This window comes from Brachycentrus maculatus, unplaced genomic scaffold, assembly GCF_059751285.1.
Source record: "Brachycentrus maculatus isolate JH-2025_06_01 unplaced genomic scaffold, ASM5975128v1 h1tg000122l, whole genome shotgun sequence".
In the NCBI taxonomy this organism is placed as follows: domain Eukaryota; kingdom Metazoa; phylum Arthropoda; class Insecta; order Trichoptera; family Brachycentridae; genus Brachycentrus; species Brachycentrus maculatus.
Window position 1 is genome coordinate 544451 of NW_028280875.1, and position 135550 is coordinate 680000.

Genomic DNA, 135550 nt, shown 5'->3' on the forward strand with positions numbered 1-135550 from the left:
CTTAAGTGAAAACCTATAATTGGATTTTTTTATTTCATTATATTATGTAATTTTTGTTAGATATTCTGTTGGTATTCCAATAAATAAATAAAATAAAAATGCTGAACATTGGAGAGGAATTAATATTTTTTTAAATAATAAAAAAAAAATTCTAAAATTCATAATAGTGGCCATCTCAAATTTATAATTCCAAAACGTTGGCATTATAAATCTAAGAACTGGCTATAATTTCCATCATTTACTGTCCAAAGGCGGTTTTTAAGCTCCCTGAACGACATCCATTCCTCTCTCGCCTTCTATGTCCACTTCTGTTATGCTAGTGATAGGTTGAAATGTCATAGGATAATGTCCCTATTTTCTAATTTAAAATATGGTCCATTTTTCATGTCTTCACACATTGTTAGAAATACATAAAAGCAGTATTTGTACTAGTCAATTTCTTTATTTTCCCATTTTTTTAAGTATAAAAATATTCATTTATGTACAGTTGAATACACAGTGAGAGAAAATGATTATCATAAACATTCTTCAAAGATTGATAGGATAAAATAAGCCAATTTTTACAATGGATAATTTATAATTAAGTTATACTTAGTAACATGGACTAATATTAATAGAGCTTCATTTTGAAATTATACATTGAAATTTACATAGGATAAAGTTTACCACCGCCATCCCCCACCCTAGTTATGAAAACACTACTGATTTTATATGCGAGTATTGTCTGATATTAGATACATTCAAATTGGCATGAAAATACTGCCTGCCTATAGTATTATCAACAATGATTTTGTCTAAATATTTATGCTAGTTGAGTTAGCAAAAATGGACTATTTTTGGGGCTGGTTTTTTAACTGCGTAATATATTTTCTATCAATTTGATGCATCACATTTTTAGGTCCATACTTATCAATGTTGAATACGGGTGTTATTTTACCATATATCTAAAGAGATAACATTGTTTTTAATTCTAGAATGTCCGCCTCTGTAGTGTAATGGTCAGCACGCTCGGCTACCGTTCTGGAGGTCCCGGGTTCGATTCCCAAGGGGGGTAAAATAAATATAATTGATTTTTTTTCATTGTAATATTTATTCAATATTACCATGGACTGGTACCTGAAGCGGAGGGCTGATCACCTTTCCTTCATGTGTAAACGATCAAGATAAAACTGCGTTAATATGACACAGTGCCCTATGCACCATTGGGGTGCGGATAAGGGTTTTATTTTATTATTAGAATGTATGCCAAAATGTTCAAAAGTAGTATTTTCAATTTTTTCAATATAAAATGTCCAAAATAAATAGTTTACTGAAAATTCATTTATAGAACAATAAATAACTTACGTTGATGATGAACAGTTGGGTTGTAAATCTATATCGATTATCAATGTGCTTTTCATTGATTTTTACTAAAAAAGTGTGAAGAAAAATTAAAGTGGCATATACATGTATATCAGCCGGTTGCTTTAAATGCATTTTGAGGAGAAATTTAGACAATACAAAACCATTACAAAGTCTGGACATATTCAGTAAGAGGCTGTTTTTGATACAGACAGCATTGTTGAACTTTTTACCTGCAACTGCACACAGCTTGTGGCACCTCGCATGATGCCCACTGCACGTTTGGCACACAGCTTGTGCAGTACCCAAAATTAAACCTCAACTTTTCTGACCCGAGTCAATACATTGTAATAATTTTTAGCTTAAAGGGAAGCTAATTATTCATACTATTGACATCCATGGTATTATCCCGGAAAATAAATATTTTGGACAGTTACATATAAAATAACCGGAGTGGCGAAGGAGGTGTCATTTGTTGCTGCAGACCAATGCATAGAATTGTAACAAAAGAAGGACATATAAAATTGAGCTACTTTGATGTCATGAGACATCAGAGAATGTATATCTGCTTCTCAGTTGCACAGCCTATCGCGATATTACTTCTGCATGTATGTTGGAGAGTGTGATGCATTGTAAAAATGTTAGTTTCATATTACTTATTATATTAAATATATTATTACATTAAATCTTCTTCAAAGCTTAAACGGATAATATATTATTAAAATGGTTTGTTACTTACTTGGATATCTGGTATTGTTATAAAAATCAATAGTTTTTAAGAAAATTTGTGTTAATTGCGCCTCGTGGTATAAATATCACAACTGATTTTAAAAGATTTATTTTTTCTTGTTACTATTGCCATTACGTAAGCCGAACTCATTCTGCCTAATATTTTCTTCCTAATAGATTTACAAGGGTGCAATATTAATTTTAAATAATGCAATATTGTACGAAAATTGTATACAAAACAACTACATATGATGACGACAAAATATAAAATTTGAGATCATTATGTAGGGAGATCTTCTGTACTATAACTGGATGGACCAGCAATGCATTTTTCTATTAAAATGTAAAAACTAAATACAGTATGGTAGCTAAAAAAAGTATAAAACAATATGACAAACATATTTTCAGCACAACATATCACCAGAGATGTGCAAATACCTTAATTAAGGTATCTATGAAGTTTGTCCTTAAATGAAATTATTAAAAAAATATATATTCCATTCCATATGGTAAAAAAAAATAATAAAAAAGTAATGTAATTTTTTTTACACACATCTAGTAAAGGAAAGAAATAGGTGAAGATATGCCAGTAGCCTACCATCTGGGTGCCATAACTGATTTGACAGCAAAAGTAATGCCTTGTCATGACTATTTCTATATCTAAACAAATAAACAAAAAACATTTTTCAAAATTTTATTTCATTCCAAATAATTATTTTAATAAAAAATTCTTAAGTAGGTACCTACTCGTGTTTGAAAATAGAAAATAAAAGACAGACAGGCTGACAAACATACATAATTTGTATAATTAGATTTAAATATATAGAAAGATTATCAAAATAATGAAAGGTTTTATTTGATCTCATGTAACAAAGACCCTTGTTAGAATAGATGGAAGGTATTTGCACATCCCCATTGATAATATTTTATATTTTATTATGTACTTATTGCTTATGGGGCATGTAAAAAAAAAATATAATAAGAGTCAACAAACATTACTAAAAATAACGGTAAATTATTAATGTATTTTAAGATTGAAAATTGCTTTTTTTTAAAGCGTTTGTTTTAGTCAGTAGTATTATAATTAATTAAACAAAAGTATATACAATTCAATAATATATTCTGTATTTCACTTAATTTTATATTTAAAAAAATGATTTTACTTGTATTTGAACACACAAAATGTTGTGTTCACCATTTTAATTTAGCCTTTGTCTGAACAAGTGACAAATCTTGCATGGATGATGCATATCATCCCTTTTAGCATTCCAGTGTCTTTATCATACTTACTCAGGTAAAAATACTAAATAATAAAACTAGTGACATTCCCCAGCCCACAACACAAAATAAACATTGAAATACATATATAAATGATTGATTTTATAACAGAAAGGTAGTGACTGACCGGAGCATTTCGTCGTAACTTAACATCGTAACATCGCTCGCGGCGAGCATCACCGAGCATCCGAAACTATGTATGGAACGCTCGGCTCGCCGTACTGACTATGCGAATGCTCGCATCGTAACATGTTACGTTACGACGAAATGTCTATTTGGTATTTTGTATTATGGACTGAGGTAGTTCACTATAGCACTAACAAAAATCTAATTATTAAAAAATAAATTGTGTATATAGATTAGCTACACATATTGCCGAATTATTCAAATGGATTTCTAGAAAAAAATATTACAGGCCAAGGGTAATAATTTTTATGGCACCCGGGATTTAATATATTAATAACATGCTAAAAGAATAGTCAATTGTGCTTTGAAGAGGGTAGTACAGTCCAGAAAAAAGCACCGTCAACCCAAGAAGAATTAGAGAGCTTCCTCATTTGATTTTTAAGCAATCGCATAACATACTTAGGCAAATTTGTTTACGATAGTTTATCATAATTTATGAATATTGAACTAAATAACCATTTGATATTTAAGTTTACTACTTATTTTAGATAGATACGCAAGCAGAGAATTGTCTTCTGGTTCTTAACAGCACCCAATGGTGCATAGGGCACCACATTGGATCGACAGTGTTTACTTGGTTGCTAATTATATGAAGGCATTAGGTGATCAGTAAGCAGAGAAAAGATAGTTAGTTTAAATGTTTCTTTTAAAAATTTCAATGAGATTATTCTAAACAATTTGTGCCAATTGAAATGGGATCAACTTCAAAATTTGCATTAACCCATCGGCATATCAGCCGCCAACCGTTGGCGGTAGGTGTGTTTTTACATTTGCAAATCAGCCGCCGTTTAAGCCACGCCCTCATTCGTGGTAGTTCATATTATAAAGATACTTTCGTGTGATTTCTACAAATCAGTAAAGAAAGCTTTTTGTAATGCATTATTTCTTATAATTTTAATACAAATTTATTGACGATACTTGACCAAAGATGTCCCTGTAAGGATAGAATTATCCTTTTGATTGAAATATCAACTAAAATCAGTTAGAAATCAAAACTTTACATCCCAGGAGTAATATTTTATTGAGTTTATTTTACAAGTCGTCATGTTAATTTATCACATTTCTGATCTAGACATACGATAAAATACGTGCGTAATAGTTATATGTACCATATTTATTGGTAAAACAGTAAAAGTTATAATTTTATGAGATAGTTTATTTTTATGACTCGGTTGAATTTGAACGACGTTGACGCCGCAGCCACGCGCGCGGTGTCATTGGTCGGCTGTTGGACCGCGCGCACTAAACATCAAATGTTTAGTGCGCAGTACCTTTTTCTGCATTAAAGATTATTTCTATGTTTGTTTTCGTTTTATCAGGTGCAAATATTAGCGCCTCTTTGTTTGACAACCCATATCACCTCCCCTCCGGACGGGGCAACTTTCTTACTTGCGGGGATACATTCAATTAGTGTCTTTATATACATGTTTTGAAAAAAACTGATATGCGGATGGGTTAACCAAACTGATTTTGTAAATTGTATATAACTATTAAGATGTTATACACATCTAATGCCATTTCAATTTTCCCTTTTCCCCTTTTCATCCCTCTTTCAGGTATTTTACTTACAAATGTGAAATTGAGTACAAATACCTGTTTTGTGTAACTTAATTAATGTAACTGTTCTGTTAGATTCCCAAATAATAAAAAATAACAAAAAAAGCTCTTAGTTGATGATAACTTATATGTTATTCAAAACAAATGTAAAATTTGAATGTGTAGAATTGGAATGGAAGTTTATATTTCTATGGTTGACATGTCAGCAAAAACCCATGGGTTAAAAAAATTTCCAACACACAATTAATTTAAATATCCACTTTGTATATGAAAAATATGTTTATTATTATATAATATATTGAAATTTGCAATATTTTTCAAATTGAAGCGCCTTATCCAGTTCTGCCTTTACAGTCTAGTGGTTAGCATGCTGGAAGTTGCGGGTTTAATTTACAGGGGGGTGTGAATAAATAAATAAATTTTTACTTTTTTTTTGACATTTCAACATACATAAAGAAGAATATGGAAGTCTGGGTGTATGGACAGGGCTTATGACCTGTTATAGGCTGGCTAAGTCATCACATTCACCATTCTACCCATGATTGACAGCCACACTGTTCAAATTTTATGGAACTCCTACATATATTGATCAATCTCATGACACAGTACATATGAATTCACAACAGCGATGTTGGATTGAGAAAGCTTTTATTTAGCAGAGACCCTTTTATTTGTATGCAAGATCCGAACCCCGGATTATTTTTTATATACTGGGAAATGCCTGAAAACATGTTTTTTTTAAAATACATGTGGGTCATCAGCCCTGTAAATACCCAGACTTCTATAGTCTTCTTAATTTATGTTGGTATGTCAAAGAAAAAAATAACTTAGTGGAGAAAACTCTGATTTGTGAACAAGTATTTGGACACACTCAAAATGTTGTGAAAGAAAATTTTCATCAAATGTTTACTTAACACACTAAGGAAGGGTGTTTTTTACACCTGCGGACCTCTGGCGACGGGATTTGATAACTATGTACATATAGTTAAGACCTTAACAAAGAGATTGGTACATAATATTCATAAAAAACATTAAATATGTAATTCGTTCTTTTCTGACTTTGAAATGAGGCCGGCGCAGAAGGTAGAAATACCCTTCCCATCCTTAAGCAGAATAGAAATACCTTTCCCGTCCATAGTGTGTCAAAATCACCCTAAACTGGTATCTAAAATGCAGGATTGATTGATCACCTTGCCTTCATATAATAAATGATCAATACTACCTTCCCAGTTTATTGCTTAAAATATACACCTTGTATTATTGTTTTAAAAAAGAATACGCACTGCACTAGGCTTCGTGTGTATAGTTATTTAAGTCTAGGCATATAAAAACATTATAATAATAACTATTACAAAAGCATACATGATACACCGATGCACATATTTTACAAAAAATTAAAGGTATTTTGACTGCGATCAGATTTGTATTTAAAAACATACTAAGTTTCTTCAGTCGTTGCGTGTATTCTTAAATAATATTACATATACATATATGTTACACAATAAGTTCACCATTGATTACAAAGGAACTGTTTGTAAATAATAAAAAAAAGCCATGATAATCATAGATTAATTAATATTTTATTAACACATTTCGTACGGGTGTTTTTTACACCTGTGGACCGCTGGCAACGGGATTTGATAATTATGTACATATAGTAAAGACCTTTAGAAAGGGATTGATACATAGTATTCATATAAAAACATTAAATATGTAATTCCTTCTTTCTGCCTTTGAAATGAGGCCTTAATACTTTTCCCGTACTAAGTGTGTTAATAATAAAGGCGCAAGTCTGTAAATGTTCCATTAATGCTATTAAAATCTGCTACGTGTTATTTTTAACCTAAAAAAAGGCTCATACATCACCCAACGTACCTTCCAAATGTCTTCCGAATTTATCCACCATTTTTCGAATCGTTTCAGTGATTTTTTTCTTTGAATATTTAGCAATAATAAAAAAAGGTAAATTAGTAGTAATTTTTTCTTTTTGTAACCCTTATCCGCACCCAATGGTGCATAGGGCACTGCATCGTATTGACACAGTGTTATTTTGATCGTTACTTACATGAAGGCAAGGTGATCACTCCTGCGCTTCACGGACCAGTCCAGAGCGGAGCATTTCGTCGTAACGTAACGTATTTCGCGGCGAGCACCCGACTTCGGATGGAGCACTCGGAACGCTGTACTGACTATACTAATGCTCGCATCGTAACGTGTTACGTTATAACGGAATGACTCTGGTCAGTCCCCACCTTTTGAGTGTAAAATCGCTAATATTTATTTTCACTCTTCCACTCTGGGAATCGAACCATACTATCGTCAAAATATAATAATCATGCTATAATCAAAATTTAAAAAACAAAAAAAGACATAAATGTATCTTAACCTAAAACTGCTAGATTTAGTAAGCTAAGTAAGAAAATGACAGAATAGCTTTTATACTATTAACATAGTAGAAAATATAGAGAATTGCACCCATTCAGTGTTTCAAAACGTAACCGTTGTTCAATCACAAAAATTATATCAAATCATGGTTATCAACTCCTGCCTTGTTTTATATATAACATAACAATTTTTATAGCCTCCCACCAGTCTGATGATGTCGGTAACGACGAAACCCGGTCGCTGGTCAAATAAAAATAAAGTGGAAAAGCTAAAAATATTGGTTTTAATCTAATAATATAGTAACCGTTGTATCGCTTATACAGGGAACATGAATAAAAAAAAATGCAAATCTACAGTCAATCTGGGTAAGTTTGAACTACTGCTTGAAATTTTTAATCTTATAATAACTGGTGCAGTGTACTAGATATTGCAATGAGAAAATATGTTGTTCAATTTTACCCTGATTTACCGGGAAGCCATAAATACTAACTAATTTTACAATTGTTTATTTTTAAATAATAAATATATACTTGAATCGTAAAATTCACAGCTAAGCCTCAACACATTAGTATTTTGATTATAACTTTAGTAACAAAAACAAGTGCAATTGCAAAACAACTATAAAAATGTTTAAAGTTACCCAGATTGAGGGAATAGATTTTATTTTTAGAATATTTTGAATATTCTTGACATTCGTATCTCGGTATTTTTGCTAGTAAGTTGTGGTAATTTTGAGGAGAGCCAATTGCAGTAGACAACTGCTAAAAGACATTAACCACATAACAGTCAAATTTTGGCGAGAAAATTCATCGGTGTAGGAAATCATCACCAAACAACTCGAAACAAGACTACCCGAACACTCGGGTTAGTCGATAAGAACAAATACATAAATATATTCGGCTCGGGCTAAAATCAATACCACCAAGTTGGAATATGATTTGCCCGAGCAGCACCCCGACTCATTAATGCTATTATCATTAATGCAACACAAACTCCTTGCCCGAGTTACGCTCGGGATAAACTAGCAACTAGTTAAAATCTGTAAAATTTCATGCTGTGTCACATTCTGCGGGGAGATCGGTACCAGTTTGCTTCAAACAATACTGATGAGGAAAATTGAGAAGCAGCATCATCCTGGCAGAAGGCAAACATCTTGGCTGCGCAGTATAAGAGATTGGACCGGGATGAGACATGTGGGGGGGTTGTTCCGGGTTGCGCAAGACAGAGAAGCCTTCGCCAGAGCGATTTTCACCGTCGGGGGGACCTGATACACACAGCAAGAAGAAGTTGCGGTAGATTGACTTTGTATCAAATTGATGGCATACGTTTCCAAACACTGTTTAGTTTTGTCAGTTTATGAATGGTGTTGCTGGGAAGGTTCAGCAGTTTTACGTGATGAAATCGTTGTCGTCCCCGACTTCTAGGAATACGTCGTAAGCCTCCCGGTGGCACGTACCCTCGCTGGTGAACACGTACTTGTGGAAAGTGCCGTCCACACAGATAGCTGGAAACATACAAAAGTGCTGTCAGGTCAAAAAAAAATTACAGATATCTTCAATACCAAAATGGTGTATCGCCTTAAAACAAATCATTTATTTTATTTTAATTTCACAATACATATATGTGCAAAAAATATAATTTTGTTAGCTTTGACTTTTCTTAAAATATTACGGCCTACTGGGAACAGCTTTACTAATATCTCCTGGCACTAAAAGGGTTTAGGTCCAGTATTCATTAAATCGCAACTTGAATTTCCCTAAACCCAGGTAACATTTGACGTAATTGAATTTTTTCCTTAAAACATAATTTTTGTATTATTAAAAAAATAAGTTTTTCTTCTAAATAAATATATATATGGTTTCCAAAAAAAAAGAGTAATTGAAAGGTAAGGAGTTAAAAAAAATATAATTTTTTTTTCAACTTATATTCTACAAAACAAAAAAAAATACAAAATATATTCTAAAAAGTCCAAACCTGAGTGTGGCTGAGCGTATTCTGATATGAACACTGGAGATCTAGACCTTAAGAATCCTACATTTTTAAAAGAAGTATTATAAAAAAATTGGCTCGTAGGGGTTTGTCGTATTCAACATTGATTACCTGCCACGCTGGTATTGCTGAGGAAGGCGCAGAGGGCGGGCTGCTCCCTGGGGACGGCCCCCGAGGCCAGGGGCCGCTCGCCCCCCAGCAGGGCGCCCCCGCCCCCGCCGCCGCCGCACACCCCAAACACGTGCAGCGTGCCCTTGTCGGAGCAGCAGCACAGCAGCTCGCCGCCGCGGGAGAAGTTCATGCTGGAATTACGCGCAACACTTATCAAAACACTGGCCTTACATACGTAACACATACATAACTTGTATTGATTGGTAGTGACAGAGGTATTGAAAGTAAGCTTTTAAATGTAAATTCACAACAAAATCGGGATACAATTTTGTTTCACGTTTTCAATAAATTTCACAGCTTAGTTAAAAAAAAAAATTGCTTTGCAAGAGAAGGTCTGTCAGGAAGCCAAGATGCTTCTGTATCAGATCTGGGCATGCGGTGGGACGGCTTTCTATGGCCATACATACAGACAGAAATATTTCAGAAGCAGTTGATATTGCCGCCTTCATAGTGTAATGGTCAGTACGCTCGGCTACCGTACTGGAGGTCCCGGGTTCGATTCCCAGGGAGGGGATCAAATAAATATAATGATGTTTTTACTTATATTTATTTGACTCCTCAAAAAAAAACATATAAAAGTAAAAATGACTAACCACAAAGCTTTCTTCAGATCTTTAAACCCTTATCCGCACCCTATCCTGCATCATAAAAATGCAGTGTTATCTTGATTGTTAACACATGAAGGAAAGGTGACAGCCCTAAGCTGCAGGTACCAGTCCAGGGTAATATTGAAAAAATCTTATTAAATATAAGTGAAAAAATCACATATATTTATTTGAACCTCTTCTGGGAATCGAACCCGGGACCTCCAGCATGGTAGCCAAGCACGCTGACAAACCAAGTAACCTAATCACAAATAACTGCAAACCCAACACTGATCTGTACAATGTTTTTTGGCTCGGTCTCGTACTGTACCCAAAGTACACAAATAGAACGCTTATAAGCGTCTCCTGCTCTCTACCAACAGTTTGTGAAAGACGCTTTTAAGCGTTTCCCGCATACAATGTGTAAGTACAACAGTGACCATATGAGTTACCAGAAGAGCGTGGCGTGGTCCGCTCCCCGGCGGAGTGTGTGCAGGAGTACCCGTCGCCTGGTGCACCACACGCGGAGCAGCGTGCCCTGCTCTGAGGCAGTGGCCAGCAAAGCCCCGCCGGCCGACAGCGCCATGCAGCGCAGGGCCCCCTTGTGGCAGCGCAGGACGCTCACGGCGCCCGAGGCACTCACGTCCTGGAATGGGCAACATCAGGAAGATAGGCAGGCATAGTATAGAAGACATCGAAAAAAAAGAAAACATACTCATCTTCTTTACATTTTGAGTGTGTCCAAATACTTGTTCACAAATCTGGATTATCCATATTCTTCTTCATCTATCAACATAGATGAAGAAGAATATGGAAATCTGGACATTTACGGGACTTACAAGCAGTGTGTTTGTCAAACATGGGTAGAATTGGTGAATGTTATACGTGTGTAAAGTTATCACTCAAACCAGCCCATGACGGTCGTCAGCCCTGTAAATGTCCAGACTTCCATATTCTTCTTCATCTTTGATGAGATGTCAAAAAATAATATAAAATTGAATAAATATTAGAGTGAAAAATCACTTATATTTATTTGACCCCCCTCTGAGAATCAAACTGGGGACCTCCAGAATGGCAGCTTGCTGATCATTACACGACGGAGGCGGTTGTGGAACTCGGAAGAAAATATCCTTCTTTTCTTCACTGTCACAAAATAATTCAAATAACATTTTTTTAAACTCACCAGCAGTTGAACAGACCCCGTCTTGTGTCCGGGGGCTGCTAGCAGGCGGCGAGGGGCCCCCGACAGGGCCGCCAGCTCGCATATCCCCTCCGGATTGGGCGGAGTCTGTAGCACTTGCTGCGCCTTAGTTCCACTGGGCCACCGCACCACAAATACGGAGAGGTCCAGGGCTACCGCTATCCTGGAATGGAAACATGGAAACAACTTATATATTAAATGTTAAAATCAAACACTGATTTTTTTGAGTTTACTAAATTGTATTTTATTGTTAAAAAACACATAAAAACAAATTTTCTGACAATTGTTTCCCCTTGTTTATGGCATTTTCAAACTAATGTCTTGTTATGGCATTTTCAAATATTCGTATGAAAATGTCAAAACAAGGCGAAAAACCTGTCACAAAATTTATTTTTAAGTGTTTTTTAACAATAAAATACAATTCAGTGGACTAGGGCACTGCATCATACAAACACAGTGTTATCTTGATCGTTAACACATGAAGGAAAGGTGATCAACCCTCCGCTTCAGGTACCAGTCCAGGGTAATATGGAATAAATATCAGGGTGAAAAAATCACTTATATTTATTTGACCCCCTGCTGGGAATCGAACCCGGGACCTCCAGAACGGTAGCCGAGCGTGCTGACCATTACACTACGGAGGCGGACTGTGTTTGATATAAAATATAAAGCCAACTTACATGTCTCTTCTGATTCGTATTGCTTTTACTGCCGACGGAAATTCAATTTCACATATAAACTTGCTTTTAGCATCGTCGTACACCATGAGCATGTTGTCCTGGGACCTCCTCACCAGGAACAGGAGGTTGGTCCTGTTCAGCATCTCGCAAAGAGTCACATCTCCCACTTCTTCCAGACCTTATAGACGGAGGAAACAAAATCACCACAAAATTATCTTATATTATTTTGAGAAATAAAAAGACTTTGTGTTTTGATTCACTCACATTTTTACTAACCAACTAGTTTCGGCAACAACCTGTTGCCTCTTCAGGGTTTAAAATATTTAAATTAAACCCTGAAGAGGGCAACAGGTTGTTGCCGAAACTAGTTGGTTAATAAAAATGTGAGTGGATCAAAACACAAAGTCTTTTTATTTCTCAAAATAATATATCAATATGATCCACAAAGTTAATGCTTTCAATATTCAAAACACAAAATTATCTTATTTACCAACGAATTTTTGAAAGGCTTATCTTAAAAACCAAGAAAATTTGTACTAATAGCAAAAAAATACAAGCAATTAATAAATACATTCATAATTTCTGTACCAATCGTTTGATTATTATGATTTTTTATTATTTTAACTACCAAAAGCCGACTAGTCGGCTTTTCGCTGCCAACTGTAATTGATCAAACACCGATTAGTCGGTTTTTCTGCCCGACGTACTGGATTTTTTTTTCCACAATTATGTATATACTTTCTCAGCATTTCTTCCCCACGTTATAATGGATAAATTTAAACGCTGTGTTTCACTCTCTCTCGCTGCTCACTGATAGTGTGTGAAGGAGACGTGTATTTACTATTATTATTATTATTATTAAACCCTTATCCGCACCCCAATGGTGCATAGGGCACTGCGTCATATAAACGCAGTGTTATCTTTATCGTTTACACATGAAGGAAAGGTGATCAGCCCTCCGCTTCAGGTACCAGTCCAGGGTTACCAATATTGAATAAATATTACAGTGAAAAAATCACTAATATTTATTTGACCCCCCTGGGAATCGAACCTGGGACCTCCAGAACGGTAGCCGAGCGTGCTGACCATTACACTACGGAGGCGGGCATAAAAGTACTTACTATTTGTTATTTTATTATTATTTTATGTTTTAGACTTTTTGTTTCTCTAGTAGTGTATTCATTCGTGTATTTTTATATTAGATACTGTATATATATATATGTATGATGTTAAAGGCTTTAGCCGTTCAATAAATAAATTTCACTATTTGTTTGTCTACCCTATGTACTGAAATAATTTCTAACAATTACATATATCACTATATCAATTTCAAATTTGAACTATTAATTTCAAAAAGATATTTACTAGAAACTAAAATTTAAAAAAATAAATATGCACTATTCTTTGTCAAAATATTACATGTAGTTGAGGTACTTTGAGGTAGTATTTTACAAAAATGGCACTATATAAAATAACCACAATTATTATTGTTATTTGAAAAATTCATATATCATAAAATAATAAGAAAAAAATTATCAAAATTTTTTATACAAAATAAACAATAAATAGCCAAGCCCGCTTTAAGAATTGCCTCCCTTCTGACACTGGTTGTAAGGTACGATCTTAGCGTATTGTAGTGTAAGGTAACACACTAAATTATGTGAAGTAGTGCCTTATTCACCACTGGGCGCAGGTAAACTTCATTCTTCCATCCATAGATTAGTTTAGCAATTTCGTAAATAAAAATTAATAATCGCGATTGAGTTACTCGCGCAAAATGGGGTCAAGTTCAGGCAATGTTCCGAATGAGTCATCGGACTATTTTAGAGACTTAAAGTCATTGTTTTAATTCAAGATATTTATGCTTCATCATTGTGCTTTTGCCTTTACGCGCGAATCAAAATGGCTTTATTCTCAATAATATCAATATTTTAAAGCATTTACTTTGTGGTTAGTCATTTTTACATTTATATTTTTTTACAAAAATGTTGTAATATTAGTATATAACCACTCACCGAGATTTTTTTGGACTAACATCCCTAGTGCATGTCCGACCTCGGCCCTTAGTGCATGTTGGTCCTCGGCTCGACCGAAATTGCGTGTGATCATAATTTTATGTAGTTATAAGTGTGTGAATAGTGCTATGGTAGTGACGTGTAGTATTGTTTGCATGCTGTTGTAGTGATTGTCCTGACGAAGAGACGAGTATGTCTCGAAACCGTTAGACAAAAAATCTTGGTGAATGGTTATATGTAAACTAATATTACCAACATTAAAAAAAAAAAATGAAGAAAGTAAAATGCTGTATTAATTTTAAATCAAACACAGATTTTTTGAGTCTACTAAGTTGTATTTTATTAACAAAAAACAAATAAAAAATTATATTGTGACAATTGTTTCGCCTTGTTAGGGCATTATCAAACGAATGTGAAGATCAAATGGACTACGGTCCTTATGTAGCTATACAATTCTAAGTAACAGTTTTAACACGTGCAGCGATGCACGTGTTAAAACTGTCACTTAGAATTGTATAGCTACATAAGGACCGTAGTCCATTTGATCTTCACATTCGTTTGATAATGCCCTAACAAGGCGAAACAATTGTCACAATATAATTTTTTATTGTTTTTTATTAATAAAATACAACTTAGTAGCCTCAAAAAATCTGTGTTTGATTTAAAATTAATACATAAATTAAAATGGAGTTCTGCAAATTAAACGCCAAGTCAATAAATAAAGTAAAATGGCTTTGTTTTAAGCAGCCTACAAACCTACAATCTCTCTCAGTTTTCTATAATACTCTTCATAATCTTAGTGCACCACTCGTTGAGAATTACATGCACCTATCGGTAAATAGAGAAAACTTCTCTACATCAGGGCTGTCCAAATCAGATACGATCCTGGGTCGATCCGAGTAACTAAATAGATTTGATTATCACCCTAGATTACCCGCGTTCCATATAGAACACGACCAGTGCCAACTATGCTTTATCCTTACCCAACCCACCCTGATAAAAAAATCTCGCCACTGGAATAAATAAACTTTGAGAAAAATGCACCTTCTACATACCCCTCCGAGAAAGGTCCGAAACATTACTATCCTATCCTTTGAACACTTACTGTCCATCGTATCACCCTTCTATTGGATCCTCTTGGTCTCCCCTTAACCCTTTCACTGCTGAGCCTTTTATCACATACAATGCCAAAATTGCGGAAGAATTTTAGAGAAAAAATAGGTTTCTAAATTGGTTCATATATATAGAACTTCCAAGAATTTGAGTAGTGTGGTTGTCAATAATGGGTAGAATTGGTGAATGTTACACGTGTGTAAAGTGATCACTTAAACCAGCCTATGACGGTCGTAAGCCCCGTAAATGCCCAGACTTCCATATTCTTCATCTTTGATGAGATGTCAAAAAATAATATGAAAATAACTCCTGTAATTGGAGATAATTCAGATTTTGTGAACAAGTATTTGGACACACTCAAAATGTTGTAAGTGTAGTTACACAAAATTGTGTAGATTTTCATCAAATATTATTTTCACCGCAAAATACTTTTTAAAAGTTTATTTATGATTATTATTCACGAATTACAAAATGAAATCTACACAGGTCGTTATTTAAAATCAAACTAAGCAATAGTCGATATTTCGACGGTACGCAGTTTTCGCGCAGTAATAAAGCGTCGGTTTATGGACGGTCCGCAGGAAATCGGTTAAATCTCTTACCTGACCTAATTTTTTTATGCCTTGCAGTATTATCAATGCACAATAATAAAAGTGTTTAAATATTTAAATCGCAACTTCTTTTCATTTGTTTTTTTCTTTATAGTTGTGTGCAAGCGCTATCTAACCACTAATTCAAAACAGCGTTATAAGGTACAAACCATGACTACTATAAGGCCAAACTTGCATTAGTAAAATTCAGTTGCCTTCCGGCAACGCACAGAGCCGGTCGTCTGGTCATGACCAATTTTTTTTTTAGAAAACATTGGATATTTTTGTTTTTTAGAATTTGTACTGAAAAAATATTATATTTTTTATAACTCATTGCCTTTCAATAACTCTTTTCTTTTCAAAACCATATATTTATTTCGAAGAAAAAGCTATTTTTGCAGTCCAAAAAAGAAAAAAAACAATTACGTCAAATGTTGCCTGGGTTTGAAGAAAATTAAGTTGCTATTTAAAAGAAATTTGTTTTATTTGTTGACTAGAAAATACTGCTTGCAAATGTACATATCGCTCACTCCGTTCAACATCATATATATGTAAAAAATTGTCAATTTTCAGTTGTGCATGTTTTCGGAATGCTTAGAAAATGTACTATATCCCAGCAAAAGTGGCATATTTTTAACTCAATATTTACCCGCTACAGGGCAGAAAGTGTTGTTTTTAGAAAAAGTATTGTTTAATTATTTTTTTAAATAAACTAAATATTTTTCAAATGGAGAAATAACATTCAGGTTTTACCTAAAAAGATCTGTTGCACAGTAAAAAATTCAATAAGTGGCTTGATATTTATTTTTAATACATTTTATTATATTTTTAAACTTTAAAAACGATCTCCTGAAAAATCAAGTTTTTTTTTATATATGACATTGTTGAAAGGAGTGAGCGATATGTTTTTTGTACCTTCAATAAGTAAAAATATAGAATATTGGTAAAACTTACTGTAGTTGGTTTTCTCAACCAGAGGGTCTACATTGTATATTCTCAGGCCTGTATCCATGCAACATGTAAAACATCCTACAAAATTAAAACAGTGGATAAAACATTTATTGTTTATCAAATAATCGACGCAAATAACTGAATGAACGGATATTAATTGCGACTCTGAAAACTCCACAGCAAACAAACAAGACTTCGTGGCGGGGAGTCGCTGATAACGAGCACATGGGAATTTCATTGTCACAAAAAAATGTCATTTTCGAAGACGGCCTCCGAAACGCAAGGATGAAATACATTTAGATTAAAACGTAAAACAATGATGATTAGATTGACGAATTTAAATATAGAGAACAAAGGAAGCTATGAATACGTTATAAGTATCAAACAGACCTTGGTCTTGGTTGAATCTCAAACTCAGAACCCCGCTCCCTCGTCTTGCACGCGCCATCGCTTCTGGTGCTTTCATTTACCGACAACATATGTCATGAAGTATGATAATCCTTTGTTTTATTTGGCGATTAGCGTCGTTCCGAATGTTTATTACGCACTTTCATTGTGTGGATTAGTACGAACTTGTGACAAACAGCTGATTCAAAAAGATCAAAACAAACTGATGTTGGCTACGCGAGAAATGTGCAAATATTTTTGTGAGTGTTGCCAGACCAAATTTTTTCTTTACCTGATATCAAAGATTATATACCCTGATATAATTTATTTATATACCGGTTCCAAATTTTGAGAGGGTACATTTATTGTGTGTAAAATTTTAAAATATAAATGATAACCTGTGTTTTTTTATCACAGAGGCCCTGAACCGGTATTCTGTCACTCGTTTTTGAAGGATTTTCAAGGTTTTACATGTATATAAATATGCACATCTCCGCTTCTATTAACCTCACACGACTAGGGAAGGGAATCAAATCCCGCAGGCCTGCGGGCAAATCTTTGCCTGCGGGATTGAGGTCATCAATCCGTAAAATCCGACAAGGGCGTTTGTGCACTGCACGGAATTTTACCGTCCGACACTTCGAAAAACGATGAGTGGCATGTGCCATCCATATTTCTTCGGATCGGTGCGTGTTAATTCGATCACGCTAAACTATCGTAGTCGCTTTTATTTTTCAAAACCAGACTGTAAAATTCCGGGCAGTGCACAATCCCTCTAATAATACTCTCATCTCATTCTCTTCCCAGTACTACACGCAGCACCTCCGATTCATCCTTCTCACTCCTCCAAAAGCAGTAAATTTACCTCAATCTCAGTCTTCTGCCAGTGTACTATGACCTATTATCCGTCTTGTGAATATTTGAATACGGAGTCTTGGTTCCAACTCTAATGTATGGAAGTGAAACATGGAGTTGGCAAAAGAAGGATGAAAGTAGACTGAATGCAGTCGAAATGTGATCTCTCAGAAGAATGTGCGAAAAAACGATGTATGATAGATGTGCGAATAGTGAAATAAGGAAGGAATGCAAAGCTGAGATAAGCATTATCGATAAAATTAAGAAAGGTGTGTTGAGATGGTTTGGACATGTAGAACGAATGAGTGAGGAAAGAACGGTAAAACAAATTTATGAGGCGAATGTAAGTGGAAAAAAGAGCAGAGGAAGACCGAGAAAAACATGGCACGATCAGGTATGCCAAATACTTGAAAGTGGTCAGGTTAGGAGTCGTAACAATCGTCGGGTATGTATGAGGAGATGCAAGAACGTGGAAGAGGCGAAGAATGTTTGCAAAGACAGAGTGGTGTGGCGTTCTATTCTCTCTGCCTAAGCGGCGTGATGGTTAGTTAGTTAGTGAATATTTGGATCACGCCTGTCAAAGAGACTGTATCCGATTATCCAGCACTCTCTCAATATTATAAGAAGCAATCTGGCTAACCACTATACTACAAAGGCCAAAAATAAAAGAAGTAAAGAAAAATTTGTTTTTAATAAAACATATTATAATAAGACGTTACATACAAGTATAAGTTCAGACAAAAAAGAATTACAAGGATAGAATATAATTCAATTGTAAAAGTAGATAGTTAAATTAAATTATAGTAAGTAGATAATTACAGAAGACATTTTGGATTTTTTCTGTAAAAGAATTATTATTGTTCATCGGGGCATCATAAGGATCTGGTGTTCTCACCTGGAAAAAAGAGTATTGTTACAATATGGAATCAGAAATTATCATACAGTGAAACCCTTATTTTACGCTTTTTTAAGGGACTGGAGAAAAAAAACTTTTTTGAGGGAAAATTTAAATGAAATGTAAATGTTTTATTTTAATTTATTTTTATGAAAATCATGCAGACGAGTTTTTTGCATACAGAAATCTAAATGGAGTGAAAAAACATTCAAAATATTTTTTGTAAAAATCGTAATTCCTTAACGAATAAAACAAACAAAAAACGTAAAAACTGCACGATAATCCCAAATAATGTCAAAAAAGCGTTACAGATATAGTCAAAAATCAAATAACACGATAGTTTCGACGTAAACTGGGGAAAAAACGTAAATGCTGGTAATAAATGTACGAAAATATATCGGGACTGAAATAATTACGCGCAATTGGCGGGAAAATGTTAGATTCGGGTTTCACTGTATTATATTAATAACAATGAAGAATATTTGTAGTTAATACGCACTTCAGTTTTTTTTTAAATTTATATAAACTCCGATCAGGACCTTCTTGAATAGTATCCTGCATTGGTCATGGCTATATAATTGCTGAGGAATGCAGTAAAACCAAGGGTCAAAAAATCAGTGAGATCTAATGATCCAGCCGTTCCAGACACGTAAATGATAAGTAATAAAACCATACTGGAAACCATTCTCCAATCGATTGAATTCAGAAATTCAACGACGTCAACATCGATGAACGGCAGACGCCTGTGGAATGGACACCGACTAGCTAAATCCATGGATTTGATCAAAAATTGTGTACTAGTAAATTCGATCAATACAAGGCCGCAGACTAGATTGCACAGACGACAAATACTAACCAATATTATTACTAGGCAGAGGAATGAAATGTCAAATACTAAAATGTCTAGACGAGAGGTAAACAAGACAGCGCTTCCCATAATTTGCGCAGGTACCATAAATATATTGGGAAGTTTATGGATTTTTGAAATTACGGGGTGAATAGAAATACCTTTTTCCCCCTTTTACGGTACCTACATAAGACATGCATAGGGTATGGAGCAGTATAATCGATTTTGATACACTAGACCCGTAGAAAAGTTTTATAATTTTAGTGAAAAATCTAAAAATTATTTTGTCTGTCATTTTTCAAAATACTTTTCTAGAAAAATGATGCTGTAATTATCATCACCAGTTCTTCTCCGTCTTATTCCTCATTGCTGAGGGTTGTGACCCTTGCAGAGGCAATGACTCTTCTCCAGTTATCCCTTGACTGCGCTGCACGTAGCGCTCCAACCACTGAGGTGCCTGCTGCTGCCTTAATTTGATCGGTCCATCATGTGGGGATCTTCCTCTCCCTCTCTTTCCCTCCAGGCTACCGATCACAACTAGTCGTTCCAGGCTATCCTCATTGCCACGCGCAACGTATCCAAAGAACTGGAGAATCCGTCGGGTACAGATATTGGCCAGAGTCAAGCCATCCAAGCGTAGTTCCTGGCGAATGGACTCATTGGTGCGTCTAGCTGTCCATGGAATTCGAAGCATGCGCCTCCAACACCATATTTCGAAGGCATCAATTTTTCTCCTTTCTGCTGCTTTTATGGTCCATGTTTCAGCAGCATAGAGAAAAATGGAGTGGACCAAGCTCCTGACAAGCTTCATCTTGGTGTTGTTACTCACACCCCGGTCTTTCCAGATTTTGTCTAGCTTAGACATGGCACTTTTGGCGATGGCGATACGACGTCTAATCTCTCCTTTACAAGTTCCTTCATTGCTGATTTGAGATCCAAGGAACTGGAACTCGTTTATTATAATAATAATAATAATAAAATTGAATAACTTATATAGCGCCATTTTCGTAAAAAAATACCTCAAGGGCGCTTCACGGTGAATGAATTGTGGAAAATATTATGGTGGAAATGATTTAGCTATTATCTCTAAACATTCAAGCGAGTTCCCGAGATCACCAAACTTCTAAGATCGATCTATAATCATGATCTTGGTCTTGCTTTGGTTAATCTCTAGTCCCAGTGCCTTGCTCTCAATCTCTACTCGTTTAAGGAGATCTACCATCTCTTTTGGGTCTTTGGCCAAAAGTGTTGTGTCGTCCGCATATTGTATATTGGACAGCTTTACGCCACCAATGGACACTCCTCCATTCCATTCGTAGAGAGCCCTACATGATGTATTCCCCATAGATGTTAAACAGGTCAGGAGAGAGTATGCATCCCTGTCTTACACCTTTCTCAGTGGGGAAGCTTGCGTGTTTATGCCATTGATTCTTACGATTGCCTTACTTTGGGCATAAAGTCCATGGATGAGTTTTATCAAATGGGATGGGACTCCCATCTCCATGAGTACTTTCCACAGATGTTCCCACTTCACGCAGTCGAAAGCTTTCTTGTAATCGATAAAGCATAAAACTGTTGGCGTCAGGAACTCTCGGCCTTTTTTGATCACTTGGCGGATGTTGAGGATCTGCTCTCTTGTTCCTCTTCCTTTCACAAAATTTTTTGTGAAAGGAAGAGGAAGCTTGTTCCTTTGGTATTTGCCATCCAATGTAACTGTGTAAACGTGCTTTTAGAACACATAGCAATATCTTGCTGGTGTGAGAGATAAGTGCTATTGTCCTATAGTTTTCACACTTTTTGGATGAGCCTTTTTTGTGAAGAGGAATGAAAATAGATTCTGCCCATTCCTGAGTCCATGTTCCCGTTCTCCATATGTTGCGGAGATCCAGCACTGTTTTTATGCCCTTATCCCCTAGTTCTTTTAGAAGCTCGGCCTGTATGCAGTCATTGCCGGGGGACTTGTTGCATTTTAGTTTTTTCAGTGCATCTCAAATCTCTTCTTCCAAAATGTCGCGTTCCATGGTTTGATTCTCAAAGGAAGGACTTCCTGCTGTTGAGGTCTCGGCATATAGTCAGGAGCAGTAAACTCGCCATCTCTCCAAGACGCTGCTAATGTCCGTCAGAACGCTTCCATTGTGGTCCTCTATTGCCCATGTCTGAGGTTTGAAAGCACGGGTTAAGAGTTTAACCTTTTAGAAAAGATCCTTTGTAGTGACGCTATTCGCTTTATCTTCTATCTCAGCACAGATATCCGAAATTTGTTTATTTTTGTCTCGTCGGCAATGTCTTTGTATATCTTTTTTGAGCCTAGAGTATTCTTGTCTCGCTTCTGCAGATGAGGTTCTTTTTACTCTCATTGCTTTCCGCTTTGATATCATATCCCATGTGGGGTCTGAAATCCAAGATTTCCTTCTCTTTTCTCGGCTCCTGATATTTCATTGCAGTCTTGACAATTTTCTCTTTGAGACTGTTCCAACGCTGTTCGACATTTTCAGAGGAGTTTACGTTGAAATCAGCGTCTTGTTTCCTGATATCTGTGCCAAAACATTTAATTGCTGGCTCATTGAGGTTTAAAGTTTTAAACTTAACCCATTTTTATAATTTTGAATTTGGCTCTGATTTGTGCAATCAGCAGATTATGATCAGAGCCGCAATCTGCACCAGGATAAGTTTTAACATTACTTACCGATGACCTCCAGCGGCTATTTATCATGATGTAATCAATCTGGTTGCGACATCTATCACCCGGTGATATCCATGTGTAAAGGCGTCTGATGTGCTGTTTAAACCAAGTATTCATGGTTGTCATTTTTTCTTCAATAGCAAATTGGATCAAACGTTCACCTCTATCATTTTGGGTGCCAATTCCATAATGGCCAACCGCACCTTCAAGGTAAGTTTGATCCAACTTTTGCATTGAGATCACCAATAACCATTGTTATTTCTTTATTGGGTATTTGAGCCATCGTTTCTTTGAGAGCAGAATAGAAAAGATCAATAACTTCATCTGGAGCATCGGCAGTCGGTGCATACACTTGTACAATATTCGTTTTGCAGGGTTGAGTGTTCAGTTTGATGTGGATCATTCTGTCATTAATGGGGTTATATCCAATGACAAACTTACTTAACTGAGATGTTAAAATTACCGCTAACCCACTAAATGTTGCATTTGCATTGCCTGAGAAGTATATTGTATTACCGTTTGCTGTTGTTAAGTGTCCATTTTCGGTCCAATGTGTTTCTGAGATTCCTAATATGTGTATGTTATGGTTGGTCATTTCTTTTTCTAGAATATCCGTCTTTTCTGGCAGGCGTAATCCTCTGACATTCCAGGTGCAAACTCTGTGTGTATTACGCACGGATATTCTTGTATTGGAATTAGCTTCACCAGTCGCACATTTCCCACATGGTGCCTGGTGCCTCACACCGATGTGCCCGGTCACCGATTTCCCACCTTGGGGCCCGGACCCCCAGAGGCGCCGGGTGTCAACCGGATCGCTCGACGGCCTTCCTATTTGTTTGCTTACTTTCATTGGGTTGTCTTGGGAAAGTAGTGCAGTGGTTTCCCGTTGCCTTCTGCACCGCAGTACTTCAGTCGTTGAGGCTGTTGCAGCTGCGCCTGGAGTAATCTGTTGGGCAACCGTTCTGGCATCCATTGCCTCCGCTCGCTTCCAGTTCTGATGGGTACTGCTGCCCTCTATCAGTGCAGTAGCCCAGCTAACTCGGGCTGTGGATGCCGGCTGTCCAGTTTCCTGGCAGCCACCATCCTTAGGTACACGGCCTGCACCGGGACCATCCAGGGAGCTCCTCGCCAGTTCAGTACTGATGTGAGCCCTCCAGACCCCCGTCTCACGTCTGCTCACCTACCCAGGCTTCCAAAGGGGTTGGTTACCGCAATCTCTTCCTGGGTTGCTAGGTTTAACAGGGTTCACCACGGGTAGGTGGGAGTGGAGTTGATGCAGAGAGGCTAGTATGTACACAACTTGTATAGTTACATTGTATTGCGCATCTGCATCCACGAACCCCCATCACCAGTTAATAAGCATCATAAAGTTAAGAAAGACAAAGGGTTCGCTAAAAGAACCAATTAACATAAACAGATTAACAACTCGCTGATCAATTGGGATTTCTAATTCGACATAGAGAACGGGTTTGATCGATAATTTCGGAGGGAAATCATCCTGACGGCTGCGTTCCGGAGAAAATGGCGGAATCGCCGTGGATTTCTCTCGGGGCGGCGAATACGAATTCCGGGAACTCAATTATTCGCGGAAAAGGGAGCCTCGTGTACCGTAGCACGCCGTGTTACCCCGATATTAATATCGCGCTTGTTAAGATCTAATCTAAATGAATTTAATAAATCGATTTGAGCCCGGGACAAGTATGCATTTGAATTGAATACAATTACAATCAAGATAAAGGTAAAAAGGGGAAGGATAATTAAAGCTTGAACGTTTCATGTTTAAGTAGACATATTACTAAAATGACTTACCCTAGATTACAACACTTAGAAAATAACTTATAACTAACGAAAGGTCCTCAACACAGTCCAATTTCACTTTTCCTAGCTCATGTCTTGTTCATAGATTTCACTTAACAAAAACACCGTAACGAAGATTGAGGGTTGGTCCATAGTTATGAGCCGTGGGTGGCTCCGGGTTTGTGGAGTCCCGTCGGGCGTGACGGCCACAGGTTATAGGCTGGGCGGTCTTCGAGGTGCAGGTGTTTCTGCATGGACGGCGGACGTCCTAGATGACGCAGTTCCTTCGCAGTTGGGAAGATTGGTCGGCCATAGTGATTACCAATGGCGGCGCGGAATCTGGCGTTCCTGGGTGGATGATGAGGGACGAGGCATCACGTTGGCGGCATCTTCGCGGCTGGAAGATGGCCTTAGATCCCCTGTAGCGCTGGCTACATCGTGTCGTGGCGGCACTTCACACGATTTCTACTCGCGGCTGAGCACTTAGCTGACTGACTAAGTGCTGAGCTTGGGGCTCGGATGGAGCGCGACGGCGTGCGCGTCGCGACCTGCGCGGTTCCCGTATTCGGCGTCGACTGTTGTCGGCGGCGTCTTCAGCTAGCGTCCTACCCGAGGGTCGTACTACCCCTCTCGCTTACTCCTTACACTAGTTAATACTAGTCTCTTTCGCACTTTTAATCTACGTACCTACTCGGCTTACTGACTATGATTATAACTAAATTCCAATGATACTAGCAATAGCGGAATACCGCAACTGGTTGTTAATAGTAACAAAGTTATAGAACTTACAAATAATTAAAAGTTAACAAAGCTAATTATAATATGACTTATTATTAACTAACAGATCCTTAATTAAACTGATTACGATAACTAGTTTAAATTATAATTATTACATAAAATAATGAATTAATGGAGAGTCCTTTCAGAGTAGTGGTTGACGAGTTTGTCAACCACTCGAAGTTCAGGTTCGATTCCTGGCAAGGTTGATTTTAATGTAAAGTTTAATTTTTAATTTTAATTGCTATTTCAAGTTTCCTAAATGGAACTTAAAGCGTGAAGTATATATTTTATATTTTTTTATTTTATTATTTATACATCCATATGTATTGCCAGTACATATGGGAGTACCTTATGGACACGTACAAGGAAAGATGGTGGAAATTAGGCAATGTAGTGTGTCGTTTTATCCTCTCTTCTATCGCGGGGAGGTGGCGAGAGGGTAGTTACAAAGACGGCATGATATATGGTCGTAGCTTTGGGTAGGGCCGTTTTTAATGACCTTCGACGCGGATGCCGAAAAGAAATCCGATACATCGAGCTTCTTTGTGTATCCAGCCTTTTTCAAGTGGATCCAAACGGTTTTTTGTGCAATGTTTAGCTCCTGGGCAATCGAAACGGCGCTTTCACGACGGTCAGACTCGACGATTTCCATTATTTTATCGACATTTTCGTCGATTTACACTTCCATTTATGTAAAATACCACCGGGAGAAAATTTTTGCTGCTATCTCGACAGTTACTCCAGAAATGATTGCACATATGTGGCAAGAAATCGACTACAAACTAGACATCTGTAGAGCGATGACAGTGCATTTACCCGCGTGCTGAGAACTCTTTATAACTCCTTGGTGCGAAGTAGACTCGAGAGTGGCTCCATGATCTGGGGGCCACACGAGCTTAAGTACTCTCTTATGGTAGAGAAAGTCCAAAAGAAGTTTTTGAGGTATCTCTACATGAGAGAGTACAGCTATTATCCTTGGCTCTACCCGACCCAGTTCCTCCAGGGTATGCTTAGCTACAATAGTTTAGAGACTAGAAGGAATGTGTATTTAATTACGCATTTTTATCGATTGTTGCGCGGTATGATCGATAATCCTGAAATTATCCGGAGCATTGGTCTGTATGTTCCCGATAGTTACCTGAGACAGCGTCGGCGTAGATTGTTTCACATTCCTATACACAGGACCAACCTGCCGATGTTTATGCCTGTAGGAAGAGCTACCGCTATGTTGAACAATATCACATTGGATATTGACCTGTTCCATGTGTCCGAAGGAGTTTTCCGAAGCGGGATTCTTCTACACCTTTAAGTCTTCTTGCTGACTTTTACTTTTAATATATACGCCTTGAATATTGTTTGTTATGTATATATTATTTTTTTATTGAATAAATTGAATTGAATTGAATTGAAATTGAATTGAATTGAATTGAAAAATACTAAGATATGATTTAAAAAAATCTTTTTACCCACATCAAAATCATTGAATTACCTCTTATAGTTTTTTTATAAGTTATTTAAAACATTGGCATTATTTTTCATAAAAGTAAATAAAGATGTTTATTTTTTTACTGTCAAAAACGGTTTTATCCATTTTTAATTAATTTACATATTTCAAACTTTTAGTGGGGTGTACAATACATTATATGCTATACACAAGACAAAAATACAATGTGTTGATGGCATAACATAAAATGATAAAAAGAAACAAAAATAAAATACGTAAAAAAACAATATGAAGGGCAAAATAAAATAAAATTGGAGAAAAAAGAAAAAGAAGCAGATATTTCATCATGATACTTTAATACAAAAGTTTTATTTATATTCCACATTACTCATAACATTATAGGTGATAATAATAATTTTAAAACATCAACTTGACTACGGGACAACATATGGGAGTCGAGCAAGTAGGACACTCTCCGTGTATAATGTTGAACGATTGAATATTGCCCATAACTGCCGATAACCACTGAAAAAATAATAATTTCAATATTATTATAAAGCACAATTATTTTATATCTTGTTATAAATGTTGCTTAACCACCCTAGCTTTGGGTTATTATCTAATAAGTAAGAGAAAAATCCTCGGTTTTTTGTTTCATAACATTTCTCAATAACAATACTGATTTAAAATGTACCAGACAATTCGGTAGTGTAAAGGCAAAGGGCTATATCGCTCACTCCTTTCAAGAACGTCATAATTCAAAAATCGTCAATTTTCAGTTGCATGTTTTCGGAATGCCCAGAAAATGTACTATATCCCAGCGAAAGAGACATATTTTTAACTTAATATTTACCCGCTACAGGGCAAAAAGTGATATTTTTGCATTTTGAAGAAAAGGTATTGTTTAATATTTTTTTTAAATATACTAAATATTTTTTAAATGGAGAAAAAACCTTTCGGTTTTACCTTAAAAGATCTGTTGCACAGTAAAAAGTTCAATAAGCAGCTTGATATTTATTTTAAATACATTTTATTATATTTTTAAACTTTAAAAACGTTCTCCTGAAAAAACAAGTTTTTTGATTTATGACGTTCTTGAAAGGAATGAGCGATATCTGTCTCAAGCCAAATTTTACAGGAGAGCAAAAAGAAACTTGTGAAATTAAATAACTCACTTGTTTTATGTATTTTTATATGTACTTATCTTAATAAAAACTAAATAAGTATTGCAACTACAGCTATATCCTTTTTCCTGATTATGGAATACACTATTTTAGACATTTTGTGGAACAAACTTAGAAAATGAAAATTTTTACAGATATACCCCTTTGCCTTTACACTACCGAATCTTTTTAAACAATAAACCTATTTAGGCCATTTCCAAGTCGGAGGTTCTCAAAATAAGATGTCGCCGTTTTTTTTTTTGTAATGACATTCTATGGAATATTTTTACAAATATATTTTGTATTAAATGTGATATATCATTCAACATAATCTTGACATATTCTGCAAACATTGCAAAACTAGGTAGCTAGTGACATTGACTTCAAAATGCTAAACGCGCCGTATGACGTATTCGTATGCGTAGGGCGAGTAGAAACAATTTGATGTATCAGGAACGTTTCTGTGGTTGTGGGTATACTTTTTTGTACCGGTGATAATATAGTGGACATATTATATACGTTCGTATGGGTAGGGCGGTTAAAAAATCATATATTTTATTTCAATTGGTTCAACCTTCAAAACCGGTCAACCCGTTTTGAAAGAAATGACTACTTCCTCAAGATTAATTTATAGTAATACAAACTCTCATTTACGAAAAGTCTAATATTTGAGAGTTAGAAGGACTCGAGTATTTAAGATGAAATCTCAAGTAGGTATATTATTACAAGTAATAGGTACATTTTTTTAGTGTATGATGTGATCAGCCGACAATGTCAAGTTATAATATTGTGAATTCCTTAGTCTTCCATATTCCTGATGTATAAAAAGATGCTTCACCTCTGTTAAGACATCTATTTTATCTCAATATATGGTTATCAGGGGTTAAATTTAGTTTCTTGAATGTTTTTCGCAGATACTTTATGGCACATTTTAAAAACTTTATAAAATAAAACAACTTTGTTTTTAACCACTTTTTTACTGGTACATGTTTTCTTCAACCGAGTACATGTTTAACCCTGATGTTGGTTGACAAGGTTCTTGTCGCAACCGGTTGGGGAAAAAATTTACCAGTAAATTAATGGTTAAAAACAAAGTTGTTTTACTTTATAAAGTAAAATTTAGTGTTTGATTACAATAAAAATAAAAAGTTTGTTTAGATTGATTTTGTTATAGTTATTTTGTTGAATGGAATGTGTGTGGATCACGATTCGAAATAAACTTAATCAAAATTCACAAAGCTCGTGGTTAGTAATACTATAGTAAAAGAATTGTTTCAAAAGTTCAAAGAGAAACCTATGACTCCCGCTCTATTCTAAGCTCCCGGTCGCTCAGTTAGAAGTCCATCCAACTGGGAATATTGTGGCAGTGAAGAAAATATAAACAAATTAATTAGAAGAAGTAGGATTAAAAATAGTTTAACCTGATAGAGACAGCCCTCGTGGTATTGCATTCGGCAGTTTTCTCTCTCACAGACAACTACCGGAAGTTTACCCGATGCGTCTCTACTGCATAGACATATTCCACACTCCAGTTCAGTGGCCTCCATCGCTGCTTCTGTTGTAGGGGCTGGCTTCTGCGGAAATTCACTCAATCCTGAAACAATCAAGATTGTTAAATCAAACTGAAACAAGTTATTATTTTTATTTCAGAGGATTCTTAACCCTTTCCGGTACCCCAAAATTTAAAAAAAAACAAATCTAGATAGATAGTTACATTCCGATTGGAAAAAAAACTTTTGTCCTCTGCTCCATATACTGTTGTGATAGATACGAGTGACATAAATGTAAGCTTGGAATTTAAATAAATAATACTAATGATGAAAAAAATGTCGGATAACATCCGACATGGGACCTAAGAGCAAAAAATCTATGTCAAATGAGATTTGACATTGGACCAGTAAGGGTTAAGGGCAATCAAAAAGACAATTCATTCGAAAATTTCGCAGACTGGATAAAAAAGATATAACTGAAGAAAGATGCGTTTTAGCCAGGAATGGAAAGTGTTTGGTGCGGATAAGGAACCAAAAAGAAGAGACTTACCAAGCATGTCGAGGAAGTTGTTTATTCCACGCTGCGGATCCCACGAGGCCTGATAGTCGTAGACTCGGCGCATCAGCGGTTCCGTGAGCGCCGACGGCCCGAGAAAGGCCACCCGCGGGCTCTCTCCACTCTCCTGGCAGTCCACTGTCACCACCATGGATACATCATCACCTGAAAGTGAATTCATGCGCAAAACAGATTACAACACTTGTCTTTGGTTGTTGTTTCTATTTGATTAAGGCCAATGACCTTTACCAGTGTGCCTTTACATCTTGTACAACTTATTTAGTCTGACATTTTCTTCTTTACGAAAAATTATTCAAGCGGTGTTTGAACTATTTGGTTGTAGTGTAACCATTTTGCTGGAAAACTTGTTATTTTATATAATTTATATTTGAAGTACTAACTTTGTGATTTTCCATTTTATAATTAAAATGTTACTTTGTTTTAATATAAATAACTATAAATATTCAATTATAACTTAATTATAATGTCTGCCGGTTTCGAAGCTAACCGCTTCTTTATCAAGACTGATTAATTACTCAGTCTTGATACAGAAGCGGTTAGCTTCGAAAGTGGTAGACATTATAATTAAGTTATAATTAAATATTTATAGTGATTTTAAAACAAAATTACATTTTAATTTTAGTTATTTATTTATTAGGGTGCAATTATTGACCGACGACAGATGGACGAAATGCGTTCTGGTGCGGAGACCGAGGAACCAGAGGCCTCAAGGACGTCCACCGATGAGATGGGTGGACGACATCAGGAAGTTTGCTGGAAGACAGTGGATGGGGACGACGCAGGATCGGGAGGAGTGGAGGCGGAAGGGGGAGGCCTTTGTCCAGCAGTGGACCGCAACGGGCTGATATGACGAATGAGGGTGCAATTAGAGAATATGAAGGTTTCAGTGCTTCCCCGTTAATAAGATACTTGGGTTTATTTTAAATCATAATGTATCGTGATTAAGAGATGAAACGGACAGTCATTTAGCCATATTTTAGATATCTGGAAAGGGTGTGTGATTAAAATAATGTTTAGGTTGCGAAATTAAGTACTCTGATACTATAAAAAAAGGGCCGGATAGACCAGACACCAAATAGTAGACAGATATCCGTTTAATTTCTATTTCTGATTACCGATGACGATCCTCCTGAAATTGTCTTTGCTCGTTGGATTCACAGGATCTATAATCCAGCAGTACCTGTCCAAGTCTGACATCAGCTCAAAATAATCCGAGAGGTTGTGAATGTCGCCCAGGAATACATCCACAGCCGATAATATATCTGAAATATTACATGTAGATAAAAACTTAACAACGTAAAAGTACTCTTCATTAGCGTCTTCACTGTGTCATGTCAAAGTGCAGTTAAAAGGATGGGAATACTAGCAATTTTGCTAATGGGGGGGGGGTGATGGTCCCGCCAAAACGCCTTTTTCGGGGGCTGGTCGTAGCAAAACTTGCCCTAATCTCATCGAATAGAGCATTTCTTCTTAGTTAGTTAGAAAATTAGGTACAAACCATTTGAGTGTTTTTGCCTAGAATTTTCACTCATAAATTACATGAAATTATAGTAACTTTAAACATAAAGAGTAAATCCACTCATGAGTAGACATAGGCTATGAAACTTATAAAGTTGAAGCCTGAGTAGGGACATGATAAGCGGTGTTGCATAAGCCGTAGGTAGATTTCAGAGTCGCTTGGACGTTAGGTAATTTTAAAAAAAGGTACAAACCATTAAATTTTACGGATAGGGTAGTTAAATCCGGCAAACTATGTTCTTTGACTGTGAATTTCCCATCTTTTTCAATATTTAAAGTAAAAAACTGCTCCGTTCCAACAGAGTCTTTCACTTTAATTTTTATGCATTCAAACTTATCGTTCACAACTACATCCAAATCCTCATGAACACTCCTCAATTTATCCAGATGATTTATAAAACTTATTAACTTCGGTAATTCTTCAGCCTTAACTTTCTTTGGCCGATCTCTTCTTAAAATTTTATCAATATTTTTAAATAAATCTTCGACATTAGTGCTGTTCTCATTTAAAAAATTATCCACCGCCAATCTGTGGTCATAATAATAGGGATTCATTTTAGGTTTATATTACAAAACATGACGTTAAAACTTAAATCAATTCATTTGTCGACAAACAAATATAAGACCACAACCGCGGACTGTATACTATACAGGCATTGACTACATATAGTAGCTAATAATATAACCAGACTAGACTTTCATATGTATGCGCAAAATTTGAATTCCCAGTCAAAACAAAACAATCCCGAAACGTCAAATTTCACCATAGATAATACACAAAAAACAGATGATAAATTATCTCAATAATATTAATTCAAGGAATTCCGAATACATAATGAAAATAATAAAAAAAGGCAATCTTTAGAGTACAATTTTTGTAAAAAGAAAATACTAAAAATTAATTATAAAATATAACATGTGGGTTTTGATCGAACTATAAAATATAATCTTTATTCAATTTAGAGGACAATATAGAAATAATATTGCCTACAAATACGTTTTTCGTCATCATACTCTAATCCTGATGGAATCTAAAAAACGCTTAGCAACATTCTCTCTTAGTAACAATAAATTCTAATATCATCCAAATTACGATAATACCACAATGGAAATGATATTATTAGGTTCCTATATTCTTTACAGCTATGCAGAGAAATAATTTAGAAATATGAAAACGCCATCCAGAAATGTCAGCGGAAATCGCACGTTTGTGGACATTCATTTGATGATAGCACCGCATAAAAAAATTATATCAATTTAAGGCATATAGATAAGCTAACAAAGCATCTGAAAATACATTTTAATGTGAAGTATTCAATAAACTTAAATTTTGTACGCGCATATAATCAAAACATTGTTTTCTGGCATTTATTTTTGTATTTTTGACAAAATGTAAAATCTATGGTTAAGTCAGCGAGATCGCCGGTTTGTGGTGTAAATTCCAAATGTAATCCATTTTTATTGAAAAATTAATAATTATTAGCCATAACAATTAATGTGACAAGTGTGGTTTATGTAAGTATTAATTTACTTTAATTATTTATTTGTTTTTAAGAGTAGAAAACCTCGTACAAAGAATGTCCTTGTTGACGTTTATTTTAAAGTGCGAGTTATTTTCTAATTTATTTTCGTAAATCCGTTTTTTATTAATTATTAGACTCTTTTAAATAAAATGCTATTTTTTACATTGGATTTGACGGTAATTAATATGTAACATCATGTTCTTTTCTCTCATAATGTCATCTTTTCAGGTAAGGATCGAAAAAATGGATTCATCTCAAGAGGATAAAAAAATGGAAACGGAGGAAAATACTTCAATCTCTGATGATGCGAAACCTAGTGGTAGTGATGGGGAAGCGAAGAGTAATGTTTCGACGCCAGAAAAACCGAACGCCAGTGATGTTACTAATAGCGCAAAATCCGAAGACGAATTACTTAACAGTTCCCTGGAATTAGAATCAGAAATGAGTTCATTTTTAGGAGTAAATTTAGAAGAAAGTGATGACAGTGATTCGAAAATTGTTAGTACAACTTCGAAAGACATCGTCCCCGAAGAAAAATCAGAACCTACGGAAAACGTTTTAAGGGAAGATGCTGTTTCTTTACCGAAAGAAGTTGCATCCGAAAAAAGAACAATAGCTGAGATTTCGTCAGATATTGACAGCATCGTTTCCAAGGAATTGGATGTGGATGACGGTAGCCTTTCGTGTGTCGGTGATGTGGCGAAGAGTATTACTAAAGACAAGTTTGCAGAAATCGAGAAGAAGATTTCAAGCATTGCAGATTCTGTAGATCTCGGTTTGAAAGAAGATGGTAATAAAGAGTCCGTGGAATCGAGTGAAAAAAACAAAATGGCGGATGTGGCTACGGAAGAAAAAGCTGAATCCGAGAAACAGATGACGGATTTGGAGGATGCTTCTTTGGGTAAGTTTATTTTTTTATTATATTTTGTATATTAGTTTAGTATATTTTGTATATTACGCCCAGGACGACCACTGCTGACAATTCGTCGCCAGTTCTCGTCGGAACTTCGGGACGTGGATCTGACTTGGGAGGATGCAAGAGAGCTGGCAGCCGACAGAAAAGCCTGGAGACAGTTTGTGGACTCCATATGTTCCACCTAGGGAGCGGATATGGTCCAATTTAATAATATTAAAAGTATTGTTAACTTTGTAGTATGGTAATATAATACTCTCCTTATCATTCGTCATTTACTTTGTGTAATACCACATTAAAAAATACACTAATTTGTGACTTCGACTATTCCTTTTTTATTACCTTTATTACTGCTATTTTTTCCGCCTCCATATTTAATGGTCAGCACGCTCGGCTACCATTCTAGAGGTTCCTGGTTCGATTCCCAGGGGGGGGGTCAAATAAATATTAGTGATTTTTATTCATTCAATATTACCTTAGTCTGGTACCTGAAGCGGAGGGCTGATCACCTTTCCTTCATGTGTTAACCATAAAAATAATACCGAGTTTATATGATGCTGTGCCCTATGCACCATTGGGGTGCGGATAAGGGTTTGAAGAATACTTTTATCACCATGTCCGCATCTATAGTTAGTGGTTACCGCGTTTCATTACCGTCCTGCAGGTCCTAAATTCGATTCCCAGGCGGGTTAAAATAAATATAAATCTCTTTCATTCTTAGCCAGTTTGTGCACTACACGGAATTTTACCGTCCGGAAGTCCGGTTTTGAAAAATAAAAGCGACTACGACAGTTTAGCGTGATGGAATTTACGCGCAACGTGTTCACGCACCGATCAAGAACACCAATCCGATTTTACGATTTTGCCAGATTTTAGGTTCTGATGAATTTGTCATTGAGGCTTCTCCATGTTGGCCTCACGCTGCCATTTTCACTTTGTTCATTTGTTTCGTGTCAAATTAATCTTTTCAATTATACCATGCTAATAACTTCATTTGTTTTCTCTAGATGGCTTGCATGAAGGCGATGCTCTGGGACTACTAGCCGAGACGGAAGGGAGGGAAAGGCACTCCAGCGATCCGGAAGATGATGACGAGGACCCCGATAAATCCGAGAGTGACAGGTAATCTTACATTATCCGTATGTGCTTTGCAAGAGAAAGTCTGTCAGGAAGCCTAGATTCTTCTGTATCAGATCTGGGAATGCGGTGGGACGGCTTTCAATGGCCATACATACGGACAGAAATATTTCAGAAACAGTTGATAATGCCACCTCCTTAGTGTAATGGTCAGCACGCTCGGCTACCGTTTTAGAGGCCCCGGGTTCGATTCCCAGGGGGGGTGGGTGGCAGGGGAGTGATCAACTTTCGTTCATGTGTTAACAATCAAGTTAATACTGCGTTTATATGATGCAGTAGCCTATGCACCATTGGGGTGCGGATAAGGGTTTGAATAAAACTGAAGTTATTTAGCTTTCGCTCTGTATCTTCCTGAATCATTTCTAATCCAGAAATTGAATCCGTTTCCCTTTTTTTCAGCGTTGATGATTCAAATGAGTCTGAAAATGAACAGCCGGCCGACTCGACCGATGATGAATACCAACCCAACTTCACAGAAGAAGAGGATGACGATATTGACGATCAGGACGAAGACTCCCCTTTGTTTCGACCCAAACCCACCCTCGAGGATGAAAGCACCCAGGATTCCGGAGATCAGCCTCCGCAAGAGGAAGGAGGCAAGGAAGACGATGAGGAGGAGGGAGAAGCCATGGACACTGAGGATTCCAACATGCTCTCAATCTGCAACGTCACCAGTCTGGCTAACGTCGAAGAAAACGGATTCTTCGAAAGCGCCGAAGACTCGAACCAGGAAAAGGAAGAAAATGATGAAAGCGGCCTCGTCATCAGCTCCATATGCACCGTGGATAAAACTGTCATAGAACAACTGAATGATGAAATAAACGAACCCAGCGGAAATGATGTTTTTAGTGAAAGTGACACCGCAGATGCTGAATTGAGCAATATAGACACCGCCAAAGAAGACAATTCTGACGATATAGGAGGAGCAGAAGCTGCCACAACTAGCACTGTAAGTGCCGAACCAGCAATTGCAACAATCAATGCCGCTGGTAAACTCGAAGGTATTGAAACAGAACCGTTTGATGTGAATAAGGTTATAAATGCAGGAGCTAACGAAGCCAGTGATGCTGTTGTTGATACAATCACCGATAAAGAGGTTGCAATTGAAACTAAAAATGATAAACCAATATCGGAAAGTTTTGAAGATGCTATTTCTCCGTCCGTCCATGAAGAGACTGTAAAAGAAGTAGCGGAATTGAAAGATGATGCAATAGAAGATGGTGAGTTATCTAAAGCGGGCGAAATAGCCGCGGCTGTGCCTGATTCAGCAGTCATCGAGAATGACACTACTGAAGAAAGTGGTGATTTGCCAATAGTCAAAGTGGAGCCTGACCAGGGTGAGATTGCTCCCGTCAGCAATGTGGAAAAAGACATGGACACCGTGATATCCGACATTTGGAACACTTTGATGGAGGAAGATATTGATAGCAGCGGTATAAATAAGAGGAAAGCGGATGAAAGTTTGGAAGCGGTCAGGAAGAAATTGGATACCAAGAATGTCGAGGATGAGGTGGCCACACCAGTCCAAGAGCCAACTGCCCCAGAAGCTGCCGTGCCAAAAGAACTAACCAAACCCGGTAAGTTGTTGAAATTTTTCCTAGTGCAGAAATGACTTTTCTCAATTGTTTTTCGCAGATACTTTGTGGCACATTTTATAAACTGTATAAAATAAAACAACTTTGTTTTTAACAAAGTTGTTTTAACTTTGTTTTTTCCAAACATTTTTAATTTGTTGCTGACGGATGTTAGAGGTCAAAATAAAATATGGAACAATTGCAAAATAAAGGAATGGGTGAATGATCTAGAGTTAATTTAATGAAAATTGTTAAATGATTATATTTTTAATTTTTCTCTCTTTTTTGTTTGTATATTAGGTTAAAATTGTTAAAAACAATAAAAAATGTATTAAAAAAGAACGCCACCGACAAGACACACAAGGCGGCTTGGTGGGTCTCTGCAATAATTTTAAAAAAAAATATGTTTGAAATTGTGATTTAAATAAATGTATACAATTTATGTTAATAAAAAAAAAACACTTTTATTGGTACATTTTTTTCATTAATTGATTCGGCAGTCACTTTGTGGTAAAATCTATCCATTTTTAATTAATGTTTTACTTAGTAAATACCACTATTTACATTACATTTTTTACACACATTTTAAAAATTTTTCTCCAACCGGTTTTGACAATAACCTTGTCATCATCAGGGTTTTACATGTTGTTTTAAGTTAATACACATTTTATTTTTTTATAGCTTCGCCCACTCCTACATCCTCTTCAATATTGGAATCTGCATCGTGCAATTTCAAGGCTGATGAAAAGATGGACATAGAAATACCAACTGATGAAAAGGTATTTTTACACGTCGCTCACTCCTTTCAACAACTTTATTTTCGGAATGCCCAGAAAATGTACTATATGCCAGCAAAAGCTGCATATTTTTAACTCGATATTTACCCGCTACAGGGCAGAAAGTGCTGTTTTTGCATTTTGAAGAAAAGGTATTGTTAAATATTTTTTTTAAAATATACTTAATATTTTTCAAATGGAGAAAATAACTTCAGGTTTTACCTAAGAAGATCTGTTGCACAGTAAAAAGTATATCCCAGCAAAAGCGTCATATTTTTAACTTAATATTTACCCGCTACAGGGCAGAAAGTGCTGTTTTTGCATGTTGAAGAAAAGGTATTGTTCAATACATTTTTTTTAAATATACTTAATATTTTTCAAATGGAGAAAAAAACTTCAGGTTTTACTTAAAAAGATTTGTTGCACAGTAAAAAGTTCAATAAGTGGCTTGATATTTATTTTTAATACATTTTATTATATTCCTAAACTTTAAAACGATCTCGTGAAAAATCAATTTTTTTGATATATGACGTTGTTGAAAGGAGTGAGCGATGTGTTAATTTGATCAAAACAAAGATTTTGACATAGTATATTTTCACATTCATTTGTCTTTGTGTCATTAATAAGGTTGGCATTCTATATACATATATATCACCATTAGAGACTGGTGTCCCAATGTCCTGACGTAGTAAAGTTCTATTTTTTTTCAACTGTTTTTCATCATAATAAAAATATTGTTATAGAATACATCTAATAATCTGTTATAACAAACTTCTGTAGATTTATGTCAATTACTTTATCATATTTTTCAATTTTTTATATTATCTCAACATAGATGAAGAAGAATATGGAAGTCTGGGCATTTATGGGTCTTACGTCTTACTTCTCGATCACTTTACACACGTGTAGCATTCACCAATTTTACCTATGATCGACAACCACACTACTCAAATTCTTGGAACTTCTATATATTCATTCAAACCCTTATCCGCACCCCAATGGTGCATAGGGCACTGCATCATGTAAACGCAGTGTTATCTTGATGAAGGAAAGGTGATCAGCCATCCGCTTCAGGTAACAGTCCAGGGTAATATTTAATAAATATTAGAGTGAAAAAATCACTTATATTTATTTGACCTCCCCTGGGAATCGAACCCGGGACCTCCGGAACGGTAGCCGAGCGTGCTGACCATTACACTACGGAGGCGGACTCCTATATATGTGATTCAATTTTGAAACATTGTGCTTGAATCACTAGAATTTCACTAGTGACATCTATTGGTGAGATGAAATAGTATATAACATTTTGTTATATCTGGTGAGTGTTGGAGTACCCACCTCACTCAAAAGACGATTGGCGGTGACTGATGACACAAAAATTCACACATACAAAATTTGTTTACAGGAAGCTGAGGTGGCCAAAACTACCGAGCCTTCTCCATCGAAGAACGATAGAACCAGTCGGTTGGAAATCGTCAAAAATGTCACCGACACGGTGCTCAGTATTGTAGACTTGGAGGAAAGCTCCTCAGAGGCAGAAGGTATAATTTATTTTTTTAAATAGCCTATGGGTTCTAGTTGAACACCTACTTAAATTAACAGAAGGGAAGCAAGATGAAAGCGGATTACTTTTAACACAGATTTATTCAGTTCTAGAAAATGACAGTCAAGAAATATTTAAGAATAATCGCGTGATTCTAATGTGAGCGCAGTTGGAGAAGGGCGTGCCGATCACTGGACGAGCGGGGACGGAATGTGTCGCCCTGGTTTTTGTTCGGACCGAGCTCGGCTTCGTTCTGCATTTCTTGTTTGCGTGTTCGATTATGTCCGCTCGTTCAATTATGTTGTGGGTTGCCACAAGCCATACCCGGCCACATGCTGCTGCCGCTCAATCTGATTAAATGGAAATGATAGAAAATAGAAAGCACGCAATTATAATGTTTAATATCGCAATGTTTGTGAAGCGATGAAAATATAAAAAATCTTTGAAATAATGATGCAATGTTTTGTCATCAACCTCGACCCTAATTCGTATACTACTTCGTATCGTATACTAATCACAAGTAACCGCAAACCAATTCCGATCTGTACAATATTTTGTTGGCGTCTCTCGCGCTTTATTAAAAGTAATCAAATAGAACGCTTATAAGCGTCTCCCGCTCTCTACCACCAGTATGTAAAAGACGCTTTTAAGCGTTTCCCGCAAACAATGTGTTAATATAATTATATTATTTCGAGAAATAAAAATACTTTGTGTTTTGATCCACTCACATTTTTATTAACCAACTAGTTTCGGCAACAACCTGTTGCCCTCTTCAGGGTTTAATTTATGACTCTTTTTTAATGACTCTTTAATTTATGAGTTTTTAATTTATGTCATAATTTAGTCATAAATTAAACCCTGAAGAGGGCAACAGGTTGTTGCCGAAACTAGTTGGTTAATAAAAATGTGAGTGGATCAAAACACAAAGTATTTTTATTTCTCGAAATAATATATCAATATGATCCACAAAGTTAATGCTTTCAATATTCAAAACATGTTAATATAAAATTCATTCATTGTTTCGGCAATCACTTTGTGGTAAAATCTATCGATTTTTAATTTAAGTTTTACTTAGTAAATACAAATATTTCTTAAAATTCATAGTGACACGTGTTTCGATGCATTCCGCATCATTTTCAAACACCAAATTAAACTTATCTATTTAATCGTTACAGAAGCTTTTAACTCTACTAAAGGAATTGCAGATAAAATACCAGATATTGCAGCTATGGATATTGAGAAAGATAAAGATGCGGATGCTCCGCCAACAGTTTCTGAATTACCTGCAGCAACCGTATCTGGAACGCCTGCGTCTGCAGCACCCGCCCTACCGACAGTCGAGGCAAATGTAAAACCAACCGAGGTTGCGGCAAGTTTGCCCGCTAAGCAACCAGTTAATGAGGTAATACATATTACAATATCTCTCTAATTTTACAATCGTTGCTTGGTACCATTCCACAGTAAGATGGAGAATTTATAAAAGGTTTTACACAAACTTAATAAAATTAAACAACTTTGTTTTAACCACTTTTTTATTAACCTTTTAAACGCGTTAACTTTGTTCCTAAGAGACGCTCGTGCGCGGCTGTATTTCGCCGTTTTTTAAATTATTACTTTTATCATGTATTTAGTTGTGAAATGATTTATTTTCCTAAACAAAAACGTTCAATGGGATTCTTTGTGCCTTTTTGGTACTCTATAATACACGTGTGTCACATTATTCTTGAAATATATCGTAATATAAACAAATTAGATCGTAACATAAATAAATCAAAGCACGCATCGTGTGTCACTCTTACCCACTGGCGATGCGTAGCGTCGAGAGTGAGACAGATATAGGGCATGATTATGGCGCGGACTAATTACCGACCGCAAGAAAAATCAGGGATCTGTTGTTTTATTTATCCTTGTGATATTACAAATTATTAGTCAGATATTTCAACAGATGTCATAAGGCCGAGGATTGACGTATTATTTTATCCAAAGTTCCACACCATGAAAAAATCCCTCCAAGTTGAACTGAGGTTCGAAACTTGGAGCAAAGTGAAAACACAAACGCTTATGTCAGCCGCGTATGGGGCATGTCTTGTAAAAACACAAACGGTTATGCGAGCCGCGTGGATCCGGTTAATACAATTTAACCTACCGGTTTCGACAAGAACCTTGTCATCATCAGGGTTTCTAAAATATTAAAAACATTAAAATACTCTCACCAAAAACTTTCATACACTCCGTAAAAAATCCTGAATGTTATTTTTATTATTATTTTTGTTTGTAAAAGTGTTGGTATTAGTGCTCCATTGTGCATACATCTAACATTTCTCCCATTGCGGTAGCTGATGACAATCAGTCAAATGGCGTATCATTGCGTATTTGAAAGTATACCCCCACAGTATTGCACAATATTTAATGTCAGTGTGTAATGAATTAATTAAAAAAACCAAAAAAAAATTGATTAAATTTTATTTTTTCATATATTGATTTGGCAGTCACTTTGAGGTAATATCTGTAGGGTCAGTCAACTGAAGTATCGAATAACGTCTAGTGATAACACATTGTCTGGACAGAGACAAAGGATTTGGGAGACTATATAAGGCTGAGCCACTAGAAGCTCCTATAATATTCCTCCACCGGTAACACGACTAGAATCATCTCACTCCTCCACTAGTGTCGTCTCATTCCTCCACCAGTAACGTGACTAGTGTCATCTCATTCCTTCACCGGTAACGCGACTAGTGTCATCTCATTCCTCCACCGGTAACTTGACTAGTGTCATCTCATTCCTCTAACGGTAACGCGACTAGTGTCATCTCAATCATGCACCGGTAACGCGACTAGTATCATTTCATTCCTCCACTGGTAACGCGACTAGTATCATCTCACTACGAAATAATATGTCATATTATTTAGTATTTTAAATATATTTTTAACGTTTTAAAAATTGCTATTTTTTTAGCATCTAGTGATTATTTGCGATAAATTAAACACAATTAATGTGTTAACCTTGTTTCAGACTTTGGTCATGTCGGAAGTCTTCAATTTGGACTCTGACGATGAAGATGTACCTCCAGCTAACGCCTCTCCGCCTAAAGGTGAAAACTACTTCCTTATCTAGTAGCCTCACCCAGTGGTGTAAAGGGCAACGCATCATATAATTCAGCTACATCTCAATGTCAATCTTAACCCCTTACTGCATGATTTTTTTAAAACTTGTAAAAAAAATATATGATGTGTAAATTATGAAAAAAAAAGACACGTATTTTTTTATTTTTCAAAAAAATTATTTTTACCTATATAAAATACAAAAAATTATTTTGGTCCAAATCTGGCACGCCATGCAGTTGTAGTAAAAAAAATACTGGAGTACATGACATGGCTTGGAATCGAAAACCACTATTCTTCATGGAAATTTGTACAGCAATTCCTGTCTTTATTCAGACATAAGTTTGTTTTGCATTTTTTGCAGATGACAAAGAAAGAATCAGCCTAAAAAATTTGGCCGATTAGGAGATTTTGACCCTCTTTACGAAAGTAAAGAGGGTCAAAATCTGGAGAATCTGGAGTTGCCATCACAGAGTTGTCGGCAAAATGCAGACATTTTTTTGATTTCCTCCCACCTATTGCACGTCATGGTTTCGGAAATGAATGGGTTACCTAGATCAGGATTCTAATAATGACGTATAGAGGGTAACTGTACTATAGACATCATCATATTCCAATGAATTGTTCTTTATCATTTTTCGACAATACGATTGAAATGTCTGGTCTTTGGTTTGTCGAGTACAACCGTGATTCCAAAACTATCATTCCAAGATGTCGTCTTCAAAAAAATATTTAAAAAATTGAAAAGGAGAATCTATATCGTCAAAGTCATTCGGAAACTCTAGATCTTCCAAAAATGCAATATCATCTGGTGATTTACACATATTTCGACTTCCCCACACAAACTTCTTGGTAGCAGAAGTTGAAGGAGCTTCTTGGACTTCGTTTTCTTCATCAGAACTGCTCTCATCGCTTTCTAGAATAATTACATTTTTGGTAGTACTCATTTGGGGGTAATCCTCATTATCTGACACATCATCCTCGCTGTCAAAACCGTTCTTTGGTATTTCTCTTGCATATTTTGTAGTGTTGTAGAAATTACGAGCGTCCATATTTAAAAAATAATTAAAATCGATAAAAATACACTAAACTTGGTTATTGGCATTATATAACTTATTTGACCGTATGTGCAATTTTTTTTGACTAGCTGCATGATGGACCATATATGGACCAAAAACATTTTACACAATATTATCCATAATTTTATATAAAAGTGATCATTTTATTACTTAGCCGATGAAAATAATATTACACCAGTGTAATATAATTTTTATAGCGCTTTACAAACAAAAAACTTTAAAAAAAAACACTTTTGAATATCACGTTTGGGCAGAAAATCATAAACCGACAGTTGGAAACAGTCAAACGCACATCTAGTACAATCAGATACATCTAGCAAGAAGTTTGACAACTAGTAATGCGGATCATAGATAAAACTTAAGTATTATTGCCGGAAACAAGAAATATTTTATTATTTTGTTGTTTTTTATGGCGAAAGATTATTTTGGATCATATATGAGCCAGTATGCGGTAAGGGGTTAAATGCTAGGCGATAAGCCCTCTGATCATGGTAATGTATTGAATAAATTACAATAAAAAGAGCCTTGTACATGTGGGATGTCCAGAGCGGATTTATGAATGAAAGAGAATGTATGGATCAAATTTTTGCTTTGCGCAACATGTCAGAAAAGTTTTTGGGCAAAAACCAAAAGCTTTTCTGCGCATTTGTGGATTTGCAGAAAGCATACGACCGAGTTGATAGAATGAAAGTATGGAAGGTATCATCTGATTATGGAGTAAGCAGTAAACTTATCCAAGGCACCGCAGCCTTGTACGAGGATAGCACCGCATGCATTAGGGTAAGTGGTTCATTTTCATCCTGGTTTAGCATCTCTAAAGGTGTTCAACAGGGATGTATAATGTCACCGTGGCTGTTTAATCCATACAAAGATAATTGCGTGAAAGAACTGAAGATTTAAATGTCGGAGCTAGAATGAATAATTTGACTGTCCGTTGCCTTTTGTATGCTGACGATGCTGTTCTTCTTGTTAGTTGGATTTTTAATTCCTCAGACCGGTGCAGTTCCATAATGCTAATTAGGATTTTTAGATGTTCAGTTTCGGATTACGGAGCATTTCAATTTCAATTCAATTGATTTATTTATAGTTAATATACACATTACAAACTTAAATTCAAATCGTATACATTAACAAAAATAGAAAATAAGCAAGAATACTATTGCTAAAGCTTTAGAAGAATCCCGCTTCGGAAAACTCCTTCAGACACATGGAACAGATCAATATCCAATGGGATATGTTCAACATAGCGGTAGCTCTTCCTACAGGCATAACCATCGGCAGGTTGGTCCTGTGTATAGGAATGTGAAACGATCTATGTTAACGCTGTCTTAGGTAACTATCGGGAACATACAGACCGATGTTCCAGATAATTTTAGGATTATCGATCATACCGCGCAACAATTGATAAAAATGCGTTCGGATTAGCGAGTTGCCACTTTAATTTAAGGAAATAATTTGCAAAGAATCTCACATGTATTAATTTCTGTTAAAACAATTTTTGTATAATATTTATTTTCAGGAAAAACGACAGAGGTCCAGCCAGCACCGAAAAAATCCGGCCCGTTCGACAAAAGCAAATGTGTGAATCCCGCTTGCGATCAGTTTGGCTCCGCCCTAGAACCCTGCCCTTTGTTTTTACCTGCCTTATACCGTACGAAGGACTTGAAGACAGATCACGTGGGCTGTAAGCAGTGCATCGAACGAGGAATCGCCTTAATGGGGGTAACTTCAATCATCACATTGCCAATTATTTTATTCACAACATTTTTGGGTGTGTTTTTCTTGTTTTCTGGTCCGCCTCCGTAGTGTAATGGTCAGCACGCTCGGCTACCGTTCTGGAGGTACCGGGTTCGATTCCCAAGGGGGGTAAAATAAATATAAGTGATTTTTTCACTGTCATATTTATTCAATATTACCCTGGACTGGTACCTGAAGCAGAGGGCTGATCACCTTTCCTTCATGTGTAAACGATCAAGATAACATTGCGTTTATATGACGCAGTGCCCTATGCACCATTGGGGTGCGGATAAGGGTTTTATTATTATTATTATTGTTTTCTTGTTCACTAATCTGGGTTTCACTACTTATAAGTGGACTTCCACACTCCGCTATATGCTCTGACCAAATAATCTTCAACTACTTCCACTTTGGAAAGAGTGATCAACCGAGGCTGAGATAAGCATTATCGATAAAATTAAGAAAGGTGTGTTGAGATGGTTTGTACATGTGGAACGTATGAGTGAAGATGTAGTTGGAAAAAGAATCAGAAGAAAACCGAGGAAAACTTGGCACGATCAGGTGTGTCAAATACTTGAAAGCGGCCGGGTCAGGAGTCGGAATAATCGGCGGGTGTGTATGAGGAGATGCATGAATATGGGAGAAAGAGGCAAAGAATGTTTGCAAATGTTTTGACAGAATGGTGTGGCGTTCTATTCGCACTGCCTACGCCTGTGGGGAAGCGGAGTAATGGTTAGTTATGTATTTTGTATATTAACCTGTCCAGAAGTGAGTTTTTAAAAAAATATTTTTTTACTCTTTATAATTTATATCATAGTCGATGCTACAAGCAACATATTTTCTTTAAAAAAAAAAACACTTACACCCGTAAACATGATTTATCGCAATATTGACAATTTTGACATAAATCATGTTATGAACATGTTTTGCTATAAATCACGTCATAAATCATGTTTTGTATTGGTCGTATATATACGACCATACTCCTGGAAAGGTTAAAAGCATTGTTAACTTTGTAGTATGGTAATATAACACTCTCCTTATCATTCATCATTAACTTTATGAACGATATATGATAAGGTATGTATAATAAAAGTGGCCCGCCTCCGTAGTGTAATGAGGTCCCGGGTTCGATTCCCAGGAGGGTCAAATAAATATAAGTGATTTTTCACTCTTATATTTATTTAATATTACCTTGGACTGGTACCGGAAGCGGAGGGCTGATCATCTTTCCTTCATATGTTAACGATCAAGATAACACTGCGTTTATATGATGCAGTGCCCTATGTACCATTGGGGTGCGGATAAGTGTTTGAATGAATGAAATGAATAAAAGTGGTATTACACAAAGTGAACGATGAATGATAAGGAGATTGTTAGTTAGTTAGATATCATTACTGATTCTTTGTTCACAGAGGCTGGCAACAAATGTAAAGATGCACAAGAACTTGTTTGAAATAGAGCTGCCCAATAATGGCGACATGGTGGAGATCTCCGACTCGGATTCCGATGAGGAGCTCACCGTCAATGAGGCAGCTTCGTCCAATCCCAGTAGCTCTGCCAAGAAGCAAAAGAAAAACAAGGCTGCCATCGGGCCGCGGCTGACTGCCACAGAAGTGCACTTCTTGGAACAGAACCTGGACCAGGTATTACTGCTTACACTTCTTCTTGTTCCTTCTTATAATGTAAATGTCTGAGCACTGTTGCGTGTCTGTCTGCTGTGCTGGTCGGGGTTGTGGGCGTCTGTGTACCGGCCAACGTCGAGTCGGAATCGGATTTAGCTGACTAATTGAACTAAACACTAATCCCTTTCACTGCCTACACTGGGGTACTTCTAGAAAATTTGGTGATGGACTTACAATCTTGTATTTATTTAGATTGGCAGTGACAGGTATATTGAAAGTTTTTAAATGTAAATTCACAGTAAAATCAGGATACAATTTTATATTGTTTCACATTTTCAATCAATTTCGCAACTTAGTTTAAAAAAAAAAATTGCTTAGCAAGAGCAGATCTGTCAGGAAGCCTAGATGCTTCTGTATCAGATCTGGGCATGCGGTGGGACAGCTTTCAATGTTCCTTCTTATGGATCCGAGGATCAGTCTGTTTCGTTATCCGTTTCTTGTGATGTAGACTGCCAGCTGTCGCGCCATCGCTTTGGAGGTCTTCCAGGTGGTCCTCTTGAAGAGCAATTCGGGCCAGTCTATTTCTTGCATTCTATTGACGGGTTCGATTCCCAGGGGGGTCAAATAAATATAAGTGATTTTTTCACTCTAATATTTATTCAATATTACCCTGGACTGGTACCTGCACCAGAGGGCTGATCACCTTTCCTTCATGTGTCAATCAAGATAACACTGCGTTTATATGATGCAGTGCCCTATGCACCACCAGGTGCGGATAAGGGTTTGATGAGAATGAAGATCTTATGAAATTCTTGGATACAAATATTGGATGTTGTTTTTGTTTAAAATGGACTATACATGATTAATGGTTTCAATGGAAAGCCACAAATAATTGTTGTTTTTGTTGTAGGTTTTCAAGGATACTTGGACTAAATACAATATTCCTAACCAGATCAAAATGTGTGAGGATACTCTGAAGATGGAAGTGGAACAACTTGATGGTAATTCACACTCTTATTATGATTACAATAAAACCCTGTTTTCAAGTTTTTCTACATACTGACTTTAAAGTCCTAAAGAGGAGAAGGTGGACATGGTTGGGACATGTCCTAAGAATGCCACCTGAGGGCATCAACCCCTCATGTCTCTCCTTCCAACCCCGAGGATTCTGGCGCCCCGGAAGGCCGCTGACGACCATTCACCGACTGTACTCAGCGGAACTTCGAGATGCCGGACAGACCTGGGAGGAAGCCAAGGAAATGGCGCGTGACAGAGTGACTTGGAAACGTCTCGTATTGGCCATATGCTCCACCTAGGGAGCAAACATGGAAAGAAGGAGAAAGAAGAAGACATTAAATGTCCGCAGGGGGGGTCGAATAAATATATAAATTAATAATAAATCAATATTACCCTGGACGGGTACCTGAAGCGGAGGGCTGATCACCTTTCCTTCATGTGTCAACGTTCAAGATAACACCGCGTTTATATGATGCAGTGTCCTATGCACCATCGGGTGCAGATAAGGGTTTTTTATTTAAATATTTAAAAAAATATATATTACTACTGTAATACTTTGTATGGTAAAATACTGTACAATACTTGGTAAAAAAATAAATAATAATAAATAAAAAATTGTCCCTTAGCTCAAGCCCTGGAACTGGGGAAGATGATCGACTCGGAGCAGCGGGACCTAGACCAGCTGAGGAAGACTCTCTACGAGGCCTTCCGGCCGCCCACCGAGTGCAGGAGGGAGCTCATGATCTCCAACAATGGAGACACAATCGTCGAGGTATATATATTCCATTTCTTGAATGTTTTCCGCAGATACTTTGTGGCACAATTTATAAACCTTATAAAATTAAATAACTTTGTTATAACCACTTTTTTAGTAATACAATTTAACCTACTCTCGACTAGAACCTTGTCATCATCAGGGTTTATTTTAATTCAAAAACATTTAAACATTAAAATACTCTCACCAAAAAACTTCCACACACTCCGTAAAAATCCTAAATGTTATTTTTATTATTCATTGCCTAGCAACCCCAAATAACAACTAATGGAATCACCCAAAAAAACAGTATGAAGCTGTTTTTGAATTAAAATAAATCCTGATGATGGCAAGGTTCTTGTCGAAACCGGTAGGTTAAATTGTATTAATAAAAAAGTGGTTATAACAAAGTTATTTAATTTTATAATGTTTATATATTCCAATTCCATTATACTTAGTACACATTTTTTTTATTATGAGGTCAAGGGATCTTGAATCCCTTATGTCACTGCGACCAAATTAGGTCTATTGTGACCTCCCTCTGTATCATAGCTCACTCTCAAGACCTACATAAGTCATGTAGCTCACAATCTGTCTTGGTGGTAAGAGCTTCACCTTCTCGTAGTCTAGTGGTGGTAAGTAAATATTACTATAATAATCCCTTACCGCACCCCAATGGTGCATAGGGCACTGCTTCATATAAACGCAGTGTTATCTCGATCGATTACACATGAAGGAAAGGTGATCAGCCCTCCACTTCAGGTACCAGTCCAGTGTAATATTGAATAAATATTAGAGTGAAAAAATCACTTATATTTATTAAACCCCCTGGGAATCGAACCCGGGACCTCCAGAACGGTAGACGAGCATGCTGACCATTACACTACGGAGGCGGACAAATATTACTACTTGACCATTTTCTGAATGTCAGAATGTTCAGAATTGTAAATATTAATCTAATAATTTTTATCTGCTTCCATAGTGTAGTGGATAGCGTGCTTGGTGTCCGCGTTGGAATTTCCAAGCGTTTATAGGGTACTGCATCATATCGGAACTGTATTATGTATTTAGATTTTTTTCTATTTAAATTTTACTTGGTAAAAACTTCTATTTCTTAAAATCTATTGTGACACGTATTTCAATGCATTCCGCATCATCTTCAAACACCGTACGAAATGATACATAATAGATTTTAGAAATAGTGGTATGTATTCACCAAGTAAAATTTAAATTAAAATAATAATAATAATAATAAAACCCTTATCCGCACCCCAATGGTGCATAGGGCACTGCGTCATATAAACGCAGTGTCATCTTGATGGTTTACACATGAAGGAAAGGTGATCAGCCCTCCGCCTCAGGTACCAGTCCAGGGTAATATTGAATAAATATGACAGTGAAAAAATCACTTATATTTATTTTACCCCCCCTTGGGAATCGAACCCGGGACCTCCAGAACGGTAGCCGAGCGTGCTGACCATTACACTACGGAGGCGGAAAATTTAAATTAAAAATGGATAGATATTATTGCAAAGTGACTGTCGGATCAACTAATGAAATTATTTTTATTGTTAATTCGCTTCTGAAATCTCCAGCACGACATTTTGAGGAAGACAAAAAACTGAATATAATTATATCATTGTATAATATTATCACATATCGCTCACTCATTTCAACAACGTCATGTATATAAAAAAACTTGATTTTTCAGGAGATCGTTTTTAAAGTTTAAAAATATATTAAAATCCATTAAAAATATATATCAAGCCACTTATTGAACTTTTTACTGTGCGACAGATCTTTTTAGGTAAAATCTGAGTATTTTTTCTCCATTTGAAAAATAAAAAAAATTAAACTATACCTTTTCTTCAAAATGCAAAAACAACTCTTTCTGCCCTGTAGCGGGTAAATATTAAGTTCATTTTCTGGGCATTCCGAAAACACGCACAACTAAAAATAGAAGATTTTTGATATATGACGTTGTTGAAAGGAGTGGACGATATACCTAGGACCTACCAATATTGCCTCTTACTGACGTTTCTGTCACCATTGCAAGGGCATTTGCAGGACACTGTGGTACTGGAATTGTTTATTCATTAGTTTTTTGTAACATTGGATATGAATTTACCTTGATTGTTGGGAACCCTTTTTTTCCGTATAAAATTATAGTCATACATATTTGGCATTTTTGGGCACTTTTAGTCACCAAAGAGACACTTGTATTGGAGAGAGTTGTTGTGTTTCCAGAAATTCCTCATGGTCGAGCGTAGGTCGACCCGCGTCAAAAAGCCCACCAATGTAACCACCGAGGATAAGACTCCCAAGAAGCAGGCTATCGAAACATCCTCACTTATGGTCAGTCCAAATTTGTTATTCTTTATGTGTCATAAGTTATATAACATGAATCAGTAATACTGTATACATACATAGATTTTTTGTTTATACAGTGGAATTTGCATCGTTTATCAATTATATGTATATCGATTCACTTTAACCCTTTCCGGTCCCCCAAAATTAAATAAAAAATCTAGGTAGACAGTTACATTCCAATTGGAAAAAAATCTTTTGCCCTCTGCTCCACATACTGTTGTAATATATACGAGTGACAAAAATGTAAGCTTGAAGTTTAAATAAATACATAATACTAATGATAAAAAAATGTCGAATAACATCCGACATGGGACCTCCATGAGATTCCACATTGGACCAGTAAGGGTTAAGTAATGGATTTTATTGATATGGGTGATCTCATAAGTAATTTTTTTTACTAAAATAAAACCTACAACTTTTTGAGTGTGTTCAAATACTTGTTCATAAATCTGGATTATCTCTGCTTTGGAGTTATTTTTCACAAATTTGACATCTCAACAAAGATGAAGAAGAATATGGAATTCTAAGCATTTACAGGGCTTATGACCGTCATAGGCTTGGTTAAATGATCACGTTACACACTTGTAACATTCGCCAATTCTTCCCATGATTGACACTACTAAATTTTTGGAACTTCTAGATATATTTCTTGAATGTTTTCCGCAGATACTTTATAAATTACATTTTATAAGGTACATTTTAAAAACTTTATGAAATAAAGCAACTTGTTTTTAACCACTTTTTAACCAATAGTTTTTCACCAATAAAAAAGTGATTAAAAGCAAAGTTGTTTTATTTTATAAAGTAGTAAATGTGAGTTTACAACAGCCATCTCTGTTGGAATAGGGAAAGCTTTTATTATGCAAAGACTCTTTCTTGCATACAAATAGAATTTTAAAAATGATCAGCTATTTATACTATTATTACCAGGTACGCACAAATTTGCAAAGGTCCATTTCTTTTGCCCGTGGCAAATTGTGCAAAGGGTTGAATAATGTTTTTATTTGACTTATTTCATCATCTAGTTGTTAAAAAAATGACAGTAAGCGCATTCCACCATGTTCATATAATAATAATAATAAAACCCTTATCTGCACCCCAATGGTGCATAGGGCACTGCGTCATATAAGCGCAGTGTTATCTTGATCGTTTACACATGAAGGAAAGGTGTTCATGATGTTATTTATCTTTTTGCAGAAGGAATTAGATTCGCTCATGGCTACGACAGTTCTATCCGATGAACTCAATACGACTATGCAAGATGCGGCAGCCTTGAAGAACAAATCTGTAAGTACTAACTTCTTCATCTTCAAACCCTTATCCGCATCCCAATGGTGCTTAGGGCACTGCATCATATAAATGCAGTGTTATCTTGATCGTTAACACATGAAGGAAAGGTGATCAGCCCTCCGTTTCGGGTACTAGTCCAGGGTAATATTAGTAAGTACTAGCACAATGAAAAACCATCCGGCTCTAATTTACTATCAATGCAGAAAGTATTTATTGCCACTAAAAAAATTGGTTGACAACATTACAAAAAAAATTGTAAAAGAAAAACACTTGTTTTTTTACAATTTGAGTTTATTTTATGATAACTAGTTTCGGAAGCTATGTTTCTATCTTCAGGTCTAAATGTAAACTAGATTACATTTAAACTTAGTTTACAACATTTTGAGTGTGTCCAAATACTTGTTCACAAAATCTGGATTATCTCCAATTACAGGAGTTATTTTCATATTATTTTTTGACATCTCATCAAAGATGAAGAAGAATATGGAAGTCTGGGCATTTACGGGGCTTACGACCGTCATAGGCTGGTTTAAGTGATCACTTTACACACGTGTAACATTCACCAATTCTACCCATTATTGACAACCTCTTCATCATCTTCTTCATCTTTGATGAGATGTCAAAAAATAATATGAAAATAACTCCTGTAATTGGAGATAATCTAGATTTTGTGAACAAGTATTTGGACACACTCAAAATGTTGTAAATAAATTATCTGGTCAAATTATAAGCTTAATAATAAAAATGAAAATGGTATTTTCTGGCGTTTCTCATGTGTGTGATTATAATCCAGGATTCGGATCTCACATACTAATATAAGAGTTTCTGCTTAATAAAAAGCTTCTTTACATCTCACCAATAGATGTCTCTAGTGAAGTTCTAGTGATTCATGAACAAGGTTTCTAAATTGGTTCATATATATATAGAACTTCCAAGAATTTGAGTAGTGTGGTTGTCAATAATGGGTAGAATTGGTGAATGTTACACGTGTGTAAAGTGATCACTTAAACCAGCCTATGATGGTCGTAAGCCCCGTAAATGCCCAGACTTCCATATTCTTCTTCATCTTTGATGAGATGTCAAAAAATAAACTTAGTTTACATTTACACCTAAAGATTGAAGCATAGCTTCTGAAACTAGTCGTCATAAAATAAACTCATTCATTCAAACCCTTATCCGCACCCCAATGGTGCATAGGGCACTGCATCATATAAACGCAGTGTTATCTTGATCGTAACAAATGAAGAAAAGGTGATCAGCCCTCCGCTCCAGGTACCAGTCCAGGGTAATATTGAATAAACATTAGAGTGAAAAAATCACTTAAATTTATTTAACCCCCCCTGGGAATCAAACCCGGGACCTCCAGAACGGTAGCCGAGCGTGCTGACCATTACACTATGGAGGCAGACTAAAACTCAAGTGGTAAAAAAACAAGTGTTTTTCTTTTACAATGTCGTCATGTATTACCACAAAGTGAATGCCGAAACAATAAATAAAATATTACAAAGTATTTGATGTGGTAAAAAGTGGTTGGAATTGGACTCCATTCTATTAAAGAACATCGCTAACTTAAACAATGACCGATATTGGTTTGCCTTTTGCCAGGAATTTAATATCCCGGAGTTGGCAACATGGAGTTGGCAAAAGAAGGATGAAAGTAGACTGAATGCAGTCGAAATGAGATCTCTCAGAAGAATGTGCGACAAAACGATGTATGATAGATGTTCGAATAGTGAAATAAGAAAGGAGGGCAAAGCTGAGATAAGCATTATCGATAAAATTAAGAAAGGTGTGCTGAGATGGTTTGTAGAACGAATGAGCGAGGAAAGAACGGTAAAACAAATTTATTAGGCAAATGTAATTGGGAAAAGAAGCAGAGGAAGACCAAGAAAAACATGGCACGATCAGGTATGCCAAATACTTGAAAGTGGTCAGGTGAGGAGTCGTAATAATCGGCGGGTATGTATGAGGAGATGCATGAACGTGGAAGAAGCGAAGAATGTTTACAAAGAAAGAGTGGTGTGGCGTTCTATTCTCTCTGCCTACCCCTGCGGGGAAGCGGCGTAATGGTTAGTTAGTTAGTTAGTTAGTTAATATCCCGGAACAGGTTTGGAGTGTTAACTCTGCTTTAATTTAATTACAATTCACTTTCAGGAATTGCCTCCAATGGGCCCCTTGCCCGACCGGCCTCTCAAAGTGGGGGACTCCGTATTTGCGGTGAAACAGTCCATCTTCGGGGCGTGGTGTGCCGCCAAAATACTCAATGTCCTACCAAAAGGAACTCTGGTAAGTTCAATTGATCATATAGAGTATGTCCTTTTAAGCGATTCAGCATATTTTTTTAATCGCAGAAAGGTATTTTTGAAAAAAAAACAGTTTGAAAAAATGAATTAAAACGGTTCTTCTAACTCACAGGTTCCCAAACTTTTTTAGTCTGGCCCTTTTTTGGTCCGGTCTGTCCTTTTTTTTAGTCTAACCCTATAAAAATTTCTCGTCAAAGGGAAAATAAAATCGCCAGAATGTCCCATCATAGAAAGAGGGAAGGAATAAATATATATATCTTACTTCTTAGCACTTCTATCTGTCTCTTTAGGCTTCTTTTTCTCTGTAAAAGTCTTCTAGAACGCCCACAAGGAGGCATTATCGCCCACTTCGAGAAATACTGTTCTAACTGTTAGAAGAATATTTTTTTTCACATTATGTCAAGTTCACTAAATGCAAGAAATTGTCTGATCCACTATATGCCGAGTATTTTGATGCATGGTTCTTGTTTTCCAGTTGGCCAACGGCACCCACTGCGAATTCACCCTGGTGCGGGTTCGCTTCACGGTGGTGGCGGCTACAGAAGAGAAGTTCGCCGTGAAGCAAGTCACCGGGCGGCAGCTGGCGTACCCAGAGCCCGTCAACGTGCGGTACACTGTCGGTTAGTATAATGCCCTCTCGGTCTTCTACTTCATGTGCCTTGTCAGGTCCCCCCAATGCTGGCGATCACTCTGGCAAGGTCCTGCGCCATCCGGAACAACTCTCTTATTCCGGTCCAGTTGCGAATGTTGCGAAGCCATGATGTTCGCTTTCTGCCAGATCCTTATAGTCTTTCTATTTTTCCCATCATTATAATTTGCAGAATGTAATATTTTTCTGCACGAAAGACGCGACCCAGATACGACATCTTCTGAACCTTGATATTGGACAAGAGTTCTCTGTGTGATCCAGCTCTTCTGAAAACTTCTTCATTTGTGACCCTATCCACCCAGGGAATATACAGCATTGTGCGGTGAAGCCACATTTCAAACGCTGCAATCCGGTTTATTGTATCTAACTTTAGGGTCCATGTCTCAGAGCCATATAGCAATATAGACCACACATAGCACTATGAATCTCTATCAAAGTTTAAGTTTTAACATAACCATATATGTACTTGCAAACGCATTCTTGTACTGTCATTCAGTATCAGCTTTTCAGCTGTCATTTTTCATATGTTATGCATGACGGCTGTCAATCTTTGACGCATTGAGAGAACAAAATGATATTTTTGCACTAGACATTTGTCATGAATAGAATGCAATTTCCAATCGGATTTGATTGTACCAAACACTGGATTTTAACCCTCAACACACATCAGGTGTCTCAAGACAGGAAACTATTGTTACAGTAAAAATCACTCCTTTTATATTTTTTTACAAAAATGCTAGTAATGTAGTAATGTTAATATGTATATAACCACTCACTGAGATTTTTATGTCTACCGGTTTTGAGACGTACCCGTCTCTTCGTCAGGACAAACAATACTACACGTCATCACCATACACTTACAACTACATAAAATATTTATCACATGTAATAATTGTAGAATTTTGGTTATCAAAAAAAAATCTATTGTTATGTAACATCTACACGTTGAAGAGCAAGTTATGTTTGATTTGCAGGAACCAGGGTCATCTTCCTGTTCACAAACCAGAAGCAAGGGAACAACAAGTCGGCCTACTACTCCGGAGTCATCGCAGAAGTGCCTCTGAGGACCAACAGATATCGGTACTTCTATTTCACCAGTGATACAAATCAGTAGACTGAATGCAGTCGGAATGCTATCTCTCAGCCAAGCAATAATCCTGAGTGGTAAAACCAGTTTCTGGCCAATAATCCTGAGTGGTGATACCAGTTTTTGGCCAATAATCCAGAGTGGTGAAAGCGATTTCTGGTCAATAATCCCGAGTTGTGAAAGAAGAAAGTGTTTTTGGCCAATGATCATGCACCCGCAAAATTGCCTTAAATTTTTTGATATTTGTGATTGCAGATACCTGGTGTTCTCGGACGACGGGTACGCCCGCTACGTGACGCACAAGGACGTGCTGCTAGTGTGCGAGCGCTCCGTGCGCGTGTGGGAGGACATCCACCCCGACTCCCGCAGCTTCGTGCGCAAGTACCTGCAGGGCTACCCCAACCAGCCCATGGTCAGGGTCGAGGCGGGCCACTCCATACGGGCCGAATACAATGGTGAGACTTTCTGTGTGACCAAATGTATAAACGAGGCAACTTTGTGCACAAGTGCCTGGAGGGCTACTCCAACCAGCCCATGGTTAGGTCGGAGGCGGGCCACTCCACACAGGCCGTATATGGTGAGATTCTCTCTATGATCAAATATATCCACACTCAAGAGCATAGAGCATAGAGCTCTGCGTTATATTGACAGAGTGTCTGCATGCATCATCTTGATCGTTAACACATGAAGGAAAGGTGATCAGCCCTCCGCTTCAGGTACAGTCCAGGGTAGTAAAGAATAAATATTAGAGTGAAAAATTAGAGCGTGCTGGAGGTCCCGAGTTCGATTCTCAAGGGGGAATCAGTATATACATAGTAATAATAATAATAATAATAATAATAAATTTGGATAACTTATATAGCACCATTTTTGTAAAATAATACCTCAAGGGCGCTTCACTGTGAATGAATTGGGGAAAATATTATAATTAAGTTCGAACTCACCTAATAGCATCCCAGATCTGGCCCGATAGCCATAAAAAGTACTGAACCATAGCTGAACTGCTTAAAGGACAATATTGTCACCGCTGTCGATGGGTGTCAGATTTCCTCATGAGTAACATTGGGGACGGTGCGGGTTCCAGGCAAGTTTTGGTTCGCGAACGTGATGGCCGTGGACGGGTCGCTGGTGCTGGTGAAGTTCTCGGAGAGCCACGGCGCGCCGGTGACGCGCGAGGAGTGGATCTACCGCGGCAGCACGCGCCTGGAGCCGCTCTTCCTGGAGCTGCAGGCGGCCGACCGGCGCGGGCCCGGCCGCCACCGCGCCTCCTACGCCACCACCAACTTGACCAAGGTACCTTTATTAACCCTTCCCTACGGTGCTAAAAACTTGGTGATATGTATTTTGAAACGGGAAAAACGTAAATATTCCTAAATGTTGCTTTTATTGGCCATAGTTGAAGTTGAAATGTATCAATTTTTAAAAAAGAGAAAAAAATACATCGCCGTAGCCACCATAGCTAGCGTAGCGACACGACCACCCTGAATGAAAACTTGTGAGCAACTAAAATGAGATTGTCAGAAACAGTATAAAGCCGCATGCGCGGATACGTAAAGTGCGGCACGCATGCAAACTTTGAAAAATGTTTGTGTATTGGCGATTCTATCCCCGATTTTTTTCCGTTGCTGCAAATTAATAACTTTATTTTATAATACTTTCATATAACACGTAAAAGGAATACGTAAGAGGAATAAAAAAATTCTCAGCCCGAATCTATTATATTTCATATTGATATTCTAATTTTTAAAGTCGAGTTGTAGTACGATCAGGTACGACCATGGCACGATCAGGTATGCCAAATACTTAAAAGTGGTCAGGTTAGGAGTCGTAACAATCGGCGGGTATGTATGAGGAGATGCATGAACGTGGAAGAGGCGAAGAATGTTTGCAAGGACAGAGTGGTGTGGCGCTCTATTCTCTCTGCCTACCCCTGCGGGGAAGCGGCGTGATGGTTAGTTAGTTGTAGTAAATACATATCACCGGGAGGGGAAGGTTAATCAAGTATAACAACTGTCAAAATGAAACATCGAGGCAATTTGCAACGTTGTCAATTTTTTTTTGTAAAGTCGACGGTGAAACTGGCGTCGCATGTTCGATACCCGCCAATTGCTAAATAAATTCAAGAAAGATTTATTATCAATTGATCTGGGTGTGAGTGACATATTTTTTGCATTTACCTTCCTATCCTTACCATCCTACATGCAGACAAGCCTCTAAAAGTAGAGGCTTTGCGGGTTATTTCTTATAAAAAAAAATTCAGAAAAAATACAGGGTGTGCTATTTTTTAGGTCAGTATGTAAACATTATATAGCTTTGACATTTTTCAACCGATTGACCTGAGTAAACATGTTTTTAAAACGTTAATTTAGTACAATTTTAACCGTGAATCGGTTCACGCCGAAACAACGCGCTGAAATAGTGACGCTGTACATTGAAAGTCGTTCAGTTGTATTGACTTACTTATTGTTGAAAGTATCATGGTCGATAAGCATCGTTCGACAACACTATTCATTTACAACATTTTGAGTGTGTCCAAATACTTGTTCACAAAATCTGGATTATCTCCAATTACAGGAGTTATTTTCATATTATTTTTTGACATCTCATCAAAGATGAAGAAGAACATAATATAAATATGAAGTCTTCGGACCTCACATACTAATAAAAGAGTTTCTGCTTAGTAAAAAGCTTCTTTACATCTCACCAATAGATGTCTCTAGTAAAGTTCTAGTGATTCAAGAACAAGGTTTCTAAATTGGTTCATATATATAGAACTTCCAAGAATTTGAGTAGTGTGGTTGTCAATAATGGGTAGAATTGGTGAATGTTACACGTGTGTAAAGTGATCACTTAAACTAGCCGATGACGGTCGTCAGCCCCGTAAATGCCCAGACTTCCATATTCTTCTTTATCTTTGATGAGATGTCAAAAAATAACACTATTCATCATTTGGTGTCTAATTTTCTTGAGCACAGGACAGTGAGAGATCGTCCACAGGCCCACACATTGACTCTCGCAATATACCGTGTGGCGGGAATTCTTCATATGTTAGATCACTTTATAACACACTTAAGACAGGAAAGATATTTCTACCCGTTTGGTCAATTGATGCTTAAGGACAGGAAGGGTATTATTACCTTCTGCGCCGGCCTCATTTCAAAGGCAGAAAAGAAGGAATTATTTAATGTTTTTATACAAATATTATATACCAAAAACTTATCACAACACAATTATCAAATCCCATTGCCAGCCGACGAAAAAAAAAACACCTGTCTGAAATATGTTAATATCATTTGTTTTCATTTGTGTGATTATAAATATAATGTGGTAATATTTTTCTTTGTAAACTGGGTGTAAATAATATGTTAAGTGGGTGTATAATAATAAAATAAACAATGTGTTGCTTTGTAATTAAAGTTTGTAATTAAAGTTTATTCTTAATTTATCTTTATAATATGTTTCTATCTATCTATCTGATTCCGACAGTTCACAATATTATATTTTTTCTATCGGAAGTCTTTTGTTTTATTCTGTGCGACGCATGCGACATCTGGTGGTAGAACTGTTTTATGTAGGTACTATTTGTAAGTACTTAATAAAATGTATAGGTAGGTACCTAGGTATTTTTTTACATAAATATAACAAAAACCTTTGTTAATATAGGAGATTCTGTATCAAATAATATCATTTTATTCTATTCTCAAAAGTGTTATTGGTGACTAGACCTATTCCATGTTTAACTTTAAGTTTTCAAAATATTTGATTCAATCACTACGCGTGTTATCGTTTCAGAACAAGAACTTCCCTTATGTAGAGTACTCCAGGCCCGAACAATCGGAATGGGAAGTCCCCATACAAGTCATAGATGATGCCGAAGCCGTCCCTTCCACTACTGCAGAGTCCAAGTTGGTGAGTTGCTTATTTATTTACTATTTAGGTAACACTACACGTTTGTCTGATGTGCGGCAACACCAAAATGATACCATCATACAAAATGATACAAAATGAAAAAGTAGGTACCTGGAATGAGTGTAAGAATTTTCAAATCTAGGTGGCATGTTTTCAAGGGGTAGTGAAGTGGATATAGATATTGAGAGAAAATTGAATCAGGGAATAGAATAAATAATATTTTCAATATTTAGAGCATTTATTTTGTGCACAATATTTTGAGTGTGTTCAAATACTTGTTTGCAAATCTGGGTTTCTCCACTTAAGAGTCATCTTACATTTTTTGAAATCTCAACATAGATTAAGAAGAATATGGAAGTCAGGGTATTTGCAAGGCTTATGATCTGTCATAGGCTGGTTAAGTGATCACTTTACGCTCGTGCAACATTCACCATTCTACCCATGATTGAAAACTACACTACTCAAATTATAACTCCTGTATCATGACACAGTACATGTTAGCTCACAACAGCCATCTATGTTAGATCGAGGAAAGCTTTTATTAAGCAGAGATACTTTTATTTGGTTGCAAGTTCCGAATCCTGGAATATATTCACATACTTGAGATCCGCCTGAAAACATGATTTTATTTTTTTATGTAACTGAGTCAGCTTCATAATGCTTAATTTTTGTTTTCCAGTCGCCAGTTTCCTTGCCCCTGTCTCCCAAGGACAAGGATGAGGGTCCCATCAGGTCGGTGGCCCGGAAGAGCACCGCCAAGTCTGACGCTGCAGGCGCTGCTGCGGGGAGTCCGCAAGCTCCCACGCCCGCTGACCAGGTCAAGAGCAAAGTCGTGGTGAGTACCGCTAACTTTGATTATAACAGATACTGTAGATGTCTCTCTTGCACTAATGGAATATATTTTAAACAACATTTTGAGTGTGTCCAAAAAAAACCAGTCTAAATATATCAAATATGCAGCATAATTCAAACGATGAATGCGGTAAAATGGTGATAGAGAAACGATTGAAGCGATCTGTTTGTATGAAATGAGTTCGGGGTAGAAAAAATAACCGATATATCCGGGAAAACGATTATTCGAGGAATGAAATATAGAGGTTTTACTGTATACATATTTGTTTCTTGAGGGATGTAGTGTTGACTTCCAGTTTGCCACCTAGAGAAGCTGCGCTGCATCTCCCCCCACCTCAGTCTGGATCTTCCCACTTTTCTCCTTCCACCGGCGTGTCCAGTCATAATTCTTTTAGGGACATTCCCTGTACTAGGATGCTAAAGTTCCCCCCCTGTTATGCGCATGTTCTCGTTGCAGTACTACTCGCCCAAGGTGTCCATCAAGCCGGCCCGCCTCGTGCCGCACACGTGCGGGCCGAACTGCCTCAACAAGCAAGCGCTGCCGCTCAAGGACCTGCGCACCTACAACCCGCTGGCGCGCCCCCTCCTCTCCGGCTGGCAGAGGTCTGTACTCAATCATTTGTATATGTATGTATTCAGACACCCAGATGGCTGGCCGTGAATGTAAAGGTCTAGATACACATGGTTATTATAGAACAATTGCTACTTAGTAGCATGTGTTATGCATACTTTGCTAGAAATAAGGTCATGCTCAAAAATAAACAAAAAACAGTCGTTGGATTTTGGACCATGTTGCCTGCAGCGCGGGGTGGAAGGGGCATGCTCTCGAGCGCATCTGAACAGGTTTACTTATGAGCATGCCAGTATTGATGTATGTGAACGAGCATGCTCATTTCAAGCAATGTATATAACGTGGTAATATTTTCCTTCGTAAATTGGGTGTAAATAATATGTAAAGTGCAAGTATAATAATAAAATAAACAATGTGTTGCTTTGTAATTAAAGTTTATTCTTAATTTATCTTTATAATATTTTTCTATCTATCTATCTGATTCTGACAGTTCAGAATATGATATTTTTTCTATCTGATGTCTTTTGTTTTATTCAGTGCGACGCATGTGACATCTGGTGGTAGAACTGTTTTATGTAGGTACTATTTGTAAGTACTTAATAAAATGTATAGGTAGTTACCTAGGTATTTTATTACATGTATACATACAGCTAGAGAACATGCTTGTTTTAAGAATGCTCATAAGCATGTGTATCTGTACCTCTGGTGACGGTATACTATTTGCAACATTTTCTAATAACATCACCCCCAAAATATGCAAAAACCACTGTATTAGAAATTGAAACAGTTTTACATTTTTTTTTTTATAATTTAGTTATAAATTATTTTTCTCTCTTGCAATATTATGTATTTCTTCTCGTCCACCTCCACACCCATAGGGCATCATATCGGATCAACACTTTGTTAACTTAAGAACAGTAAAACTAATTTATGGGGAAATGTAGTTGTATAGATATATAATAGAAGAAGAGGAAGACTGAGGAAAATTTTAGTTTCGATATTTTCCATTTAAACGAGGAGATCAAGTATTTTAAATATTTAGGGTCGGAATAATCGGTGGGTATGTATGAGGAGACGCATGAATATGGAAGAGGCGAAGACTGTTTAGAGTGACAGATTGGTGTTACGATCTATTCTCTCTGTTTAAGCGGTGTAATGTTAGTTAGTCAATAATAATAATGGCAATGCACTGTGCAGGCTGATCCTCAAGTACGGGGGCAAGCGCACCATCGCGTACCGCGCGCCGTGCGGGCGCCGGCTGCGGGGGGCGCAGGAGCTGCACCTGTACCTGCGCCTCACCGCCTCCCAGATGAGCGTGGACCTGTTCGACTTCGACCACCGCGTGCACTGCCTGGCCGAGTTCGTGCCCACCAAGTGCTTTGTCAGCAAGAGGGTAAGAACCAGATATAAAGTACCCCTATTTTACACTTTTTAGAGGAAAATGTAAATGCAATTGAAGAAAAAATCACTTAAATTTAATTTATTTTTTGTGAAAATTATGTGGATGAGACTTTTGCATACAGAAAGCTAAATGGAGAGAACGTTTAAATTGGGGGTATTGAAAAAAAAATTGTGAATTCCATTTTTTTGTGAAAATTGTAACCACTTAAAAAATAAAACAAACAAAAATTTAAAATCTACACGCAAGCAAGGATTGAGAATAATGTAAAATAAAGAAGCGTTATAGATCGAGTAAAAAATCGTACGACAAGATATTTTTGACATGAATTGAGAAAAAAAATGTAAATGCAAGTAATAAATGTACGAAAATATATCGGGACTAAAATAATTACACGCAATTGGTGGGAAAATTTTAAACCTGGGGACGTAGAATCCAGGTTTCACACTATACGTAAAATAAATTATGAACGATTTCAAATTATGTTTTGAATATTGAAATCATTAACTTTGTGGATTATATTAATATACTATTTTGAGAAATAAAAAGACTATGTGTTTTGATCCACTCACGTTTTTATTAACCAACTAGTTTCGGCAACAACCTGTTGAAATGAAACTAGTTGGTTAATAAAACAAAGTCTTTTTATTTCTCAAAATAGTATAATTTCGAATAAATTGATGAAATTTTTTTTTCCATATTTAAGTGTTTTTTTTGTAATGTTTTCAAATCTTGACATATTGTCCAGTACAGTAATACCCCGCTTAACGCCACCCCTATTTACGCTGTTTCGCTATAACACTGTTTTCATAGCATGGTTCAGTAATTAACCAAGGAACCAAAAATCTTTTGCTTGAAGATTTCCTGATATTTATTTCGTCTCATGTACGGCGTGTCGACTCCCAATCAGTTTTGGTCGTGTGTAAGGTGTGTGCATTCTCAATAAGTTTACATATGTAATACAATACTGTTTTGTCCTTTAAAACGCATTGGTTTTTTTATATAACAATAATTGAACACTGCGTAGAAATATGGCAGACATATATGCAAGAAAGTGTTTTGAAGAATCAGGAAAAAGGCGAAAGTATTTCAAATACTGTATGTGAAAAATTGACCCCACTTAGCGCTCTTTCATTTAGTGTGCCTTTTTGCTGGCACAGATTACATTTCTAATATTTATCCTATAAAGGTGGAGACTGACCGGAGTATTTCATCGTAACGTGTTACGTTACGACGAAATGCGAGCATTCAGGCAATCAGTACACTGAGCCGAGCGCTCCATCCATAGTTTCGGATGCTCGGTGACGCTCACCGCGAGCGATGTTAGGACGTTATGTTACGACGAAATGCTCCGGTCAGTCTCCACCTTAAACGTATTTAGTCTCTTAAAAGCTGTATGTCTGTTATTTTGTTCCGTAGGACCTGTCCCATGGAGTGGAAGCCGTTCCCGTGCCGTGCGTCAACTACTTCGACAACTCCCTCCCCGAGTTCAGCACGTACAGCGTGCGGCGCATGCCCACGCAGGGCGTCAACCTCAACCTGGACGAGGAGTTCCTCTGCGGCTGCGACTGCACCGACGACTGCCAGGTGAGTCCCCTTCCCTACCATATGTATGGCGCTGACCAAAGTGCAATTCACTTATCACCGAATATGGCGGAACTTATTTTCTCGAGAATCACGATATTTTTTACAATACAAATATAAACCCCCTTAATCCTCATCCGGTCCTAATCCCTTTGTTATTATACCTTATTTTCATTGATTTTATAGTTGCATAAATATGCAGTTGTCCACCTCCGTGGTGTAATGGTCAGCGTGTTTAGCTACCGTGCTGGAGGTCCCGGGTTCGATTCCCAGGGGGGGTGAAAATAAATATTAGTAATTTTACACTGTAATATTTATTTAATATTACCCTGGACTGGTTCCTGAAGCGCAAGAGTGATCACCTTTCCTTCATGTAAGTAATGATCAAGATAACACTCCGTCAATTCGATGCAGTGCCCTATGCACTATTGGGTGCGAATAAGGGTTATAAGTAAGTAAGTAAAATATGCAATATTGTAATAAACAATATGCACCATTGAGTCCACAAGGTGGACCCCTAAAATTTTGAAATGGTGACTTCAAGAGGCGTCGGAAGACCTCATAAAAGATGGTCCGAATACATAGCCGCTGTGAGGGGTAGATATTGGCTGCAAGCAGCAACTTAAGAAGAGGCCTATATCCAGCAGTGGAGTACAGAAGGCTAGAGAAGAAGAAGAAGACCATTGGGTCCCAGGTATGAGCCAATCATGACACTGCAACGTGGCGTCGAGGACTCATTATGTTTGATGATGCAGGACAGGACTCGCTGCCAGTGCTGGCAACTCACCTTGGAAGGAGCCAACCTGATCTGCTCTCAGATGGACAAAGTCGGCTACCAGTACAAGAGACTGCTGGACCCGGTACCCACTGGCATCTACGAATGCAACTCACGGTGCGTATCAATCAGCTTACTCGGTGTAAAAGGTACACACGGTATACTCCCTTTTAGATATTCATACTGCAGGCTCTTTCGTTACACTTGGTAAAATTTTCAACGATAATAATTAGAAAATAGGGTAAATTCCATAATTTGTTTACTTTCTCTATGCTTTGTTCACGAAATGTCTCTGTGACAATTGGTTTTGATGCAAACTCTTGTCTCTTAACCCTTTCAGGACAACTGGTTACTGCTGCTAACCACAAATTTAAAATAAATTGTCTAAGTGCCCACAGGTTTCTAGTTAAAACCATAGTGAAGTATGGTTGCCTATGTAACAGAAATAGTGCTCGTATAGATTTCATGTTGGTATCATTGTCTTGGAGCTTATTTCAGACTATTTATTGTGGCGATGTGCATATGTCGAGATATTTATAGGTTATCTGTATCTAAGTTTATCAATTTCGTGAGGTTATTGAACGAAATAAACAAAATGACGAGTGAGTTGTAGTCATAATAATACTAAAAATAAGCAGTGTTATATATTACCTCATATTTTCAAGAATAAATGATTTTATTTTTACTTTATAAAATATAGTCTTTGTTGCTAACCACCAGGCACACACTGTGTATTCTTAATTTTGTTGAGGGATAAATATTGTATCAATCTGTGTGCACTATTTTCAGTAAAATTTTGTTTCCGCTTACACTTATTTGTAAATAATTTCTAGAAATAAAAATGTGTTTATTTTTTGACATCTCATCAAAGATGAAGAAGAATATGGAAGTCTGGGCATTTACTAATAAATAATTTAATGGGCATTTAATAATAAAAATGAAAATGGTATTTTCTGGCGTTTCTTATGTGGGTGATTATAATCCAGGATTCGGATCTCACATACTAATATAAGAGTTTCTGCTTAATAAAAAGCTTCTTTACGTCTCACCAATAGATGTCTCTAGTGAAGTTCTAGTGATTCATGAACAAGGTTTCTAAATTGGTTCATATATATAGAACTTCCAAGAATTTGAGTAGTGTGGTTGTCAATAATGGGTAGAATTGGTGAATGTTACACGTGTGTAAAGTGATCACTTAAACCAGCCTATGACGGTCGTCAGCCCTGTAAATGCCCAGACTTCCATATTCTTCTTCATCTTTGATGAGATGTCAAAAAATAATATGAAAATAACTCCTGTAATTGGAGATAATCCAGATTGAACAAGTATTTGGACACACTCAAAATGTTGTAAAAATGTGTTTAGTAAAATATTTTTTATTCTGTCCTCAAAGGGTTAACCACCTTGTAACTTAACTTCTTAACTTGTAAAAATAAATTTTAAATTCTGAATTCCACCATAGTAAAATATTGTCATAAATCTATTATTTCAGGTGTAAATGTGCGGCCACCTGTTTGAACCGTGTTGTTCAACATCCCCTTCAGTTGAAATTGCAGGTAACCATATCAAATAAAACATATCTGTTGAAATACATTAGATGCCGACACAAATGAATTTTACTATCATTTGTATCAGCAAAACTGATGATTTTCTACTAACAAGGGATGGTATTCCTCACCCTACAGGTGTTCAAGACGTACAATCGGGGCTGGGGCATCAGGGCTCTGAACGATGTGTCGAGAGGAACTTTTATTTGTATCTACGCCGGCAACCTGCTCACCGACGCTGTCGCTAATGTGGTAAGCATAAACAAACATGACAACTTTATGTTGAGTTTGCAAATAAAAAAATGTATGAAACCAATTTTTACAAGGTAATCGTATGACAGAATTAAAAATGAAGATATCAGTATTCTATTATTTGAGTTTTATTATTTTTTTTAACATTCCAAAATTTATGGAAAGAAAATAAAATGCCAAATATTGATTAAAAAAATCTATTAGAATTGTGAAAAATATTGTTGTAAAGTTTTGGTAAAAGTTCCTTTTTAATAAAAGGAATGTAAGGCTGAATATGGGATAGTTGAAAAGTTTTATTGATTGATTCGGCAGTGACTTTGTGGTAATATTTTAACTTTTACTTGGTAAATACCACTTTTTCTTAACTATTGTGACATGTGTTTAGGTGCATTCCGCATCATTTTTGTGTTTGAAAATGAAAAGGAATGCATCGAAACGCATGTTGCGATGGATTTGAAGAAAAATTGGTATTTACCGAGTAAAACTTAAATTAAAAATAATTGAAAAGATCTTTGTGGACACGTGTAGCGAAGGGATAACAAGAGAATGACCAAGAAAGTATATTTGGTAAATGTGAACGGGGAACAGAACGCCAAAAAAGACTTGGCACAACCAGATCAATCAGAACCTAAAATCTGGTAATGTTAAAAGTCTACATTATTGGAGGGCATGTACGAAAGTGAAGGATGCTAAGAGTGTATGTCAAGATACAAGAGTGTGGCGTTCCATCCTCTCTGCCTACCCCTGCAGTACTACATGCTAATAATGAAATTTTCAGGACGGTGTACTGGAGGGGGATGAATACTTAGCGGAGCTGGACTATATCGAAGTGGTGGAGAAGCTGAAGGAGAACTACGAATCTGACGTGCCGGAAATGTCAGAGGTTTGTCTTCTATTTCTTCTTCTCACTTGACACTGCACCAAATTGATGCAAGTTATCATTACTTACACGAAGGTAAGGTGATCAGTCCTGCACTTCAAGCACCAGTCCAGGGGAATATTTGAATATGTTAGGGATGAAGTACATAAAAGTTATGTAGAATGGGTAATGGGTAGGAAGAGGAGAATAGCAGCGATGCTAAGGGCAGTCTGGGTTGCATACTAGTGTTATTTAGACAAAGTAATGTGTACAAGTTCTTTAGGGAAATTACCTTGATCACTAATTATTTGAGTTCTAAACTGGAGTATATATGACTGCACATTGGCTTTGCATTAATAGCAAGTTAAACCACAATTCACAATATTTTGAATGTGTCCAAATACTTGTTCACAAATCTGGGTTTCCGGGTGGCTGGTGGCTTTTGAGATGTGATTCTACAGATGCATTTTAGGGACTCATTGGCCGGAGCATGTAAAGAACAATGAAGTATTAAGCAGGGCTGAGGAGTCTAGATGCTTACTAAATAAAGTAACACAACAGCGAGCCAAATGGATAGGCCATAATATAAGACACCCAGGCCTGCTTCTTACCATTACAGAGGGCATGTGTGAATGTACAAACTACAGAGGACGACCCGCTTAAACTACATAGACCAAATTATCTCCGACATGCGCTGTAGCTGGTACGCCGAGTTCAAGAGACGAGCTGAGGATAGAGTTGGAAGACTGAGACCATGAAAAAAGCAAATCAACCTTCATACAGATTGTAACCCACAAAGAAGAACACCAAACTAGATCACCAATTAAATATGATAAATTGTGCAATGTTTCCAGTCTGATGCTTCCGAGGCAGAGGGCGCTCCCACGGTCAACAAGGATGGCAAGGTGGGGGCGCACGGAGAGTCCGATGAGGAGTTCACTCCGGGAACGTATGTCAAGAAGGGAAAGAACGAATCGGAAAGGTAGGTTGACAAAACGCTACATTGAACTAAGCGTATGAGATTCTGTTCAATTGCCAATATGGCATCTTCAATATTTGGTTTATTGAGAATGCACAAGAATGCGGAAAGTATTCAATAGTATTTATTCAAAAGAGAAATAAAAACACTCTCCTTATCATTCATCGTTTACTTTGTGTAATAACGCTTTTATAAACACTTATTTGTGACTATGGGTTTCGGAAAATCATACCACCATCAGGTCAGTAAAATAAAATTATTGCGATTTGATATTTGTATAAAAACTGACCTGATGATGGAATGATTTTCCGAAACCAGTAGTCACAAACAAGTGTTTTTTTAAAGTGATATTACACAAAGTAAACGATGAATGTCGGGTTGTGGTCCCGTGGTTAGTGTTGCGGACTCTTGAGTCAGAGTTTCTCGGTTCGAACCCACTCTACCACAATTCGATACCTATTTCTAATAATGAGCCCCTTAGGCTCACAGAAATAGTATGAAATTGAAATATTTGTGTTAATAATAACAAAAACAAATATTTCTCTTTTAAAAAAAAAATGTTTATTTAATCTTCTTCATCTTCTTTGAATCCCGGTGATGCATAGGGCACTGTATAATATAAGCGCAGTGTGAATTGAAATATTTCGTAGTCATACAGGAGAAAGTGAACAATTGCATTGTTTTACAAAAACGTGATCATTGACTATTTAACCTCTTACTAGGTTAATATTGCCCTGAAAAAATCCCAAAGGATTTTAAACTTGGAAGTATAATATATTGACTAGTTAAAAGTGACTAACTGCATTGGTGTTTATTTTCTTGCCAAGCAATAGTGACTGTAGAAGAATGAGAAGTAGAGTGTTATATTACCATATCACAAAATTATCAATGCTTTTAATATACAAAATATAGAATTAACACATTATTGTCGGGTGGTTTTTTTTTATCAACCCCGACCCTAATAACTAGTAACGGAATCACAATCATCCGTAAACCCAATTCTAATCTCTATAATATTTTTTGACGTCTCGTTCTCTACCAAAAGTAAGCAAATAGAATGCTTATTAGCATCTCCTGCTTTCTAGCAACAGTATGTGAAAGACGCTTTTAAGCGTTTCCCATAAACAATGTGTTAATTGTATAAAGCATGTATCATAAACAGTAATAATAATAATAATAAAAAAATTATAAAATATATGCATATGACATGTTTATCATCATATTATCATTGTTTTGACATCCAGTACGAGGAGAAGCACCCGGCGCCAGAAGAAGAACAAGGACGCTCAACCAGAGACGAAGGCCCCCAAGGAAGACAAGGATGTGGCCCCCGCGGAGGTCAGGAAACCCCCTCCCGCTGAGCCCGACCGCCAGAGCAAGGACTCGGACGGGATGAGCAACGACGGACCCGCTCCCGTGGTGGACGAGTTCATCACCATCAGCGATGATGAAGAGAGTGAGTTAGCACTTATAGAGGGACTCCTGAATATTGGGGCTTAAAAGACCTTGTACAAGCAGGGGTGTGCGGCTCCGAATGCCTTAGGCATTGCTACTTGATTCACTCGTTTAGCGGGTGGTATTTTTGTCAATCCATGGCGTAAAGCAGGAAATTTTTGCTTAGATTCTATAGATAAAATAGTTTTAACTCTTAGGGCGCTTGTCCACTACCCGGAATTTTACCGTCCGGCAGTCCGGTTTCAAAAAATGAAAGCGACTACGACAGTTTAGCGTGATGGAAGTCACAAGTCCTCGGAGTTTCTCGGTTCAAACCCCCTCTACCACAATTTGATACTTATTTCTAATAATGAGCTGCTTAGACTCACAGAAATAGTATGAAATTGAAATATTTGTTTTAATAATAACAAAAACAAATATTTCTCTTTAAAAAAAAAATGTTTATTTAATCTTCTTCATCTTATCCGCACCCCGGTGATGCATAGGGCACTGCATCATACAAGCGCAGTGTGAATTGAAATATTTCGTAGTCATACCGGAGAAAGTGACCAAGTGCATTGTTTTACAAAAACGTGATCATTGACTATTTAACCTCTTACTAGGTTAATATTGCCCTGAAAAAATCCCAAAGGATTTCAAACTTGGAAGTATAATATACTGACTAGTTAAAAATGACTAACTGCATTGGTGTTTATTTTCTTGCCAAGCAAAAGTGACTTAAATGGCCCTCCTGAACATTTTACGTTTTGGTAGTTGGTCACTTTCTCCTGTACGACTATGATATGATCAGTATTTTATGTATAAATTTTAAATCAAACACAGATTTTTTGAGTCTACTAAGTTATATTTTATTAACAAAAACACATTAAAAATTAATATTGTGACAATTGTTTCGCCTTGTTAGGGCATTATCAAACTAATTAAAGCTGGCTATAACACTCAAGACGGGTGAAAAGCCATTAAAAAGAAGAAGAAGAAGAAACTAATTAAAATGGAGTTCTACAAATTAAACACCAAATCAATAAATGATCATTATTTTATGAAAATTCTTACACTCATCACAGATACCTTTTCATTTTGTACCATTGTATCATTTTGGTACTGTCGCACAACAGGCATACGTCTGCTGTTACCTAAATAGTGTCGGGTTGTGGTCCGTTAAGTCAGAGTTTCTCAGTTCGATCCCACTCTACCACAATTTGATACCTATATCTAATAATGAGCTGCTTAGGCTCACAGAAATAGTATGAAATTGAAATATTTGTGTTAATATGTAATAACAAATACAAATATTTCTCTTTAAAAAAAACAAAAAATGTTTATTTAATCTTCTTCATCTTCTTCAAACCCTTATCCGCACCCCTGTAATGCATAGGGCACTGCATCATATAAGCGCAGAATGAATTGAAATATTTGTGTAAATAATAAATAAAAAACACAAATATTTCTCTTTAAAAAAAAAAAATGTTTATTTAATCTTCTTCAAACTCTTATCCGCACCCCGATGATGCATAGGGCACTGCATCATATAAACGCAGTGTGAATTGAAATAATAATAAAAAAATATTTGTGTAAATAATAATAAAAAAAACACAAATCTTTCTCATTTAAATAATTGAAAAAAGCAATATTTAATAAGAATTATTGATTGGTGCGATGTTTGCGGCAGGCATGCGAGAGCCGTCGCGGTTCGCGGCGCCGGAGGGGCTGAACGACGACGAGTACGTGCCGCGGCACCGCTCGGTGCGCTCCTTCTTCGGGCGGGACGAGGCCTGCTACATCATGGACGCCAAGGTGCAGGGCAACCTCGGCCGCTACCTCAACCACTCCTGCTCGCCCAACGTCTTCGTGCAGAACGTCTTCGTGGACACGCACGACCCGCGCTTCCCCTGGGTGGCCTTCTTCACACTCAGCCACGTGCGCGCCGGCACGGAGCTCACCTGGAACTACAACTACGATGTGGGCAGCGTGCCCAACAAGACGCTCTACTGCGGCTGCGGCGCCACCAACTGCCGGGGGAGACTGCTCTAAACTACCACTATCACTTGTACTATGCACAAATATCCAAATACTAGTACGGATAAACCTCGTTTTACGCTGTGGAACTAACACAAATATTTTGGTTGGTTAGAAGATATTGCCAATCAATATTTTTATTTTTTGTACATGAAGTACATGTTTATATAAATAAATAAAATTAAAATATAGGAGACAATCTGAAGTTTCCGTTGAAGGTTCCGTGACAAAATTCTAACAACAATCTTGTGTCGGGTTGTGGTCCCGTGGTTAGTGTCGCGGGCTCTTAAGTCAGAGTTTCTCGGTTCGAACCCATTCTACCACAATTTGATACCTATTTATGTTGCATAGGGCACTGCATCATATAAGCGCAGTGTTACCTTGATCGTTAACACATGAAGGAAGGGTGATCAGCCCTCCGCTTCAGGTACCAGTCCAGGGTAATATTGAATTAATATTAGAGTGAAAAAATCCCTTGTTTTATTTGAACCCTCCTGGGAGTCGAACCCGGGACCTCCAGTAAGGTAGCCCAGCGTGCTGACCATTAATTACACTACGGAGGAGGACGTCCAAGGATATCCAAGTACTATTGCAGATAAACCTTGTTTTGTGGATACAAATATAATAGACGATATTAGGTTGAGTTCCGTGATAAACGTCTAACAACGATCTAACATGTTTATGTAATACGTTGCCTTTTTTACGAGTGATTTTAGCTCTATCAATATGTTTCAACAGAGATGCAGTATCTTTTATACAAATAGGATGGTGAATGTTATAAACTAATCGCCTAAAACGGCCAATGACAGATCAAAGGCACTGTTTATGCCCAGACTTCCACATAACCATTCCATTATACTAGATATAAATCCCTTTGTGTAAAAGATAATTCGTCTTTGTTGAGACACCAAGGAATCTTAGTAAATTTTTGTACATATATGTATTCTGATTAGCAATATTTTATATAAGGATCTTTTATGTTGTGATGTATTTAAAAAAATTGTAATTATAAACTGTATTTTATTTTTGTGTTGTTTTTATTGTTATTTGAAATAGACAATTTGAGATAATAATGCCAATAAAAATACTGATAAAGAATTTTATTTTTATTTTTGCAAGTAGAAACTTCATGTTCCTTTCCGATAATGGTGTATCACTCAGGAGAGGACTCCCTCCATCCCCCACATTACACATCATATTTCAGTAATTCCTGCATAACTTCCAGACAGAAATGGTTTACCTCTCCATGTGACAAATCGCTCACTCCTTTCAACAACGTCAAATATCAAAAATCGGCAATTTTCAGTAGTGCATGTTTTCGGAATGCTTAGAATATGTACTATATCTCAGCAAAAGCAGCATATTTTTCGCGGAATATTTACCCGCTACAGGGCAGAAAGTGTTGTTTGTTTAATTAGTTTTTTTAAATAAACTAAATATTTTTCAAATGGAGAAAAAACCTTCAGGTTTTACCCAAAAAGATCTGTTGCACGGTAGAAAGTTCAATATGTGGCTTGATATTTATTTTTGATACATTTTATTATATTCTTAAACTTTAAAAACGATCTCCTGAAAAATCAAGTTTTTTGATATATGACGTTGTTGAAAGAAGTAAGCGAAATGTCTTCTTTTAACCCTTATCTGCACCAAATAGTGCATTGGGTACTGCATCATATTGACGCAGTGTTATCTCGAACGTTACTTACGTGAAGGTAAGGTGATCATTCCTGCGCCTCAGGGACCAGGGATTGTATAAAAGTAGAAAGATAATTTTTTTTAAAAACACCAAAAATTGTACATAATAATTTGTTTTTATAAAAAACTACTACAAAGTACATAATGAATAAAAATTATATTTTCTTTATAACTTGTCAAGAGTTAGATGTATTTTACAATTTTTTTTCTTTTCTTCATAAAGAGTTCTGTAACATGAAGTGCTATTATGGATCGCCCTACGCTTTTGAGATATGCGTTCTCCATTGGGATCACATTCGTTCAGTACGTAGATAAAACTTTTCACTGTACGGACCTAGTTCATATGCATTTCATAGTGTGAAAGGAAATCAACTGCACGTTAAAAAAAAATACATTTTTGCATTATTCCCCAAAAATAGTTTTTATTTTTTAAGTGGGAAATAGCAAATTGTGCGAAAAATGAGGTCCGCCTGTATATGATGAAATAAATAAATCAGCTTGATGTTTCTATAGTTGCCGATATATTATGCCCTATTCCATACTGAAACACATGGGCTAGAAAATAGAAAAACTGCTAATATAATCCTATTTAGCCTTGCTGCACACCTTGAAACCGGTTTAATCCCCCCAAAAACTATACACTAACACATTTGTATTTTTCCAAATGGTAAACAAATTTAGAGTATTTTCCATATCGTAGTCGTACAGGAGAAAGTGACCAACTAACAAAATGTAAAAAGTTCAGGAGGGCCATTTAAGTTACTTTTGCTTGGCAAGAAAATAAACATCAATGCAGTTAGTCATTTTTAACGAGACAATATACATATAATACTTCCAAGTTTAAAATCCTTTGGGATTTTTTTCAGGGCAATATAAAGCTAGTAAGATATCAAATAGTCAATGATCACGTTTTATTAAAAAATGCACTTGGTCACTTTCTCCTGTATGACTACGATATATTGAAATATCATGTCACAATTCCGTACAATGTTATTGTTGTCTTTTAACAGCAGTAAAGATCAATCACAAATAGAGTGCATGGGATACCAAATAGTATTTCTTTTGAAGTTCAGTTTTTTCTTTTTTCTTAACAATGGTGTTAACTTTGACTGCCAGAAGACAAGGCGGCCAGTTCTGTTCAGATTTTTGGATATAGGAGTGAAATATAAGGAACGATAAAATGTAAAGGAGTGTAAAAAGGTAAAAAACATCACTAATATATGGGAAAGAAAATGTTCGAAGAGAAGTGCAATAAGCAGATGGCTAGGGCATTTGGGGTTACATACACTACTTGAACTGCACATCTGTAATGTGATTTTTTATAAAGAACTCTGAATGAGTTTTTCTACCTAATTTTCTACCTAATATCTACTCCCTCGAGATAGTTTTTCTACCTAATATCTTGCCTCGAATTTTTGAATTACCTAACGTCTAAATGACTCTGAAATCTAGCTATGGCTTATGCAACACCGTGGCACCACTATGGCTTCAACTTTATTAGTTTTATACTCTTTTTTAATTTATGTTTTACTTTGTAAAAACAACTTTTTCTTAAAATCTATTGTGACATATCGCTCACTCCTTTCAAGAACGTCATAAATAAAAAAAACTTGATTTTTCAGGAGAACGTTCTTAAAGTTTAAAAATATAATACAATTTATTAAAAATAAATATCAAGCCACTTATTGAACTTTTTACTGTGCAACAGATCTTTTTAGGTTACACCTGATGTTTAATCTCCTAACGAAAGGCCCATACGGAAAGAGTCATTATTAGGTCGATCTTTGCCAACATTTAGTTAATCTGTAATCTTTACAATTGTATTCTGCCCTTAACTACATCTTCATTTAATAAATTCGTAGGATGACTGATAAAATTGAACACGGTATGGGCACATCGGACGCAGAGAACCTGATCATATTGTGAACCAGGCAATCGCTACTCTATTTGAAAAATAACTAGTTTATTTAAAAAAATAATTAAACAATACCTTTTCTTCAAAATGAAAAAACAACACTTTCTGCCCTGTAGCGAGTAAATATTAAGTTAAAAACATGCCTCTTTTGCTGGGATATGGGATATAGTACATTTTCTGGGCATTCCGAAAACATGCACAACTAAAAATTGACTTTTTTTTATTTATGACGTTCTTGAAAGGAGTGAACGATATGTTTTGATGCATCTGTATCATTTTCAAACACCGTATTTAAGAAATAGTGGTATTTACCAAATAAAACTTATATTAAAAATGGATAGATTTTATTAAAAAGTGACTACCGAATTAATTAATGAAAATTATAGCCTATACCTACTCATAAGTGGATTTACTCTTGTTGTTTAAAGTTACTATAATTTCATGTAATTCATGAGTGAAAATTGCAGGCACAATTCTCCTACCTACCGTGTACTAATATCTAGCCTCAAGCAAAAATATTATTTAAAAATAGTATCTCTCAAAACAAAAGAACTATATTTTTATGTCAATAACTATTTTTAAATGTAAAGGTCTTTTTTATACGGGAAAATAATTTGGCTTACACATGGAGGAATACCTTCACTTCAAAATTTTAGTATTTAAAGGTTTCATAAATTTCATAATTTTTGAAATAGCTTCTAAGATCGTCACTAAATTTATGAAAATGAACACATCGAGGTGAAAGAAGACTATTTAAAAAATAAAAATAAAAAACATTTAAAAACTATTCACTTTTCTCAGACGATATTGGTCGGTAAGTGATATTTTTTGGTGGAATAGTTTGTTATGATTTTTGTGATGTAAACATAATTTACAACAATAACAAAATGTGTGTTTAATACATCAATTATTTATCTTTTCAGTTTTGACAATTATAAAATGGCAAACGAGATGAAATCCGTCACCCACATCGACTATAAATGGCCACACTCGTTACGCGTGGTAGGCAGGTAATTAATTTGCAATTTGTTTTTGTAAATATTTTCTTTTATATATTTCTTCTTCTAATCCTTATTGAGTCAGGAATTATACATTATCACACTGCTATTAAAAATTGGTTCAAGATGTATTTTTTATTTTATTTTGGACGTTACATTTTGACAGTTATCACACATGACCTTACATTTTGGCAGGGGTGGGGTGCCAACTTTTTAACAAGGGGCTCGCGGTGGAGGGGTAAGGGCGGGAGGGGATGGGGAGAGGTGTATCATTTTGTTGTAATTTTTTTCCAGGGCATGCGAACCTCCGGTACCCGAACATTTCATAGAAGCTCTGAAGGAGAAGGGGTACCCAGTGTGCGGTTGCGGTAGGCACCCTCACGAACCGCAGCTGAAGAGGTACATCAACCTGTCCGAGAGACATAAGGAGCTATGCCAGGAATATGGAGTCGTCATACGAGAGGTAAGTTGACTGATATGATATGTAGATATGCAGGGGTGTGCACTCTATATAGGCAGGAAAAGAGTGCCATTTACAACTTATAAACATATAAAAGCCAAATAACATATAATGTTATAGAATATATTATATTATCGCTCACTCCTTTCAAGAACGTCATAAATAAAAAAAAAGATTTTTCAGGAGAACGTTTTCAAAGTTTAAAAATATAACACATTAAATATCAAGCCACTTATTGAATTTTTTACTGTGCAACAGATGTTTTTAAGTAAAACCTGAAGGTTTTTTTCTCCATTTGAAAAATATTTAGTATGTTTAAAAAAAAATTAAACAATACCTTTTCTTCAAAATGCAAAAACAACACTTTCTGCCCTGTAACGGGTAAATATTAAGTTAAAATATGCCTCTTTTGCTGGGATATAGTACATTTTCTGGGCATTACGAAAACATGCACAACTGAAAATTGACGATTTTTGATTTATGACGTTCTTGAAAGGAGTGAGCTATATATAAAATAACATAAAAAAACGCAACCAGTACCTACTCTACCTTACTAAGCAGTACCAGCTTATATTTTGAATATTTAAAGCATAAACTTTGTGGATCATTGTAATATATTATTTGGAGAAATAAAAAGTCTTTGTTTTTTGATCCACTCACTTTTTTAATTGAAAACCAACCAAGTTCCGGCAACAACCTTTTGCCCTCTTTAGGGTTTGTTTCGCAACTTATAGTTATGTAACTTAGTGTATTTTGCCAGTTTATAGAACGTTGAAAACTTTATAATACTGCATCATTAGTCAAAATTGCATATTTTCGAGTTAACGTTTTTTGCCACGATATATTCATAAAAAAAATCGGGCGTGAAATGACGTGCGGCTTTTAGCGTTGCCGAACGCTGAATGAGATATGTTATCGCGAGTCTGGCCCTTAGGTTTCAATGATTTTTGTTAATTTAATAGCTTTTTCATTGACTTCGCACGATATCAAAGTTTTGTTTTGTGTACACGCCGCTGAAACTCGAAAGAAATTAAAATAGGCACATTGTTGGGACTGTCTTACAAAAGTGATTTATTTTCAATCTAGCAAAAAATCATTTCCATATTATGACACGCGTTACACCGTTAGTATTCGCAACTCTTAGGGCGTTTTTGCACTACACGGAATTACACGGAATTTTACCGTCCGGCACGTCAGTTGGCGTTTTAAAACGATGATTGGCTTGGATTAGCTTGTGCTTTTGTCTATCTTTCTTCGGATCGGTGCTCTTGATCGGTGCGTGAACACGTTGCGCATAAATTCGATCACGCTAAACTGTCGAAGTCGTTTTCATTTTTCAAAATCGGACTGCCGGACGGTGAAATCCCGTGTAGTGGACAAACGCCCTAAGGGCGTTTGTACACTACACGGAATTACACGGAATTTTACCGTCCGGCAGTCCGGTTTTGAAAAATGAAAGCGATTACGACAGTTTAGCGTGATCGAATTCACGCACCGATCCGAAGAAAGATGGACAAAAGCACATGCCAATCATCGTTTTATCACGCTAACTGAAGTGCCGGAAGGTAAAATTCAGTGCACAAGCTCCCTTAGTATATGTAGGTATCGCGTGTGTTTGGTATTCTCAAAGTAAAATGATATTTTTTCATAAAATATTGGTGAATAATCGAATATAATAATTGAATGAAATAAATCATTACGATTAGTTTAGTTATATCTTATGTCCCATGTCGCGGTGACTCGGTTCAATAATACTCGTGGTGTGTATAAGAATGTGTCTCATCTATTTGTGCGTGGATTGAGTCACAAGTACAGCGTGGGACTATTCCCGGAGGAAGACGCACCGATGCGACGCGACACCGCGCACTGGTGACCAGACTTGCGACATACTTCAGGACCCTCCACATCTGGTCGCGGGAATTACTATAATCGCTTCCAGGCTGTCTTCACAACTGAATTTAAAAGTCATTCGATAATTTATTGTACCTGCAGACAGTTGGTAGAATTCCATATTGAATTGATAAGTAATATAACCAAATTTAAACAAGGTTTATTGGATTGAATTCTACATTTATTTAACTAACTATAACTATAACTGAATAACTAACTAACCATCACGCCGCTTCGCCGCAGGGGTAGGCAGAGATAATAGAACGCCACACCACTCTGTCTTTGCAAACATTCTTCGCCTCTTAATACTTAAATAAATGTTATATGTTAAATGTTATATTATATGTTATGTTACATAAATAAATGTTATGTTTTGTTATATGTTAATACTTAAATAATAATTTATTTATGTATTTGTTAATACGTGACGCGTTTCGTCTTATTATTCGTGGTGTGTTTGATAATGTATTAATAAGGCGAAACGCGTCACGTATTAACATATACATAAATAAATGTAGAATTCAATCCAATAAACCTTGTTTAATTTTCGATATATAACCCAACAATTCATTCGATAATATTAAGTCATTCAACGTCCGATTCTAAGTATGTGATAAATATTTGTTATATTTAAAATATATATTTTTAATTATTTAAAAAAAAAAAGAAAAAAAAAAAAAAAAAAAAAAAACAAGTGTTTTTATTACACACAGAAATATTTCAATATCATACTTTACCTATACCTATTTCTAATAGTAGATCTGGGTGTGAAATTTCGCTAAATGGGGAAATTATGGAACAGATCGATAATATCGGATACTTGGGAAGTATGTTTTCTAGGGATGAAAATATTGATAAAGATATAGAAATTAGAGTGAATGCTGGGAACAGAGTGCACTCTGTGCGGTGCGCTGAAATCAGATATAGCAAATAAAAACCTTTCCCCGAAAGCTAAACTGGGAGTGCACAACGGAGTCCTGGTTCCAACCCTAATGTATGGAAGTGAACCATGTAGTTGGCAAAATAAGGATGAAAATAGACTGAGTGCAGTTGAAATGCGATCTCTCAGACGAATGTGCGGCAAAACGATGTATGATAGATGTTCGAATGATGAAATAAAGAAGTAATGCAAAGCTGAGATAAGCATTATCGATTTAATTAAGAAAGGTGTGTGTTGAGATGGTTTGGAAATGTGGAACGAATGAGTGAGGGAAGAACGGTAAAACAAATTTATGAGGCGAATGTTGTTGGAAAAAGAAGCAGAGGAAGACCGAGAAAAACTTGGCACGATCGGGTATGCCAAATACTTGAAAGCGGTCAGGTTAGGAGTCGAAATAATCGGCGGGTATGTATGAGGAGATCCGTGAACTTGGAAGAGGCGAAGAATGCTTGCAAGGACAGAGTGGTGTGGCGTTCAATTCTCTCTGCCTACCCCTGCGGGGAAGCGGTGTGATGGTTGGTTAGTTAGTTAGTTTTACTTGGTAAATACCACTATTTCTTAAGATCTTGTCCTTTTTGCATACACCCCGGGCACACAAATGCAGACACATCTTTCCTCATTTCCACGAATAAACTGCATTAGTATATCATTTTTGTTTTTTTTGCTCGAATCAAAATGTTTCGTCTGAATTCCGAGACCAAACTAGACGAAGATAACTCTTCCATTTCTACGGAATCCGTCTGACTTTCCGACACTTTCCGATTGTCACTTAGCGCTTTTAGTGTCGCATTTTCTTGTTTGAAGACTAAGCGACGATTGAGACTTTTATAAGTGGCTTTAGATTTACGAATAAATGCGTCAGTGTTATAAGAATCTTCGGGTGTAGCAATGAATGTCATTTTTTTGTTGGAAAATAAAAGTACTAATTTAGATTAAGAAGCATATTGAGATGTGAGTGTGGAAGGCATACCCTCCTCTCTTCAACTCGGCATACCCCCTACAGCGCGTGTCGGAGATAATTTGGTCCATGTAATTTAAGCGGGTCGTCCTCTGTAGTTTATGCCTTCCCACATGCTTTCTGCAATCGTAAGAAGCAGGCCTTCTTATATTATGTTTTGAATATTGAAAGCATTAACTTTGTGGATCATATTGATATATTATTTTGAATAAAAGTCATATTTTGAATAAGTCATAAATTAAACCCTGAAAAGGGCAACAGGTAGTTGCCGAAACTAGTTGGTTAATAAAAATGTGAGTGGGTAAAAAAACAAAGTCTTTTTTATTTCTTAAAATAATATATCTTATATTATAGGCTATCCATTTGGCTATCTACTTTATTTAGTAAGCATCTAGACTCCCGGAAGGTCTGCTGATGACAGTCAACAGTCCGCCTTCTCCTGAGGAGTGCAACGTGGTTTCCTCCCAGCAATAAGCAAATGCTGACAAGTTCCCGATTGACCCACACTAGAGTATCTCTCCTGTTCCCAACACAGATTCAAATAAAAACATATTTAATTAGCTAGAAGAAACAAAAATCCACTAAATGATCTATAAACCTTGTACATAATAACCAAGCTAATAAATGCAACTCCCATCTAAAAAAAAAACGCATCTTAGCGTTTGTTTTTCCATAAAGCTTCCATGGTTTATTTGAATTTTAAGTTTTTATCCACGACTTCTCCGCTTCATCTAATTGACGTTCATTGGTTTTTCCGTGTAGACTTCTTATAATTTATCATTTCCACTTCCAAAGCGAGATTCTAGCGATTGAAATTCGTTTTTATTTTAAAGCGGTAAATTATTATTATTTGGTTGTTAAGTTCCTTGTCATATTTTCCTTTGAACTGTCTGAATTGAAACCTATTTCAAAATAATACTGGTAAAAAAAAAATATACCAAAGGGGACCATGTTTTCAAAGTATAAAATAAATCATTTGGTTTTATTGCAACTTTTAGAAACAAAAGTCAAATTTCTTGGTAAAACTTCATTGAAATTTTAAATATGATTGATTTAATAACGGGTTGGTACTGAACTAAAATATGTCATTTAAAATTAATATTCACATATGGTGTATGTCACCCACTTTTCTAGCATTTTTCAACCAGAGATGCAGCGATGTCTGCTATGATTTTTTTTTATCGAAAATGTTGTATTGAAAATGTTGAAGTGTTGTATTGTACACGACTTGCCGAATTTGGTTAATATGGTCGTCAATCATGGGCATTTTGTCCGCCTCCGTAGTGTAATGGTCAGCACGCTCGGCTACCGTTCTGAAGGTCCCGGGCTCGATTCCCAGAGGGGGGTCTAATAAATATAAGTGATTTTTGCACTTTAATATTTATTCAATATTACCCTGGACTGGTACCTGAAGTGGAGGGCTGATCACCTTTCCTTCGTGTGTTAACGATCAAGATAACACTGCGTTTATATGATGCAGTGCCCTATGCACCATTGCGGTGCGGATAAGGGTTCGAATAATCGAACGAAATCATGGGCATAATCGTGCATTTTACAGTTATATGATAAAATAACAACTACTTATGTAATTTTTTCCGAATGAATTTTATTTGACCAGCAACCGGGTTTCATCGTAACCGACATCGTCAGTCTGCATTTTATTATATAAAATGCAGTGTCAGTACAAAACTTAAATTTTACAGTTATCTTTTAAACCGGCTGATGACGGGTCGTAAGCTCTGTAAATATCCAGACTTCTTAATACGCTTCTTCATCTATGTTGGCAAATCAAAATTGATTTTAAAAGAATACTTCTAAGCGCGGTACAGCTTAGAATTTGTGACAAAAGATGTGGACACACTCAAAATGTTGTGATTGACGACATATGTGATGAAAATATCGTGGAAGCGTGACATTAATAGTAAGGTAGAGGAAAGTCAATTGAGATGGTATGGGCACATAGGGCGCAGAGAACCTGATCATATATAAACCAGGCAATCGCCATGGATCTTCCTCGAAAGTCATCGAGAGGAAGACAAAAGAATTCATGGATGCTACAGATAGATAACTTGATATAAAGGCATGGCCTAGGTGACGTTGGCCATGATAGAAGGACCTACAACCTGAGGACGAGGAAAGCTGGCCCCAACAGTCTACAGAGACGATCAGTTGGGATGTAGCCAGGAAGAAAAATAAGGAGGATGTTTAATAATGGGCAGAATGGTGAACTATACACAATTGTATTAAGTGAGCGCTTAAACCAGCCAAATGCCAGGTGCTAAGCTCTGAGATTGCTCAGAATCTCATTTCATATAAAAAGGAACGATATTTATTTCATATCAAGTTGAGACACCTTTAAAATGTAATATTTTGAATGACGTATGTGAAGGAGCTCAGGGACATACTGCTTCAAGGAAAAGGACAATTTTGGTAAGAAAACTAGAATAGTGACCTCGGGGTTGCACGCCCGTACTCGACTAGCCTGTGTTATGTTTATACACAGCTAATCTGTACGACTACCTCGTGTAAAATATGACCCGTGTATCGCAAATATGTAAACATTTATTTATTTTGGTACCGAACGCTCGCGCTACAAGGAAAATGAGAATGTCATGAACAAGAGTGTCAAGAATATGACAAACGATATTTTTTAAATCAGCTTGTGCGTTCATATTTTACAGCACTTTCCTCCTACTGCACTTAAAATAAGTCTGTCACGAGCTATCCTGTCTTCTATCAGCTGTTCTAATATTACATTTGAGATCTCAACATAGATGAAGAAGAATATGGAAGTCTGGGTATTTACAGGGCTTATGACCCTTGTTATAGGCTGGTTAACTGATCACTTTACACACGTGCAACATTCATAAATTCTGCCCTTGATTGACTACCACACATTTAAAATTTTCGGAGCTCCTAGATAATTTATTAAATATTCAATTTCCATTTCACTTTATTCGATTATTTTTAATATATACATTACAAACTAAACTTTAAAGCGTATACATTAAAACATATATTAGAAAGTAAGCAAGAACACTCTTGTAAACGATGTAGAAGAATCCCGTTTCGGAATACCCTCTCAGATACATTGAACAGATAAATATCCGGCGTGATATTGTTCAGCATAACGGTAGCTCTTCCTACAGGCATAACCATCGGCAGGTTGGTCCTGTGTATAGGAATGTGAAACAATCTATAATATGCCGACGCTGTCTTAGATAACTATCGGGAGCAAACAGACCGATTCTCCGGATAATTTCAGGATTATCGATCATACCGCGCAAAAATCTAAAAAAAAATCTCATGACACAGTACATATGAGTTCACAACAGCCATCTTTGACCAATCTTTCACCAATCTTTCACCAATGAGGAGAGCTTTTATTAAGCAGAGACTATTTCCATTTGTATGCGAGGTACGAATCCTGGATTATATTCACATACTTGATTATATAACCGCCTGAAAACATGATTTTTTTTAAAATTTAAGTTTTACTTGGTAAATACCACTATTTCTTAAAATCTACTGTGACACCTGTTTCGATGCATTCCGCATCATTTTTAGAAAAAGTAGTATTTACTAGCTCAAACTTAAATTAAAAATGGATAGATTTTACCACAAAGTGACTGCCGAATCAATTAATGAAATTAATTTTTTTTATTGAGCTTATTATTTGACCAGTATATTTATTTACAATAATTTGCGTGTGTCCTAATACTATTACTTATTGATTCGGCATTAACTTTGTGGAATGACATTTTGATAATTTTTTAAACATTAAACATTTGAATATACCACTTTAATTAGTTTTTTTATATATGTGACTAGTTTCGAAAACTTACAGATATACCAGAAGATGAAAACATCTGTAAGTTTTCGAAACTAGTCGTTTATATAAATAAAACTCATTAAAGTGGTATATTCAAGTGTTTAATTTAAAAAAATGTCCTAATACTTATTCATTAATTCTGGATTATCTCCTCTTAGTAGTTTTTTTACTTGAATATTAAATTATTTATATAGCCAATTCGCTTCGAATGTAGATACCCCCTCTGTGATTAGCTCGTTAGGTTACCGTTGACAGTTCATTGTGGAAATAAATAAATTTTGACACGAGAAAGTTGGCGGGAATCACGTTGCTTCTCGTAGCGTGGACATTTTTAAAACAGCTTTTCTCGGAAGCAGCCGAGAAGACTTGTATGCTTTTCGAGATGGTAATCTTTTAGTTTCCAACAAGCCTTTTCCCCGAGTTTGTCGATAAGATAATCTGATTTCAAGAAGCGCCAGCTTTTTATAAATCTAGCGGTCTCAAGTCGCAATAAGAAAAGTAATTATTTCATTTAACCCGCGTCTTGAGCTTAATTCCCGAAAATCATTTATTTTTATTTAGGATCAACAACTGGCCATTGTAGAGACGATGGACCAGAATACTAGCACAACACCTGGTGTTATTAATAGGAAATTACCAGAATTTGACTAGTCAGTATTTAATTCTGCACTCCGCGCAGTGAATTAACCTGTCCGTAAGTGCGAACAAAACTGTATCTGGGGAGTGAGTTTTTTTGCTTTTTTTTTACTTTTTGTTACTTTATATCATACTCTATAAGTAACATATTTCCGTGTGTAAAAATCGCATCAGTAAACACGATTTAAATCAAAATTATCCATGCTTTATTTCATGGATTTTCTTTGACAGCGTCATTACGATGACGTCACATAAACTTTGTTTTAACCCTTTCAAGACAACTGGTTACTACTGCTAACCAGAAATTTAAAACAAATTGTCTAAGGGCCTACAGGTTTCTAGTTAAAACCATAGTGCAATATGTGTTGCCCGTGTAATAGAAATAGTGCTTGTATAGATTTCATGTTGGATCATTGTCTTGGAGCTTATTTCAGACTATTTATTGTGGCGATGTGCACACGTCGGGATATTTATGGGTTATCTGTATCTTAGTTTATCAATTTTGTGAGGTTATTGAGGTTATGATATGAAATAGAATATAATCTATGTTCCCACTGATAAAAAAAATCCTTCATCCAAAATCAATCTCAATATCAAAAATTCTTCATCCTCCAGCGTCCCAAGGATACAACTCTAAATTTTATACTTAGCTTCACATACGGCGTTTGAAAATGATGTGGAACGCATCAAAACACGTGTCGCAAATAGATTTCAAGAAATAGTGATATTTACCAAGTAAAACTTATTTTATTTAATGTTTTTGCATTCACTTTGTGGTAACACATGATTTTTAAAACTTCATGAAATTTAAAACAAAACACTTGGTTCTACCACTTGAGTTATATTTATTTTATTTTAACGACTTTTTTCGGAGGTTATGCTTCTATCTTCATGTTTAGACATGAAGATGGAAGTATAGGTTCCGAAACAAGTCGTTAAAGTTAAATAAATATAATTCATGTAGTAAAAAACAAGTGTTTTCTTTTAAATTTCATCAAGTGAAACTAAAAAAACTAAACCCAAGAAAGAACACCTTCCATTCCTCGCCATAACACATCGTTCTACAGTAATTCCTTCTCTGTCCAGGCGGCCTGACTATATAATGAATTACCTCTCCTTGTAAACAAATGCACCTTCTCTAATAACTTTTAAGAAACGTCTGAGACATTACTATCTATCATTACAATCCTAACTGTCCATCAAACCTCCTCCCTCTACCTCCTTCCCTTAAACTCTCTTTTTCCTTTGTCTTCCTTATTATCATCAATTTTTAATTTGTTTTTTTTTTTTTAATGATCAAGTACTATCTACCCTCTGATTGCAAACAGCTATATATGGTATCAAACTTTTTGACTAATATCACTGCTCTGATTTTGGTCGGTTGTGAGAAATTGTTTTTAGCAATAAGCCCACCAATGTGCTTATTTCTTTTCTGTACTTGAAGTTTAATTAAATTAAACTTAAATAAAATTTGGATAGATATTATGGTATTACCACAAAGTGAGTGCCAAATCAATTAATGAAACTAAAAATGGAAGCGAAAATATAATAACTAGAAATAGGAACATGTCTTTCGAGAACTGAATTACCATCTCTTATTATGTCAGATCAAAATATATGTAATTAATTACAAATTTTGTCCGCCTCTGTAGTGTAATGGTCAGCACGCTCGGCTACCGTTCTGGAGGTCCCGGGTTCGATTCCCAGGGGGGTCAAATAAATATAAGTGATTTTTTCACTGTAAAATTTATTCAATATTACCCTGGACTGGTACCTGAAGCGGAGGGCTGATCACCTTTCCTTCGTGTGTAAACGATCAAGATAACACTGTGTTCATATGAAGCAGTGCCCTATGCACCATTGGGGTGCGGATAAGGGTTTTATTATTTATTATTAATTACATGTTGTGTTAATATTTGCGACGCGAGTTCGGTATTTTAATTGGAATTTAATGTCACTGATTTACTTTCTGCGTATCGTATTTTTGGTATTAAACGGAAATATATTTGCGTTCGCTGAAAACTGAAATTTCGCAAATGTCAACGTCCTCAAAGTTAAACCACCGCGCCGTTTCAAAGGAATTCTTCTCGACGGCTGTTGTGGACGGTTCCGAGATCCTTCCCGAAGGGAGATTAGTCATTTGTCATATTTCCATAGCCACAAAGCACCCTTGACATATTTTCCTTGTATTGAGACATTATTTCCTGTGTGTGGACACTTTTTCTATGTCAGGGTATTTATTTCAGTCGCGCAAAAACGGATAAAATAAGATGTGGAATTCCGTTATTTTTTAGAAAGGGATTTAGTGTTTAGTATACAGGTTTTACGCACAAGAATGCAGTCGAAAAGCTATATATATATATATATATATATATATATATATATATATATATATATATATATATATATATATATATATATGTAATAAAATAACTAGGTACCTACCTATACATTTTATTAAGTACCTACAAATAGTACCTACATAAAACAGTTCTACCACTAGATGTCGCATGCGTCGCTCAGAAGAAAACAAAAGACTTCCGATAATATTTTTAACTGTCAGATAGATAGATAGATAGATAGATATAAAAATGATTATAAAGATAAATTAAGAATAAACTTTAATTACAAAGCAACACATTGTTTATTTTATTATTATACACCCACTTTACATATTATTTACACTAAATTTTCAAAAGGAAAATATTACCACGTTATGAAACGACAATTTTGTTAATTGGAAATGGATTATGAAACATTAGATGTATTAAAACAATTGCTACAATATGTTCGGAGTGAGAGAGAAAAATTAGAAGATGATCAAAGAAAACGATTAGAAGATAATCAAAGAAGACGTGGAAATCTAAGAACTAGTGATAAAATTAAAGATAAAAGTCCATGTAAGATTTGTGAAAATTTAAATAAAGGAACTCGATATCACTCTGAAGCAACGTGCTGGTTTAAAACAAAGGAGGATGATAAGATTAATAATAAAAATGAAGATTTACAAATTACACAGAAAAAGTGCTTGAAGAATGAAAATAAAAATAATGTGGAAAAAATTTCTACAAAATATAAAATAAAATATACTCCAGAAAAGAAGAATTTCGAAGCAGATTGTATGAGCAGGAATCCAGTATTAGAATCGAAGGAAAATGCAAATGAACAATTAAAAGTTGTAAATTTGGTTAAATTAGAAGATATTTTAAAAGATCAGAATAAAAATGAAGACATACAAATAACACAGAAACAGTGCTTGAAAAATGAAAATAAAAATAAAGTAGAAAAAACTTCTACGAAAGATAAAACAAAATATTCTCCAGGAAAGAAGAATTTAGAAGTAGATTGTCTAAGCAGGAATCCAGTAGTAAACTCGAATAAAAATGCAGATGAACAATTAAAAGTTGTAAATTTGGTTAAATTAGAATATACTTTAAGAGATCAGAATAAAAATGAAGGAATTCAAAAGAAAAAAACAAATGGATTGAAAAAAAACTGTGTCTACTTTAAAAGGGTCAAGAAGAAAAAAAAAGAAAAAAAAATTACAAAAAAAAGAAAGAAAAAAAAGAAGAAAGAAAGAAAAAAACAAGAAAGAAAAAAAGAAGGAAAAAAGAAAAAAAAAAAAAACTTTATCATATCACTAAACTTATACCAGTCCCTTCACTACAAGAAGATGATCCGGAGGACGAGTGAAAATTTTACTATGAATTTTCATCCCCAAGGGGGGAGATGTAATAAAATAACTAGGTACCTACCTATACATTTTATTAAGTACCTACAAATAGTACCTACATAAAACAGTTCTACCACTAGATGTCGCATGCGTCGCTCAGAAGAAAACAAAAGACTTCCGATAATATTTTTAACTGTCAGATAGATAGATAGATAGATAGATATAAAAATGATTATAAAGATAAATTAAGAATAAACTTTAATTACAAAGCAACACATTGTTTATTTTATTATTATACACCCACTTTACATATTATTTACACTAAATTTTCAAAAGGAAAATATTACCACGTTATATATATATATATATATATATATATAGCTATATATATACATATATATTTATATATATATATATATATATATATATATATATATATATATATATATATATATATATATATATATATATATATATTATATATTTATATATATATTTAATGTTTTTTTTTTGTTTTTCATAGTATGTTGAGTCTAATATACAGTCTAGGTTTCTGCACACGTGGTTTACGAAGATATATTGTAACTTAGTATATATATACAAAATATACAAAATTAGTATAATATCATAAGTACAAACAACCACTTATATTACTAGGTTGGTTTTAGTTGGTTAGAAGGTATTGCTTTACCGGCACAAGCCCGTCAGTGTACATTCATTCTGTATAGGGCATCAAACAAAAATTCAGGTTTTCAGGTTTTCAGATATCCTTTTCAGTTTTTGGAGAAATTATATCGCATATATTATATTGTATGTTTGATACAATTACTTCGAAATTGGAACTTTTTGATGTAAGAACAATTTGAATACAGTCTTCGGCATTTATTCGAGTTCTGAATTGTTTAAGTTTGTAAAAAACACCAAACTAATAAGATGAAATAGCAAACAAAAAAAAATCCTCATTACCCTAAAATAATTCATTTTTATTTTACGTTTTAATTTTTAAATCAAACACAGATTTTTTGAGTCTACTAAGTTGTATTTTATTAACAAAAACACATAATTTCGCCTAGTTATGGCATTTTCAAACGAATGTCACAATGAAACAATTGTCACAATATAAATTTTATATGTGTTTTTGTTAATTAAATACAACTTTGTAAACTCAAAAAATCTGTGTTTGATTTAAAAATGAATACATAAATTAAAATGGAGTTCTACAAATTAAACGCGAAATCAATACACAATTCATTTTTACCCCATTTGGGGTAATTTACACCGGTTCCCCGACCGCTGGTATAGGGAGTTAAAACAAGTTATAATATTTATTTATTTAAACTTCATGTATAGAAAAGAAATAAGTACATTGGTGAGCTTTTTGCTAAAAATCAATATCTTCCAACCAATTATTGATTGGTTTACTCAGACCGTAGATACCCCCATTGTGCTAAGCACGTCGGGCCACTGTTGACAATTCACTGTGGGCATTGTCCTTTCTAGGGGCATTGTCCAGGAGAGTGAAATGCCCTATGACTCGCACGGCGTAATACGAGTGTAACTCCCGGGCCGAGGATCGACGTCCTTTTAATTCGCCCGTAAGATATCTTTATTATTTCCTCGAATGTCCAATCTTAATTTAGAGGTCCGTTGGCGTTGTCATTTCAAATTAACAACGACGTTACTATCAACACCTAACGGACAACACAAAGGAACTCGAATTAAATGTTATATCGTTACATTTCAACTGATGATAATAACAATAAATAACACGTGTTACATTATTGCGAAGCGTTAAAGAAACTGTTAAAAATCCCTTCGCTTAAAAAACATCGCATACTTTCGAAATTGGAGGGATCTCCAATTGACATATTATTATTGCTCACTCCTTTTAAGAACGTCATAAATCAAAAATCGTAAATTTTCAGTTGTGCATGTTTTGGGAATGCCCAAAAAATGTACTATATCCCAGCAAAAGAGGCATTTTTTAAACTTAATATTTACCCGCTACAGGGCAGAAAATGTTGTTTTTGCATTTTGAAGAAAAGGTATTGTTTAATATTTTTTTTAAATATATACGCTAAATATTTTTCAAATATAGAAAAAACCTTCAGGTTTTACCTAAAAAGATCTGTTCCACAGTAAAAAGTTCAATAAGTGGCTTGATATTTATTTTTAATACATTGTGTTATTATATTTTTAAACTTTAAAAACGTTCTCCTGAAAAATCAAGTTTTTATTTATTTATGAAGTTCTTGAAAGGAGTGAGCGATATACAGGAATTTAAATCTTCTTTTTCAGATCATCTATCTATAGATCCTTCATCTTTCTTTAAATCTTCTTCTTCGTTATATTTCTATAGGTCTTCTGCACCATCTTTCTATAGATCCTGGGGATCTGTGTGTCGACTGGCAGCTATTTCTCCGCCTTTTCGGGGTCTGCCTGGGGGTCCCACGTTCTTGAGGGTTTCCTCGAAGGGCGATACGTGAAAGTCTGTCCTCTAACATTCTATTTACGTGTTTATTTCAGTATTGCCTTCGTTGTCGTGGGGACCGCACGATATTTTCCTTCTTTTTATTGCATTTGTTTGGGAATTATACCGCTTGTACATTAAAGACAGTAACGTTGACAATGATAAAAGCCAATTAAATAATTCCACAATTCTTTAACGTGGTCCGGATATAAATATTTCTTACGCGGTCTCGCAACGTGTTTCCGGTTATAGATCGAATTAATTATAATAATAATTACATGTAAACCATATTATTTTTTGACATCTCATCAAAGATGAAGAAGAATATGAAAGTCTGGGCATTTGCGGGACTGACGACCGTCACAGGCTGGTTTAAGCGATCACTTTACACACGTGTAACATTCACCAATTCTACCGATTATTGACAACCACACTACTCAAATTCTTGAAAGTTCTTTAAATATATAAACCAATTTTGAAACATTGTTCTTGAATCACCAGAACTTCACTAGAGACATCTATTGGTGAGATAAAAGGAAGCTTTTTTTATCAACCAGAAACTCTATTATCAGTATGTGAGGTCCGAATCCTGGACTGTTATCACACACATGAGAAAATTTCTCATGTGTAAACTATAGTTATGGTTTTTGGTAGAATTTTATATAAAATATTATAAAAAGAAATATCGATACAAAACTTGAATGTAATAAAGGTTTTATTCAAATAAATTGCGAATACTTTTCATTTAAATCTTGAAAGACTCGCGCGAAGTACTTGACCACAGTGTTTACTCACCCGATGACAGGACAATAAGAAAAACAACGCGATGTTTTTCTTGTGGAACAATTAAAATGCTTCACTAAAATACTTTGTATTCTCGCTAAAGGTAGGAGTCGTAATGAGACATTGTCGTTAATTTGGCAACGCTAGATTATCGAGTGTAGGATTTCTGGCTAATTTGTTTGAATAGATTTATTCAAATTGCCATTTTGTTCTAATTCCCACCCAATGGTGCATAGGGCACTGCGTCGTTTAGAAGCAGTGTTATCTTGATCGTTAAAGGATACACGAAGGAAAGGTGATCAGCCTTCCGCTTCAGGTACCAGTCCAGGGTCATATTAAATAAATATTACACTGGAAAATCACTAATATTTATTTTGACTCTCTTGGAAATCGAACCCGGAACCTCCAGCATGGTAGCCTAGCGCGCTAACCACTACACTATTTAGGCAGACAAAAAATATTACGCATTAAACCACTCAGATAGTGTACTATAAACGATTGTTCCGCACAGTGTGTGCCGCAGAAAAAAGTCTAGTTTTATGAAAAAAAAAACACAATTGCTTCAAATTTTGATTGCCTGTGCTTAGTTAAGAAGGCTCATTTTTTGCATTAAACATAATGTGTTAAATATAGCATGTCACCATAATATGGTAAATATGCATCTCTGAAATTTCTTAATTAAGTAGGTGTCCCTTGAATATAAAAAGTTTGCGGAACACTGCTATAGACTATGCGATCTTCTTTAAAATGAACTCTCTGAAAGTCTCTAATTTTAAATATGCTTGATGAGATGCAGATTACATAAATGAAGGAGTTTATCCCTACAATTCCAAAATCCAAATCCCCATATTCATCGTTAACCAATTTTGTTGAACGATAAAAATGGCAACTTTGTTTAGAGTTTGTTCCACTCGTGGAAAGCGCTAAATTGTAAGTAAATGATTGATTACTAGGTTAGTAATCAAACATTCGAGTGAAAAATGACTTTAATTATTTTTTACCCTCCTGGGAATCACACCCAAAACATTGAGTGCGAAAGCCAAATGCATTAACCACTATATACTAAGGGCAAGCACAGATCGGCTGTGCAAACTTAAAACACAGTAAGGGACATTTTTTAATGGCGTTTTTTGCATTTTGGACTACGTAGATTCTACTTACACTTTATAAAATAAAATAACTTTGTTAGAGCCACTTTTTTACTAATACAATTTAACCTACCGGTTTCAACAAGAACCTTGTCATCATCATGGTTTATATTAATTCAAAAACATTAAAATACTCTCACCAAAAAACTTCCAGACACTCAGACGTAAATGTTAAATATTAAATGTAAAATGCTGAACTTAGTATTTTTACGGATTATTTTATTTTATAAGTTTATAAAATGTGCCACAAAGTATCTGCGGAAAACATTCAAGAAAGGATTCTACTTAGTCCAAAAATGCAAAAAAAAACCTTTTAAAAAAAAAGTCCCTTACTGTCTTTTAAGTTTGGATAGCCGAGATGCCCTAGCTTAGTTGAGCTTGATTGAGGAAAATTGCTCACTCAATTTGGAAAACTTGGCATAATCAGGTATGTAAAATACTTGAAAGTGGCCAGGTGAGGAGTCGAGATAATCGGGGGATATGCATGAGGAGATGCATGAATGTGGAAGAAGCGAAGAAAGTTTGTAAAGACAGAACGGTGTGGCGTTCTGTTCTCTCTGCTAACCCCTTCGGGATGCGGCGTTCTCTCCCTCCCGTATGGTCCCGTTGTCCTGTTGCCCGTGTGCTCCTCACTCGTCCCCGTTTCCTTGAAGCCGTGACGTCAGAGAGGCGGCGTGACGTCACCGAGTGTGGCGCGAAATTAATATTCTAATTCTGGAAGACTGGAAGGGATCCGGATGATTTACGGGCGCGAGATGGTTATTTATCCCAGTGTGTACATTGTATACAGGACCCAGCAGTATATTGGGTTTAGTAGATGATACTCACAAAGGTTCGGGGTCACTTTAGGAAATATCTAGTAGAGCGACGTCGAAATAATACCGGCTGCCTCTTTCGTCAGTCTTATGTTCTTCATTGATATCGGTTGAGTGTCCAAATAGTCAGTCTTCTTCTCCGTCTTAGTCATCTAGTAATGACCCTTTAGTAGTAACCCTCAGTAAAGGGTTATGACCCTTGTGGAAGCAATGACTCTTCTCCGGTTATCCCTTGACTGCGCTGCAGTAGCGCTCCAACCACCGAGGTGCCTACTGCCGCATTAACTAGTCATTAAAAATAGTCATTTAAAATAGTCATTTAAAATAATCATTAAAAATATGGAATAATGAGTACTTAATCGATTATTTCATAATTATTACATTTTTTGACATTTCGACATAGATCAAGAAGAACATGGAAATCTAGGTAGGGCTTATGACCTGTCATAGGCTGGTTAAGTGATCACTTTACACATGTGCAACATTCACCAATTTACCCATGATTGACAACCACACTACTCAATTTTTTGGAACACCTACATGTGTCATTAACTCATGACACTGTACATGTGAGTTCACTAGAGACATCTATGTTTGGTTGGGATAGATTTAGTTTAGCAGAGACCCTATATTTGGATGTATGCAAGATCCTAACCGGATTATTTTACATTCTAGGAAACGCCTGAAAACATGAATTTATATTTTATGTAGCTTTTAATTTGACCAGTTAATTTATTACTGTTTCTGTCCGCCTCCGTAGTGTAATGGTTAGCACGCTCGGCTACCGTACTGGAGGTCCCGGGTTCGACTCCCAAGAAGGGTCAAATAAATATATGAGATTTTTTCACTCTAATATTTATTCAACATTACTTTGGACTGGTACCTGGAGCGGAGGTCTGATCACCTTTCCTTCATGTGTTGATGATCAAGATAACACTACGTTTATATGATGCAGTGCCCTATGCACCATTGGGGTGCGGAAGGGTTTGAATGAGTTAATTTATTCACAACATTTTAAAGTTAAAATGTGTCAAAAATGATCATCAAAGTTATATTAACAGGATTTGTGAATGAATACGCCTAAAAACTTCTCACTCTGAACCTCTGCCCTCGGTGTTGCCAGGTGATCGTGATTTGCGGCCAGACATTATTTTGATTAGAGGATTCGTGATTTATTTTATTTTATCTCGAATATATTTTTTTCTTCATTCCACTCGCTGAGATTTATTTATTACTATGTATAATACACGACGGTTTAGATCTGATAAAAAAAGATTGATGGATATTAAGTTTTAATAGTTTTAACAAAATCTGGTCTATTTTATTTGTTATTTTTTATTTATTTATTTCAAAAACATATCATATACATAAGTCATATATACTCGTACATATAATATTCCCGATGAGTAATTTCTATTTCTCATTTTGGGACATAGGATTAAGGTTAACAAGACAGGAATAAATAATAAAGTAACAAAAAAGTTTTTTTTTAAATAACCCAAACTAATATTAATACATGGCAAAATATAAAAACAATAAACAGGTATAATAAATAGGCACAATAAGCATATTTCAAAGAAATTAATGAGAAAACACAAGGTAAGGAGCATATTTAAAATAAACAAATGAGAAAATATAAAAAACATAAGGTAAAAACAAAATAAGAAAATATGACTAATCACATATCGCTCAATCCTTTCAAGAACGTCATAAATAAAAAAAACTTGATTTTTCAGGAGAACGTTTTTAAAGTTTAAAAATATAACACAATATATTAAAAATAAAGATCAAGCCACTTATTGAAGTTTTTTCTGTGCAACAGATCTTTTTAGGTAAGTCCTGAAGGTTTTTTCTCCATTTGAAAATATTTAATACGTTTGATAAAATAATTCAACAATACCTTTTCTTCAAAATGCAAAAACAAAATTTTCTGCCCTGTAGCGGGTAAATATTGAGTTAAAAATATGTCGTTTTTGCTGGGATACAGTAGGTACATTTTCTGGGCATTCCAAAAACATACACACCTGAAAATTGACGATCGTTGATTTATGAAGTTCTTGAAAGGAGTGAGCGATATATATATTTCCATAAAGTACCTTCTCAGATCGTTTATTTTGGATCCTCGAATGGGTTTTATTTTATATGTGTCAGGCAGCTGGTTAATTTGGGTATTAGCAATATAATGTAAGGACCTTACTCCAAATTTAGTGGTGTTTATCGGCCCCACATGTATTTTGTTATGTCCTCGTGTATTATGATTATGTGTATTGATATCCCAACATAGATGAAGAAGTTTTTATTGAGATGGGAATATGGAAGTCCGGATATTGAAAGGACTTATATTAGCCGGTTTAAAGGCAAGGAGTACGTTGGGAGAAGGATCGGGTAAGGAGTGGATTGAGAGCAGGGAGAGTATCTTTTAGTAATATTTATTTATTTATTTATTCAATGAATGTATTATGTAATAAAATAAATAAATAATCTTGAGATCAACAATTGAGATCTTGGACGTTCAAATTAGAACGCGTTCGGCCACGCTAGGGGCTAGACGTCTCTCCGCGCTCAATTTTTTTTAGAATATACATTGGGATTGTCTTTTTTAGAATATATCGGTAGTGTAAAGGCAAAGGGGTATATCTGTCTCAGACCAAATTTTACAGGAGAGCAAAAACAAACTTGTGAAATTAAATAACTCAATAAAACTAAATAAGTATTGCAATTACAGCTATATCCTTTTGCCAGATTATGGAATACACTATTTTAGACATTTTGTGGACCAAACTTAGAAAATGAAAGTTTTTACAGATAATGATTGAAAATATATTTTTATAATTATTTTTTAACTTCTTACCTTTCAATAACTCCTTTCTTTTCAAAATCATATATATTTATTTCGAAGAAAGTCTTATTTTTTCAATACAAAAAAGGTGTTTAAAAAAAAAACAATTTTGTCTAATGTTACCAGGGTTTCAAGAAAATTATGTTGCGATCTATATCGTATATTGGGTCGTAAGTTAATTAAAGTTTCTTCTAAGAACTTCAGAAATGAGGACATTGGGGTGCATAACCGGAAACACGTCAAGAGACCGAATAAGTAACACGGAAATTGGGAAAATGTGTAGTACGGAGGATATAGTCAGATGGGGAAGAGAGCGAAGACGATTCTGGAATGCCCATATCATTAGAATGCAAGAAAATGGACTGGCTCGCATCGCTCTTTGAGAGAACCCAGACGGAAGAAGAGACCACCCGGAAGACCTCCAAAGTGATGGTGTGACAGCTGCCAGTCCACGTTACAAGAAACGGATAACGGAACAAACAGATCCGAGGATCCATAAGAAAGAAGAAGAAAAATTATTTTGTATAATCTTTAAGTGGAGCGAGTATTTATTTTATTTGATTCATTTCACTTGTATTTTCAGATGGCAGACGTTTGCACCGAGATGCTGGAGAAGCCATGTGGCAACATGGACGACAAGATGGCTTCGACGTATGAGGTCGACTACAAGAGAAGGGGTAGTTTAAATCACATTTTTATTTCGTTATTTATGTTTTATTTGGTAAATACCACCGTATGTGAAACTAAGTCTAAATTTTGGAGTTATGTCCTTGGGACGTTATACGTTACGTCCCTGTAAATACACACACACACACACACACACATACACACATATATATATATATATATATATATATATATATATATATATATATATATATATATATATATATATATATATATATATATATAAATATATATTTTAAAGAAAGTCGTAAAAAATGTATGTAGAGCCTTAATGAAATCACTTTTTTTAATATGCATGACCCTGACCCCGATAAGCAATGACCTTGGGAGGGTTTAGAACCCCTTATTAACTAACGATGAAAAATAAGTAAATTTACCATTTTATATATTGTTAAGGGTTTCCGGTGGTCCGCTACGAAAACCTCGTAGCTGACAGTGACAGTCCCCTCCCCCCGCCGCCCCGCCCGGCTCCTCTGCTGGAGAGGAAGCCCTACGCGCACAGTCCGGCCCTGTGGCCGAGTGTGGCCGTGCCGGGAGAGGCGACCTTCGACTTCAGTAAGTACTTCTTATTTTTCGCATCATTTTAAGTGTGTCCAAATCCTTGTTCACAAATTTGGGTTTTTACACATGGCAGTTATTTTTACACTTTAACATCTTAACGTAGATGCTATTTATGTTCAGTTACATAAATAATAATATCTAATATGAGAATATGTATGTCTCGGTATTTACAGGGCTCACGACCTGTCATGAGCTGGTATGATCTGTCTGAAACTCATACATGAAGCGTCGTGTGAATTATGTCATATTAAAAAAGAGTGTCTGCTTAATAAAAGCTTTCTCAATCCAACAAAGATGGCTGTTGTGAATTCATATGTACTACCATATTTTTCTCGATCTATTTTGAGATGGATAAATGTAAAAATAACTAAACAATAAGTGAAGAAACCCAGATATATATATATATATATATATATATATATATATATATATATATATATATATATATATATATATATATATATATATATATATATATATATATATATATATATATATATATATATATATATATATATATATATATATATATATATATATATATATATATATATATATATATGCTTATGATATAAATGATTCATTCGTTGCTTCATGTGCGATGTCGTTTAAGTGTCTGTAGTTGATTTGAGGAAAGTTTTTTTAAAAATTTTATATTATTAAAATCGTAACACAAAATCCGCTTATTGCAATTACATACACACTTACATTTTGTTAACATATGTGACCGCACAATTATTGCTTTGAATACTAAAAAACGTCTTCATTATTCCTCTTCTCCAGCTGCCCAGAGTGTGCGCACGTGGTTCACTGCCTACCCCGGCCGGACAGAGTACGAGCAGAGGATTTCAGCCCCCGGCCTGGCGCTGTGGAGGGGCTCCCAGGCCTACAGGGAGCCCAGACCGACCTCCAGGAGGAGAAAGGACGATCCCTTCATCTGAGGATTATTGAATAGTGAAATTTAAAAAAAAATCGTAAAATAGGGTAAGTTTAAACCTACTGTCGTCCAGTTAAAGCCATCATATCGCTCACTCCTTTCAACAACGTCATATATCAAATATCGTCAATTTTCAGATGTGCATGTTTTCGGAATGTCCACAAAATGTACTACATCCCAGCAAAAGCGGCATATTTTTAACTTAATATTTACCCGCTACAGGGTAGAAAGTGTTGTTTTTGCATTTCGAATAAAAGGTATTGTTTAATTTACTTTTTTAAATATACTAAATATTTTTCAAATGGAGAAAAAACATTCAGGTTTTATCTAAAAAGATATGTTGCACAATAAAAAGTTCAATATTTATTTTTAATACATTTTATTATTCTTTTAAAATTTAAAAACGATCTCCTGAAAAATCAAGTTTTTTGATAATATGACGTTGTTGAAAGGAGTGAGCCATATTATCTAGAAAATTACTATCCCTCTAGACCTACGTGTCGAAAATCCCAAAGCGAACGCAGCCACCTTCGTTAGACATGACGAGATTTTCAATGTCTATTCATATCAGCACTTACCTGTGTAATATTTCATGAATCGTCTCTTGTTTATTTCATTTTATATTGTTCGATTCGACACTCACGAAGTTCTGACAATCATGATCGACAAGCGGTTTAAAATGCCAAAGTCTTTAAAAAATAAATGTCGGGAATCAATTTTATTGTTATCAATAATATTATGTTATATTTTTTATAGTTAAACACTTAATAATTTAATTTTAATTTCATTACACACTAGTTTCGTAAACTAACAGATGTTTTCATCTACAGGTGAAAAGTAAAAGAAAAAGTTCTACTTTTCACCTGTAGATGAAAAATGTGTTTAGTTAAAAAAAATGTAATTCCACAAAGTTAATGGTAAATCAATATATAATATAGGTACATATTTAGTTTGAGTGTTATCTTAAGTATGGTACCCCAGTCATGAACAATATTCGATAAAAAATATCCTTTCATTACATTGAACAGAGACAGCTAGCAAACAAAATGACAGATAACAGACAGTCGTGGAAGCGTTTGAAATAATTTGGCAATGTAAAAATCAGACCTGTTCAGAGAATTGGCCCGAGAGTCGTAAATTTGTGTCATTGTAAATTACTCTAATTCAATATAGCTTTGCATACGAATTCAAGAATCGTATCGACTTAATATTAACAAAATTAAAAAAAAAAAGAATAGTTTCGCGATATTATCGTAACTGAAATTTGTCAGGCTAATTTTTATGTTTGCGAATGGGACAAAATTTTGCACGAAACGCCATTTTAAACTATGATTAATGCCCGAAATCGAAGCGAGATGCCCCCATTTTGCTAGGATTTGGAAAAACGATCATTTTAAAATTTGCAAATCGTGCGGTCACGACTTGTAAACAAACAAACTTTACGATTGTACTAATTACACGATGCATGAACGTACACAAATTAGCTCAAATAAAGAATTAGTTTTATTGGTATTTAATGAAAATCCAGATAAAGGTTTTAGTATATACAAAACGTTTTATTTATTTACTAGACATTACTTCCAAAATATTTTAGTTTTGCTGTTTTGTGCTTGAAGAGGAACGTGGACAAACATACATATTTTTACATTTTTTATCATTTTAATATTGACGTTTAAATCACAGGTTTTGTGTAAAAATTCAAAAAGCTAACCTTGTTGAACGCCTTGTTTCTTTCTCTATATCTCTTTTGCCCATTATTTATTTTTATAACAATGTTATTTGTTTGTTAGAGCTAAAATCTCTCGTGAACGAGTGGAGGCTTAATAATAAAAATAAAAAACCTTGTTTTACAAGAACAAAATTTATCTCGCGAGCGAGTTCTAAAGATGGATTTGTTTGCATACGGATGCATTTGGATGGAAATGAGAAATAAAATGTATATACCTACCTACGTTTTTTTTGGAGCACACTTGTATTTTCGTTTATAATATTATAAAAATAAACACGATTACGAATCTATGTCTTCAAATAGCGTAACCTGTTTATAGTCTCGGGGAAGGTTGAAGAAAATCAACTTTTCCACACTTCCAGACATAATTCCGCATTCCGAGACGATAAATTACCGTAAATTACACAGAAAAAACATTAAAAACTAACTATTTGAAATTAATTACGCCAAATTTACGACATTATTTGGGGCGAGCGTGAAATTTTCAAGGTTAAAGGCGATCTTAGGGAATCGATGATGGATCTCGGTCATTTATTCAAATACAAATTTAGAATGGAACGTACCAGTAAAGTTACATTTAAACGACGCTGACGCGAAAATGATTATTTACATTTTGACGTAATATCATTTAATGTTACGAGATCTTTCAATATATTTTTTAAAGTTCTCAATGACAAGCTAAAAATAAGGTATAACCCGTCATTCATCTACGTCTTGAACAGTCCCGTTATTCGTTCAACTTTCTAATTATATCGATTCGACATACATATGGACGTATTCAGTTTTCCCGTGAAAAATTGAATGTTGAAGCGAATTCCTTCCCCCATGGAGTCTACTCTCATCCTAAAATACTTTTATTTCTTAAAATCTATTGTGGCACGTGTTTCGATGCATTCCCCATCATTTTCAAACACCGTATATGAAGCTAAGCTACATTTTAAAATTGTATCTTTGGGATGTTGAAGGATGAAGAGGGGGAATGAGCTTTTTTTTATTTGTATTGATTTATATTTTTTTTGTTGGAAACATGAACAATAGGAGGGAGGGTTTTGTCATTTTCATATTTGAAATTATGAGCTTATTATCAATTATATTAATTTCTATAGTTTCAAAATGTTGCAGTTTATGACTTTTCTTATAATATTTTTTTTTAGGATTTCTGCGTTATGTTGTCTTTCTATCTATTAGATCTGTTATCTATTGAATGGTTGGCGAACTCTGAAAATATATTATTTCTTGTACATAATTTATGTTCGTACTTACCAAGAAAAATTCATAATAAATTTGGATAGATATTACCACAAAGTGTCTGTCGAATCAACTAATGAAAAAAAATGTTTGTATCAATAAGAAAAGATTACGGAAATTTGCGAATTAGTTGCGAGTACCTACCGTGTTGTCTTTCCATCGCAACTCTAGCCTCTTCAGTGTTGCAACACTAAGCATTAAAATGAATAAAATTTCCGAATTTGAAAAAATGGAACGCGGCTATAAATTTGAACCGTCGAATCGCTTCGGCACGCTCCAGTTGAAGAAAATCGCCGCGGACGATGACAGTAGATAAAAAATAAATTTACCAGTTTGCCAAAATTCTGTTCCGTAATGTAGTATTATTTCCCCGCTTTACAAAAATAAACATATAATAGACGGCACGAAGACTTGCGTGATGCGGCCGTGCGGATCAATCGGTGGGATAATATAGCCGAGCTTGAATAAACATATTGTTTTGTGTATAATATTGTAATATTGTTTACCATCGCGTCGCGACGAGTCTTGGCGGGAAAGTTTCTCGTTTGGGTCTCGCAGTTGCAAAATGGCCTCCTATGTAACGGTCTACTCCGATCTGTACAGGGCTCATCCAATACGGACTAATTCGCCGTAAGTAATAACAAAAAGTATTAAAACAAATTTACTGTTGTGTTATGGATTATTACTACATTCAATTTATAGATTTCTGCTGAACTGCGTGTGTTCAACTCCAATAAACGTTTGGATGTTTTATTTATTTATTTATTTATTTAAACTTCATGTACAGAAAATAAAAAGTACATTGGCGGGCTTATTGCTAAAAAGCAATATCTTCCAACCGACCAAAGACGGACTAGTGATATTGATCAAAACGTTTGATACCATATATAGCCGTTTGCAATCAGTGGGCAGATAGTACTTGAACATTTAAAAAAACATAAATTACAAATTGACATTTAAAAAGAAACATAAATTAACAAAAGACGATAATAAGGAGGGCAAAGGAAGAAGGAATTTAGGGAAGGAGGTAGAGGGAGGAGGTTTGATGGACAGTTAGGATTCTAATGACAGATAGTAATGTCTCAGACGTTTTTAAAAGTTAATACATATTATTGTCTGATGTAAAAGATTTTATCAAAAAACTGAAAAACAATTATTAACAATTAGACAAAAAAGTATTCTAGGATTCTAATAATAAAAAATTCTTTTTTTTTTTTTTTCATTTTCAAAAAAGTGTCACATGGTTTAAAAAAATAAATGTAAACATGTTTAAATATTAAAATAAATAAAAAAAGAACCCAATGTGAATGAACTGAAAAAACACTTTATGGAAAGATATTTGTATTATATTTTCTCTTTTTTTCTTTTTAACATGCTTATTACCTTTTTTAAAAAATAAAGCCTATTTACTGAACCTTTAATTGCTATGGACCGAGGAAAACTTGGCATGATCAATATTTCGAATACTTGAAAGTGGAATGAGAAGATGTATGAATGTGGAAGAGGCAAATATTGTTTTCTCTTTGTTTACCCCTGTTAGGAAGCAGCGTGACGGTTAGTCAAATATTTGATTATTTTTTTAAATGCAATGAAAGATGATTTATAGAGATTTATCTTGTACTGGTAGATTTTCATAGTATACAGTTAGTACGTCTTGCTGACGTCTCGGATTCCATTGCAGCATCCATCATTTGTGCTAATCAGGTACTCACGGGAGGATAGAATGCCGAACTATTTTCGCTGCTTTCAGATGCCGACCGGAGCACAGATACGCCGACATTCAGGGAAACTGGCTGAAAGATGGCGGAAAACAACCGGAGGTATATTGTTGTCGTTGTTGGTTTTTTATGATAATACCGAAACATTTGATGTTTAAATAGTTTATATTTCATTTTCAATTTAAGTTTTACTTAGTAAATACTACCATTTCTTTTTACTTCAATATATCGAGTTTAACTTAAATAAAAAATTAATTGATTTTAGCACAAAATGACTGCCGAATCAATTAATGAAACCTTTATATTTCTTCTGACCCTTTTTTGTTTCGATTTGATTATCAACATATAACAATAGGTACCATTTTTTCACAAATATATAATAAAATAATAACTTTATAGTTTTTCTTTATATATAATATTTTACTATTGACCGGGTTTCCTCGTTACCGACATCATCAGACTAAAGGGAGGCTAAGGGCGAACAAGTTGAAAACCATGATTTTATATAAGTTGTTCTTTATATTGTTATATTTTAAGAGGGTGTTCTTTTTTAATACATTTTATTGTTTTTAACCATTTTACAAAATTAAGAATATATACATGTTACAATTTTCATAAAATTAACCCTTGATCATATACCCATTCTTTATTTTGCCTTTGTTTCATTTTTTTGACCTCTAACCTCCGTCGGCAACAAATCGTTCACTCCTTTCAAGAACGTCATAAATAAAAAATCGTCAATTTTCAGTTGTGCATGTTTTCGGAATGCCCAGAAAATGTACTATATCCCAGCAAAAGAGGAATATTTTTAACTTAATATTTACCCGCTACAGGGCTAAAAATGTTGTTTTTGCATTTTGGAGAAAATGTATTGTTTTATTTTTTTTAAATATATTAAATATTTTTCAAATAGAGAAAAAACCTTCAGGTTTTACCTAAAAAGATCTGTTGCACAGTAAAAAGTTCAATAAGAGGCTTGATATTTATTTTTAATACGCTATGTTATATTTTAAAACATTAAAAACGTTCTCCTGAAAAATCAAGTTTTTTGATTTATGACGTTCTTGAAAGGAGTGAGCGAAATGTAAAATAAGCAAGGTGAATAATAGATGCGATTTCCATCTTTTTTTTTTAAATTTCACATTAAATGAGGGACATGCTGTGATAACGTCTTATCACAACACATATACGAGTACGTTACGTACATATGTATGTCGGTACGTTTGCAGTTTAGTAGAGAATGTTAAATAATATAGAGTGTAGTGCATTCCTCTGTGGTTTTATTAAGGAAGAAGTGATTTACGGCTTGTTTTGTGACAGACAGGACAGGTTAAATAAGATGAACATGTTAAAAATAATAATTCAGATTTATTACGGCCACCCACGCTGGCTACCAATTATAATTGTCGCGTTTGTAGATTAGGTAGAGTGAAGTAATAGGCGCTCAGTGCCGGATCTCCTCCCAAGAAGAGACTATTCACGTATTTATCATATAGGTGTATTTTTAAAGGTTTGGGTTTAAACTGGCAAAATTGTTTCTACAGACTGTCAATTTGACAGTTGACAGTTGATTTTTAGTCAGAACGTTTTGCCATTTCACCATGAATAGACTGAATGACCATTACGCGCGTAGTAGGTTCGGTGAATGGGCCGAAACAATATTCAGCTTGATCCTCTTTTCCAACGCAAAATTTTGCTCACCGGTGAGGAACAATTTTTGGTTAAATGGCTATGTCGATAAGTGGAATTGGAGAAAATCCAGAAGCCTTTGTCGAGACACCCTGACATCCATTAAAATGTCACTGTTTGGTGCGCTTTATGGGCAGGTGGAATCATTGGCCTATATTTCTTTAGAGACGATACTATCCAGATTGTTACAGTCTATAGAGAGCGCTACAGAACCATGATTACTGACTTCTTCGTACCTCAGTTGAATGGCATTGATGTTATAGAGCTGTGGTTTCAACAAGATGGCGCAACATGCCACACGGCTGGTGCCACCATCAATTCATTGTTGGAAATTTGAATTTGTATACCTCTAAAAAGAACACCCTATATATACCTTTGTTAAGATATTCCTTCCGTAATATAATTAAGATATCCGCCTCCGTAGTGTAATGGTCAGCACGCTCGGCTACCGTTCTGGAAGTCCCGGGTTCGATTCCCAAGGGGGGTAAAATAAATATAGGTGATTTTTTCACTCTAATATTTATTCAATATTACCATGGACTGGTACCTGAAGCGGAGGGCTGATCACCTTTCCTTCATGTGTAAACGATCAAGATAACACTGCGTTAATATGACACAGTGCCCTATGCACCATTGGGGTGCGGATAAGGGTTTTATTATTATTAAGATATTAATTTAAAAAATTGATATAAATAATTGCATTTTCCGTAACTACATGTAAATTTTGCTAAGAATATGAATCAGTTTTAAAATGGTAATTGAAAATGAAAAGCCACAAGTTATGTTCAAGTAATCTACATTACGTAGTTAAATCCATAACTTCCGTATGGAATACCTACCATGAAAATCCTAGATCCGCGCCTGTAGACACCGGATGTAGCTATCATATCATTAAATGTTTCATCTTATCAAAACGATGCAAGATGTTTTCAGGAAATAAATATCCGTGAAAATGTTTTTTAATTTTTATTTTTCAAACGACATCAAATCACAACATTTTGAGTGTGTCCAGAAATGCTTGTTCACGATTCTGGGTTTTCTCCACTTAGGGGTTATTTTCTCAACATAGAAGAAGAAGAATATGGATGTTTGGATATTTAAAGGCTTGTGAGCTATCATAGTCTTGTCACGCCTGCAAAAACCAGCTTTTGAAAGATCATAAGCGCTGTAAATACCCAGACTTACATATTCTTCTTTTTCTATATTAATGTCAAAACAAATGTATTTAAGAGGCCACTTTAGTCACCTCTAAAACCAGCGAATGACAGGTCGTAAGCCCTGTAAATAACCATGTCAATAACGTAGGTATCTTTTGTATATTGGATATTTAAAATAATATAAATACAAAAATTCTCGAAAAAATTAACAAATAACGACATTAAATAAAATTGACATATATTCTTCTTCTTCATGAACCCTCTCTCCTCCACTGCTGGATATAGATCGCTTTCGTATCCTTCAATTTTCTTCGGTCGGATTTACATTTTCAAAGAGTTTTCATTTTAATTGAATTAAATTCATATATCGCTCACTTCTTTCAACAACGTCAAATATAAAAAAAAATGATTTTTCGGGAGGGAAGTTTAAGAATACAATGTAATGTATTAAAATAAATATCAAGCCACTTATTGAACTTTTTACTGTGTAACATATATTTTTAGGCTAAATCTGGAGGGTTTTTCTCCATTTTAAAAATATTTAGTGTATTTAAAAAAATATATTAAACAATACCTTTTCTTCAAAATGCAAAAACAATACTTTCTCCCCTGTAGCGGGTAAATATTAAGTTAAAAATATTCAGCTTTTGCTGGTATATAGTACATTTTCTGGGCATTCCGAAAACATGTACAACTGAAAATTGACAATTTTTGATATTTGACGTTGTTGAAAGCAGTGAGCGATATGCGTAGAGTTTCATTTCAATTTTATTTCATTTCAATTTTTCACGAATAAAATAATAAATCAAATAAATAGTTTTTTTTTACATGAGCACCCATTATATTTCATTACGTTCGTAAAATTCATTATGCTCGTAAAATTAACGATTTAAAGATTAAAACGCACATTATTGTTCAAGTTTTTTAAAACGACTTTGCTCTTCGCGAGACTTGAAAAACAGTTAACATTCAAATTTTGCATGATAATAGATTGGCGAATATTTAGGTTAAACCGTAACGGCTTTTCGCTTTTCCGATATTCGCACGTTGCACGAACGTCATCCATTTGCACGCTAAACTGTCACCAGTCTCCATTACGACGGGAATCACGAGACGGTCGCGATGCTTCGGGTCCGAGTACATCGATAACCGAATCAAAGTAGAGTTTAATTCAGGAATCAAAAGCTTCTTGGTATTGTTCTATTGTAAAATTCTATATGGTAAAACCCTGACATAAAGATTGGCTACAAAATTAAAAAAACTTGTGTGCGACCCATCATGACATATGGGTTCGATTGCAGAGCGGACACCTCAGTAACAAAATACGCGTTAAGAGTATCAGAAATGAAAGACTCTAAGGAGCATATCTGGCAAGAGTCTACAAGATAGAATAAGTAACACCAGGATAAGAGTAATATGCGAGATCGAAGATGTCGTTAGGTGGGAAAGGCAACGAAGGAGACAATGGTATGCGTACGAGTATGTGAGGTGAATGGAACTATCCAGACTCCCCCACATTGCACTGCACGGCCAACCCCAAGGAATACCACCAAAGAGATAGATTGAGCTGGGAATCGACATCGCAGGAGGCTAATCCCTCGCGACGATTACGCGACGCCAGCTGAGCAGTCAAGCGTCTACCCAACTACGCATCGACGCCTGTCACAAATTAAATAAAAAAAGGGAAATATAAGTGCCTATGTGTTTTTTTATTAGTCACAAAAATCTTCAATTTCATACTATTTTTGTGAGCCTGAATAGATCATTATTAGAAATAGGTGCAAATTGTGGTAGAGTGGATTCATACCCAGTGACTCTGACTCAAGATTCCGCGACACTAACCACCGGACTACAACCCGACACTATACATATATTGTCGTTAAACGATCGATATGCAAGTGCCTTGTGCGGGGCTTGTTTTGTAATTCACGCCTAGAATTGGCAAGGTTAAATGTAACAACAAGCGGTAATACAAAGCGAAGGTTCTAGGATAACACTAACGAGTTGTTTCAATTAAAAGTGAATTCAGAATGCGGCGGAAAGTTTCCTAGTTAATGTTTTGCTGTCAAAACACTGGAGATGTTTAGTCTTTCCAGGCCACGACCGTCATTCCGAATAAACTTTTAGCAGGGTATATATATAATCTACTGAAAAGTAAGGTTGTGTAACAGGTGATTAGGTTTAAACTAGCAAACTAACCATCACGCCACATTCCGCAGGAGAAGGCTGAAAGATTAGGACGCCATACCAATCTGTCTTTGCAAACGATCTTCGCCTCTTGCACATTCATGCGTCTTTTCGTACATACATTCTTCTGCTTCTTCGTTCCATGTTCGCTCCCTAGGTGGAGCATATGGCCAACACGAGACGTCTCCAAGTCACTCTGTCACGCGCCATCTCCTTGGCTTCCTCCCAGGTCAGTCCAGCGTCTCGAAGTTCCGCTGAGTATAGTCGGTGAATGGTCGTCAGCGGCCTATGCTCATACATACATACCCGACGATTATTTGGACTCTTGACCTTACCACACCTTAGTATTTTAAATACTTGTTAATGACAAGTTTTTCACGGTATTCTTCTGCTTCTATTACCAAGCACATTCGCCTCATAAATTTGTTTCACTATTCCTTCTTCACTCATCCGTTTCACATGCCCAAACCATCTCAATACACCTTTCTTAATTTTATCGATAATGTCTCAAAGTGTGATTTGAAACATCATTAGGTACCTACTTTAATAGTTTTAATAAAATGCAAACATGGTGGTAGGTATAAATTGATTACACGCATAGATTGGTATTTACCAGGTGTGGGCTAGCATAATCTTGGTCGTTGCCTTGGTGTATTATATTAATATTTTCCAATCTTTTTATATTAATATTTTCCAATCTTTTTATGCTAATATTCTTCAATCTTTTCATATTAATATTTTACAATCTTTTTATGTTGATATTTTCATGTAGACTGTTTTTTTTTAATTTCAAGTTACTGTGGAGTGATGAGGAACGGGCAGCATTCCTCAGGAGGGCCAACAGAGATTTTTTCTGGACATCCACATACACAGACCACTACTGCAAGGACATCTTAAATGCTGGTCAGTTATATGAAAATTAGGGACATATAGTATGTTTTTATATTTACGTAAAATGAAAAAAAAATAATTATGAAATGGGGTCTGAATGATGGAAAAATTACGTGGAAAGTGTTGTTTTTGCATTTCGAAGAAAAAGTGTTGTTTAATATTTTTTTTTAAATATACTAAATATTTTTCAAATGGAGAAAAAAACCTTCAGGTTTTACCTAAAAAGATCTATTATTAGATTAAAACCAGTATTTTTAGCTTTTCCACTTTATTTTTATTTGACCAGCGACCGGGTTTCGTCGTTACCGACATCATCAGACTGGTCGACATCATCGACATCATCAGACCAATGCAATTCCATCACGAAGTGTCAGTGAATAATATAAATCTACTAAAAAGATCTGTTCCACAGTAAAAAGTTGAATAAGTGGCTAGATATTTATTTTTAATACATTGTATTATATTATTAAACTTTAAAATCGTTCTTCTGAAAAATCAAGTTTTTTATTTATTTATGGCGTTCTTGAAAGGAGTGAGCGATATGTACTTAAAATAAATTATTATTTTACACAACAATTATTACATGTATTTTATTTATAATTTACAAATCGGCTAAGACCGTAAATAAAGGGAAAAAAATATAAATTTATTATGTAAGAAATAAGATAAATGTATATATATTTTTATCTTGATGTATAATATTTTCCGCAGTCCTTGAAAAACCCAGAGGAAGGCAGTCCACAAAATGCGTCAAGAAGAAGAAAGTTGTCAAAGTGGAGAAGAAGGCGCAAGAGGAAACCAAAGATGAACAATGTAAAGTTAGAGAAGCAAAAGATGAAGGCAAACCGCATAAAGATAACGAAGAAAACGAGCTGATGAAAGCCATGAGAGGAATTTTCGAGAGGGACCCCAAGAGGCTGGTCAGACATCCGCTGGATACGCATAAAAGAAGTAAGAATTTGTATTTTGTAGGCATTCATTTGGTAGATATTTATTTATTTATTTATGGTTTACAAGTAATAAAAAACACATTACAAGAAATGAAATACAGTGCAATACAAATCGTTTAAATAATTTCATTAATTAAATGAGAACACAACAAACTCACAAAAACAAGTAAAAGTACAAGTTAAATACACATCGCTCACTCCTTTCAACAACGTCATATATCAAAAAACTTGATTTTTCAGGAGATTGCTTTTAATGTTTAAAAATGTAATAAAATATATTAAAAATAAATATTAAGCCACTTTTTACTGTGCAACAGATCTTTTTAGGTGAATTTTTTTTAAATATATTTAAAAAAAAACCTTTTCTTCAAAATGCAAAAACAACACTTTCTGCCCTGTACCGGGTGAATTTTGAGTTAAAAATATGCCGCTTTTGCTGGGATATAGTACATTTTCTGGGCATTTCGTAAACATGCACAATTGAATATTGACGATTTTTGATTTATGACGTTCTTGAAAGGAGTGAGCGATAAAATGTATAAATAATTGAAATTTGGTCATAAAAATAGTAATAATAATAAAAAGTAATGAAATAAAATATATTTAAAACAAAAAATAATAAAAATAAGAAGTAAAATTTTTAATCCGTTTAAAAATATTGTAATTTATTCTCTAAAATATGTTTGTCTAAAGTAACTCCCCAGAAATATAAATGGTACATACTCGTAACTATTACGCACGTATTTTATCGAGTGTCTAGATCAGAAATATGATAAATTGACAAGAAAACTTGAAAAAAATAACTCGTTTTGTAAATATGTAAAGTTTTGAATTGTATCTATTGATTCGGCAGTCACTTTGTGGTAAAATCTATCCATTTTTAATTAATGTTTTACTTAGTAAATACCACTATTTCTTAAAATCTACTGTGACACGTGTTTCGATGTTCGAAAATGATGCGGAATGCATCGAAACACGTGTCACAGTAGATTTTAAGAAATATTGGTATTTACTAAGTAAAACATTAATTAAAAATTATGAATTTTAACTGATTTTAGTTGATATTTTAATCAAAAGGATAATTCTACCCTTACAGGGACATCTTTGATCAAGTGCCATTAGTAAATTTGTCTTAAAATAATAAGAAATAATGCATTATCAAAAGTTTTCTTTACTGATTTGTAGATATTACACTAAAGTATCTTTATAATATGAACGCGGCTGATATGCGAATGTAAAATATTCTTAGCCTCCAAGATATGGCGGCTGGTACGGCGATGGGTTTAAATAGTACATCTTAGCTTTGTGTTTTTACGTATAGTTGACGTTTGTAATGACAAAGTATCTATATTTTAAGATGTCAAAAGCGTATATTTTCAAGTTAAAATTGAACAATGTGCCTGCCAATTTTGTATGAAATTCTCGGTAGTTAAATAATTTTATTTCACTTCCCTTTCGATATAAGAGAGAAAAAAATGGAATTTTGATACTTGTGTTATTTTCTAACGAATTACAAAAATATAAGACAAAAAGTTGCGCAAAAAAATACAAATTGCCCGCCAATGGTGTTTTAACGACACTTTTTTTGAGTATCGTAAAACAATAAAAACGCAACCATTTTATGTCACCCGTTCGCGGGCTATCATTGTGGCATAAATTGTCGCAACGTTTGCTGTAGGTATCGCGTGCGGGTGACATTCTCAGATAGGAAGCGATATTCTTTCATTGGTCAGGAAGCGGGTGAATATCACGATTTTAACCGGTAACCCTTTAGGGTAGCGATACGCTTAATATATCGCTCACTCCTTTCAAGATCGTCATAAATAAAAAAATGATAATTTTCAGTTGTGGATGTTTTCAGAATGCCCAGAAAATGTACTATATCCCAGCAAAAGAGGCATATTTTTAACTTAATATTTACCCGCTAGAGGGCAGAAAGTGTTGTTTATGCATTTTGAAGAAAAGGTTTTGTTTTATAATTTTTTTAAATATAATAAATATTTTTCAAATGGAGAAAAAACCTTCAGGTTTTACCTAAAAAGTTCAATAAGTGGCTTGACATTTATTTTTAATACATTGTGTTATATTTTTAAACTTTAACAACGCTCTCCTGAAAAATCAAGTTTTTTTTATTTATGACGTTCTTGAAAGGAGTGAGCGATATAATAAATTTTTTTGACCATAGACTTTTCGTTACAAGGTCAAATATCAGCAGCGTAAGAGATCATTTTAAGTCAAAATTCCTTCTTATTTATATTTATTGCAAAATTATTGTACATTCTTTTACTGTGACAATAATGCTTAAATTGTGTTATTTTCATATTAAAAAATGTACAACATTTTGAGTGTGTCCAAATACTTGTTCACAAATCTGGATTATCTCCAATTAGGATTTTTTTAAATATACATCTCAACATAGATCCAAGTAAAGTAAGCTATATATAAAGTAAGCTAATCACTTAAACCAGCCTATGACGGTCGTAAGCCCTGTAAATGCCCAGACATCTATACTTTTCTTCATCTATGTTGAGATGTATTTTTTTTATAAATTGTATATTATTTTAACATTGCCTGATATAAGGAGATTAGGAATATTTTAATGAAAACAAATTTAGGGGTTTCTGTTTTTTATTATTTTAAAAAGTATTGAAAATTAATCTTTCGTACTAAAAAAAATCCGTAATAAATTACATGCTTAAAATCTATCAATTAAAAAATATATATTTTAACAAAGATGAAGTAGAAGTGCCTGGGCATTTACAGAGCTTACGATCTGTAATAGGCTAGTTTTAAGCAATCACTTTAAACACTGTGTAACATTCACCATTTTACCAATGATTTCAATATAAAAAGTTTTATTTACATAAGTTTCAAGAATTTGAGTAGTGTGTTTGTCAATCATGGGTAGAATGGTGAATGTTACACAGTGTATAAAGTGATCACTTAAAATAAGCCGATTACAAGCCCTGTGAATGCTCAGACTTCCATATTCTTCATCATATATGTTGATATATCATATAAAAATCGTGAAAAAATTATAAAAAATAACTCCTAAGTGAAGCAAATCCAGAATTTGTGAACAAAACTTAGGATACACTCAAAATATTTATACATGTACTAATTTTGATAGAATGATGTGTATTTTTTTATATTATTATGTGTATTTATTTTATTTTGTGTATTTTTAGGCAAATTCATCATCGATTCGAAGAAAATTCTACTATCTGTTTTTTTTAATGTCACACGAGCTTGCCAAAAAATTACGTTATGAAATATTTTTGAAAGCATATTCAAAGTAATATTTATTCTCTATTTTTATTGAATGCGATTTGAACGATTCGAACATGTGTTTTAATATTTTATTGTGTCGAAAATATTAGTTTGTTTTGCATGCGGATTACCTAAAACAAACATCGTTTCATCAATCTGAAAGATGAGTTTTTTTGTTGCCAAAAGTGGTGTAATTTTTTTCTTAGAGGAAACGTGTTTTTATTTTTTATTTTGTGCGAATGAATGATCTATGTATTGTTACATGTAATGGTGTAACAATAATTATTTATTAGATTTTTAACAGATCACGTGTCTGACTATACATACATCGCTCACTCCTTTCAAGAACGTCATAAATCAAAAATCGACGATTTTCAGTTGTGCATGTTTTCGGAATGCCCAGAAAATGTACTATATCTCAGCAAAAAGGCATATTTTTAACTTAATATTTACCCACTACAGGGCAGAAAGTGTTGTTTTTGCATTTTGAAGAAAAGGTATTGTTTAATTATTAAAAAAAAAATAAAGTAATTATTTTTCAAATGGAGAAAAAACCTTCAGGTTTAACCTTAAAAGATCTGTTGTATAGTAAAAGTTCAATAAGTGGCTTGACATTTATTTTTAATACATTGTGTTATATTTTTAAACTTAAAAAACGCTCTCCTGAAAAATCAAGTTTTTTGATTTATGACGTTCTTGAAAGGAGTGAGCGACATATATCCTGCGACAGTTGAATTGTCGCGATGACGAAATAATTAGCAAAATTTGTATTTGAGTTCTACAAACAAATATATCAACTTTAAAAAAAATATATTGACATTTACTCGTAGAATGTAGAAATCGATGTATGAAAATTATTAAATCGTTTTTAATTTTTTTTTTTAAATTACATAAAATGTTATTAATGTTAGTATATAACTACTCACCGTGATTTTTGTCTACCGGTTTCGAGTCGTACCCGTCTCTTCGTCAGGACAATCACTACAACAGCCGTGCCAACAATACTACACCCCACTGCCATAGCACTATTCACACACAACTTACAACTCACTTACAACTACGCAAAATGTTGATCACATGCGTTTTTAGCAAACCTTTGGACCAACATGCACTAAAGGCCAAGGTCTGACGTCCACTTATTGCAATCCTTAATGCATGTTGGTCCTCGGGTCGACCAAAATTTAATTAACATTTTGTGTATTTGTATGATTAGTGCTATGGTAGTTACGTGTAGTATTATTTGCATGTTGGATTATCCTGACGAAGAGACGGGTATGTCTCGAAACCGGTAGATAAAAATCTCAATGAATTATTATTTACTAACATTACTTAATTTTTTAAATTAATTTAAAAAAGTAAAAATGACTAACTACAAAGCAAATGCTTTTAGTATTAAAAATATTAAGAAATTTATTGATGAGTTACGTTAGGTTAGGTTTACAAAACGTGTTAGAAAATTTACTGTGTGATTAAAAAAAAATTATCACAAGTTTATTAAAAAAGTGATTTAACATTAGTAAATTACCGGTTCGCATGATACTATGCTTATTTTTTATTTTTTTTAAATAATCATTCCTATTCGTTTTCTTCAAGACATAATATGCCCAACGATATTAATTTTACGTATTTTTTTTTACGATTTCATTGTACTTTTTTTTTTTTTTCTTTTTCTAAATATAAATCCGATCGCTTTGTGCTTTTAATATACGCTACGAGATGTTTGCTAGCGAATTTTGTTTGACGACTTCGTAATTTAGAGCCAACCTTGGTGTGGCGTGCTGTGTGACTGTAGACAGCCAATATTTGACATGTTAGCACATATGGCGACTCATTTCGTGCAGATTTATTGGAACTTGGTAACGTTACCGATCGGTTCACGGTCGCTATGCCGCACATACCCACAGGAATACATGAATTGTTCCAGCATTTAAAAAAACTGCGTTATTCACAGCATTTGAGTGTGTTCAAATGCTTGTTCACAAATCTGGATCTGTTATTTTATTTTGGGTGAGTGAATAATCTATGTATTCTTGACATCTCAATATAGTTGAAGAAGAATATAAAAATCTGGGTATTTACAGGGCTTATGACCTGTCATAGACTGGTTAAGTGATCCAAATACTTGTTCACAAATTTGGTTAACAAGAATTTCGTCGCACTTAAAATGTTGTGAATTATAATAACTGGTCTAATAAAAAAATTAAATCGTGCTTTTAGGCGTTTTCCAGTATGTAAAAATAACCCGGGGTTCGGATCTTGCATACTCGTACATCTACGAGTAAATAAAAGGGTCTCTGCTAAACAATTTTTTTTCTATCCAACATAGATGGCCGTTGCGAATTCATACGTACTGTGTCATGATATTTATCATATATCTAGGTGTTCCAAAAATTTGAGTTGTGTGGTTGTCATTCATGGATATAATGGTGAATGTTGCACCTTGTAAAGTGATCACTTAACCACTCTATGACATAATACCCATACATCCATATTATTCTTCGAATATCCTTCGCTTGTACGTCACCCGAACCATCGAACGTGTTACATTTCTTTATCCGTAAATTTGGAGTACAGGACCGATCACTCTGCTTTTATATAAATATATCGAGTTGGCATCGGTTCGGTCTGATGCAATGCCCTATGCACCAAATGGGGCGAATAATGGGGCGAATGGGCACCAGAGAATATATATATTAATGGATCTTTGTCATGGTGTGTTATTATTGGCTAGTAAATTAATATGAAAAATCAAGACTATCGGTAGCTTTCTTATTGAAATCTGTAGAGAAGTAAGGGAGATTTGAAGGTTTAAACTTAAGATATTTTAATAAAACGAAAAGCGGACACCGCTATACGTCATAAAATTTTTCGTCATCGGGTGTGTTATGGGGCATGCTCCTTTATTTATCTGCTTTATAGAGCTGTAATAGTAGTAGTTTGGATTCGTTTCTATGGCGTCATTCATTACCAACTTACGAAAACAACGTAATTACGAAGGCGAATTTTGCAAAAGAAAATGATGAATGAAAATATTGATTACATCGGCTGTTATAAACACTTCACGAGTCTAATACAATCCTTTATAGGTTGAGTATGTTAAAAAATAAAAACAATAAGAACACAACAAAAAAAAAAAAAAAATAACAATGTTTCCAAGAATAAAAAAAAAAACAGAATACAATTTAAGACGAACAATTAATTGAATAGAGCAATATTTATTTCTTCAGAAATATTTTGAAGATTTTCCTCTATGTGCAGCTGACAGAGAGTCCCTCAGGACTCTATAACTGCTGCGGGTGGATGGTGGGCTCAGATAAAAAAAAAAAAAAAAAAAAAAAAAAAAAAAAAAGGTTGAGTATGTTAAATTAGATATTCCTCCCGTCTGCAAATGATCCATTGTTTTATTTAATTTTTCTTTTATTTTTCCTTAGTTTTGGGTTATTCGTCCCCTTCAACCTACCAGTGTGGATTTTCGATTTATCAAGAGGACATTGCGCAGCCGGGCTACATATTCATGAGAGATCATTTAGTAAGTGTTGCAAACTTCATGTGTAGGTTTTCTGTTAGATTACAATTTGCGTAAATTTAAACAGTGACTGGAGGAAGCCACGATATGGCAAAAACTGATCTTCTCTCACTTTGGGCATATTATCAGATTCATATTTTGTTTTGGTCCCTGTTTATTTGTTATTTTGATCTGTAGGACTTGAACCTCTGAAAGTGAATATTATGTTATGTAATTTAATTGTAACTTTGTTTTAAAATCACTATACATATTTTATTATAACTTAATTATAACGTGTACCGGTTTCGAAGCTAACCGCTTCATTATCAAAACTAATTAATACTTGTATTAATAATACTTTAATAAGTGACATTTTATTTATAAAATGGAAAAAAAAAACAAAGTTAGTGCTTCAAAGATAAAGAATATTATATTATTTACAACATTTTGAGTGTGTCCAAATATTTGTTTACAAATCTGGATTATCTTCAATTATAGGAGTTATTTTTAGAGTTTCTGCTCAATAAAAAGCTTCTTTTCATCTCACCAATAGATGTCTCTAGTGAAGTTCTAGTGATTCAAGAACAAGGTTTCTAAATTGGTTCATATATATAGAAATGCCCAGACTTACATGTTCTTCTTCATCTTTGATGAGATGTCAAAAAATAATCTGATACAAGTGTTTAATTTTTAAAAATTAAGTAAATATTCATTTTTGAAATAATAAAAAAATGTCAAATGGGTGTCAAATCGATTCAATGAATGGTTTAGATGATAATCAATATTGACCGAGACAATAATCGGGGTTTAAGTAATTAAAATGCATATATTTTTACAGATTAAACCGGTCGAATTGGAGAATTGTCACCGGCCCAAACATGCCATACGTCCGCTCAATGCGGTTCCCGAGGGAGAGAGACTCATACACTAAAGCTAAATTTAATATAACCACGAAATTCTACGAAGTTGTTTATATTCATTAATTTAAAACTGCCGAATTTATATTTTTTTTTTGTTGCTAATAAAGGAACCTTTGGTTTTTTATTTTCATTTGTTATTTTATTATTTACTGATGTTTATTCCATGCCAAGGTTACGAGTGCAAGCCTCTAAGATTTAAACAATATATATATATATATATATATATATATATATATATATATATATATATATATATATACATCATCATCATCATCATCCAAACCCTTATCCGCACCCCAATGGTGCATAGGGCACTGCATCATACAACAGTGCAGTGTTATCTTGATTGTTAACACATGAAGGAAAGGTGATCAGCCTTCCGCTTCTGGTACCAGTCCAGGGTAATATTGAATTAATGTTAGAGTGAAAAAAAAGTGAAAAGAAATAGCCGAGTGTGCTGACCATTACACTATGTATATATATATATATATATATATATATATATATATATATATATATATATATATATATAAATAAATATAAATGCTCCTAGGCCTTACTTTCACTTACATCACTTGTATTCCATCATTATCATCTTATTCATCTTCTCTCTTTGATTTCTCAAAATTTATTAGTGCTTTTCAAGCTGATTCAAATACGGGTATGAAACCCCGAGTGTCCTCGCCAGTGCTGCTATTCAGTTTGTCCTACCTCCCTTCCCACATTACTCCATTTCATTTCGAGAAATGACGAGTATAACACTGATGTTATTCACACTTTATTCCCAATTACCCGGAAATCAGGTGCGATTACCTTGCGAGGTCTATACGCCTTTGCCTCAAAGTCTGGAATGATATTTCTGTACTAGATACAGCCTTGTTCAAATTCTAAGATTCTCGTCTAACGTAACATCATTTCCGAGAGATTCAATTAAACTCCTAGCACATTAAAACTGGTGCGAATACAGAAGCCCACTTCTCGGAGGCAGTCCCTAGAGTTACGATAATCCCCGAACTGGCTATATTTTCATTTCTCTTAATTTGACTCAACCCTCTCATCACCCGCGTCATTTTTAAGCTATAACCTGTAAAAAAGTTACTTGTCGTTACAATTTAAGGATGTTATGATTTTTCGATGCCTTAACATAGATGAAGAATAATATGGAAGTCTGGGTATTTACGCCACAAGTAGTCTTGTCAAACAAACATGAGTCTCGCGTGGAAAGAACGGTTAAACAAATTTATGAGGCGAATGTAGTTGGAAAAAGAAGCGGAGGAAGACCGAGGAAAATTTGGCACAGTCAGGTATATCAAATACTCGAAAGCGGCCGGGTCTGGAGTCGTAATAATTGTCGGGTATGTATGAGATGCATGAATGTAGAAGATACGAAGAATGTTTGCAAAGACAGAGTGGTGTGGCGTTCGATTCTCTCTGCCTATCCCTGCGGGGAAGCGGTGTGATGGTTAGTTAATTAGTTAGTTAGGGTATTTACGGAGCTTACGACCTACCAAAGGCTGGTTTAAGTGATCACTTTACACACGTGTAACATTCACCATTCTACCTATGATTGACAACCATACTGCTATTTTTTTTTAAATCATATAATATATTTTGTATATTAAAAGCATTGTTAACATTGAGGTTTGGTCATTTAACATTTTCCTTTTCATTTATCGATGAATGATAAGGAGAGTGTTAATCATAAAATTTATCATAAATCTCATCTGACTTCATGTTTGAGTTCAAGGCAGCATCTATCTGGGTAGATATCGTATCATGGGTAGGATGGTGAATTTTACTCGTGTATAAAGTGATTACTCGAGCCAGCCTACGACAGGTTGTAAGCTCTGTGAATACCCAGATTTCCATGTTCTTCTTCATTTATGTTGAGATGTCGAAATAGAAAAATAACACTCAAGTGATTTTAGTGATTCGGCACGTGTTTTTTGTGAAACCTTTTGGATGTAAAATAATGCACTAAAAATGTGATGTAAAAAATCACATTTCGACTATGATTTTACATCAATTTTTTTTTAAAAATACTTATTAAAAAGTATTGAATTGTGACCAGTGCATCTGCATAATTACAACAATACTTGTTTATATTACTGAAAAAAAACCTGACTCTAAAAGGGTCAATTCCTGTTAAAAAAGTTGATTAACACGTCTTAAAATAAAATGTAGTCAACCCCTGCGATGACCAATGAACGCATCTTGGCACATTTCTCCTCTCTTGGTCAGTCAGTGTCGACGTCTCCGGTCGTTCGGACGTCGCCGCATTTCCCGAGATTTCCCTCCCGACAAGCGATTCGGCGCCATTTTTACCGGTCATTTGAACTCAGAGTTAAAAACCGTAAAATTCGACATTGCCAGTGCCAAAAAAACTCGATAATCTACATTAAATAATGACATACCTAATACGGTATTGAGTCAGGAAACCGGGGTAGATTGTGAACTTTGGAAGGAAAATTTCCCGTGTTTTTACAACTTTTTATTATATGTATCCTAACGATTTCAAAGTGATCTTTTCGCGGATAACGCGAACACATAAAAAGTGTTGAAGTTTTTATTTATTTATGGAGTGTTCTGTTTGATGTGATTTTTTTTAACGGCGGAAGATTCGGTGGGCGTTAGTAGTTTGTGAAGTGTGGAAAGCTGCGGCGTCAATTTTGAAATGTGAGTATGTATTCTGTTGGTAATGGGCGCGAAGAACTTGACAGAGAAGATGTATTAATGTCCCCTAATTAAAAGGATATCGTATTTTCATCTGGGCTAGAATTACAGGAAAAAAATAAGATATTAACAGGAATTGAAAGATGCCGACAAAATTATAAATTGTATTTTTTTGACGAAGAGGGGTAAAATTTAAGCGTCATTTTTTCACTGTTGTTGTTCTTACCCTTAGCTTGTATACTGAAGTTATTTTTTTAAACTACGTAATGTATATAAGATTAACATTACTTTTATTCGATGAAAATCAAATATTTGCTATTTTATTTTTTGATTGCTTAAACTTCCTTACAACACGAATCGATAACCGAGTGAATAAAGCCAAAATCGTTAGAAATAAAGGCCAAGAAGTAATTTTAAAGCAATCTACGCCATGTAATTAATTATTTAATTTCTATAAGAAATCTTAGATCTTAATCTTTTTACTATAATTAATTTTTAGTGTAATTTTTAATAAACTAAAATACGAATAAATTAAACTATCTTTAATATTTTCGTTATCTCCAATACATCGAAAACGTATTATATGTATATATATATATATATATATATATATATATATATATATATATATATATATATATATACACATATATATATATATATGTGTGTGTATATATATATATATATGTGTGTGTATATATATATATATATATATATATATATATATATATATATATATATATATATATATATATATATATATATATATATATATTTTTTTTTTTTTTTTTTTCACTTTTTGGTAACATCTATCCATTTTTATTTTTTATATTGTTATATTTGTACTGTAATTCCAGTCTCGACTAATATTAGATGGCAAAACATTGTTTTACTCTCTGTAAATATAAAATACGCGCCAAACTTATAGTAAGAAAGTAGAGATATTATGTCTTATGACCTTTTTTCTATGTCAAAAATTAAACGTTTATCGTTCTTGCAATCTAACACAGTAAAATACGTTTACCGATATGTCTAAAATGTAATAAAATGTGGTTTAGCTCGCAGCAAGTATGAATTTAATTCGTTTAAAAAAATACATAATATCGTCGAGATCATCAAAAATAGCAGCATTTGACACTTTTCCAATCGTCTTCCCGAAAGAATAAATCTTTAGCAGACCTCTCGCATGTCACCACACAGCAGTGATAGATGTCACACGGTGCGACCGGGAACAGTGACTGTTTTCATCAAAGTGACTCAAACACGAACAACAAAATAGAAAAAAAAGACTGCTAAGAGTTATTTTGTCGAATAACGCAGTAAATATCCCCGTATAGTAGTGACGTATTATAAAATATCAATAAAAAAACGTTTAATCGTCTCTCATCCAAAATTTTCGATGTTACTACCGTAAACTTAGTTCATAAGGAACTGTCACGAGAGTTAGTGTCATACATGATAAAAATAGTGAAGGACATTGGTAACATAAACCAAAGTAGGACACAAAATGCCGAACCCTCTTCTAGTAGAACGGAAGGTCTGCTCATGACAGTCAACAGTCCGCCTTCTCCTGAGGAGTGCAACGTGGTTTCCTCCCAGCAAAGAGCAAATGCTGAGAAGTTCCTGTTTGGCCCACACTAGATCATCCCTCCTGTTCCCAACACAGACTCAAACAAAACATATTTAATTAGCTAGAAGAAACAAAAATCCACTAAATCATCTATAAACCTTGTACATAATAAGCAAGGTAAAAAATAAATGCAATTCCCATCTAAAAATTATTTAACAATACCTTTTCTTCAAAATGCAAAAATAACACTTTCTGCCCTGTAGCAGGTAAATATTGAGTTAAAAATATGCCGCTTTTGCTGGGATACAGTACATTTTTTGGGCATTCCGAAAACATGCACAACTGAAATTTGACGATTTTTTATTTTTGACGTTTTTGAAAGGAGTGCGCGATTTGTGAAACTCGCGCGTTAGGTGTGAAACTTTTTAGGTTTTAGAAACCGTCAATATTACCTACGCATTTTTCTCTTTGCTTTTGTGACCGTTTTATTATTTCCTCATTAAAATATACTTGTCTTATCATTTAAAATGCAGTTCTACCAAGAAATGTCAAGTACAAAACTTAAATCTAATAAAATTCAAAACTTCTGGAAGTTCGTTTAAAAACAACCATGGATGAAAAGGGTTAAATTCTAAACTAGAATTTAAAGTGGTCCATTAATATGTCATCAAGGAATTTACAAAAACAAATATCTGTTTGAAAAAATAATAAATTAAATATGACATTGATACATTGTGTTACATACATATGTTCTAACTCGCGAGACAATAGACATCTTTCGCTTTATTCGGTGGTTAGACTCCGTAAGCTTGACCATCTGACTTGCTAATCATCACGCCGCTTTCCGCAGGGGTAGGCGGACAGAATACAACGCCACATCACACTTTTTTTTGTAAACAATCTTCGCCTCTCCCACATTCATGCATTCCTCATACATTCTTGCCGATTATTCCGACTCCTGACCCGACCACTCAAGTATTTGAAATACTCGATCATGCCAAGTTTCTGTCGGTCTTCTTCTGCTTCTTTTTCCAACGACATTTGCCTCATAAATTTGTTCCACACGTCCAAACCATCTCAACAACACACCTTTCTTAATTTTATTAGTAATGTTTATCTCAGCCTTGCATTATTTTCTTATTTCACCAATCAAACATCTATAATACATTTTTTGCCGCACATTCGTTTGAGGAATCGAATTTTGACTGCATTCAGTGGACTCTCATCCTTATTATGCCGCCTTCACGCTTCTCTTCTAAACATTAGAGTTGGAACCAGGACTCCGTTGTGAACTGCCAGTTTAGCTTAGGTTTTTATTTGCCTTATTATCATCAATTTGTATTTTATCTTTAATTTTAATGTTCTAGTACTATCTACCCTCTGATTGCAAACAGCTATATTTGGTATCAAACGTTTTGACCAATATCACTAGTCTGTTTTTGGTTAGTTGGAAGATATTACCTTTTAGCAATAAGCCCGCCAATGTAGGTACTTATTTCTTTTCTGTACATAAATAAATAATTAACACGATTAGATCAATCAATTTTACTAACGTAAAATCCACAATATTTCATTATTCTTCTTCTTTCTTCATTTTCTTGTATTAAGCTGTTTTAGTTTTTTACTCGTACAAAGGAAAAAGGGAGTTTGGGGAAGGAGGTAGAGGGAAAAACTAGGGGAGGAGGCTTGATGGACAATTAGGAATCTAATGATAGATAGTAACATCTCAGACGTTTCTTAAAAAATATTAGAGAAGGTACATTTTTTACAAGAAGAGGTAAATCATTCCATAGTCTGGCCGCTTGGACAGAGAAAGAATTACTGAAGAATGATGTGTTATGGCGAGGAATGGAAAGTGTTATTTTTTCGTTATTCATAATAATAAATAAAATAAAATATTATAAATGAGAGCGTCAGCAGTTCCTATGAGCCGTGACTAACGAATCAGACCTCGTCAGCTTTGATTGCACAAACCCCACACTAAATAAACTGAAATGTTCTCTCAAGTAGTGCGATTGGGATTGTGAATGATCGTATTAATAAAATGGTATGGGTGTTGTGCTATTTCCGCCGAACGCATGACGCCACTAAATATCGGAACATATGATACATAAACCGTCTTGCTTTACACACTCAGGATAAACGGTAGGCAAAAAATAAAGAAAAATATGAAGAAGAAACCAAGAATTCAAGGGAAGTGTCATATGCATAGTTGCATAGTGCACACACACACACACACACACACACACACACACCACGCGCGCACTCACGCACGCATACACAAACACACCGTTTTTTTAATTTTAAATAAAGAGAAATATTTTTATTTTTATTATGTATTTCCACAATTATTTCAATTTCACACTATTTCTTTGAGCCTACAAAGCGGCGCATTATTACAAATAGGTATCAAATTGTAGTAGAGTGGGTTCGAACCGAGAAACTCTTACTTAAGAGTCCGCGACACTTATCACGGGACCACAACCCGACACTCGAATTCGATTCCCAGGAGGGCAAAATAATACATACAAAATAACGTATTTTTTTACTTTTAATATTATCAATGACTGGTACCTGAAGCGCAGAACTGCGCTGGATCACTTTGTTTTCATATGATAAACGATCAAATCAACGCTGCATCAATTTGATGAAATGCCTTATGCACCATTGGGTAAAGATTAGGGTAAGTTGTAGTAGTAGTAGTAGTACAGAACACAAATAAAACTTATCCAAATGCTTTTTAAAAATTTCAAGAAAAGAATGCCGAATAAAAAGAAAATCGTTTTAAATTCTATGAAAACCTTTAGGGGTAGGTACTCGCAAATATAGAATTCAGTACGCAGCCGGATGCACGAGGAGCCACACGTGTCTTCGGGCACAATTTTTTAAAGAATATATATTGAAAAATATTTTAAACTTCTAGCCTTTGAAGATTTTCAAAATCATATATTTATTTTATAGAATAACTGTTTTTATCAATACAAAAACGGTTGTTAAACCAAAAAGATCAGTTACCTATGTTGAATTTTATCAGGGTATAAAGAAAATCGACTTGCGAGCAATCGATTATCCTGCCTTAAATATAGATATGAGCTTTGCACAGTTCTAAAAATATAAGACGTAAAAAAAAGAAGAAACTGATATGTAAGAGTAATTTTAGGTAATAATATTTACGAAAGTTTTCCCATTGCGTCCTATCGATACAAGTCCCAAATACCATTTACCAAAGATGAAAAAAGTTTAGTATTATTAAAAAAAAAACAATAATGGCCTCTATTTATTGATACCTCAACATAGATGAAGAAGAAAAAGTGAAGAATTAGGGGTATTCACAGGGATTACGACTAGCACAAAGATTTGGTCTCACTCAATATATTGTGGCCTCTGATATTTTTTCTACCATTATGTACGTATTTAGAAATTCCGTGAATAATATAGATTTTAGAAACCGGAACGTAACGATAAATTCATTTAAAATAAAAGCACATCTAGACATTTAGAAAAAAAAAATCATTTAGATATAAAATATCGATATATTTTAAGCGAAATATATTAATATCTACCAAGTTAATGCATACAGCGTCATAATTATGATCCATCGAAACACGTGTCACGATAAATTTCGACATAGAGTGGATAAACCATTTATTATTTTTATTAAAATATTAACAATATATTTATAATTAAAATCACTAATCAATTTGTTTTTAAATCACTATAAATATTTTAATATAACTTAATTATAATGTCTGCCGGTTTTGAAGCTAACCGCTTCTTTATCAAGACTGATTAACTGACTACTTAGTAGATAGTGCTTTAGCATTAATCAGTCTTGATAATGAAGCTATTAGCTTCGAAACTGGTAGATATTATAATTAACTTAAAATAAAATATTTAAAGTGATATTTTAACAAAATTACTTTTTTTTATTTGTTCGGGAATTGTACAGCTTTACATTAAAAAAAGTATATAATAAACAATAGTTACATTAAGAATAATAAACATTACATTACAGTTACAAAAATAGTTACATTAATAAAAATAAAGCCAATTAAACAATTCCACATTTATGTTATAATAACTATTAAAAACATTCAGAGATAAAAAAATGGTAGGTATGGTATAAAAAATTGATTTAGCAGGAAGGGAAATGGAAAGTCAATAAAGTCACTGCTTCAAATATAAATTATAACAATATATTTATTCATGTAACTCAATATGACTAATAAACAGAAAAATAATATTACTGGGAGAACTGAAGCAGACTTGGTTCCTTTTAGCCAAATCTCTCGTCAGACGGTGCGGTAGACGAAAATACGCTTCGCAGAACAGCGTTCTGAGCACTGCTAAAAATATTATATCCATTTTCACAGTCTCAGACACGCGTGGCTTTTTATTTATGACACGACTTATTTGTCTTATGCACCGAATATTTGATGCCAATTGTGTGTATATTAAATTCACACTGATTTGTGTGCAAATTATTTATATTTATATAAAGAAGTCATATTTTGCTTTCAAGTATAAAATAATAAACCTTAATGTGTTGCTCTGTAATCAAAGATTTTTATTATATTAGTTTTAAGTTATAATATCTCATATCATAGTTTTGGTATTTTTAACCAAAACTCACATGTTATTAAAGAAACGACAGTTTAAGTGTATTATATAACATTTATATTGTTTTATTATTTAAATTATTATTCCATACTATTTTCTTCTCCGAATTCCATATTATTTTTTCATCAGACGCCTTGCTCTATCGGTAATGCCGTGCACTACATCTACTGACGGAATTGCGAGATCTGCCTTACCAACAGCCACAAAATTAAATAAAATATATTTTATTTACATTTATATACCTTTTTTTGGTTCCTGACACGTTATACAGGGGAACTCGGCTATAAGGCGGATTTGCGGGCGGGGCATCCGACCCGCAAAATAAACAAATTGTCCAAAATAATGTTTTTTCTAGAAGAACCAAACTTTTTTTTTCTTTATGTTTCTATATATTCTTAATATATTTTTTTTAAAATAGCATAATTATTTATTAAAATCTCTTTGTTGTTTTTTTCTAAATGATCTTTTTTTACAACATTTTGAGTGTGTCCAAATACTTGTTAACAAATCTGGATTATCTCCAATTAGGAGTTATTTTTTACATTATTTTTAATATCTCAACATTGGTGAAGAAGAATATGGAAGTCTGAGCATTTACGAAGCTTACGACCGTCATAGGTTCGTTTAAGTGATCACTTTACACACGTGTAACATTTACTAAAACTGCTAATGATTGACAAACACACTAATCAAATTTTAGAACTCCTACATATATCATAAATCTCATATCGCTTTATGTTTGAGTTTGCAAACAGCATCTATTGTTGGTTTGAGAAAGCTTTTATTTAATCAGACCCTTTGATTTAGAATTTATGTATGCCAGATCCTAACCGGGTTATTTCACATACTGGGAGACGCCTGAAAACATGATTTATTATGTTTTTACGCAGCTTTTGATTTGACCAGATTATTTTATTTGCAAACAGGATTAAACACATCCAAAATTGTTGTGAAAAGTTAAGAAAAACATATTTCGCTCACTCCTTTCAACAACGTCATATATCAAAAAACTTGTTTTTTCAGGAGATCGTTTATAAAGTTTAAAAATATAATACAATGTATTAAAATAAATATCAAACCAATTATTGAACTTTTTACTGTGCAACATATATTTTTAGGTAAAACCTGAATGTTTTTTCTCCATTTGAAAAATATTTAGTATATTCTAAAAAAAATTAAACAATACCTTAAAAATGCAAAAACAACACTTTCTGCACTGTAGCGGGTAAATATAAAGTTAAAAATATGCCGCTTTCGCTGGGATATAGTACATTTTTTGGGCATTCCAAAAATATGCACAAATGAAAATTGTCGATTTTTGATATATGACGTTGTTGAAAGGAGTGAGCGATTTATTTACGACACACTACCTTCGACCGGGTAAAGACGTGGACCACAGATCGTAAAGCGTACATTCTTGGCTTTGCGGTTTTCTTTCGACGCCATCTTGAAATTTACATTATTTTATGGATATTTTTAGATTTTGTACATAACGCAATTACTGCATCGTGGTGGCGTACGAATAGGCAATGATCGACTATCAAGTGAAGTTTTCTTTCAAGGTTCCTGTACCAATCATACACAAACTTAACGAGTGCGGGTATGCAACCCTGAGTGCCTTAGCCATTACAGCTATTTTTCTTTTCTCACCTACTGTTCCTCCTTCATTTCCTTGCCCATGTATCAGTAATATCCGTCGCTCAAAACTTCTTCACTCGTATATTAAACAATTTAAAAAATACTGTTTTTGTACTTTTTGGAACTCATGTATGTATCATAAATCTCATGTGGCTTCATGTTTGAGTGCATGGTAACATCTATGGTTGGTTTGAGAAAGCTTTTTTTAAGCAGAGACCTATTTTATTAGGTGTAGGTGCGCAAGACCCTACGTGGATTATTTTACATACTGAGAGATGCCTGAAACATTGTGATGACTTTTTATGACACTTATAATATGACCAGTTATTTTACTTCACAACAGTCCGAATCCTTGTTCACAAATGTGGGTTTTTTTCACTTAAAAATCATTTTTACATTTTGACGTTTCAGCATAGACGAAGAAGAAAATGAAAGTCTGGGCATTTACAGGCTTAAACCAGCCTATGATAGGCCCTAAGCCCTGTAAAAACTCAGACTTCCATATCCTTCTCAATCTATAGTAAGATGTCAAAATTGAAAAATAACTCCTTTAAAATTAATATTTTTCACTTAAAGCTATTTTATTTTTAGAAACCCAGATTTGTGAACAAGAATTTAGACACACTCAAAATGTTGCGTTTGACTATTATAGATAAATACTTGTGAATATTTTTTTTATATCACGCTAGAGCGCAGGATTGATTACATTTTCTTTGTGTAATTAACGATCACGATAACACTGCGTCGATACGATATCGTTCCCTAATGGTTCCTAACTGGTTGCGAATAAGGGTAAGAGTGTCTTATTATTACTACCTAGAGACTCCAATTAACAAGCGCGATAAGTTTTATTTGAAAATTTAGTAAACCATATTTTATTTGAAGCACATCTCTTGTCTGTATACAATAACGAACGTATCACTCTCCAATTTACAATATAAAATGCTAGAACAATAATTATTGAATTTGAATCTCTCGATTATCGACTGAATTTATTAAGATTCGAGAGATACTAGTCGAACTCTATAAAATTTCTACATTTTATGACTTATAATCTTGTTTTTATAAACATTTAACCATTGTAAACGCTATTGAAACAAAATAATACTTTTGTTGACACCTCAACATAGATGAACAGTCTTGGGATTAAAAGGGCTTACTACCTGTAAAGGGTGGAGAAGTGATCACTTTACACACGTGTAACATTCACCATTCTACCCATGATTGAAAACCACACTTCTCAAACTAGATTATCCCTACTGCTCCCAACACGGCTCAAAATATTTTTTTATGTTGTCAGAAGAAACAAAAATTCACTTAATGATCTGAAAACCTTTTACAATACAATACATAATAAACATAATAAATAAAAAATGCAATTTCCATGTATAAAAAAAAACTAGTCTATAAAAAAAGTCATGGATATTTAACTAACTAACCATCGATATATATAATGAATACAATGCCACACTAATCTGTCTTTGCATATAATATTCGCCTCTTTCACATTCATGCAACTATCCATACACACCCGCCAATTATTACGACTCCTGACTCCTGACCTGACCACTTTCAAGTATTTGAAATACTCGACCATGGCACATTTTCCTCAATTTCTTAAGTTAAATGATTGATTTAAAACATTTATTTTTACATGTAATGTCCGTCTCTAAAATCAGCCAATAACATCGGCATAATCCCTTTTTATTATATGGACGATTCATTACAATGTTAAATTTTAATGGGAATTATGAATTCGCCCAAGATTTATTTATATATTTTTTTTCAAAACATATTACATACATAAGTCATATTTACATATAATATTCCCGATGAGTAATTTGTATTTCTCATTTTGGGACATGGGATTAAGGTTAACACAAATGATAAAGTAACAAAAGAGTTTTTTTTAAATAACCAAAACTAATACATGGCTAAATATAGAAACAATAAACAGCCATAATAAATACGCGCAAGAAGCATATTAAAAAGAAATAAATGAGAAAAACATAACGTAAAAAGCATATTTAAAATAAACAAATGAGAAAATATAAAAAATGAGAAAATATAAAAGACATAAGGTAAAAACAAAATAGGAAAATATGACTAATCACTACATGTATATCTTTCCATAAAGTACCTTCTCAAATCATTTATTTTGGATCCCCGAATGGGTTCTATTTTATATATCGCTCACTCCTTTCAAGAACGTCATAAATAAAAAAACTCGATTTTTCAGGAGAACGTTTTTAAAGTTTAAAAATATAACGCAATGTATTAAAAATAATTACCAAGCCACTTTTTGAATTTTTTACTGTGCAACAGATCTTTTTAAGTAAAACCTGAAGGTATATTCTCCATTTAAAAAAAATATAGTATATTTAAAAAAATAATTAAACAATACCTTTTCTTCAAAATGCAAAAACAACACTTTCTGCCCTGTAGCGGGTAAATATTAAGTTTAAAATATGCCACTTTTGCTGGGATATAGTAAATTTTCTGGGCATTCCGAAAACATGCACAACTGAAAATTTACGATTTTTGATTTATGACGTTTTTGAAAGAAGTGAGCGATATGTCAGGCAGCTGGTTAATTCGGGTATAAGCAATATATTTTAAGGACCTTAATATTCATATTGTACTTATACATACACACGTGCATTTGTGTTTGTACATTTGTAAGTTTATGTATAAATGAGTTAGGAAAAGTTAAGAATGAAAAGCAGACTTCCGTTGTGGCTGTTTTATATTTTCGCGGTAAACTCTAATTAGCTCTGAAGTTAATGGATTTGGAACTATCTATTTATAGCTCGCTTGAATTCCTCAATTTCTCCAGAATTTCGGTGAAAATTTCTAATCCGCGCATAGGGTTGCCATGCGTTCCGCATACACGGGACTTTGTCAGCATATTTATTTACTTATTTATTGTAACTGCAGACAGTTGGTAGAATTCTATATTGAGTTGTTAGGTTAGGTTAACACTGACCTGTCAGTGTTTGATAATGTCTTAATAAGACGAAACGCGTCACGTATTCAGATATACATAAATAAATGTAGAATTCAATCCAATAAACCTTGTTTAATTTTGCATTTATTACCCAACAATTATTTATATACTATGTTATACCTTTTCAACCTAATTCCTTACTAAGCCTTTACAGATGTCTAAGACTAAAGAATAAAGAAGTGCAGATGGGTCCTTGCTAGATAAAAGCTTTCTCAAACCAACCATAGCTCCTGTGAATTCAAACATAAAGCAATTTATGTTTTTTTTTAACGAATAACCCGCAAAGCCCCTACTTTAAGAGGCTTGTCTCCAGGTAGGATAGTAAGGATAGGGAAGGTACATGTAAAAAACACATCACAAACATCCAGACCAATTGAAAATAAATCTTTCTTGAATTCATTTTGCGATTTGCGGGAATCAAACTCGCGACGCCAGTTTCGCAGTCGAGCGTCTACCCAACTACGTTACGGCGCCTGTCATATGCCTGATGTGGCGCCTGATATATGTAGGAGTTCAAAAAATTGGAGTAGTCTGTTTGATTGTCAATCATGGGTAGAATGGTAAATGGTACACGCGTGTAAAGTGAACACGTGGCATTTATTTGAAAGCTTCTTAAATATTACAACATAAATTTTCGAATGGAATGAACAAAAAAAATCTGAAACAATTAATAATAAATCCCTTACCGCACCCCAATGGTACATAGGGCGCTGCTTCATATAAACGCAGTGTTACCTCGATCGATTACACATGAAGGAAAGGTGATCAGCCCTCCACTTCAGGTACACCAGTCCAGTGTAATATTGAATAAATATTAGAGTGAAAAAATCACTTGTATTTATTAACCCCCCCCCTGGGAATCGAATCCGGGACCTCCAGAATGGTAGCATGCTGACCATTACACTACGGAGGCGGACAATTAGCTGAAAATAAATTTAATTTCCCGAATTTCTACGTGCCAATTTAGTTTATATTTCTATGCGTTGCCATCATGACGTAGGTACCTAGCCACTTTATTCACGGTTTATTTATTTAGCATTCAAACATCCCGTATCAATGTTGGAAAATTATGGCAACACTATCATCGATCTGTGGGATCTTGTGGCTGTGCATACATTTTCTGGTGATGATGTCTTTATGTGTTTCCGATTGAGTATACCATCAGCGGTAAACCTAAACTAAAAACTAACTAACCATCACGCCGCTTCCCCGCAGGGGTAGGCAGAGAGAATAGAATGCCACACCACTCTGTCTTTGCAAACATTCTTCGCCTCTTCCACGTTCATGCATCTCCTCATACATACCCGCCGATTGTTACGACTCCTAACCTGACCATTTTCAAGTATTTGGCATACCTGATCGTGCCATGTTTTTCTCGGTCTTCCTCCGCTCTTTTTTCCACTTACATTCGCCTCATAAATTTGTTTTACCGTTCTTTCCTCACTCATTCGTTCTACATGTCCAAACCATTTCAACACACCTTTCTTAATTTTATCGATAATGCTTATCTCAGCTTTGCATTCCTTCCTTATTTCACTATTCGCACATCTATCATACATCGTTTTGTCGCACATTCTTCTGAGAGATCGCATTTCGACTGCATTCAGTCTACTTTCATCCTTCTTTTGCCAACTCCATGTTACACTTCCATACATTAGAGTTGGAACCAGGACTCCGTTGTGCACTGCCAGTTTAGCTTCTGCTGATAGGTTTTTATTTGCTATAACTGATTTCAGTGCACCATTCAGTGGTAAACCCGGTTATTTTAAACGATTGCGGTCCTTATTAATGCCGGTGTCACTTGTGTATTTGAGTATGTTGTGCCGTTTTTGGTTGTAAATATTGAAGCAAGTAAAAAATTATTTTAAACACCGTATTCTAAATTTTAGGGAAGCTAATTCTAAATTTTAGGGCTGGGCCTTGGGAAATTGAAGATTAAAGAAGCTGTTTCTTATTATTATTATTATTTTTATTTCTTATCAGTGGATATATAGACAATAGGGGAGAGGCTTTAGTCACTATCCAATTTGATAATTATGGGTTTATTTTTACTTATATGTTTATGAATGTCTATTATTTTAAAATCACAGTAGATTTTAAGAAATTCTGGTATTTACTAAGTAAAACATAAATTAAAAACAGTAATTTTTATCTAGCCATAATTTGTTTTATACAATTTTCCTTTCTGACTTACGAAATATGTGTCTCGAGTTGTGTTATGCATAGATTTCAATTACAAATTCAAGAATTCAGGTTAATATAAACTAGACGACTATTTCAGAATAGAAGTAATATTACCTTACGGGGAAACTTCTTTCTGACACGGGTAAAAAAAAATCCAATGTTGCCATCGGTAAGAATATGGGTAGGTACCCCCAGTACCTACTTAGCGGTAGAATAAACATGAAATAAAATAGGTTTGGGCATGTGAATCGAATGAGTAATGAATGAACAGTAAAACAAATTTATGTGGCGGACGTGGTTGGTAATAGAAGCAAAGAAAGACCGAGAAAAGCTTGGCATTATCAAATACTTGAAAGTGGTTAGGTCAAGAGTCGGAATAATTGGCGTGGTATCTATGAGGGAATGCATGAATGTGAAAGGGCGAATATTGTTTCCAATCCAAAAGACAGATTGGTTTGGAGTTCTATTCTCATAAATATTTTAAGGATAAAATAGTTTTAAACAAAAATTGTCATGAACATATTACTAGAAATAAGGATGAAATAAGACTGCCATTGTTGAAAAAAACCGAGTCGCAAAATTGTTTAATCTATTAGGGTTTGAAAATGTATGATGAGATGCCTGAATGTATGAAGAATGAAAAGAGTTTAAGAATTTAAAAATAAGTGTATTGTTTACTGTAAAGAGATGTAAATATGTATAGATGATGCAAATTAAGTGTAATTAATAGTTTATATTAGTTGTAATACAAGCTAACTTGAGAAATAATAAAAAATAAAAATAATAAATCTATTGTCTAAAAATAACGACCATCTTCAATTCCTAATACATAATTTAATTAATGATCAAGCCAACACTGCGTCCATCTGAAGCGGTGACATTTTTTTTCTGACAGGGGTATACTCCAGTGTTGCCATCGGTGAAAATATGGGTAGGTACCCCCAGTACCTACTTAGCGGAATAATAAAATTGTAATAAAATACGGGGAGTGGCGTTGACCTTCCGTCGTTCGGCATATAAATAACTCGAGCCATTGTTTGCAATAGAAGACCTTTAGCACACCGTAAAGCGAGCACACTGGGTGCGACAAGGTCAGATGGATATTTTATATTAATCTTTTCCCTTTGGTGTGGTATCCGTGACATTAATAGTCTCCCCGAGGGAAGATAGCGTGCTGGTTGATAGACCAAATTGATGTGCAAATGTCAGTAATATAGGGTTGCCATTTTGGCCTTTTTTTAAAATTTCATTAACTAATTTACGTCTTATAATATTATATCTAATGGTGAATTAATTATATTTTTTATACAAGTATATAACATAGGACGTAGAGAACCTGAACATAGTATAAACCAGGCGATCGCCATGGATCTTCCTCGTAAGACATGTAGAGGAAGACCAACATTTTTATATATGTACAAATATATGTATATTTAAAAAATAGGTTAGCGATGACGCTAATCTATTTTATTTG

The 135550-nt window shown here is 34.9% G+C and overlaps 4 protein-coding genes and 1 long non-coding RNA gene across 6 annotated transcripts; 2 read left to right on the forward strand and 3 right to left on the reverse strand.

Moving 5' to 3' along the window:
- Window positions 1-5829: 5829 nt before the first annotated feature.
- On the reverse strand, window positions 5830-17407 carry LOC148309479 (WD repeat domain phosphoinositide-interacting protein 4-like). Its single transcript, XM_088259976.1, has 7 exons — window positions 17161-17407; window positions 16774-16848; window positions 12102-12279; window positions 11404-11584; window positions 10673-10866; window positions 9577-9767; window positions 5830-8980 (listed from the first exon to the last, which is right to left on the reverse strand). The coding sequence occupies exons 1-7, from the start codon at window positions 17234-17236 to the stop codon at window positions 8865-8867; spliced, it is 1011 nt and encodes a 336-aa protein (XP_088116102.1). The 5' UTR covers window positions 17237-17407; the 3' UTR covers window positions 5830-8864.
- A 1277-nt stretch (window positions 17408-18684) lies between these two features.
- On the reverse strand, window positions 18685-19846 carry LOC148309480 (uncharacterized). Its single transcript, XR_015837525.1, has 2 exons — window positions 19407-19846; window positions 18685-18907 (listed from the first exon to the last, which is right to left on the reverse strand). It is a non-coding gene; the product is annotated as an uncharacterized LOC148309480 (long non-coding RNA).
- A 6947-nt stretch (window positions 19847-26793) lies between these two features.
- Window positions 26794-31961, reverse strand: LOC148309481 (E3 ubiquitin-protein ligase FANCL-like). The gene is made up of 5 exons (XM_088260012.1): window positions 31401-31961; window positions 30804-30950; window positions 29662-29832; window positions 29043-29215; window positions 26794-26983 (listed from the first exon to the last, which is right to left on the reverse strand). The coding sequence occupies exons 1-5, from the start codon at window positions 31759-31761 to the stop codon at window positions 26876-26878; spliced, it is 960 nt and encodes a 319-aa protein (XP_088116138.1). The 5' UTR covers window positions 31762-31961; the 3' UTR covers window positions 26794-26875.
- Window positions 31962-32590: 629 nt separating this feature from the next.
- Window positions 32591-72981, forward strand: egg (SET domain bifurcated histone lysine methyltransferase eggless). The gene is made up of 31 exons (XM_088259986.1): window positions 32591-32721; window positions 32958-33630; window positions 34650-34764; window positions 35179-36356; window positions 37035-37132; window positions 38535-38670; window positions 39848-40074; window positions 41686-41764; window positions 44373-44575; window positions 46006-46236; window positions 47126-47216; window positions 47859-48004; window positions 50234-50341; window positions 51554-51643; window positions 53801-53932; window positions 54425-54569; window positions 55573-55678; window positions 55941-56140; window positions 56770-56978; window positions 59478-59594; window positions 60274-60429; window positions 60904-61049; window positions 62215-62410; window positions 63836-64003; window positions 64756-64892; window positions 66268-66331; window positions 66461-66574; window positions 67353-67457; window positions 68288-68415; window positions 69657-69868; window positions 71537-72981. The coding sequence occupies exons 2-31, from the start codon at window positions 32973-32975 to the stop codon at window positions 71896-71898; spliced, it is 6057 nt and encodes a 2018-aa protein (XP_088116112.1). The 5' UTR covers window positions 32591-32721; window positions 32958-32972; the 3' UTR covers window positions 71899-72981.
- Window positions 72982-76078: 3097 nt separating this feature from the next.
- LOC148309483 (uncharacterized) lies at window positions 76079-118514 on the forward strand. 2 transcript variants are annotated; one of them, XM_088260030.1, is made up of 8 exons: window positions 76079-76307; window positions 76417-76503; window positions 76786-76954; window positions 97519-97612; window positions 98019-98177; window positions 98967-99167; window positions 103848-103917; window positions 109643-109711. In XM_088260030.1, exons 2-6 carry the CDS (start codon window positions 76433-76435, stop codon window positions 99122-99124), a joined length of 651 nt encoding a protein of 216 aa, XP_088116156.1. In that variant the 5' UTR covers window positions 76079-76307; window positions 76417-76432; the 3' UTR covers window positions 99125-99167; window positions 103848-103917; window positions 109643-109711. The 2 variants fall into 2 exon arrangements, with proteins under 2 accessions (XP_088116156.1, XP_088116155.1); XM_088260029.1 differs by lacking the exons at window positions 76079-76307; window positions 76417-76503; window positions 76786-76954; ... (1 more) ...; window positions 98019-98177; window positions 98967-99167 and adding exons at window positions 102372-102727; window positions 110451-110690; window positions 117391-117488; window positions 118303-118514 and having other exon boundaries at window positions 109643-109751.
- Window positions 118515-135550: the final 17036 nt, after the last annotated feature.

Bases quoted from the DNA above. Each gene is read 5' to 3' on its own strand.
- LOC148309483 (XM_088260029.1), top strand. From the start codon at position 102,663: ATGGCCTCCTATGTAACGGTCTACTCCGATCTGTACAGGGCTCATCCA. The intron at 103,918-109,642 runs GTATATTGTTGT...TTTAATTTCAAG, and splicing joins ATGGCGGAAAACAACCGGAG to TTACTGTGGAGTGATGAGGA. The intron at 110,691-117,390 runs GTAAGAATTTGT...ATTTTTCCTTAG, and splicing joins GCTGGATACGCATAAAAGAA to TTTTGGGTTATTCGTCCCCT.
- LOC148309479 (XM_088259976.1), bottom strand. From the start codon at position 17,236: ATGAAAGCACCAGAAGCGATGGCGCGTGCAAGACGAGGGAGCGGGGTT. The intron at 12,280-16,773 runs GTAAGTTTTACC...TCCGTCTATAAG, and splicing joins GGTTGAGAAAACCAACTACA to GTCTGGAAGAAGTGGGAGAT. The intron at 8,981-9,576 runs GTAATCAATGTT...GTATGTTTCCAG, and splicing joins CAGCAATACCAGCGTGGCAG to CTATCTGTGTGGACGGCACT.
- egg (XM_088259986.1), top strand. From the start codon at position 32,973: ATGGATTCATCTCAAGAGGATAAAAAAATGGAAACGGAGGAAAATACT. The intron at 64,893-66,267 runs GTGCGTATCAAT...CTATTATTTCAG, and splicing joins ATCTACGAATGCAACTCACG to GTGTAAATGTGCGGCCACCT. The intron at 67,458-68,287 runs GTTTGTCTTCTA...CAATGTTTCCAG, and splicing joins ACGTGCCGGAAATGTCAGAG to TCTGATGCTTCCGAGGCAGA.
- LOC148309481 (XM_088260012.1), bottom strand. From the start codon at position 31,761: ATGAATCCCTATTATTATGACCACAGATTGGCGGTGGATAATTTTTTA. The intron at 30,951-31,400 runs GTTTGTACCTTT...GTAATATTTCAG, and splicing joins CCTATCCGTAAAATTTAATG to ATATATTATCGGCTGTGGAT. The intron at 29,833-30,803 runs GTAATCAGAAAT...ATTCACTTTCAG, and splicing joins TTTCAGGAGGATCGTCATCG to GTGATGATGTATCCATGGTG.